At 33.9% G+C, this 108,628-nt stretch overlaps 18 protein-coding genes, 3 long non-coding RNA genes, 1 other non-coding gene and 1 pseudogene across 28 annotated transcripts; 11 read left to right on the top strand and 12 right to left on the bottom strand.

The window, feature by feature from the left end:
• Positions 1–4,238: 4,238 nt before the first annotated feature.
• On the top strand, positions 4,239–8,838 carry LOC126682155 (glucose-1-phosphate adenylyltransferase large subunit 1). Of its 2 annotated transcripts, none has more exons than XM_050377738.2 (15): positions 4,239–4,393; positions 4,772–5,086; positions 5,246–5,371; positions 5,508–5,678; positions 5,757–5,849; positions 6,160–6,243; positions 6,330–6,385; positions 6,495–6,588; positions 6,789–6,974; positions 7,119–7,199; positions 7,449–7,535; positions 7,615–7,719; positions 7,805–7,911; positions 8,026–8,086; positions 8,388–8,838. In XM_050377738.2, the coding sequence occupies exons 2-15, from the start codon at positions 4,862–4,864 to the stop codon at positions 8,487–8,489; spliced, it is 1,578 nt and encodes a 525-aa protein (XP_050233695.1). In that variant the 5' UTR covers positions 4,239–4,393; positions 4,772–4,861; the 3' UTR covers positions 8,490–8,838. The 2 variants fall into 2 exon arrangements, with proteins under 2 accessions (XP_050233695.1, XP_050233696.1); XM_050377739.2 differs by having other exon boundaries at positions 4,749–5,086.
• A 203-nt stretch (positions 8,839–9,041) lies between these two features.
• On the top strand, positions 9,042–12,556 carry LOC126680834 (SNF1-related protein kinase regulatory subunit gamma-1-like). Its single transcript, XM_050376060.2, has 7 exons — positions 9,042–9,312; positions 9,478–9,656; positions 10,311–10,418; positions 10,519–10,680; positions 11,372–11,454; positions 11,547–11,738; positions 11,920–12,556. The coding sequence occupies exons 1-7, from the start codon at positions 9,069–9,071 to the stop codon at positions 12,305–12,307; spliced, it is 1,356 nt and encodes a 451-aa protein (XP_050232017.1). The 5' UTR covers positions 9,042–9,068; the 3' UTR covers positions 12,308–12,556.
• A 90-nt stretch (positions 12,557–12,646) lies between these two features.
• Positions 12,647–17,067, bottom strand: LOC126680833 (uncharacterized). The gene is made up of 4 exons (XM_050376058.2): positions 16,806–17,067; positions 14,828–16,249; positions 14,594–14,619; positions 12,647–14,124 (listed from the first exon to the last, which is right to left on the bottom strand). Exons 2-4 carry the CDS (start codon positions 16,158–16,160, stop codon positions 13,336–13,338), a joined length of 2,148 nt encoding a protein of 715 aa, XP_050232015.1. The 5' UTR covers positions 16,161–16,249; positions 16,806–17,067; the 3' UTR covers positions 12,647–13,335.
• Positions 17,068–20,863: 3,796 nt separating this feature from the next.
• Positions 20,864–21,725, top strand: LOC126683391 (pre-mRNA-splicing factor cwc22-like). The gene has a single exon (XM_050379267.2). The coding sequence runs from the start codon at positions 20,887–20,889 to the stop codon at positions 21,700–21,702; it is 816 nt and encodes a 271-aa protein (XP_050235224.1). The 5' UTR covers positions 20,864–20,886; the 3' UTR covers positions 21,703–21,725.
• Positions 21,726–24,737: 3,012 nt separating this feature from the next.
• On the top strand, positions 24,738–28,141 carry LOC126682148 (protein RER1B-like). Its single transcript, XM_050377730.2, has 4 exons — positions 24,738–24,982; positions 25,356–25,725; positions 27,370–27,550; positions 27,689–28,141. The coding sequence occupies exons 2-4, from the start codon at positions 25,376–25,378 to the stop codon at positions 27,740–27,742; spliced, it is 585 nt and encodes a 194-aa protein (XP_050233687.1). The 5' UTR covers positions 24,738–24,982; positions 25,356–25,375; the 3' UTR covers positions 27,743–28,141.
• LOC126682149 (uncharacterized) lies at positions 25,732–27,062 on the top strand. Its single transcript, XR_007641413.1, has 2 exons — positions 25,732–26,741; positions 26,838–27,062. It is a non-coding gene; the product is annotated as an uncharacterized LOC126682149 (long non-coding RNA).
• Positions 28,142–29,201: 1,060 nt separating the features above from the next.
• LOC126680766 (uncharacterized) lies at positions 29,202–34,502 on the top strand. Its single transcript, XM_050375946.2, has 11 exons — positions 29,202–29,769; positions 29,852–29,899; positions 30,199–30,357; positions 30,457–30,503; positions 30,794–30,950; positions 31,036–31,097; positions 31,831–32,020; positions 32,417–32,506; positions 32,753–32,892; positions 32,975–33,092; positions 33,281–34,502. Exons 1-11 carry the CDS (start codon positions 29,296–29,298, stop codon positions 34,295–34,297), a joined length of 2,502 nt encoding a protein of 833 aa, XP_050231903.1. The 5' UTR covers positions 29,202–29,295; the 3' UTR covers positions 34,298–34,502.
• Positions 34,503–34,783: 281 nt separating this feature from the next.
• On the bottom strand, positions 34,784–37,050 carry LOC126680767 (phenylcoumaran benzylic ether reductase POP1-like). Of its 2 annotated transcripts, none has more exons than XM_050375947.1 (5): positions 36,682–37,050; positions 36,458–36,598; positions 35,893–36,130; positions 35,168–35,371; positions 34,784–35,079 (listed from the first exon to the last, which is right to left on the bottom strand). In XM_050375947.1, exons 1-5 carry the CDS (start codon positions 36,868–36,870, stop codon positions 34,913–34,915), a joined length of 939 nt encoding a protein of 312 aa, XP_050231904.1. In that variant the 5' UTR covers positions 36,871–37,050; the 3' UTR covers positions 34,784–34,912. The 2 variants fall into 2 exon arrangements, with proteins under 2 accessions (XP_050231904.1, XP_050231905.1); XM_050375948.1 differs by having other exon boundaries at positions 36,464–36,598; positions 36,682–37,049.
• A 2,393-nt stretch (positions 37,051–39,443) lies between these two features.
• On the bottom strand, positions 39,444–40,602 carry LOC130015484 (isoflavone reductase-like). Its single transcript, XM_056105734.1, has 3 exons — positions 40,541–40,602; positions 39,902–40,098; positions 39,444–39,772 (listed from the first exon to the last, which is right to left on the bottom strand). The coding sequence occupies exons 1-3, from the start codon at positions 40,600–40,602 to the stop codon at positions 39,444–39,446; spliced, it is 588 nt and encodes a 195-aa protein (XP_055961709.1).
• On the bottom strand, positions 40,302–41,937 carry LOC126680939 (uncharacterized). 2 transcript variants are annotated; one of them, XM_050376245.2, is made up of 2 exons: positions 40,917–41,937; positions 40,302–40,779 (listed from the first exon to the last, which is right to left on the bottom strand). In XM_050376245.2, exons 1-2 carry the CDS (start codon positions 41,844–41,846, stop codon positions 40,747–40,749), a joined length of 963 nt encoding a protein of 320 aa, XP_050232202.1. In that variant the 5' UTR covers positions 41,847–41,937; the 3' UTR covers positions 40,302–40,746. The 2 variants fall into 2 exon arrangements, with proteins under 2 accessions (XP_050232202.1, XP_050232201.1); XM_050376244.2 differs by having other exon boundaries at positions 40,302–41,727; positions 41,815–41,933.
• A 1,576-nt stretch (positions 41,938–43,513) lies between these two features.
• Positions 43,514–45,388, bottom strand: LOC126680940 (probable pinoresinol-lariciresinol reductase 3). The gene is made up of 4 exons (XM_050376246.2): positions 45,160–45,388; positions 44,915–45,049; positions 44,226–44,463; positions 43,514–44,134 (listed from the first exon to the last, which is right to left on the bottom strand). Exons 1-4 carry the CDS (start codon positions 45,343–45,345, stop codon positions 43,764–43,766), a joined length of 930 nt encoding a protein of 309 aa, XP_050232203.1. The 5' UTR covers positions 45,346–45,388; the 3' UTR covers positions 43,514–43,763.
• Positions 45,389–47,508: 2,120 nt separating this feature from the next.
• On the top strand, positions 47,509–48,745 carry LOC126680937 (mitogen-activated protein kinase kinase kinase 20-like). The gene has a single exon (XM_050376243.2). It carries the CDS (start codon positions 47,595–47,597, stop codon positions 48,705–48,707), a length of 1,113 nt encoding a protein of 370 aa, XP_050232200.1. The 5' UTR covers positions 47,509–47,594; the 3' UTR covers positions 48,708–48,745.
• An 898-nt stretch (positions 48,746–49,643) lies between these two features.
• LOC126680941 (probable pinoresinol-lariciresinol reductase 3) lies at positions 49,644–51,598 on the bottom strand. Its single transcript, XM_050376249.2, has 4 exons — positions 51,298–51,598; positions 51,052–51,186; positions 50,322–50,559; positions 49,644–50,221 (listed from the first exon to the last, which is right to left on the bottom strand). The coding sequence occupies exons 1-4, from the start codon at positions 51,481–51,483 to the stop codon at positions 49,851–49,853; spliced, it is 930 nt and encodes a 309-aa protein (XP_050232206.1). The 5' UTR covers positions 51,484–51,598; the 3' UTR covers positions 49,644–49,850.
• Positions 51,599–52,073: 475 nt separating this feature from the next.
• On the top strand, positions 52,074–53,700 carry LOC126682183 (syntaxin-112-like). The gene is made up of 3 exons (XM_050377776.2): positions 52,074–52,261; positions 52,366–52,421; positions 52,527–53,700. The coding sequence occupies exon 3, from the start codon at positions 52,539–52,541 to the stop codon at positions 53,433–53,435; it is 897 nt and encodes a 298-aa protein (XP_050233733.1). The 5' UTR covers positions 52,074–52,261; positions 52,366–52,421; positions 52,527–52,538; the 3' UTR covers positions 53,436–53,700.
• LOC126682184 (uncharacterized) lies at positions 53,638–55,309 on the bottom strand. The gene is made up of 2 exons (XR_008790658.1): positions 54,486–55,309; positions 53,638–53,980 (listed from the first exon to the last, which is right to left on the bottom strand). It is a non-coding gene; the product is annotated as an uncharacterized LOC126682184 (long non-coding RNA).
• Positions 55,310–56,426: 1,117 nt separating this feature from the next.
• LOC130014669 (uncharacterized) lies at positions 56,427–57,425 on the bottom strand. The gene is made up of 3 exons (XR_007641418.2): positions 57,342–57,425; positions 56,990–57,240; positions 56,427–56,585 (listed from the first exon to the last, which is right to left on the bottom strand). It is a non-coding gene; the product is annotated as an uncharacterized LOC130014669 (long non-coding RNA).
• Positions 57,426–61,826: 4,401 nt separating this feature from the next.
• On the top strand, positions 61,827–62,718 carry LOC130015483 (syntaxin-112-like; annotated as a pseudogene).
• Positions 62,719–62,913: 195 nt separating this feature from the next.
• Positions 62,914–66,640, bottom strand: LOC126682182 (laccase-11). The gene is made up of 6 exons (XM_050377774.2): positions 66,478–66,640; positions 66,233–66,384; positions 65,117–65,361; positions 64,859–64,987; positions 63,630–64,553; positions 62,914–63,274 (listed from the first exon to the last, which is right to left on the bottom strand). Exons 1-6 carry the CDS (start codon positions 66,571–66,573, stop codon positions 63,144–63,146), a joined length of 1,677 nt encoding a protein of 558 aa, XP_050233731.1. The 5' UTR covers positions 66,574–66,640; the 3' UTR covers positions 62,914–63,143.
• Positions 66,641–69,149: 2,509 nt separating this feature from the next.
• LOC126682952 (putative pectinesterase 11) lies at positions 69,150–71,389 on the bottom strand. The gene is made up of 5 exons (XM_050378744.1): positions 71,152–71,389; positions 70,542–70,707; positions 70,145–70,333; positions 69,803–70,038; positions 69,150–69,496 (listed from the first exon to the last, which is right to left on the bottom strand). Exons 1-5 carry the CDS (start codon positions 71,367–71,369, stop codon positions 69,292–69,294), a joined length of 1,014 nt encoding a protein of 337 aa, XP_050234701.1. The 5' UTR covers positions 71,370–71,389; the 3' UTR covers positions 69,150–69,291.
• Positions 71,390–72,867: 1,478 nt separating this feature from the next.
• On the top strand, positions 72,868–72,948 carry LOC126685256 (small nucleolar RNA U30). Its single transcript, XR_007643367.1, has one exon. It is a non-coding gene; the product is annotated as a small nucleolar RNA U30 (small nucleolar RNA).
• Positions 72,949–74,830: 1,882 nt separating this feature from the next.
• LOC126682500 (uncharacterized) lies at positions 74,831–76,698 on the top strand. Its single transcript, XM_050378216.2, has 5 exons — positions 74,831–75,159; positions 75,333–75,415; positions 75,964–76,082; positions 76,166–76,242; positions 76,488–76,698. Exons 1-5 carry the CDS (start codon positions 74,928–74,930, stop codon positions 76,523–76,525), a joined length of 549 nt encoding a protein of 182 aa, XP_050234173.1. The 5' UTR covers positions 74,831–74,927; the 3' UTR covers positions 76,526–76,698.
• Positions 76,650–78,685, bottom strand: LOC126682499 (beta-hexosaminidase 2). Its single transcript, XM_050378215.2, has 2 exons — positions 77,863–78,685; positions 76,650–77,709 (listed from the first exon to the last, which is right to left on the bottom strand). Exons 1-2 carry the CDS (start codon positions 78,623–78,625, stop codon positions 76,754–76,756), a joined length of 1,719 nt encoding a protein of 572 aa, XP_050234172.1. The 5' UTR covers positions 78,626–78,685; the 3' UTR covers positions 76,650–76,753.
• Positions 78,686–83,187: 4,502 nt separating this feature from the next.
• On the bottom strand, positions 83,188–86,503 carry LOC126680182 (uncharacterized). Of its 4 annotated transcripts, none has more exons than XR_007641070.2 (7): positions 86,188–86,503; positions 85,699–85,891; positions 85,470–85,572; positions 84,938–84,988; positions 84,646–84,829; positions 84,248–84,356; positions 83,188–83,673 (listed from the first exon to the last, which is right to left on the bottom strand). XR_007641070.2 is itself a non-coding variant. In XM_050375238.2 (7 exons), the coding sequence occupies exons 2-5, from the start codon at positions 85,768–85,770 to the stop codon at positions 84,350–84,352; spliced, it is 366 nt and encodes a 121-aa protein (XP_050231195.1). In that variant the 5' UTR covers positions 85,771–85,891; positions 86,188–86,496; the 3' UTR covers positions 83,188–83,511; positions 83,607–83,673; positions 84,248–84,349. The 4 variants fall into 4 exon arrangements, 3 of the variants coding, with proteins under 3 accessions (XP_050231195.1, XP_050231193.1, XP_050231194.1); XM_050375238.2 differs by lacking the exon at positions 84,938–84,988 and having other exon boundaries at positions 83,188–83,511; positions 83,607–83,673; positions 86,188–86,496; XM_050375236.2 differs by lacking the exon at positions 84,938–84,988 and having other exon boundaries at positions 86,188–86,496.
• Between the last annotated feature and the right edge of the window lie 22,125 nt (positions 86,504–108,628).

The raw sequence follows: 108,628 nt of genomic DNA, 5'->3' as shown, positions 1-108,628 counted from the left end.
TGAAAATTTATATTATCGACCAAGGGAAATTAGCTTCAAATTTGGTATGTGCAAAAAACCTATATACATAATGACGGAGGGAGAGGGAGAGGGAAGCATGGGATGGCCATGGTCCCGCCAACTTAAAAAAAAGTCAAAATTAGAATAAATATATTTTTATTTTATAATTTGACCCCTTTTAATTTTTAAATTTCTTCTTCATGTAATACATATTGCAATTTGACCCGTCTAATATTAAAATCCTAGCCCCGTCAATGTCACTGCGTACTCGAGTGAATCTGCAATCGACTAGGCTTGACTGAATTGCTATTGAATTGATGCATACACGGTCCCCTTGTTGTGAAAGAAGAAGTCACGGCATTAATTGTTGCATGTATAGCTTTCTAGAGCAAAGATATATCAACGCATTATTTAAATATTTTATAATTGTAACTAACAATTGATTTACATTTTAGCTTTAGCATTAAAAGATTGAAGTTGGATTGTTTTTTGCTTGTAGAACTCTAAACCTCAACTGAATTTAAAACCCTCGAAACAAAAACGTATCCTAGGACACTGCTAAGTAAAGAATGTCTTAAGTGCATTGGACCTATTTTGAGCTTGTTCACATTTATGAAAATCTTGTGTTGTCGATGACCGGAGTGAGCACATGAAGTTGCAATCAACCTTCCGACAAGAACTCTATCATCTGTCAGTCGTCACCCTGATAAATTATTATTTGGCATGAAATGACACTGAAAAAAATGAATAACATGTAAATACTTCACCAATTTGGAACTTGTGGGTGTTGGTACTCGCAAATCTTGATATTCAATTCAAATCTAAATGAATCACATTGATACTGCCTTATATTACGTGTAACGTACAAGACATTCTATTTTTTTTTCCGGAGAATCTTTAGAATTACCACTGCCTAATTTTCAATTCGACTCTGACCATCAAATGAAATGTGAATAACACGCCCTTCTCTCTTTTAAAACAAGGTATTTCACGCGAAAATAAAATTGCTAAAACGATAAATTTGAATCAATAGCGAGAAATGGCATTCTCTACAAAATTGTTTACAAATCTAAAATCTTGAAGATTTACAGTCATTCTTTTATGAAACCGAACCGTCAAAACGAGTACAATGCGGAGTTGTTGAAGACGAAAAGGGACAAGGATCCCACAAAACACAAGAAGATTTGAAGTGTTGATAATTGAGATATATAGCAATCCACGTGAAGAATTTGGCACCTACTACATTGTTTTTATTACATCTATAGTTGTTTCATTTTGTAGGATTCTTTTTTATGTTACTGAGGTTGGGGCCATTGTCAAAATCTGCCTCAAATTTGTTATGGTCTTTATGCTCCTCAAAGTATGGTCTGTGGTTATGGTGGTCACTGCCCAGGTCCCATTTATTCTGCTCATACTTTCATTTGGTTTCATATTTTGTTTTTATTGACTCTATTTAGAATTTAGAATTTAAATTAAAAATTTACAGATTAATTTTAACTTAAAAATTCATATATTTCTATTGTGAAATAACCAATTCATCCAATAATTAAAGCTTTTGTTAATTTAACACTCTCATACGTAAATTTCTATTAAATTTAAATCCCGCAAGTGAATATCTATTGAATTTGAAGCGTAAATAAATGAACACACATGTCTACCTCACCTTATACTCGAATATTTTAATTAATCAAATGAGAGTAGTCAAGAAAGTAACACTACTTTTTTCGATGATAAAGGCTTTAATATCAATGATAAATAACTGATTCACTCAATAATTCAAGTTGGTAGGTGAAACTCTAACAATAATTTGTATTATGGTTTCTGCTTCTTTACGGTTTTTTGAGTTTAAAATGGTTGAACCAAAAATCTAAGTTGTAAGGTATAATTGAACGTGATAGGCTACCGATTTTCGGTTAAACTGGCCAGTCCGGTTTAATTTTTAAACCATAAATGGTGGTTAGAGAGATCATCCATTCTACCTATTGATTCCTTCCTTTTGCAAATGCCATTAGCTTATATTGGAGTGACAAGTGTACGAACAAGAAAAATTAACCCTTGAGAAATAATAATTGAGTAAAAAACATAAGTTGAGCATCAAAATCAGAAAAATCCATCACCATCATGTGCTTGGAAGTATCCAAATGGAGATTAAGTTATCATGATAAACAAAATTGTCAATTTTCTCAATAATATTACTTCTTTAAATACCAACTTTAAAATTAGTGGGTCCTGACCAAAAAATCTTTGACGGTCCATTACAAATATTGAATCATATCATATGCATCAACTTGTTCGTAATTTTCTGATATTTGAATAAATATGAGTATGCATATGATAAGCTGCATGACAGCTACTGCTGAACTAGATCGTGTTAGTGATAGGGCACGTTGAATAGTGAATGCTAAGAGCCGTTCATTCACTGTCTAGGTTCAGTAATGGTGGGGCAATTTCGATCAAATTATAATCGACGTCTTTTGTTTTAGAAATATATCAAAATTTTGACATTGCGGATATGAAACTTCGTTTTTTTATATAATCGACGTTTTTCGTTTCAGAAATGTATCAAAAATTTGACATTGCAGTTATGAAATTACGGTTTTTTATATAATCGACGTTTTTCGTTTTAAAAATATGTCAAAAATTTGACATCACCGATATGAAACTTCGTTTTTTATATAGAAAATTTTAGAAAAAATACTGTTCACCATGTTTATGTCTATGTCCGAACTACATATGTTGTGACTTGTTAGTGATAATTGTTAGGGAGGATTACTGAATCAAAACCATTAATTTCAATATCAAATCCATCACGGAATATTTTAATTTTTATTCTCACAATTTCATTTAATGAGAATTTATATATAATCTTCATGCAACTATGATAATTTGTTTAGGTATATTTTTAATTTAATATTATTAAACAGTCGAAAGAGATTAAGTTGATATATGCAGAGAAGATTTGTATTTAATTTTTAAACAAATTTATCGGTTTAGTAGGTTGTGATATCAAGACAAATTGATGTAGCGCAATGTGATCTTAATATAATATGGCGTTATATGAATTAAAAATCAATCTTATTATTCATACAAATATCCAGCTCGAAAGTATTTAAAATAAAAAAAGAACTGAAATTAAGAGACGTGAAAATTATCTTCCTATACGGAATACCATCTGAAAGAGTGAAGTCAAGCACCTGATTTTTTTTTTCAAAATTAAGCAAACCAATTCTTAATTTGACATTATTGATCCCTATAATTTGTTTGAGAACATTTGATGAGCAAGTTGTAAAACTATTAGTGAAGTCATTATCATTTGATTATGGACGTTCCAAATTGGCGGGAAACATCTAATTCCAACAGTTAAATGTGCAAAAAAATTGCAAGCAGCCAAAAATTGTAGAAAAATACAGCCAATTGAACAGAAGGAATCTTCTTTTATTAATCTTAATAATGTTATCATAGTCTAATTAAAAAAGAATTTAATTCTGAACATTCAGTTACCCTTCAGCTTAAAATATATAGTAAAAAATCACAAATATCTCTAATATACAAAAAGGTCATTTATAGGAGTGTGCAAAAATCAACCGAAACTGAAAAATCAAATCGAACCAACAAATTCAATTTGGTTTGCTTGGAAATTGTAGAATTATTTTGGTTGGTCGGTTTAAAGATTAAAAAAATTCAGTCAGATTTAGATATAAACCGAACCAAAAAAATCGAACTGAACCGAAAAATCGAGCGAACCGACAATATCTGTGCAATTTGAATTTTTTTTTCTAAAACTTCAGTTCAGTTCAGTTTTTTTAAAAACAAAAAATTAGTTTCGGTCGTTTTGGTTTAACCGATTGCACACCCCTAATTATTTGTGTATTAAATCTGAACTTTCACGTTTATAGAAATCTAATGCATTTTTAAAATGTCGCATCATACGTCCCGATCTTTTAATTTCTAGCATTGTGCAATACATTTATGACGTCTTTTATATAAAATGTTGATGTTTCTCCGCATATCTTTTAGTTTTAATTTGATGAAAAATAAAAATAGACTATATAATATAAACACACGCAAAATTGAAATGTGCGATGTTGTGTTTTAAAAATAAAATTAAATCGCTATAAACGTGAAACATCGGAATTTAATATTCCGATGCTCCTATATGAAATGGACATTCGGCATTGAAGTAGACAGGTGTTAGCTCTACAATGGCCTCCTTAAATACAAGACATGTGGAGTATCATAGATACCTGCATCTCTGAATCAAAGCCGTGGCACTTTGAACTCAGACAGCTTCTATATAAAGAGATCAAAACTACAAATTTTAGGTAAAAATTTTAATGAAAAACCCCCAAAACACAGGATTTCTCGTGATATTATTAAATCTTTAACCGCAAAGGTATCAACTTTCAACCTCATTTCACGCATTTCACTCTTAAAAAAGTAGCCTCATTGATAAATTTTTGTGATTGAATCTATTAAATAACTTTATGGTATGTGTTTGATTATTCAAAAGTTTGATTCTTTAGCTTCTGGGTACTTTAAATTCTTGATTCTGAAAAAAATTTATTTGTCTGGTTATTACAAAGATTCCATCTTTATATAAATTTTGCTTTTGGGGTTTGCTTAGATTTGGTGTTTTTATATTATTTTGTTGTTGAGTGAAGAGTGAGGATACAACTGTCATTTATTTTCTTTATGTGAATTGGTACTTTACTTGATTAGTTGGTTACTTTACTTAGCTTGTAATTCAGTGACATTGGGATTTGTGTTCCAGTAATCTTGGGACTGATACACTTTTTTAAGTGTGATCCATCATCATTATCATTATCATCTTCATTTTGGTGAAAGCTTGGAGACTGTTGCAATGGATTCATGTTGTATGGCTTTGAAGACCAGTGCCAATTTGGGGAAAGGTGGTTTTAACAATGGAGATAAGGAGTTCTTAGGGGAAAGGGCCAGAGGGAGTTTAAATTATAGTGTTGGCTTCAATCAGATAACAAGAAGCTTAAAAGCTGGTTGGAATGTTAATAATGTCAAGCCTAGTAATGCTTATGCTGTGTTAACATCAAATAATCCTAAGGAGATTGTGGTGAGTTTCATTTGGATCATTTTATGTTATGCTTCCTATTATAGATGTTATAGTTTTTGAACATGATCAACTTTTTGGATGTTAATGAATTGTGTTTTGTATATTAATTTTAGTCTAATATTTCTTGTTCGGTGTGTTATTTGTGGTATTTGATTTTAGACCTTGCCATCACCACCGCGTTTGGAGAGGCGAAAAGTGGATCCGAAAAATGTAGCTTCAATCATATTGGGAGGAGGTGCAGGGACCAAGCTATTTCCTCTTACCAGAAGGGCTGCAACACCAGCTGTAAGAAAAAAATTCCGGTCTCCTTAGTTTTACAGTTCTCTGAACAGATCAAAATTTATATGATAGATATGAATGGCTAGTTATGAAACTATATTTACTGTTAAATAAAGTTGATGTAGTTCATCTTATATTGCAGGTACCTGTGGGAGGATGCTACAAGCTTATAGATGTTCCTATGAGCAATTGCATCAATAGTGGCATTAATAAGATTTTTGTATTGACACAATTCAATTCTGCTTCCCTTAATCGACACCTTGCTCGCACATATTTTGGAAATGGAATCAATTTTGGGGACGGATTCGTTGAGGTATGATTGCTTTCTTTTGGAAATACTTGATGATTTCTTCTTGATAAGTGATCGATGGCGTATTCATATGCTAAACAGGTTCTTGCTGCTACTCAAACACCTGGAGAAGCCGGGATGAATTGGTTCCAAGGAACAGCTGATGCTGTGAGACAATTTACATGGGTTTTTGAGGTGAATATATAAGAACTTATGCTTGCAATTACCACTATTAGAAAATAGGTAATCTACCGATGGATTTTACCAACAGACTACCATCCATTGGTAATTTCGACCAATGGCGATGGAATAAGATGGATAAATTTATTTATATTTCCCACAAATTTACCGATGGATAGCCGACGGAGAAGTAGTCGGTCACCAGGAATATTGGTAGGACTGTGGTGATGTGTGATCTTGAGTGGATAAATTAATTGTCTTCAACATAGTTCTTCAATTCCTCCAAGAACTTAAATCGGAATCTTATAAAATTTCCTGGTTGTAGGATGCCAAGAACAGGAATGTAGAGCATATAGTAATCTTGTCTGGAGATCATCTTTACCGCATGGACTACATGGACTTTGTGCAGGTATTCCGTTAACCCTTAATAAAATTGACTCATGCTATATATTAATTTTTGAAATTCTTGCTTATTTATTCGCTATGGATTTACAGCATCATGTTGACAGTAATGCTGATATTACAATTTCATGTGCGCCGGTTGGTGAGAGGTTTGTTCAGTCTTTATGTGTGCTTTATTCATTTTTTTCCATGGCCTGGTTCGTCCACTACAAGCTGTATTCTCTAAATTTGCATCTAAATTTGATGTGTATTTTGCAGCCGTGCATCAGATTATGGCTTGGTGAATATAGACAGCAGAGGCCGGATTACCCACTTCGCCGAAAAACCAGTAGGAGCTGAACTGAGATCAATGGTGAGCCCCACATCCATCACATATAAATAATTGCAGTACCTGAAATCCAACTTCTGGCCCAAACTGATGGTTTAATTTTCAAGTTTTTTCTTGCCGAATGCCGATAAGACTAGCTTTATGATTACTGTGTTTCCCATCATAAGAATTCCATGCTAAATGATTTAAATTTACTAACAGTTTTCATGTTTAATTCCTTGCAGCAAGCTGACACAACTAATTTAGGTTTGTCTCCACAAGATGCGGTGAAATCCCCGTACATTGCATCGATGGGAGTCTATGTGTTTAGGACGGAGATTCTATTGAAGCTTCTGAGGTGGAGATTTCCTACATCAAATGACTTCGGATCAGAAATTATTCCTGCTGCTGTCATGGAGCACAATGTCCAAGTAAGAATAGTCTAAAATGTTATTTTCTTACTTCTCTCATTATTTGTTTCTTGAAGTTTATTTTTTGCCTAAAATGTCCCTTAATTTTATGTACTCATATCATCTGTGTATAATGCTGGATATATCGTGCGGGATTTTCTGCAGGCATATGTTTTTAGAGATTACTGGGAAGATATCGGAACAATCAAGTCTTTCTACGAAGCTAACTTGGCTCTTACTGTCGAGGTCTGTATTATCTTCATTTTACTAGCGACAATTCTTGATTTTATATCCGTTCTGTTATCTGTGCAAGTTGATTAATTATACATCAGCGTCGCACCGCAAAAGAAAATGAGGGTAAAGTTATGCTGTTGCTCATGCGTGAACAACGTAAATGGTTAATTCTAAATTTGCATTAATAGGGAAACGTATGCTTTTTTGTGTTTTGATTGTGATATGACCGACAATTGTCGATTGACTAAATTTCTCCTGCAGCCTCCTAAGTTTGAGTTTTATGACACGAAGACACCCTTCTACACATCTCCTCGATTCTTACCACCAACAAAAATTGATAAAAGCCGGGTATGTTGATATTCTGTGGAAAAAATTTGTGGCCTTGTCGAGTTATCTTGCTGTTTCATTTTAATTTTGGCTTATGCAGATTGTAGATGCAATAATCTCTCATGGATGCTTCTTGCGAGAATGTAATATCCAACACTCTGTGGTTGGTGAACGCTCACGTTTAGATTATGGTGTTGAGTTAAAGGTGATTTATCTTCATTCATTGCTCAGCCATATTTTTTCGCTGATGAGCGAGTTGTGAGACTGAGCATTTTTCTTTCCAATTTTAGGACACTGTGATGCTGGGAGCAGACTGCTACCAGACTGAAGCTGAAATTGCTTCTCTTTTAGCAGATGGGAAAGTCCCCATTGGCGTCGGAAGTAACACAAAAATCAAGTACGGTGCTCGATTGTTATCGATACTTGCATAAAATACAAAAAATGCTTTTCTTTTTCCCCTTGTTATTGGAACTATGAATTCTTAAAATTAGCTTGTGATTTTTCTCTGAAGGAACTGCATAATTGACAAGAATGCGAAAATAGGAAAAGACGTTCTCATCGTGAATAAAGCTGTAAGTAACATCTCTCAACTATCTAGCACAGAAATGAAAATTCTGAAATGAGAAACGTCAAATCAAAAACAACAAAATGATATTTTATGCAAGAATATGCTATAAATATAGAGTTCCAGAGATTCCTAAGCGTTTTCAAAAACGAAAATGGAACACGATAAATTACAGTGCATCATAGGCTCTCAATATCAAATCCAATGAATCGAAAACACATGTCTGCATTGCTCTCGTAGTAGAGTATATATTATTTTAAAGACAGTACAAAGTGCATCCATAATCCCGAACTCTCGGATTTTTGCAGGGTGTGCAAGAAGCAGATAGACCAGAAGAAGGGTTCTACATCCGGTCAGGAATCACAATTGTTATGGAGAAGGCAACAATAGAGGATGGCAAAGTGATATAACTAAATCTCAAGAACTAGCTCCAAACCCATGTTCGCAGAGGTCAATTCCGAAACAGTCAATCAAGTTCAGCCTACCGAAGAAACGAAGCTGACATGACGATAATGGCAGCATTTTGATCCGAGGAAGAAGAAATTAAAGCAGCTGTTCTTTAGCATATGTATACTAAGAGCTCCGTCGAGCTTCCTTCTAAAGTTATGGTCGCTTACTTAGTTTATTTCCTTTCTAGATTACATATAATTATAAAGCTTGCACCTTTAGCAATTAATAATACCACAAGCTGTATTAGAACTTCTAGCTATGTGAATATATGAATAATAAGGCTCTACAATAAGAATATTTTTTTATGAATTTTTCTAATTTTTTTGAGGCCTTATGGCGCTATATTATATGTGTATAAAATTTATTTTATTTGGTGTATACAATATAGCATATATTTATTAATAAAGATCGAAAAGATAATAAATCAAACTCGTACATAAAACCATAATTGCGTGGCAAGAAGAGACATCAAGCAATTCTTGATCTGACACTTGGAGCTTTGTTTACACGACACAGTTTACAGTTTGCAGAAAAAATGTATGGTGATTCTTATAAAAAGGCATGACAAAAACGAGATAAAAATGCATGTAATAATGCAAGAAGCAAATAAAATGAGTTCAAAGCAAGTTAAAGATGGATTGAAGTGTCTAAAAGATGAAAAAATAGTTGAAAATTCGAACATCAAGAATCAAAAACATCAAGAACTTGACCATGGCAGTGCTCTGCAAGTTTTTCTTGATCGAATCCCTATTAATTCTATCCCTGGCATCAGAAATTCTCCTGGTAAACTATATAATCTTTATTTTCTTTGAGAGAATTGTATCAGAATTTTATTATTATATTTTTATCATTCGGACCTTAGCAGACTGTTGTTTAGCGTTTATATCATTTGAGTTATAACTCGTCGGTATAGGAATTTGATTTAATTTGTTTGTTTGTTTTTTGTAGTTGTGGAATTGAAAAGTGGGGATAGTGTAAAAGATGCAATCGAATTGTTGTATGAGAAGAATGTGTGTGGTGCTCCCATTGTTGCTGACGTTGTGAATCCTGAAACTAGTTTTGGAAGATTTTCAGATCAGTATTTAGGGTTTATTGATTTTTTCAGCTTAGTTCTTTGGTTTCTTGAGGTAATATTTTCATGCATTTTTTTAAAGAAACAAAATATACTCATTTTAGGGTTATACAATTTACTTTTCACCAATTAGAAATTAGTCTAATTAGTATTATCGCTCACTATGTGAGAATTGTGGATAATGAGAATTGTGGATGTTTCGAGTTCGAGCCTTCATACTGTCATATCGGTTTAGGTAGATGAGAGTTTTCAGGATTGGGATTCCCTCAAGTTTAAAATGAACTTGAGGGGGTCATGTTCACGATCTACACCGTCCATTACAAAATGAATGGTGTAGATAAAAAAAGCACAAGTTTAATCAAATTAATCTACACCGTTCATTGTAAAATGAACGGTGTAGATCGTGAACATGACCCCCTCAAGTTTAAATGAACTTGAGAGAATACCAATCCGAGTTTTCACCTTTGTATAAAGAGTTTTCACCAATGGACATCCAATGAATCAAGCAAAAATATTTTTCTTTAAACCGAGATGGATTATTTGTTTAGTTTGGTTTGGTTTGTACTAATAACTTAACTGAAATTTTATTATTATCAAAACCAACTTGACCGAAATATTTTTTTTTTCTTGTGCTGTTCAATTTGGTTTGATTCAATTTTTTTACACCCAAATTGTAACTTCTTTTTTTTTTTCCTGTTTTAATTCCAAGGAATGTGAAAAGGCCAATCTTCAAGCTAAAGAAAATAGTGGTGGTGATACTGAAAAGAACAGCTTTTTAACCCTACTAGAACAGAATCCTGAAGTTTCACAAACAAAAGTAAGATCGAAAACGGGCGGATTTTGATTTGATCGACTTCGGTCATTGCAACACTATGTTTTAAGATATTGATTAGATTGAGCTCATGGTGAATGAACAGGTTGGTGAGTTAGCTAAGTGTTTCCTGTGGGATCCATTTTTCCCAGTACACTTTGATGATACTTTATTTCATGTTCTGCTGCTCCTCTCCAAGCACCCTCACCTGCAGGCGGTGCCTGTTATCGAGCAATCTGACTTTCAGGTCACCGGCTTCATAACACAGGTACTTATCTTGCTTCAACTTCGCATTTTATTTTGTAATACCACCGAACCATATCGGAATATCAAACTGAACAGAATCAAATCAAAATTATAAGAATGGTTCTGGTCATATGGTTTGATTCAGTTTGTATTCTTGCAAATGTTCGGTTATCGGTTCGATTTGAATGATTAAAAAATTTGAAGCAATATTTGAATTTATAAAAAAAATTAAAAAGATTTATATGAATGCATGTGCATAATCAAAAGAATTCGCAAAAGCAAACCGAACTAATCTAAGTAGCACGAACACTTTATTCAATCAACTTTTCAGTTTCGAACTTCATTTTTAACAATAAACCCCTTAAAAATAAGATTGTTTCGCTGTGTCTAAATGTTTCGTTTATCCGTGTCCGTGTCCATGCCACGTAAGAACTAATCAATAATTCAGTTCAGTGTCGAGACTTTTGATATATTACGATTTGATCAGTTTTGGCTGATTTCAGACTAAACCAACCAATACTCTTAACCATCATTTAAACTATAATTGAAGCACCACCTAACAATTCGAACAACTTAGAACTCTATAATTGGGAGGATTTAGAATTTGATCGTTGGTAATTTCATCTGATAAAGGTCTAAAATTCGATCTTAGCTGTACTATTTTGAACTTTTCGCCTATGCTTCGGAAATATAATGGGTTGATGTTTTGGTAGAATGCAGTCATCCAGTTGTTGCTACGATCAAGTGGACTCGAGTGGTTTGATAGCATGGCTGACAAAGCTTTATCCGATTTCCAGTATGTTTTGTCGAAACATTCAAATGTTTAGTTTGTTAAAAACTATAAACAAGTAAGCTGTTTATGTTATCAATCCTTTGTTTTCGACACAGCTTTGAAAGTGAGGAGCGAATAGTTACTGTGAGCGGTGATCAGAACTTGGCAGAAGCTCTGAAGATGTTATGGAAATGCCGACTAGGTGCAGTTGCAGTTGTTAATGGAGAAACTGATAAGATCATCGGGTGCTTTAGTAGCAGCCATGTTTATCTTCTTTTGGAGAATCATCAACTATTTAATGATAGAAAGTAAGTATAAAATTGGAATCCTTTTGAAAAAAAAATTAGATTTGGTTCACTTTGATTTTAAAAAAAAAATAGTTTAGTTCGATCAGATTGCGCACTCTTCTATTTCTAATTCAGACCTTAATATATGGTTTGACCACAAGCTAATAGCTTGAACATGACAAATGTAATGGGATGAATGCAGGACTTTAACGATGCAGGAATTTGTTCACATGAAAACCGGAAAAGAAGAAGTCGATCCTACCATCGATCAAGACCTGGGGGCTCTCTTGACAGCCGGTGCTCTTCGACTACGGAGCAGCTTACATCCGAAAATGTATTCTCCAGTCACGGCAGAAAGAAGCAATACTCTTAAGCAAGTAATGAACAAAATAGCAGAATCAAGAGCAAATTTTTGCTTTCTAGTTGATGATTCTCAGCGGCCAGTAGGAATGCTCACATTGAGAGAGATAATAATTCAGTTTGCTCCACCTTGTATAGATTCGGGTATTCATGGCGGTGGCTTCTTTGAATCTGCTCTAGAACAAGCTGGATGTCAGATCAAAAATGGGACCATGATTTGTGATCATTAAGCTGTACCACTCGGAGTGAATGAATTGAGCTACTCGCAATTATTCGAGATCATGCTATTTGAGTTAATCTCGAGGCTAATTCAATATCATATAAAGAGGCTAGTGAGGTGTATAACATTTTTGTCAGTTGAAGTTTATAATCTATAGTAAAAACAAATTAAAAATATTACATATGAGAATCTTTTGGATATTTATTGAACTCGAGCTCAAACTCGAATAGCTTGAATATCATTAGATTTTGAGTTTGAATATTTAGTCTCATTCCAGTTTGAGTTTAAGCTTGAGTTTCGAATAATTCGGATTCTTGTATATTTACACCTCTGATCACATTCAACTAGGTGCAGGCCAACTGAATTTTTCTTCCCTTCGGAAGGGTCTCGTTAGCAAGAAATTTAAGTACTATCAAATTTACAAATTACAATAATTAAGTGTAGAGGGTGATATTGCCCTCTGAAATACCTAGGGCGACCTACAACCATGTCGCCGAATATTTCATGGACGACCCATTTCTGAATATGATCCATATAAGGCAGAAAAACAAAATAAAATGAGCTTAAACTTAGTCAAGGTGCATACCAGAGCTACATTTAGGCTGTACATGCTCTTCATTCCGGTCACCAGTATGTCTATCGCAAAGAGTAATTAGTTTACGAGCAAAGGGTTATCGCGGTGCGTCATAATCAATTGACTCACACTTAGTTGTCTTAATCAATAAAGACGTTATTCTTTATTTTTAGGTCAATTAACTCTCAAATTGTGCAAAATGAACGAGTTCATCAATAACGGCCCAATTTGAGGTAAACTGGCCTAAATATATAGAATAATTGTTCTAAATTGATTAAAATGGGTCGGGACTTACAATTCTACTTTGATTTTGATATCAAAATTCTTTTACATCCCAGATTTTCCCACACTTCAACAAAGAAGAGCATTGTCTGGTTAAGTGTGAGATAAATTGACTGTGATGCACAAGTTCAGGGACCGGAATAATCCTTTGCTCGTTATATTACTCCTCTAGTCAGAACAACTTACTTCAATCCTCTGGTATTCCAAACAATAGAAGATCCCCTTTTCCTGAATTCACATGCTTGAAATCCATTCATGGCCTTTCCCATCAAAGCCATGGCACCAATGCTTGGAAACTGCCTCTTCTGAGAAGCGTCTTCATTTGCCTCTGAATTCGGTTTACGAACCACCACCGCAGATTCTGCCTTCCATTTTGAAGATGCAGCTTGGTTATGACACCACCTTCCGATCCAAGCATGCGAAATGATTTTATCTTGACTTTTTTGCACTGAATAAGTGTGAGTCGATTCAATGTTCCTTTGTAAGTCTATATTGTGATCAGCCACCACATGTTGTTTCCCATAAGACTTGAACATCTTTGGTTCTGAAGACTCCGAACTAGTTTTGCCATGGTTGAGTATATTACCGAAGAGTTTATTAATTTTTCCATGAGAAGAAGCTTCCTCCATTTTCATGATCTTAGTTCCCTGAGCAAAAGAATCTGAAGTACTTGTTTTGAGACGTTTAACCCATCTGCAGTATGGATCCAATCTCAAAGAAGTATCGGAACAGCCACTGGATCTTGATTTTGTGGGATGTTCTGCAGGGTGAAGAAAGTGTTCGGCATCCAGGCTCTGGGTTCTTGATGTGCTTCCAGGCCCATCATCAGATGAACTTGCTACGCCTGGGTTTTCTGGAACTTCCTTGTTAATGTCAGGTAACTCTATAGTTGGCAGTCTGATTCCGGTCTCTTCTCTGACTGACACTGTTGCAGCTTCAAATGCTGGGGACTTCTGAGCCACGTTGACGTCCTACAAAATTGATGATTGATGATGATTGAGCAAAGTTCCACCAAGTAAACTAACAGATTTCATTATGCACATAGAACCACTACTGATGAAACCAACAGAAAAGCTAACGAGGCCGGGTTAGGAGATCGAGAAGTGGCCAAGTAAGGCTTTGACCTTAAAATTTAACATTGTAACCTGTCTTTAGAACAGTAAAAACAAAACAGAACCATGTTGCCTTTTTGAGGTGAGATAAAATATCAACTCCGCAACTTATAAATAGGAAAAAAAAGAGGAACATAGAACACTAAAAAAATTGCATTAGTGAATAGAACATTGAAATTTGAAAGGAACTTTAAATCAACAATATTGCTAAGTAGAGATAACATCATAAAAAGACATAAAAGAAAACAGAGCTAGCCTGAAAATACACTTAAACCAAAGACCAATTGATTCATGAAACACGCCAGTTAAAAGATGAAACAAAAATTACCTTGTTGGAGACAGATAGAGCCGCACCTGCAATAGAGAAAAAAGGTACAAAACATGAATTTACTAGTCAACTTTGCAAAACAAGTATTTGTTTAATTATATTAGTAGTTCTTACTAAGATCAGCTATAACATAAAACCTATGCGCAATCAAAAAAAAAAGAACTATCTATGTCCACTTGATTGAGGACACCTGTGAACTAAGGACTAAACATGCGATATAAAATGGCCACTTACCAGAAAGACGGTTCACACGAAGAGTATTTACGTCCATGGTGTCAGTTTCAGCTGATGATTCATTCTTTAAATCAAGGGCGAAAGTATGCACACTTTCTATATTTTCTTTGGTTTCACCATCTGTGGAGCTGTCCAAAGCTTGCAGCTTCACTCGTTTCTTAACATTAAAACCGAAATCTGAAGATAAGCTAAGGAGCTCACTCGGTTGATTCCTTTTAGTATTGGTGGATATTGTGGGCGCTCTGAGCATTTGACCTCTATCAGATAAGTTTACATCAGCCTTGTTTGTGATTAAGAATTGGCGAGTGGTCTGAGAGAACTTTGGAGGACAAACAGCAAACTCTTCTAGAGAACCTATAGTTGCACATATCCTCATAGTCTCCGCATTACCTAGCGAAGGGGAACTTCTCGGTAGTTCAAATGATCCATGGTATAAGCTTGACGTCGCAGGCATTACGTTGTTGGGATATAAATTAGCAGCAAAATGATTTGGCTTCCTCTGGTTCTGTTCACCAAGAAAATCTCTTAGCTGATTACTGCTTGTTGAGGGATCATCTATCGACAGAGTTGCACTGTTATTTATTTTTCTCTCAACCAAAAATGTACTTTTTGTTTGATTGTAGTCTAGCCTAGGGAAAAAAGACTCGGTCGGAATCCTTCCACTTCCGTATTCTGATGGCACAATTCTAGAAGTTGAGCCCAAAAACTCACTCTTTACTGGTGTTGATATAACCATTTTACATTCTTCAGGCAGATTATTTGACATGACCTGATGATCTGAGTTTGACACAACACATTCTATTGATTGAGTCTTTATTTTGGACGGAGTTGATGCACACATTGAGGGTAAAGATTTGTTGATTTGACCTGGAGAAACATCATAGCCAGAGATAGGACCAATTTCTGACCTTAACAATGGCTCTTGAAAACCAGAGGATTCATCATGTTTCAGCGATAAACTCCCATCTCTATTCTGCGAAGATTTAAACATCGGAAAATGCTGGCCTTTGGATGATGTTTCATGTCTCGATTTCCCCAAACTTGTTGTCAAATCCTCATTCTTAATAGTCTTGTGCATTTTTCTAAATTCTTTGACAAACTTGGAGCTTCCAGATTCTACCTCTGTCTCAGTTCGGGCTTTCTGATACTTACTTCTCTGACTATTTTCTCCAGAATCGGAACAAAGTGGTAAATCATATCGAGCATCATCAACTTGCTTGCAATTCGTGCGCGTCCAGTGAGACATCCAAGCAGATTGGAAAGGAGGCTGCATCATAGAACTTTGAGGATTTTCATCCTTATCATGATCCAATTGAACTCGACGATCAGACATGACAAGGTAGACGAAAAACGGCTGAACTTAAACTATTATAGTTTAATACTCTGACTAATTCTATCAATTGCTCATCAAACAAAATCCACCTGAAGAAGCAGAAACAGTTTAAAACCAGTACCTTTAAGAACAAAAAGCAAGCTTTAAAAATGAAAGATCACTATTAAACAGTAAAAATAAAAGGAATAAATCCGCTTATCACTCATCCTAGCACGGACACGGACACTCGGTTACGAACAAGGTGAAACAGTGTTATTTTAAGGTTTTATCTGTAAAAAATGAAGTTTTGTGTCCGAAATGTTTAAAAAAAACGGGACACGTTAATCGAATGAAGTGTCTGCGCTAAGAACACTCATAAAACACACAATTTTTGATCTAGTAGTATAGAAGTTCATTATTTATTTATTTTGATAATTAATTTCATTAATTTTTTTATTTAATTATCAAATAAGCATACACGAAATTCCAAATTTCATTCATCCCTAACAATTTACGTTCATCAATTTTAATTTACTCTGCAGCATCAAGATACTGAAGAAAAAAAAAAGCAAAATACAGCAAAAACAAATGATTTTGTCAAATTACTTTCTAAAAGCAAAGCATAGACAGTACAAAAACAAACACGAACACGACCGCACAGCTTACCGGCGGCGAAGGTGAATTCGCGCAGATCGAGAGTCCAAAGAGAAATGAAAAGAAGTGAAGCAAGATAAATATTAATGATTCCTTGAGGAACCTGTGGACGGCGAAGCTTAGCGACGGCGGCGGCGGCGGTGGTGGCGATGGTAAATGAGAGGAAGAAGAAAGGGGAAGCGTATACATTAAGATTCCAGCATAAGGAGTGAGCTAAGCACTGAAAGCCGAAGCTAACTTTAGCCTCTGCTTTTTTTATTATTCGATTTCTGTGATTAGCTGAGAATTCATAAGCCGACAGTGTAGTGATTGGCCCCATGAACATGCACTTTTTTTATTTTATTTTTATTATTTATTTAAACTCAATTAGTATCTAAAAAATTACTTTTGTAACTGTTTTCTGTTTATATAATATCACTTTTAAAAAAAATAATTTTAATCTATTTATCAATTTTGCAGTTTCAATTATAACTGTTTGTTTAAATAAATTTTAAAAAATATTTAATTATATTCTTATATTCAATCAATTTAATCTAATAAAAAACATTATACATGTTTAATTTAAATTTTATCATAAAAAGTTAGTGGACCGCGATGATAAAATTTTAAAATTAATTGATTTAAAAATAAAAATATATATTCTAATTGATGTAAATATATAAAACATTATTTTTAAATAACTAAAATAAAAAATAATAGATAATTGATCCTGGTGCATAAATTTGGAGACTATGATAATTTTTTATTTAAAGAAAAGGGTAAAATCTAATATCAATAATCAATTTTAAATACTAGTTAACTAAAAATATATTATTGAAATATCACTATCAATCTTTAGATTTAAAAATTATTGAATATTAGTTTTTAAAAAAACATCATTAGTTTTTGTTTATTATAATAGGGAGACAGAAATGGATAATTAATATGGAGTAATACTTTAAAATGGATTATTATATATAAAAAAAAAACTCGTAGATATTTATAGTGGATAGATATTTTATTGTTTGCTGGCTGGCAACGAATATTTTGCAAATGTATGACCAGAAAAAGGGGACCAGTAACTGGTTAAGATATGTTAGGAACCGGACCGACCAAGTCAATGTCAAACTAGCCAAGGCTCGTGTTATGTTAATCAGCTAGTACTATTTAACGAAAAATTATAGGCCAAACCCATATAGAGGTCCCTGTACTTTACACTTTTTTTTCTATAGGTCTTTATACTTCATTTTTGTATTATCTGGTCCCTCTACTTACCTATTTTTGATTTTCAGGTCCTTTGTGAGTTTTTTCCAGTCCCTCTACTTACAATTTTTGTTTCCTCAGGTCCCTCTACTTACAATTTTTGTTTCCTCCAGCCATACAAAAGGACCGAAAAAAACTCATAAAGGACCTGAAAATCAAAAATAGGTAAGTAGAGGGATCAAATAATACAAAAATGAAGTATAAGGACTTACGGAAAAAAATGTGTAAAGTACAGGGACCTTTATATGGGTTAAGCCAAAATTATACAATACAATTATTGCGCCATATCATTCGTTCATTAAATTAATATTGTATTAGTCATGTAAAATACTTTTTTAATAATTAAAAAGTGAAGAGTACTTTTAAAAAGATTGAAAGCACGATCTAACAGTTTTTTACCCAACGCTTATAATATTTAAGTGAAAACATAAGTATTAATAATTAAAGGATTTTTTTTATTACAAATTCTCTTATTATAATATGATAGCACGCAACGTCTGTGTAGAATAAATTATTGGCTGAATACATAGTTTGACCCCTGAACTTATACCCTTTTACCCATCTAACCTCTAAACTTAACGACTCACCTATCGAACCTCTGAACTTGTTAAATAATCCGATTTGACCCCTGAACTTGACAAAAACGTAAACATTGAACCCCTCCGTACACAATTTCTTCTAGAATGTTTCAAGTGACAGGTGGCGCGGAGGGGTTCAATATTTACGTATTTATCAAGTTTAGGGGTTAAATCGGATTATTTAACAAGTTCAGAGGTTCGATAGGTGAGACGTTAAGTTTAGAGGTTAGATGGGTAAAAGGGTACAAGTTCAGGGGTCAAACTATATATTAAGCCATAAATTATTCTATTTAACAGGTCGAGTGGAGTTGCTAACCAGCCCAAAATTAATTGGCTAATAACAGTGTCTGGTTGGTTCCATAGCCACGAACCTCCTCTACTTACCAATGGATTGCAAGTTTGGCTGTTGTTTTTCCACGTCTTGTATTTAGTTTTATTTATTACTATATCATTTGTCAATAAATCATTTTCCAAAATTAAAGAAATTGTCATTGTTGTACATAACACTCCAATGATAGTAGTTATATCTTTTTAAATCGACTAAATAGATAATAAAATGATAAATTTGGTTTGATAATTTACTTATCATATAAAATATATTTTAAATTATTTATTCATTATAGAATACAATATAATAGAAAAATCGAAGTTATATTAAATCTAATGATTAGAGCTTGCTTTTTTTTTTTTAATGGGATCTATAACTCAAACTTTATAGTAGTTACTATTGAACAAATTCATATATTTATGGAAATTGAATAATAAGTTTTTAGTGCTATTGTCGGAGAAGATAAAAGTTCTTCTTCTATCACTAGAATTAAGATACTTTGACTTGATTTAATATATTATTTGTTTTTGTTTTTCTTCTGTTTTATGCCGTGGATATTTGTTGATCTATCTCCAGATTCTTTTCTTATGTTATATTTAGCATATAATTAGCATAAATATAGATTTAAAAATAAATTGTATTCAAATCATAGAAAATTAAAGAAAAACTATATAAACTAGGAATACTTAGTAAATAATTATTAATTAAATTTAAATATACTGAAATAAAAATTAAAATATATAGAAAACAAATGTAATTCCATTTACAATAAGTTTGTATCCAAAATATAAAAAAAAATGCAAAATAAGCATAAAATAAACGTTATTATATGTGAGCAATCTGCAAAATTAACTATAAAAATGGAGTAAAACTATATTCTAGCCATTTCATCAGTTTAAAGTGGAAAATCCAAATCAAATTAACAGTAATCAATTTTATAAATATTTGCAGTCAAATCAAAATACTTATTGGTTTGTTAGATTATTTAACCATATAGTCGGTTCGTTTAATCCGTTAGTTCATACCAAAAACCGAATCTAACCGAGTTAATCAAAGGACAATTTGACGTCCTTATTGACTTCTAATTAAGAGTCCCACCATGAGTAGTCAAAATGTTTAAAATTGTTTGATTTTTTAAAAGATCTAAAACTAAACCAAACTAAAGAGGAAATTTGGTTCAACTTATTTCGATTTCTTAGAATTTGGTAATTATCTAAAGTCATTACCTAGAGACGTTTATCTAACTATCTATGTAATACTATTAGATATAATTTAATTTAAGTATATATGAATTTCTAAAATAAAAATTAGTAGGATCATCTACAGTAACACAGGATGAATGCTTGGATCATGAATGATTTGAATTACGGGCCCGTGGACCAGAGGTGTTCATTCGACCGAACCAAAAAATTAACAGTAACCGGTTTTTCAAATATTTGTAGTCAAATTGAAATAGTTATTGGTTCGTTTGATTATTTTGACTAGCCATATAATCGAATTTTATTAATATTAATTATTAAAATAATAATTCAAATTTAGTGTTATTTTCTATTTTTATAAAGAATTAGAGGATAAATTAATATCTAGATTCTATAAAAAAAATACAAAAGCAATATTATGTGTATATAATTTGGTTAGTTCAGTCGGTTCACTTAATCCGTTAATTCGTATCAAAAACCGAATTTAAGTAAGTTAATCAAAGTTTTTCAAATTGGATGCGAATATGAAGGCCGTTTTATTTTTGAAATGCTGTCTGATTCCTAACAGGATTCGGAATGAATTTTGTTTTTGAAATGTTGTCCGATTCATAACAGGATTCGGAATGAATTTTTTTTTTTGAAATGCTGTCCAATTCCTAACAGGATTAGGAATAAATTTTTTTTATTTAAACAGAGTTGATCAAACCCTCCTCTACAAATTGATCAAAGCTCAAGAAGTCTCCGCAATGACGAAGAAAAATAACGGTGATCGCCGACACCAGCAGATGGTGATAGAAGATGAGACGGAAACGGATGCTGTCACTTTGAGGCGGACTGTGTACCTAACGATTATGGAGAGTTTATCATTCGAGGAGTGCGGGCATACGTTGCTGAAAATGAAACTCCAAGCAGGGCAAGAGATGGTAATCTGCAGTATGATAGTGGAGTGTTGCAGCCAAGCGAAATTGTTCGACCCATTCTACGGTTTATTGGGGCAAAGGTTTTGCGGGATCAATACAGTTTATCGGGATTATTTTGAGGAGTGCTTCGTTCAGCAATATTCGATTGTCCATCGATTAGAAACAAACAGGATTCGGAATGTGGCAATGCTTTTCGCCCATTTGCTTGCTGCTGATGTTCTTCCTTGGCGTCTATTCTCCTACATACTTCTAACGGAAGACGACACTACCTCATCTTCTCGTATATTCCTCAAGTTTCTCTTCCAGGACTTGTCCGATCGTCTTGGTATTTCTGCTTTGAATAAGCGCCTTACTGCGTTTCACTCTATTTTCCCCAAGGATAATCCGAGGAACACCCGATTTTCCATCAACTTCTTTACCTCGATCGGGCTCGCTGGCATCACCCAAGATTTGCGCTGTTACTTGAAGAATATGCAGCAGCACTCAGATTCTGTGGATAGAGCTACTTCATCAGAGTCCGACACTGGTAGCTGCGAGTCAGACGGCTCAAATTTATCGCGTTCAAGTTTTGGCAAGTGCAGCAGAAACCATGGGCCGAAAAGAAGGAAGCTAAGCTTAGGCTGCATGAATGAAATTGTTTAGCTCATATGTAAAAAAACTATTTTAATAGGATGTCTCCTTTTGTTATTTTATGCTATTAATTCAATTTAATTGCTTAAGCTTATTTTGATTAAGAAAAGATTCCCCATATGAATGAAATTGTTGTTTGTAAATAGAGATCTAGTATAGTTATGCGAAATTTGTTACTTATATACTAGAGTCATATGCGGAATTTAATATGAATCAATTACATGTCAGCTTTTTCGCATGAAGCCATTGAAAAAAGGTGGAACATCGTATCTGAATTCATTATCAATTATTTAATTTATTTTTGTGTTGGGAGTAGAGAATCATGATGATTTCATTCATAGGTAACGCCTCTTCTCTGGTCGACGAGTATTAGTTCTGTGACGCGGAATGCAGAATGCAGTAGGTTATTACAAATGTGCATACTTTCTGTTGTTTTGCTATGTATTTGTGAGTCTTGCCAACAACCCGTCTTGGATCACATTACAGACTCTGTTTAAGGGTATTAACGTGTATTGTTATGGGATATATGCACTGATTGTTAAAGCGAAAAATACAGTTTTCCCCAAACGGTTTCCATGTACCTTTACGAGGTCATACTAATTTGTCATTCTTATTATACGCTACCGTTAGAAACCGTGGTTCCGAGTTTTGATCGCGTATAAAGAAGAGCTCATCCATTGCTTTAATTGTGGTTCTGTATGTATTTCTTCCAAGGGGGATAATAAACTTCCCAACACATTGTTCAATGATGCATCAGTGATCTATGATATTCTTACACCATCTGCTGTTTCATGTTTATCAAAAAAAATTCCTTTTGTTATCTTTATGCTATTAATTCAATTTGATTTGTTAAGGTTATTGTGTTTTATTGATTAAGAAAAGATTCCCCATGAATGAAACTGTTTGTATGTGAATCGACGTCTATTTATCGTATCTAAAATAATTTATTAGAATTTACAGTACTGAGATAAAAATATAAACAGAAAATCATTAGAACTAAACTAAGCAAGATTATAATGAATGTAAATTAAATTTAAAATAATGCATGGTATACGACGAAAAGATAAAATATTGACAAATGATGCATTATTAAATAGAAGGTTATATATTTTATACAACAAATATAAACATTAACAAGTCATTGATTTTATGGCAGAGTATTCTATTCCTATTGTTCATGAAATGTAATTTTTAATTAATAATTTTAATTAACGATTAACTAAGATTGGCCGATCTGAATTGACCGCTAGTGGACCTTCGCCGGACCGGATGACAACGAATTTGGTAAGTTAGTAGATTGGGATGATAACGTGTTGATTCTCTTCTGCTCTCGAGTTATTGTTGCGTCTTTAAAATGAGTTGATCTTTTTATTATAAAGTTAGTTTTACATGTAATTGCTTGCTTATTTGAAGAGAGATTTTTAAGTGGATTCAGTCTACCACGTATGAAGCCTGAGCCGGATTCAAATCATAATCGGACTTACATAAAAAAATGAGTTAATTAGACAAAATACTAAAACTTCTCAACTTAATTAGACAATTACGTTCATATCTTTCTCTTTTGAAAAATACAATTTGTTCTTTTCTTTTTTGATTTTTATACTTTTAATTTTACACATATATCAAATGCTCTTCTAATCTTTTCATAACCTAATTTCTTCAAATAAAAGTCATGGCAGTCAAGAGTAAACAGAGAGGAAGCAACTGTTGAACCACGTGAGATGACCGCCGGCAATGAGACCGACAATAGCAACGCCGATGTGGTCATCGACTTTGAAGATCTTCTTTTGGAGAGACGAGAGCTCAGAATTAGCCCTATTAACGCACGCGAGAACCACATGAATCTTATATCGGAGTCCAATTGCCGCTGAGCCTTGCTTTACGGCCTCCATGGCATACTCTACCTAGAATAGCCGTCCGGCGGGGCTCCGATTTGGTTTCCGGTTGGGGTTGTTCTATTCTTTGTTGTGGCTGGATTCTTGAGTTTTTGTTGGGTTCATTGTGGAAGTTTGTAGTATATTGTCGTGATCGTATATATAGAATCAATGTTCAGCCTGCACTCTAGGTGTTTGAAGAAATGCTTATGAGAATTGTAATATTTTTGGGTGTTGGATAACTAATGGTTACCACTGGGTAAACCGTTGGATAACTTTGTAATAAATTTTATTTTCAATATATTATAAATAAAATCGTTAGTTAACTGGTTGTCGTCACCGGAGGTAGCGGACCTGTTGTGATGAAATTTATTTTGTTGCTATTTAACCAATCGTTAGTTAACTGGTTTTTTTTTTGTGAACAACGGTGGCGATATGGTGGTGGTTCGATTTTTGGTGTTGCATTGCCTGCACTCCAAGTGTTTGAAAAAATGCTTATGAGAATTGTTATGTTTTTGGGTGTTGGATGACCAATGGTTAACATTAGGTAAACCGTTAGGTAACTTGTAATAAACGTTATTTTGAAAATATTATTAATAAAAACGTTAGTTAATTGTTGTTGAATTTTATTTTGTTGCTATTTAACCAATGATGTACTAAAGGTACACCAATGGCCTTATTTTTAGTACACTGTTAGTTAACAAATGGTTAATCAGTAATTTAGATTTAAAAAGAGACGATTTAGGTTTTATTTGACGGTTGCTCCTGCGGTGATGAAGGCGGAGGGGTTTGTAATAGAATTTCAACTAGTTTAATAGAAATTGAGGTTTAAATTTATAATAGTTTTGTTTGTTGGTTAACCAACAGTGTTAGTATACCGCTGGTTAACCAAAATCGTATTTCTGAGATTTTTTTATTTTTGAGAATAACAAAAGTCATTTTTGCAAAAAAAAAATACAGATTGTATTTTTCAAAAAAAAACTTGGAGGTAGTATTTTTAAGAATATTTTATCTTTTTTTGGTATTTATCTAAAAAACCCTAAAAAAATAATAAAGTCCGATAAGCTCGGCCCGAACCAGGCCCATGAACAGGCGTAGACGGACGGCAGAGTAATTCTAAACAAAATCAACAACGCTTCAGCCGCGTCAGTGTCCGTAAGCAACAAAAACTTCTCCCTTCCTATTTCTTCTCAATTCCTTTTATTTTATTTTCTTTTCTCTCTGACCTTTAATTTCACAAAATAGAAAACAAAAATATCAAAATACCGAATCTACCCCCAAACCGGCCTTTTTCACAGATCTGTTCTCCATTCACAATTTCGCCTCCATAAATTTTCAATTTCGTCCCTGTTCTCTCTCTGCTAATCCGTTTCACAGTCCTCCTAAGCTGATTAATAGCTTAGACCATTAAAATCAGGGTCAGTTTTCGGTATTATATTTTGTTTCTGATTTTGGGTATTATTGTAATCTTGTTGTTGTTATTATGAGATTGATTATCAATTTGGAAATATTTGATTTGATTGTGTTCTCAGATCTGTTTCCTGGAATTTGTTTTGATATTTGGGAAGTAACCCTAATAGTTAATTTTATTTTTTTTAATTGTTTTTAAGGAATTTTATTAATTTTTATTCGATGTAATGTTTGTTAGCTGCATTTTATTCTTTAATCAATTGGGTTTTTTGGGTATTGTTTTTTAGGGTTTCTTTGGGTATTGGGTTACATTTAAGCCATTGATTTGGTGATGATTTTTTTTTTTTTTTGTGATTTGTGTTTATTTTGCGTAATATGCAGGATTGTGAAGCTGATATTTGATGGAGGGAGTTGGGGGTGAAGATGCGGCGGCTTCGTCACCAGTAGCGCAATGGGGACATGAAGTATGGAGAATGTTTCAGTATTATTTGGATAAGACTACACCTCATACAGTCTATAGGTGGATCGGGTCTGCTGCGGTTGTGGCTATCTACTGTCTGCGGGTTTTTTATGTCGAGGGATTTTACATTGTTTCCTATGGTCTTGGAATATACCTGCTGAATTTGCTTATTGGGTTTTTGTCACCTCTGGTTGATCCTGAAATTGAGCATTCGGATGGAGCTCTGTTGCCTACTAAGGGCTCTGATGAATTTAAGCCATTCATTCGCCGCCTTCCTGAGTTCAAATTCTGGTGAGTGGAGATAACAGTATTTAACAAGTATTTTATAACTTTTTTGTCAATATTGTTCTTGCAAGTTATAAAGTATTTCTATAGTTTGAATTCCTCTTTTTATGGTTGATATGCATCACCTATGGTATGACGATTTATATTTTTGTTTGACTTTCGAAAATGGGATTGTTGTCGTGGAAGAAACTTGTCTCTAAGATTTCAGCTGAGGTACAGAGTGAGTAGCTCGTCATTGTGTCTAAGTTTGGCATTTCTTGGTGTGAACCTGCCTCTACTATTTGCAATAGATAGCTTGCACTTTTTATTTTGGAGAACATTACAAATTTGGAATCTTAGTGTTATTTTGCTGAACTAACCTGAGGTTAATTTATTTGGTCCTAGAATGGAAGTAGCCTCTTTGAATGGCTGTTAAACTTACTTTTCATATATACATATTGGACCTTATACTTTGACAATTGACATCATTGTTTGGAAAGCTTATTTATTGGAATTTACTTGAGCAAAATATCATGATCAGCTTTTAGTTCCTTAAATTGTTACACTAGATATTCGGATATGCTAGTAGATTGCATTTGCATGACTAAGGAAGTCCGTGCATGGGTTGAGTTCTTGTCATGTACCAGATGTTTATTAATTTAGAATTGTCACAACCCCAGTAGATATTGCTTCTTACAAAGAGCAGTAGATGATGTCTGAACTTATCAGTATTTCATATCCGCTAATGGTACATTTTTATCTTTTCCGATGTGGAAGCATCTGCATGACTTTAAGCATAATATTAACAATGGTTCAATGATTTTCAGCTTGTTATATAGCTTCTTTGGTAGTTGAAAATAAATAAAATTGTGCATGTGCAACCAGTCATTATTATATGGATAATATGTGATCCTTTTGATACTTTTTGTGATCATTATTACTTTTCACAAGTTAATCAGAGAACTGGAAGGGAAAGGAAATGATGCTCAAAGAAAACCAAGCTCAAACCTCTGTGTGGCTGACACTAGAATATCGCTCATATGGTATCTACATTAGTAAAAAGCTAACATCACATATTCAAATGCATGTGTTGAAGGGATGTGGCTGACGGTGTATTTTGCCATGTATTTGTTCAACAGATTTTGTAAATTTGATGTCGAGGAAAATTTGGCGAGTCATGCATTAAATTGGAGTTTTTTGCTTGGAAAGTATAGTGAATGCTTTTGATTGTACCAAAGTTTGTTGATTGGAAAGTATAGTAGATACTTTCTATTATACCAGGCATGTTTTTGTGACGCTTATTAACTTCGATTTTTCTTGTGCTTGTCGGAAGTTAATTTTTTAATAATAACGTAGTTCTTGCATTTGCTAGAGGAATAATGATTTAACTCTGCTGTTTTAGTTACTTGCCCAATTTTCCTGTGGAATCCTGATAAGCTATATCCAGTTGCTTTCGACATAATAGTCATGAACAGAGTATCCATTTGTTCATTACTAGTTTGTTTTTAGTGATATATAATCCATCATTGCCAAACTTGCAAGGCGTGCTAGTGGTTGCTTCAGTGTCTGCAGAATTCGTTACATTCAGTAATAAATATATTTTTAAGTATAGTTGTGGGGCTTCTTTGCAAGTGCATGAGAGTAATTAGATGTTTCTGTTTTTGTTTCCAGGTATTCCTTCACTAAAGCATTCTGCATAGCATTTGTCATGACTTTCTTTTCCATGTTTGATGTCCCTGTCTTTTGGCCTATACTACTCTGTTACTGGATTGTCCTTTTTGTCCTTACAATGAGACGCCAAATTACACACATGATCAAGTACAAGTACATACCATTCAGCATGGGAAAGCAGGTGAGTTTCAACTGCCTCATCTTTGTTTCTTCAATGGAAATAACCTGTATGATTGTCTTTTATTTATGATCAAGTACTTCACTAGAAAGGGATATGCGGTGGATAACATTCTACTTTTGTTTTCTTGATGTTGTACAGAAGTACGGTGGTAAGAGAAGTTCTGCAAGTAGCAGCGGCTCTCGTGGGGACTAAACACCTCAACGGCGGGTTGATAGGGTATGTAGGAGACTAAAAAGGTTTTGATGGGTCGCAGACGGAACAATTCATGATGATTGATTTAATTCATTTCGAAGGACATGCATTATTGTTATGATGGATGTGTAATAGGCAGTTGGAATTGTGGCCTGGCAATTTTAGTTTGACAGAATGGTGATATTGCAGATTGAAACTTGTATTGTTATACATATATTAAGATCTGCCAAAGATGTAAACTGCTTGAGCAGTGTTTATTAGTAGTTCACTTGGTAGTTTCTTCAATCAAAAATGTCTGTCTGTAGCAGTTGGTGTGGTGAAAGTTTCTTGCTTATCAGAAGCTTTAAAAGCCACTTGAATACCTTTTTTGCATTGCCAGTTGAAAATTCAATTTTTTAACTTCCCGTGCCTTTTCATCCTTTAATCAGTGCTACCGTGTTTTGTGTTTTCGACTTGTATCATCAATCTAGCACAGAAACAAACATGTCGAAATGTGGTATAAGAGACAATGAAACTAATATATTGTAACTAACTATGGAGTTTTTTGAAGTTTCAGAAGTATTTTTAAAAATGAAACATCAAAATGTAGATTTTGACAAGCTTTCTTCCAATATATAATATAAGAAATGTCAAACTCAATAAGTTTATATAGGCTTAATCACCAAAAAAAATCCTCACCTTTTAACCCCTTTTCAATTGCATCCTGACGTTGCAATTTTGTCTGTTGCACCCTAATTCGCACCTCTGGGTTTCAATTCCACCCTCAAAATCAAATTGGACTTTTTTCACTCGGGAAAAATTCATAAAAAACCCTTATAAAGTACTCGTTTGAATTCTTTTTCACATAAAAAGTTAAAAATGGATGACTTATTTTAACTTTTTTCAAATGAAAAAGAGATCAATTTAGTACTTGAAGGCGGAATTGAAAACCAAAGGTACGAATTAGGATGCAACTGACAAAATTACAACATCAGGCTATACTTGAAAAGGGGTTAAAAGGCGGGTTTTTTTTGGGTGATTAAGCCGTTTATATAAGAGAGATCACATTTTGAAAACTCAACAGAAGGAGAAAGGAAAATATATAGAAAAAAAATGATAAAAATAATCTAAAATTGGTCGAAAATTAGAGATGCATTGTAAATGTGTCAATGATGTGTTTTTGACATGTCCGATATGCACTTGCTATGTATTTTTGATACACAAAAATAAATGAGTAAAAAATGTTTTGTTTAGGTAAAGATATTTTTTGTACTTAAAGCTTAATTTTGAAAATTAAATGATATTTTTAGATAGTTTTACGGATAAGATATGTTCAAGATGTGGGCTGGTCAGGCTGCAGAACTTTGGACCGACCCAACCCAACTATATGGTTGCTCTAATCTAAGGCCTAAAGAACCCACCCAAATCAAAAGCCTATTTACTCTTCTGTCCGGCGCCGTTTTAATAACCTAAACCAATTTAACACTTCATTTTCTCTTCCCCTGTGTCTCGGCTGCTAGAACTGAGAAACCACAGTAGCAACCAAAAACCCTGATTAAACCCTAGCATAAGCCATGGGCAAGGTCAAAGGTAAGCACCGTTTAGACAAATTCTACCGTTTAGCCAAAGAACACGGTTACCGATCACGTGCCTCATGGAAGCTAGTCCAACTCGACGCCAAATTCCACTTCCTCCACTCCTCACGCGCCGTCCTCGACCTTTGCGCCGCTCCCGGAGGTTGGATGCAAGTCGCGGTACAGCGCGTGCCTGTTGGCAGCCTAGTACTCGGTATAGATTTAGTTAAAATCGCGCCGGTTCGCGGTGCGGTTGCTATCGAACAGGATATAACGAAACCGGAATGTAAAGCTAGGATTAAGAAAATAATGGGGGAGAATGGAGTTAAGGCGTTTGATTTAGTGTTACACGACGGTTCGCCAAATATCGGTGGGGCTTGGTCTCAGGAAGCTATGACACAAAATTCTCTTGTTATTGATGCTGTTAGATTGGCTACTCAGTACTTGGCTCCTAAAGGAACTTTTGTTACTAAAGTAATTAATTTTTGACTAATTTTAATTAGTTATTTACTGTGAATGATAGTGTAATTAACTGTTTTTTGGTGTTTTCTTTCAGGTTTTTAGGTCTCAGGATTACAATTCGGTTATTTATTGTTTGAATCAGGTGAGTTTTCATTTCCTTTCGTTGTCAAAAATTTGTGTACATATGGTATTGTTATAGGTGTTAGAATTGGAAGGCATTTTGAAAGAACTAGTGATATGATGTTGCAAGGATTCAATTTAGTTGGATTATTACTAATCGATAACATTTTAGCAAGTCTAAACTTTTCTAACATGGGAATTGGCGGAGTTGAATTCCATTAAGTTGAACCCTTACGTCTCTGAGACTTTTAAGCACATTTCAAAGTTATAATTTGCTGATTTTAGATTTTTAGTCAACTTGGAGTTTTGTTTCTTCTGCAGTTGTTTGAAAAGGTTGAAGTGGATAAACCGGCTGCTAGTCGTTCTGCATCTGCAGAAATATTTGTGTTGGGGTTAAAGTACAAGGCTCCTGCGAAGATTGATCCGCGTCTTCTTGATGTGAAACATCTATTTCAAGGTTCCATTGAACCTCAGCGAAAGGTTCTGTCCAATCCTTCCCTTTTCTCCCTCCTTTCTCCTCTTTTTGTTGGTGTTAACTTGATTACAATGTCTTGTTTGTATTTTTAATCCTCCATGCAGGTTATTGATGTACTCAGAGGACAAAAGCAAAAGCGACACCGTGATGGGTAAGTCATCTCACAGCTGCATAAATCTAATCACATTTTACAAAATTAAGTTTAAGTATAGGTTGGCTGTCACTGTTTTCTCTTTTAAGTTAAAAGTGTTCCAAATGCATCATATGTCATTCCTAGAATGAGGCAAACATTATGCCTGATTTATTCTGATTAAGCACTTCCATATGAGAAATTAAAATTAGTTCATCAAATGAACATAGAAGTATGTAAGCTTGATTACTGAACAAAGCACAAAAGTATATAAGCTTGATTTTATTTAATTGCTGAAAATCCAATGACAGGTACGAAGATGGGGAAAGCATTATTCGGAAAGTGTCTTCAGCTGCTGATTTTGTTTTTTCCAACACCCCTCTTGAGATCCTTGGTTCAGTTACGTCTATATCCTTTGAAGATCCAGCATCTTTGCCACTTAAGGATCATGCTTTAACAACAGAAGAGGTGACTTTTTTTTATTTTCTTCTTTTAGAGTTATTATTTTTGCTGTCATAGCTTTTTAACTAGTGAATGATGATTGTTTGGCCAGGTTAAAGCTCTATGTGATGATCTTCGTGTCCTTGGAAAGCAAGACTTTAAACATCTATTGAAGTAAGATACACACTCCCCCCCCCTTTTTTTTTAAACTAGAAGTTGTAAAATTGGCATCTCCAATTACATAAAAATCTAAAGGACGATAAATGACTAATACTCTAATGGGAGTATATATCATTTTATGATTCATCGGTAGCTCAGCAAATTGTAGAGTCCATTATCCTCATTGAGATTTGTCTCATCATTTTGTTGGGTTTGCGACCTACACAATATTTCATTAGGCTTTAACATATAGAGTGACAAGAAAGACATGCTGGTAGTGTACTTAATCAGATGCTACCAATTCACCTATCACCTATGTAAGGGACATGGTAGTAGTAGAGCTTTTTTTGGCTTCTGCAATGAGAGAAAAGGTGATCTAGTAAAGAAACAAATTATTGCTCTTATGAAAAGATTTATTTTCTTTTAAATCATAATATCTACTTAAGCTTAGGTTGGCATGTCAATTTTTTAATTGGTAAGTTATTGAATTATTGAAAAATGATTTGTAAGACCTTTAGCTACCATGAATTAGAAAAATGGAGGAAAGCTGCCACCAAGCTTACTTTATATTTTTTTTATTTTTTTTCTTTACATCAAAGAGGAAAATATTTACCATTTCTTTGAAAAGTGTAACAAAATGTTCTGTGCAGGCCTATCGTATATACATGGGTAATGCATATTATATATCTTGGTAACCATGCATCGCATGCATGTTATACATGCTTCTCACAATGGTTTCATCATGCAGATGGAGGATGCACATAAAGAAGGCCTTGTCTCCTTCTCAAAAGGCTACTTCTACCACTTCCACAGATGGTGAAGAAAAGACTGTGGAGGATGAGGATGATAAGCTGCTGAATGAAATGGAGGAAATGACTTACGCTGTGGAGCGTAAGAAGAAGCAGGCAAAAAAGCGTGACGCAAAAAGACGAGCCAAGGTTGGTACCATGACATCTCCTTATAGAAGTGTTACTGTACAAATGTCTCTTTGAGGTGTCGAGTACATGTCTTGAATAGTAAATTGGCATAACAATTATATTTAACAAGTTAACAGACTGTTGTAGGTGATTATGTTTCAATTTTAAAAGATTTTTGGCTCCATTTTGAGTTTTCAATTGTTCATGCCGATCCATACTTATTTTGTACCTTGCACGATTCTTAATTATGTACATATATTACAGGACGCCAATGTGGGCCTAGCTTGAATGGCTAAGGCGTCTCTAAGTGCATCGAGAGGTTGTGGGTTCGAACCACGCCTCGGTAACTAACAACTAACAATTGAGACTCTAAGAGTCGATTACCATCTTTGACCAAAAAAAAAACATATATTACAGGACAAGACACGGAAGGGAAAAGGAATGCAAATAGATGCATTGGAAGATGGCTACGTGGATCACGAATTGTTCTCTCTTTCTTCCATCAAGGTAGTTTTCATACCTTATTATTCTTTTGCATAATCTTTTTATGCAAAATCAACAATCAAGTGCTTCCAATTTTCTTATCATGTAGTTGGGTTCCGGGAGAGGTTGGACTTGCTTGTTATGTTTTAATCCTCCTTATTTTGCATACTTTTAATATAATTTTTTATGAATTATTCTTCTAAGCTCGCTTATATCTCTTGCCTTTTGGAATTTTGAACTGTAAACAATTTCTTTTTGAACTAACCTCAGGGGAAGAAAGATTTGGTAGCTGTTAATTCTGCTGAAAATGATGACGATAATGGTGAGTTGGGAGACAGTGAAAATGAGGGTAGACATGATCTTAAAGAGCACTCATCCAGTGATTTAGATTCTGATGAAGAACGAATGAGGTTATTTCTTGCATCCCTACATTACTGCTGGTATTATTTGGAGCCATCCAATCATTATAGCCTGTCTGCAATTTCATGTCAGGTATGATGAAAAAATGGAAGATTTTCTCGATCAGGTTTATGAAAGGTTTACTGCCAAAAAAGAAGGAAGTGCTAAGCAGAGGAAACGTGCAAGGAAGGCATATTCTGAACTTTTGGAGGTGTGTGAAGCTCTGCCAGAATTTTTAACTAGTGAAATTTTAGATATATTACTGGACTAAACCATAGAAACAATTGTTTGTTAGTAATTCTGTAGTTTCTTATTACGTTATCAGGAACCATGTAAGTTGTTTTGCAGAATTATCCTTTTCTATTAATCATGAACTTAATGGTTGTTTGCTTCATTCAGGGGGACGACAATGCTGAAGCTGTGCAATCAGATTATGATTCTGATAAAGACCAAGGTGATGAGGAAGTAAATCCTCTCATGGTACCATTCAATGACGGAGAAGTGCCAACAGAAGAAGAGATCACAAATAAATGGTTTGCTCAGGATGTCTTCGCCAAAGCTGTTGAGGATGGAGATTTGGAGAAGTCCGACAGCGAAGATGAAATGCAGATAGATAAGAAGGAGAAAAAGCATGATATGCCATTAAAGGTAGCAAATGTCGCAGTGGGTCCTAAAGACGCTCAACCTAAAACTTTGAAGGGAGAGGAAGATTTCGAGATAGTCCCTACTGCAGCTACGGATTCTAGCGATGATTCATCCTCAGATGATTCCGACGAAGAAGACGTTGAATCAAAGGCTGAGGTACTGGCTTATGCTAAGAAGATGCTGAGGAAAAAGCAAAGAGAACACATGCTTGATGATGCATACAATAGATATATGTTTGACGATGAGGGTTTGCCGGGCTGGTTTCTGGAAGAAGAGAGGAGGCATCGACAGGCAATGAAACCAGTCACCAAGGAAGAGATCGCTGCAATGAAAGCACAGTTCAAAGAAATAAATGCACGTCCTGCTAAGAAAGTGGCACAAGCCAAGGCTAGAAAGAAGAGACTGGCATCAAAGAGGCTTGAGAAGGTTCGTAAGAAGGCAAACACTATATCAGATCAAGCAGACATATGTGATCGTTCAAAGAGTAAGATGATCGAACAACTTTATAAGAAGGCAGAACCTAAAAGGCCTAAGAAGGAATATGTTGTTGCCAAGAAAGGAGTTGCGGTGAAGGGTGGCAAGGGGAAAGTCGTTGTCGATCGACGGATGAAAAGTGATGCAAGGAAGCATGGTATGGGTAAACGAGGAGGAAAAGGGTCTTCGAAAAAGGGGAAGAATGCAAAAGGTGTAAAAGGTAAAGGACCCGGGAAGGGTTCGGCTAAAAATGGAAAGAGCGGAAATAGAGGGAAAACAGGAGGATCACGTGCGTGAATAAGACTACTAGACTTGCATTTCACCTAGCAGGTATAAACTGTTTAGTCTTTTTCTTCCTTATTTTTGACTCTTGGCCAGTGAAAATCACTGAGACTCAAATTTTGTATTAGTAATTTTGTAATGCTTCGACGAATTCTTAAATCTGTATTGGAGAGTGAGGTTTTGGATGACGACATGATTAGCCGTAGTTTGGCTTTTTGGATTTTCGTCTTAACTGGTTCAACTGATGAGGCCATGGGAAATAACCTTATTCCATTTTTCCATTCAATCACAGTAGAAAATTCATCATTAAGTTGATTTTCTCAAACAATAATGCAACTATTGAGTTTTTGATAGGTAAAATAATAGTGTGAAATAGAGCACCACTGAGTAATATAATATGCATATAACATAGGAAGATACTGACGATATCACCAGCAAAGGAGACTTCCTAAAGACTAGGTCATCAAAGACCTAGACAAATTTCACCTTCAAGATCGATACTATAGTTCATCATGCTTTTAATTTATCATTTAATACTCTCAATTACTCCAGCGGTGTTCGGTATGTCGAGTCTTATGCTAACAACAGTTTAAAAAAAGGTAATGTTTAAGATTGTTCTACACAGAGGGCTCAAACAAATTGATTAAGGTACTCATCCACAGTGGTATATTTGACATCAGGGTACAGTTCTGAAGCCTCTACTCCAAATGATGGCTCGATCTGGAAGTTGGTATGATCTCCTTTCACGAACACTGAGTGGCAGATTGATAGAACCACATTTCTCGGAGGTACCGCTTCTGCAAGTAAAAACAAAGAAGCAATTTTAATACCCGCAACTCTGCTGTGCAACCAATTTAAACAACTGAATTTTATTCAACAACAGACCTTGGATATCCTTTAGGAGTTGCTCCTCTAAAATGTAGACCTTCTCAAGGGTTTTGCCAATTTTCTTCTCCCAAAGAGAAGCGAGATCGTTGAACGAATAGATATTGTTTTGGGGTCTAATGTAGAGGATTTTGTTCAATGTTCTTGGATCATCTACTGCTTTGATCGTGTAAGTGCCGATATCATCTTCCTTATTATAAACAGCTGTGGATCAAAAGAATAGAAGTTTAATACTTGCTTTAAACATTTATCGAATCTTTAAAAACTACGGTAGATGCAACAACGAATCTAGTTTCTCTTATGATACACTCTGAGTTCCAAACTATGGATCTATTAATCCTATTGATCAATACCTAAAGATGAGAATAAAATCTTCAACACAAAATAGTTGCATAATTACATAGGAGTGATGTTTATCATTTTGGTTGAGCAAAGAGTTCAAAATCGCAACTCTATGGTAATATAGACATGGATGGATCTAGGTGCAAGGCAGGGCGGGCGGCTATCTCTAGTCATTGGCCGCTCCTGACCTCTTTAACCCGATTATTGACATTCTCGTCATTTTCCGTCTCCCAACAATAATTGGTATTTCCCTTTCCCCGTTCTCTTAGTGACCAAATGTTCTTCTATAAATAACATCTATCTCTTAGTTTTATCGCTTACACCAATGCCTACCGACAACCATACATAGCTCGCTAGTTCAATGTGAAGTAGAAACTTGTTACCTTTGGGAGTTCCATCGCCAAGGATGACAAGTTTATCTCTTGGAGCAACAGTAGCTCCGGGTTGGTTGAGAGTAGGAAGAAAGTATCCAGCAAAAAAGTTGGATGAAACAAATATATAAGGAATTCCAGCAGCCTCCGTAGCTCGCCGGATATTAGCCTTAATTGCATATGCCGACTTTACTGGCTCAACAGCATGCACTCTATCCACATCATTTCCAAACTCCGATGGTAAAAATCTCTGTATCATATCACACGGTATATACATATGTATATATGTATATATATTTTAAATTAGGGCTAGATACACAATTAATTAATTTTGCGGATACCAAACTATAGGCCGTTTAGACTTCCATAGCCAACATCTCATTTTTTACATTTTGGTAACCTAAGTAACATTTTCGTTACAACATGAGATTACTCATTCATTTCAGGCGAAGTTTTACTTACGAACTTCGCTAACAAAAGTGAAAGTTAGATTACTAAAACATAACAAATGAAACGCGGGTTATCAAGACTAGAGTTCTATAACCGCAAAATATTTTAACCCGCTAAAAATACATACACATACTTTGACATTTCCAGCTTCTTTAATGGCAGAAATGATCTTATCTTGATCAGCTAACAGAGCATGACCGACCGTTGATATCACCACATCCACCTGCTTTATGGCCTGCACCAAGCTCCCATGATCATACAAATCTCCCTGCAAAAACAATAGATTTTATCATGATTTTAGCGGCTTTCTAATTAATCAAACCAAAAGAAAATGCACAGTGCAATACGTACACTTATAAAATTAACGCCAAGGCTCTTGAAATTATTGATAATTTTGGATTTGGCAGGGTTGGGGCTAGAGAGAGTGGAGTCTCTCACGAGAACATACGTAGGGTGGCCGGCTTTTGCGCTGGCTTCGACGATGAACTTGCCGATATATCCAGTACCGCCGATCACCAGAATCTTGCTTGCTACGGCCATAATTTGAAAGATTGTTACTGAAAAAAAAGAAGACTGAGATACAATAACTGACAGTAATCGTTATTTATAGGGTGGTGAAGTTTGGGATAACAGAAGTAGTTGGCTATTTTCCAGGTCAGAATCTTGCGGTTTTTTATGAGACAGTGAGGTGGGCATGATGAATCTACTTCTGTGTTTAGTCTCATCTTTTTAAAATTAAACAAATCATATAAACTTCTGGAAATATAATTGGCCAAATATACATACCGGAACCTCGCGTTTGGTTCGGTTTTGAATTTGGACCCTAATGAACTTTTTTTTTCAATAGAGGTACTTAACGTTAGTTCAATGGCGAACTCAGTGGTAACATATTAGTTCAATGGTTCATATTGGCCAGTCAATAACTGACATGTGGCATTTTAGGTTCGGAGGGTCTAATGTGAATTTTTTTTATAACGTTAAGTATCTTCATTGAAAAAAAAGTTCATTAGGGTCTAAATTCAAAACCGAACCAAATGTGAGGGTCCAATATGTACATTTAGCCAATATAATTTTAGTACTTACAATTTTTTTGAGTAAAGGATAAAAAAGAATCTGAACTTGGTACGAAATATCAAATAAGCTCAAGTTCGTAAAAGTGGATCAAATTACCCAAAACTATTTTTACAGAAATAAATATACAAAATATATACTATTATATTTACAAGATTGATATATACTAGTGGTTACAAATATATGCAAACTTTTTAAGCCATTTACGCCATCTATGCTATGTTATGTTGAATATATCGCCTTAAGTTATGAAACTCATCATCATGGCGGAACAATGCCGCAGCCGCCGCCTCCAACGCTTGTAACTTTCTCCAACACACCCTTTCATAAATCTTCACCTTCATGTCTCCATGGGGGGTTTAATCCAAGACCTATCGGTCCTCTATAAAATATAGTATCTACATATGCTCCTACTGTTGAGTGTTAATTTTTAAATTTTTTAAATTAATATTTTAACTTTTTGAAATGTGTATTAAATGAGTAATTTTAGTCAATTTTTGATAATCACACTACTAATAATAATAAAAGAAGTTTTAAATTTATTAAGATTATTTGTCATGTTAATTTCACATATATAAACATATAATGCACACACTAATATTATTATTTTTGCTAATAAGACCAAACAATTTAGATAAGTATGTTTTTTTATTTAGCTATTTAGCAGTCCGACGATGACGGAAACATAATTAAAAACACTTCTTTGATATAGTTTTTAAAGTTAAAATACTATTATAACAGAAATAAAAGTTGACAAATTTAGAAAAAAATTCAAATCATTGGGCATTTAATTCTCCATAAATTGATGTATCAGAATTCAGTTGTTAACGTTTATTCAATTTAGTGCAATTTCTTCTTTCTCAATAACTTGATAATGGAAATTATGGGTTGGTAAATACACCTATCAATTAACTAGATATGGCTATTTCTTGAAATAAACGGAAATTGTTTAATCTTCAATTAAACCGCAATCGTTGAATTTTATGGTTACTTTAAAGTGGCAAGTGATATTGACCGAGTGTAAAATACTTGAAACAAAAATAAAATTGTGAAAGGTTTTAAAGTTTATTCCTCAGGAATGTAAATCCTGCCAAGGGTTTTGCCATAAGTTCATTGAAAGAAGAACATAGAGAATCCTGTTCAGTGTTCAGAGTTCTTGTACGTAAATATTAACAAGTTCATAAACTAGAAAACGTAAAATATAAAAATCTATTAACCACTGATTGCACGGAAACTTCTCGAGTCCTATATTTCAGCATTTCACTGCCGTTTGCGGAAATGCTTTGAAATTCCAAAACTCTACTTTTATAATCTTTTATTGTAAAAAATAGTAAAATACCGCTCCACTGTTTCTCGTTCCGGCATTTCCCATTTCAGTTTTTTCTGCTTCAGTTCTGTTTCCATGCTATATACGTTTAGTGATACTAGGGCAATTTTGATGGTATTAAGTTCGAGTATCAGTCAGAGCAAGCGAAAAGAGCAAACAATTATTACCTTAATGTTCCCAGCTTCTATAATAGCAGCAAAGAGCTTAACTTGATCAGGCAATGATCAGATTCTTGCTCTTCGCCGCCATTTCACGAACTTTTCTGCGTCAACACTTCAATAATATACAGAATACACCCATGTTTATACCGTTTCAGTTCTCTAATAGACTTTCATTTCAGAGTCTGCTGTATGAAAACATAAATAAAGATGAACCTAGAAAAAAAAATCCACTCTCTTTCCACCTTCACATGAACCGATTTATTTCAACTTTTCAAGAAAACAATTCAATAGAATACATGACTTACAACTCAGTCTAAGTGATTCACAGATTATTTTTAAATAACATCACCTTAAATCTCAAGCAGTATAAGTAGTTTCCCTTGCAAAAATTGCTTCTTCTTCCAGTTCCAAAATTAAAGGCACCAAGCCGATAAAGATGTCACAAGTTAGAATCACTCCAATGTTATACTAAGGTCTTGAGGTACTCGCTGATAGTAGTGTAGTTTAAAGGGGGGTAAAGCTGTGTCCCATCTAACCCTCCGGAAGATTCAATATCAAAGTATGTGTGATCTCCTTTGACAAAGACCGAGTTTATAAAAATCAGACTTGCATTGTCTGGATTTAAGAAGTTGATCTTCCGGTACATAATTCCTTTCAAGTTTTTTTTTTCCAATCTTGCTTTCCCAGACCTCTACCAACTCATTCAACGAGTAGACATTTCCAGGTGGCCTCAAATTCAACGTCTTGTTTAATGTCCGTGGATAATCAATAGCGTAAATGGTGAAGGCAGCAACGTCTTCGTCCTTTAGAAAGACACCTGGAAACAACCCTACAAAAACACTCTTTTCATCCTCAAAAACACTCTTCTCATCCTCCAAACAATCTGCAAAAATTGGAAATTTGCAGATTAAACCTCATAATTAGACATTAAAAAAGAAAACCCAGAAAGGTTAAAGAGAAAATGAGTGTTACCTTGAGAACAATGGCACCAGCATCAGATAAAGATTTGGACCGTCAAGCTCTATGTTTCCGTCGACTCCTGCGGTCCGTTCAAATTTTACAAGAATATTTGTTATTTGCTTGGTACTTTCAGCATTTTGCAGATCTCTCCCTTTTAGTAGTTTTCTAACAGCTATAGTTTCAGTTTTCAAGTCTGCAATGGTATGTAGTTCTAACTTGTTGGCCAATCTTTCAAGTATCACACCATCACTTTCAAATTATAGCTGGTTCCAACTTTTAACAATAAAGCAATAAAAATAATCTTGTAACAGGGCATATAACAATACATGAAAATTATGTTATGCCAAGCAGTCCCACTTCAACATCAAGGACAACACTAACAATTAGCAAGCTTTACACATGTAACTATTTTAGTTGTTGGTGCACTGAACCAAATTAACCGAAAAACCGAATCAAATCGAAAATGGTTGGTTGAATTATAATTAAAGATAAACATTTATCCAGGAAACAGTAACAATAGTGTTGAATTTACACAGTAAATAAGATAATACCTTAGAAATTATAAATTAAAAAGAAACAATCTACTCTACTAAGGATAGGAATGTAACCAACTGATCAACAGAAATACATCAACACTTCACGTTTGTCATACATTACATATATAAGTCAATCTTGCAGGACTCGATTACACCCATCGCCAAGAATCAAGGTCTTCCAATCAGTAGAAGAACTCCAGCACTCTACATATGTCATATATTACATACATAAGTCGATCTTGCAATGTTTCGACGAGACACAATTACATCCGTCACTAAGGGTCAGGGTCTTGGTTCGATCCATTGACTAGAACAACGATAACCAAAGTCTGCCTCAGTGAAAAACGGCTCGTATGATCCATCAATTATGCTGTAAACACCAACACTCCCTCCACTGCCACACGAAAAAGTTTGTTGGCAGTTTTCAGCAAAGTAAATGTGATTGGACTTAAATCTTGACTCATTCGATACATCAACCAAGAAAAGAGAGTAACATCCCAAAAATAAAGCTTCATCTCCTAAATCACTCACCTTTTTACATTCTCCTTTCTCAAAGTCAATCTCTTGAACTATAAACTCAAAATGCGGAACATGAGAATAAAGATCCCCGACAATATTCCCATCCTCATCTATAGACGCATGATCCAATCTCCAGGTGACTATCATCAGCGCTTGAGATGATCCAACTATCCAAGATGGACTACCAATATGAGTAGAGGGAAAAAGATTGGCAAATGACTTGCTGCTTATCGAAACAGATTCAGAATTTTGAATGTCAATTTCATGAACAACAAATTCTGCTCCAAATTCAAAACGGCGGATAATATAGAATCGACCATTGTGGTATGTGATATTCGAATCAAATGTACTAAATATTAGGTCTATGTCAGTCCAGTCATGATCTCCATTTTTCCAAAAACCTAATTTTACATCTCTCGTAACAAATGAATAGTAAACTATCAATATCACAAAATCTGATGCGACGCTTGGACTGGAGGATAAGGCAAAATTGAGTAATAATATATAATTTGAGCAAAGAAGGAAAGAATGTGGCAGAGTAATTCTGGAGAGCGAAAAAGGATTCGAAAGACATAATTCCAAATGATTCTCAACATTCAACAACCATCCTTTTGAAGAGTAAATGAAGCCGTTACGAATACTAAAATTCCCAAAATGACATGGACTATTACGAGATTTTGGTAGATTGATTCTGTAAATTAAATCTTTCGAAAGGTTGAAAAACTTACGGGGGCTGTGATAATCATCATCTTTATCAAGCAAAAGCCACGGAACTTTGGTCGATTTGTTGAATTTCTCCGCCGAAGCTACTGATCGCCATGACCTGCATACCGCGCCAAAGATTATATAATCTCGCAAACAATTAATTCGATCGGCGATTTCAGATAAAAGATCGCGATCCAATTCTGACCAATTCTCCACCGTCCGGCGAGGACTCGTCATAATTTCAGGAAGAATTGAAAGGAACCCTAAACCCTATCTCCTCTAATTTGACGAAAATTAAAGAAGTTAGGGCTGTTTTATTTTGCACTATTTACAAAATAACTCCTCATTTTTAGTAAATATACATATTTAATTATAAACTTTCAAACTTAATGATTATTTATATGAACTTGTAATCTTTTATTATTGGAAAAGGTGTAAAAATAACCCTAATGTTTTATCTGTGTCTCGCCCTGTACCACTAATGTTTTTTTATTTCAAAAATAACCTTAACGTTATAAAAGTGGGGATAAGGTACAAAATAACCCTAATGTTTACTCAAAATCTCACTTGACCCCTTTATTTTTTTGGATCTTAATTAGAACCCTTATAGTTATGTTGCCACCAAAGTGTAAAAATGACTCTAATGTCTTGAAAAATAAAATTTAGACCTTTTTGTTAGACATAATTAAATTTCACCGTTAAACTGAGTGTCATTTTTGCACCTTTCAATTCATTAGGGTGTTTTTACACCTCAGTGTCAACATTAGGATCATTTATGTATCTTTCAGTTGATTTTATATCAAAAAAATAATTTTTTGAACATTTACATCAAACTTTTCATGTAAATATTTTAGCAATCAAATAACTTTTTTTTTAAATTATCGACCTTTATTGTTTTTATTCCATTTTGTATCCACATAATTAAAGGAAGACGCGATCTATTGAACTTGTCTTTCACGGGGAGGACGAGCGGCAGCGGGTCCGACAAAGACAGTGGTGGATTCGAACATAGGAGCTTAGAAATATCAATTTTTCTTTAATTTAATTTTTAATAAAATTTAAAAATTAATATATATATCTATCTCATTCATTTTTTATTTATTTAGGATGCTATTTAAAGCTAAAAATACGAAATAAGATAATATTGACCGATAGACAACGTCAGGGTATAATCGAAAAGAAGTAAAGGTCAATAGTTTTACTAACCAATTATAAATTATCCATTAATTACGTGGCACGCGATATTATTGAATATAATTAACCAATCAATAAATAATGTAAAAATATAACAAAAAAATGTAATATTTATTGATTAGATAATTCCATTCAACAATGCTGCATTCACGTAATTAATGGATGGTTTATAATTGAATGTGACTAACTAGGTTATTGTAAGAATTTTTCGGTTGAAACACATTAATTTTAAGCCATAGACGAACTAATTAAGGTACTTATCCATAGTTGTATATTTATTAACATCAGGCTGTAGAGCTCTGAAGCTTCGACTCCAAATGTTCATAAACTATAAAATGTAAAATATTTAAATGAAGCAGAAAAATAGTAACCATTGAGCTTAGCTTAGTACAATATTGCGCAGAAACTTCTCGAGTCATATATTTCAGCGTTTCATTTCCATTTCTGAAAACGCTTCGAAACTCTCAATTACCTTAATGTTCCCCAGATTCTTTAATAGCAGCAATGAGCTTAACTTGATCAGGAACTTCCAATGATCAGAATCTTGCTCTTCCCCCGCCATTTTGCAAACTTTTCTGTCTCGACACTTCAATAATATACAAAAGACAACGGAGAGATGCAAATGCGAATCAAAATGCAGTTGATGAGAATTAGTTGTAAAAGGAAATTCCGAGGGCAATGCCTTATGAATAACTAAATAAAGATGAAACTAGAAAATAAATTCCGAACTCTTTCAACCGTCACATAAACCGAGTTATTCCAGCTTTTCGAAAAAAACAATTCAATAGAATACATAACATACAACTCAGTCTAAGTGATTCACTGATTATTTTTGAATAACATCATCTTAAAACTCAAGCAGTAGAAGTGATTTCCCTGGCAAAAATTGCTTCTTCTTCCAGTTCGAAAACCAAAGGCGCCAAGCTGTTAAATAAGTTACAAGTTAGAATCACTCCAATGTTATACTAAGGTCTCGAGGTACTCGCTGATCGTAGTGTAGTTTAAATGGGGGTAAAGCTGTGTCCCATCTAACCCTCCAGAAGATTCAATATCAAAGTGTGTGTGATCTCCTTTGACGAAGACCGAGTATATAAAAATCAGACTCGCATTGTCTGGATATGGAGTCTCTTTAATTCTCTTAAGAAGTTGATCTTCTGGTACATAATTCCTTTCAAGTTTTTTCCCAATCTTGCTTTCCCAAATCTCTACCAACTCATTCAATGAGTAGATATTTCTAGGTGGCCTCAAAAATAACGCCTTGTTTAACGTCCGTGGATCATCAATAGCACAGATGGTAAAGGCGGCAACGTCTTCGTCCTTTACAAAGACACCTGCAAATAACCTGCATCTGTTAAGATTCCACTGGTAAGGATTTCCTAAGGAGTATAAATTAATTGATTCTTTAGATCTTGAAAATTGAACCTTTAACATTCCCATCTCCAAACACTGTGACCTTGTCCCTCGGTGGAGTTGTTAAACCAGGCTGAACTAATGACGGAAGTAAAATTCTCATCAACAAGTTGCAGCAGATGTAAGTATAAGGAATGCCTTCAGCTTCTATGAGCCGCCGAATCTCAGATTTCCATGAATAGCAGTCATACCCCATTCCAGATATTTGAACTTTATCCGGATCTGCTCCAAACTCTGATGGAATGAACTTCTGTAACAATCAACATACACATCTATCTTATTGAACAAGAAAAACAACCTTCTAATAGAAACTCCTCGCATATAAACACATGCTTCTTTTTATTCCGATACCATTTCTCGATCAAAGCTTCATCATTAGTTGATAGTTCTTAGCTTATGGTTCTACCATCTACATTCTATTCTATACACAAGGTATCAATAAATGTTAAGCTTATTCATGCACTTTTTTCTTTCAAATTCATATAGGCTAGGTAGCACGGACACAGACACATGGAAACCGGATACTTAGTCATGGACATGACGAAACAGTTTTATTTTAAGTTTTTCTACGTTAAGAAAGAAGTTTCATGTCCGAAATGTCAAATGCTCAAAACGTTTCCGAAATGAAGACACTTAGATTGAATATCCTAAATCATTTCACAAATTTAAAAAATGAAACAAACTAAGAAAGCAATTACAACCTTGATGCAGCCAGATTCTTTAATAACTCTAATAAGAAGCTTCTGATCAAGAGCCTGTTTTGATGGAATTGAACAAATCACCACATCCACTTGCTTCACTGCCTCAGCTACACTCTTCTCATCCTCCAAACAACCCTAAAAAAACACTTTTTTTGTTCAAAAATTGAAACTTTGCAGATTAAACCTCACAATTAGACATTAAGTATGAGTACCCAGATGGGATTAAAAGAGAAATTGAGTGTTACCTTGAGAAGAATGGCACCAGCATTAGATAAAGATTCAATCTTTTGTAATTTGAGAGGGTCATTGAAAGCAGAGTCCCTTACAAGAATATAAGTTGGGTGACCAAATTTGATACTAAAATGTGCTAAATGGAACCCTAGAGTTCCTGTTGATCCAATTATCAGTACTTTGCTCTTCTTCTTCTCCATTTTGATTCTACAATTTTGGTTGTTGGTTGATTTCAGTTAATAAATCAGTCATTTTAGTTGCTGACTGAACTCAAGATTTGGCTAAATGATCAATTTGCCCTTCAACTTACGAGCAATTATCAATTAACACAAAATTTAATTTATGTTCAATTTCTCAACTTTCAAGCAATTGTTAATTAACAAAAAAATTAATTTTATGGTCAATTGCTAGTACTTGTTTTTTTTTATCAATTTATTTCATTTTTACATCTAATTTGGCATGTGTTGCTTACTTCTTATAAATAGGGCAAATGACCAAATAAATCCAAACGTTTAAGGTGAATATTAATTATATCGAGACCTTCAATAGTATAAATTATAGCAAAATCTAATTTATTTTACTTCATTAGTCAATTGAAATAAAAGAAATTCAAATGTTCGAATGAAATTGGCTATGACTAAAATTAAATAAAATAAAATTGACTATAATTGATAAAAGTGAAAAATTTGAATATAATTGATAATTTTTTAAAATGTTTGAATTTTTTTGTCATTAAACCTAATAAATATTATGCTAAAATGTGGAAATTCGATAGAAAAATAAATAAATTTATAGCAAGTGGGTATTCCTCCTTTATTACTGGGCAGCAGTTTTGTTGATTGGGCGAGCTGCTGGTTATTTTCGCTGACTATTGAAAAGAGGGCGTTGGTGACATTGGTGTGTTGGTTTTGTCCATAAATGAAAGTGTTTTTTCCGCAAATATATTTTTATATTTGTTATAGATATAGATATAGATGATAGATAGATTTAGAACAAAGAGAACTATAATTTAAAAAAGTTTAGAGTTTTGATTATTAAAAAAAAGTACAGTATAGGAAAGCTAATAATTTAATAACTCAATTATCTAAATAATTTTATTTTATAGTTATATATATTCAACTTTAAATCAAAAGATATAAGTTCAATTTTTTTCTTATTAATTACGAAAGATCATGCCCATGCATATTATTATGTGGTAATTAGACTAATGAACTCAAGTTATGATATAAAAGAAAGACAAAAAAAACTGTAAAAATAATAGTTTAGCTTATTTAGTACAGCAGTGCAATAATGTACCTTGTTTCGTTATTCTAGTTGCGGTAATTTATCTTGTTTTGTATTCTAATTAATTTATAACTGTAATACTAATTAAATAGCTATTTTAATTATAATCAATTAATAATTATTAAAATCTCTAGGCTATTAGGTAAAAGTGCTTGTACCCCCTAGCTACTTTATATTGTGATAAATATTAAAATACAGTGTAAATTAATTGATATATTTTTTCTTAAAAATAACTAAACAGAACTAATAAAAAAATGAAATAATAAAACATAAATTTGAAATAAAATTTTAACGACACTAAACATGTAAAAATTCAAATGTTACAAATTTCCTGACACTTTTAGAAGTTCCATATTTTTCACGTTATGTTTTAGCTATACTTTAACAACTTCATTAAAACTAAAATATCTTTGATTCATTTAAAATATTGAACTTAAAATGCGAACAAATACGAAAAGATTTAAACGAATCAAAGAATTTGAATCATCAAAAATATTAAATCTAAGGCACGAATAAATACTATAAATTCCTAGCCGATTCCAATATCTACCCATACTAGCTAACAATAAGGGCATAAAACACACCAAAAAAATATGAAATTCCAAAACGGTGCTATTTGTTTCAGATAAAAAAAATAGTTAGTTAATTTCTAATAATTAAGAAAGAAAAATATTACTGAAAATATAATTGTAATGTTAAGATTTTAAAATTTTAAAAAATATTACTATAGTTTTTAAAAATGCGTGTTATGTATTTTAGTAACTAAGCTTTGAATTTACTAATACTTCTATACATAAATAGTACACCAATTTTGAAACATAATAAAACTTTAAACTATTTAGTTTACTCGGGTGCAAATTTATCATTTTTCTTTGCTTATCTAACAGTTTAGAGATGGAGGGTATCTTTGGAAATATTTTAAAAGTTTTGTGTCTATTTTGTAATAGAACATTCTATAGGATTTGTAGTTACCGCAAGAACTCAAATTCAGGTTTATGGCGGCAAGTTCCTGTTCCAAATCTATATAAATAAAACCCTAAACTCCGCCACTTCAGTATACTGAGCTTACTTACATTCTTAAAGTTTTCAGTTCATTAGTTGTTCTTTAGTTCAGAAAATTCTCTTGTCTTCATCAGTAGAAGAAAATAATATATACAGAGTCATCATGATGAAGAGAAAATTTGATTTGAATGCGATACCGGTACTATTTGATTTAAATACGATACCGGAAGAAGAAGAAATACAGTTTGGTTCGGCTTATAACAATGGAGTTTCTTGGTTAAGAGGCTCGTTGCTCGGGAAAGGAGGATTCGGGTCGGTTTTTATTGCTAAACTGAAAAAACCCAGCTCAGTTTATCCTCCAACTGCGGCGGTCAAATCGGCCGAGGTTTCTGAGTCAAGTTCATTGCACAAGGAGAAGGAAATTTACAGCAGTCTTTATGGTTGTCCTTATGTTCTTCAATGTTTCGGCGAAGAAACGACTACTGATCAGTATGGTAATACGTTCTACAACATTCTGTTGGAGTACGCTTCTGGCGGAACCCTACATTCTCTGATCAAGAAATCCGGCGGCTGCGGGTTGCCTGAATCTGACGTCAAGCGGTACACGAGGTTTATTCTCAAAGGAATTGATTATATTCATAGCCATGGCTATGTGCATTGTGATTTAAAGCCTGAGAATGTGTTGCTTGTGTCTACTGACGCCTCTGTTGGTGGCGAATTTGTTCCGAAGATCGGCGATTTCGGGTTGGCCAAGAAAATTGGAGATTCTTTCACTGGAGGGACTACTTCGTATATGGCCCCGGAGACTGTGGGCTACCGAATTCAGGAGACTCCGTCTGATATATGGGCGCTCGGATGCATTGTTTTTGAGATGTTAACAGGCAAGAGGGTTTGGGATTCAAGTGCTGCTTCCTACGGATTTCCCCAAATTCCATCTCAGGTTTCAGAGGACGCAAAGGATTTCTTGAATGCTTGTTTAGTGAAGAGCCCTGCTTTTAGACTCACTGCTGAGATGTTATTAGATCATCAATTCTTATCAGGACTCGGTGATGATTACGAAAGGCGTGGATCGGAGGATGGAGAGTTGATGAATTCAGTGGAGACGTTGTGTGATTCGGATATTGAAGAGTCGATGAATTCAGTTGACATCTCTTGGGCTTCTGACAGTGACGAGTGTTGCGGTTTTAGCTTTTCCGAGGAGCTTGGAAACTACGCAGATAAGGATATGCTTCATGCTGCATTCCATGCCTCTCCTATAACAGTGATCGTCTCATGAGATGTTTTAGTTCATAGGATCGTTGAGTCATTTTTCAAAGCAACATTGGTTTTTTTTTTTTCCAGCTAATGTTTATCATTGAATTATACAGCAAAAAAAATGTATAGTTGAGTACTGTTATATATATACTAATTGTGCATTCAAAGTAGACTGATGTGAATCATTCAATTATGTTTAGTTCTTATAAGCTCGTTTGCTTGTAATGTGAATCATCTACATTTTTGTTAATGAGAACCTTGTTCCCGTTCCATTGTTTAATACGACAATTGCAGTGTCGTGCAGCAGAATATCTATAAACAGAAACGCTAAAACGACAAAACGGCATTTTTTAGGCTGCGACACCGACTACTATTGGATTCTACAGATTTAGCATAGATGTTTAAAGTTAGAATAAATGTATTTGAGCAAATTATGGGAGAAGAAAAACTTGTCTTCTGATTAAAAATATTTTCAGTGCCATATGACATTGGGAGTATTGGATAGATGCCTAATATTCTTCAGAATGTGTTCTTCAGGAATTTAAATCCTGTCAAGGTTTTTGCCAATTTTCTTTTCCCACAATGACACAAGTTCATTGAAAGAGCAACATAGAGAATCTTGTTCAGAGTTCTTGGATGATCCACAGATTTGATAGTATAAGTGGCAATGTCATCTTCCTAGTTGAAAATTGCTGCGAGTCGGAAACAAAATTCAGTAACGTAACATATATAAAAGCAGAATAATAGTAACCATTAAGCTATAGCTTCGTACAAAATTGAGCGCGGAAACATCTTCAGTCCTGCATTTCAGCGTTTAACTTCCATTTATGGAAACACTTTGAAACTCCGAAACTCTACTTTTATAATTTTTTTCTTGAGCTGATAGGCTTTCATTTCAGAATCCGCTGCTGTCTGAAAGCTATAAATAAAGATGAAACAAGAAAATAAATCCAAACTCTTTCCACCATCACATGAACCGATTTATTTCAGCTTTTCAAGATAACAATTCAATAGAATACATAACAAACAACTCAGTCTAAGAAATTATTTTTATATAATATCATCTGAAAGCTCGAGCAGTACAAGTACGTTCCCATGCAAAAATTGCTGCTTGTTTCAGTTCAAAAAATAAACACAGCAAGCCGATAATGATGATACACCAGCATTATACTAAGGTCTCGAGGTATTTGCTGATCGTAGTGTAGTTTAAATGGGGGTAAAGCTGTGTCCCATCTAACCCTCCAGAAGATTCAATATCAAAGTATGTGCGATCTCCTTTGACGAAGATCGAGTATATAAAAATCAGACTCGCATTGTCTGGATATGGAGTCTCTTTGATTCTATCAAGAAGTTGATCTTCTGGTACATAATTCCTTTCAAGTTTTTTCCCAATCTTGCTTTCCCAAATCTCTACCAGCTCATTTAACGAGTAGACGTTTCCAGGTGGCCTCAAATACAACGTCTTGTTTAATGTCCGTGGATCATCAATAACGCAAATGGTAAAGGCAGCAACATCTTCGTCTTTTACAAAGACACCTGCAAATAAACTGCATATTTAAGATTTCACCGGTAAGGATTTCCTGAAAGGCTAGATCAGCAATAAATTCATTGATTCTTTAGATCTTGAAGATTGAACCTTTAACATTTCCATCTCCAAACACTGTGACCTTGTCCCTCGGTGGAGTTGCTAAACCAGGCTGAACTATTGACGGAAGTAAAATTCTCATTAACAAGTTGCAGCAAATGTAAGTATAAGGAATGCCTTCAGCTTCTATAAGACGCCGAATCTCAGATTTCCATGAATAGCAGTTATACCCCATTCCGGATATTTGAACTTTATCCGGATCTGCTCCAAACTCTGATGGAATGAACTTCTGTAACAATCAACATACACATCTATCTTATTGAACAAGAAAAACAACCTTCTAATAGAGACTCCTCACACATAAGCACGCAAGCTTCTTTTTCTTACGAAAAGAAAACATTACAATAAACAGTGACACAAAAAGCAAAATTCCGATCCAATTTCTCTAATAAAGCTTCCTCGTCATTAATCGATAGTTCTTAGCTTATGGTTCTACCATCTACATTCAATTCTACACAAGGTATCAACAAATGTTAAGCTTATTCATGTAATTTTTTCTTTCAAATACACATATAGGCTAGGTAGCACGGACATGACACGGGAAAACGGGACACTTGTTAATGAAAACAATGGCATCGGCATTAGATAAAGATTCAGTGCCCAAAACATGTCCGAAATGTCAAGTGCTCGAAACATTTCCGAAATGGGGACACTTTGATTGAATATCCTAAATCATTTCACAAATTTAAAAAATGAATCAAACTAAGAAAGCAATTACAACCTTGATGCAGCCAGATTCTTTAATAACTCTAATAAGAAGCTTCTGATCAAGAGCCTGTTTTGATGGAATTGAACAAATCACCACATCCACTAGCTTCACTGCCTCAACAACACTCTTCTCATCCTCCAAACAACCCTAAAAAAAACACTTTTTTTATTCAAAAATTGAAACTTTGCAGATTAAACCTCACAATTAGACATTAAATATGAGTACCCAGATGGGATTAAAAGAGAAATTGAGTGTTACCTTGAGAAGAATGGCACCAGCATTAGATAAAGATTCAATCTTTTGTAATTTGAGAGGGTCATTGAAAGCAGAGTCCCTTACAAGAATATAAGTTGGGTGACCAAATTTGATACTAAAATGTGCTAAATGGAACCCTAGAGTTCCTGTTGATCCAATTATCAGTACTTTGCTCTTCTTCTTCTCCATTTTGATTCTACAATTTTGATTGTTGGTTGATTTCAGTCATTACAGTTGCTGACTGAACTCTCTATTGGGCTTAAATGCCATTTGCCCTTCAACTTGTTAGCAATCGTCAATTTCATTCTAAACTTTTTTTATTAGTTCACTTCAATTTTATACCCGAATCGACGAGTGTGGCTCACCTCCGATAATAAATATGGCTAATGAACAAACAAATCTAAAACATTTAAAGAGAATATAAATTACATCCAAACTTTTCAAGTTTATTAATTATAGCTAAGTTTAATTTATTGTGTTTTAATTGTATCCAATTTCATTCAAGCGTTTGGATTTTGTCAATTGGTTGTAATTGATATAATTGATAGGTTTTGATATAATTAATATTTTCACTAAATATTTGGATTTTTTTAATCTTGAAACCTAATAAATATTATGCTGAAATAGAACTAATTGATAATTTTTTTTTAAATTTATGAGTAAATTGATAATATAATTAAATTATGTTCTATTACCTATCCTAAGTTGAGGGGGCAAATCGTAACTTAAGTCTTCTCAATTCACACACATAAAACGGCCTTATTTTGTTTTTTCATTTCTCACAAAAACCTTTAAATTTCAAAATTTGAATGAAACCGTAACAGAAACCAGAGCCATTGTTGATCTTTATAAGTCCCAAAGATCCTATCTTTTTCTCAAAATCTTCCAAACCCAGTGTTCTTTATCAACAGTTTCTCTTAAAATTTGCTTAATCACTCAAGAAAAACAATTTTAAAGATCATCAAAGGTTTATTCTGATTCTTGTTTTATCCTGGTTTATGTTCTTCATTCCTTACTCTTTGAATTACGGGAAAAAGATGTTTACTTTTTAATTTTGTTTTTTCATTTCAGGTTTCTAGTTGCAGAGGATCATCATTATCAATTGATCTTTCATTCTTGAATTCGAGGTTTATTTTTCTCAACTTTTCTTTCAATGGCTTCTTGATTTAGTAGGTTTATACTGATAATATCAATGTTAGTTCAGTTCTTGAGAAATTAACATTTTTTGGCAGATTATACCAAAGATGAACGATTTAATGACTAAATCGTTCCTTAATTACGTAGAACTCAAGAAACAAGCCATGAAAGACATGGAATTTGATCAGCCAGATCTTGAGATGGGTCAATTAGACCCTACTGATGAGAAAAACTTGTCAAGATTCTTTGAAGAAGTGAATTTAATCACTACTGAAATGGAAGAGATCACTAATCTCCTTGTTGATCTTCAAGACCTAAATGAAGACTCAAAATCCACTCACAGTACTAAACTACTGCAAGGAATTAGAGACAGGATAAACTCGGATATGGTTACCATTCTTCGAAAAACCAAGAACATCAAGTCGAGATTGGAATTGCTCGACAAGTCTAATGCAGCGAATCGGAGTTTGTCAATGGCTTATAAAGAAGGTACCCCGGTTGACAGAACAAGGGTTTCGGTGACTGATGGATTGAGAGTTAAGTTAAAGGAGATGATGCATAATTTCCAAGCATTGAGAGAAAAAATTCTGAAAGATCATAAAGAGGGACTAAAAAGGCGGTACTATAACGTGATGGGGGAGCATCCGAGTGATGAAATGTTAGAGAAGATGTTGTCGGGAGGCGGGTTGATGAAAGTGTTTGAAGGAAAAGCAGAGATGGTGTTGGAGAATAGGGAGAGACATGAAGCTGTGAAGGAGATACAGAGAAGCTTGACTGAGTTGCATCAAGTTTTTCTTGACATGGCTGTATTGGTGGAGACACAAGGTGATGAAATCAACAATATTGAAGACAATGTTGCTCTTGCTAAGAGTTACATTAATGGTGGAACTAATGGATTGTACTATGCTAAGCAAATGAAGCAGAAGAAATTTAATTGGGGTTGCTGGCTTGGGATTGTTCTGCTGATTCTGTTGATAGTTCTTGTTGCCACACTAGCTTCTTAATGACTTAGGTTTTATTTTTGTTGCCTTATAGGAGAAGTTTTGTTCTTGTGAAGTGGTGCTTATGTTTCTGTCATTTAGGGTTAATCTGTTTTTCAACTAATTGATTACGGTAAATTGGATCGAATGATTAGTTACGGTTTTTGAATCCGTTATTATATGTTTGCTCTAGTTTTTGTTGTTTAGGATGAGAGATTGCTTAAGATACAAAAGTAATATCATGTTGCCATTGTTGGCCAGCAAGTTTATTGAATAAGTTGAATTTGAATTTTACAATGTTACAATTTGATAGACATCAGCCTCCAATCTAATATCTGCACACTTTTTCAAGAAATTGATGCCTGAAAGAACAATAAATTGGTAAAAAAATCCTTTAAGAAATCCAAATTCTGTATTTTCTGTTTGGTATCAGAACTGTTAACAAGAAGGAAGATCCTTGGGTGGAGGCAAAATAGATTGATCTGGTCCTTTTCCATTCTCAACAACAAATGCTGTTTTCAGACCCCAACCTGTATGCAACTCCAAATGACAGTGCATGAACCATACCCCTATCAAAATAAACAAAAAAATAAGAACCTTAAGCACCAAGAAAATCAAGAACATTTATGTAGTAAAAACCAAGAAAATCAAGAAAATTTATGTAGTAAAAACCAAGAACATCTATATGGTAAGAAGGGTTATTTGCATATAAAACTTCCAACCTTTCGAGTTTGTAGATATTTAACCATAACTTAAAACTTGGCATAAAAAAGCCCGACCTTTCATTTTTGTGGCATGAAAAATTTTAGGATTTCATTTTTTTTTTGACATTTCACAGCCCAAAATCGTTATCCAATGTCGTTTGTTTTCGGAACGGCCAAAACGTCACCATTTTCTGCCAAGTTTACAAGTTGTGCTTAAATCGCTACAAACGTATGTGGTTGAGATTTTATATGCAAATAACCCTAGTAAGAACCAAGAAAATCAAGAGCATACATACAGTAAAGAACCAAGAAAATCAAGAACATTAATATAGTGAAAACCAAGAAAATATAGTAAATTTTCAGCTCATACTTGGATTATTTGTCCTGAACCTAATGGCAGTCCATCCCCCAGTAGGAACACCAACTGTATTTCTTTCAGGAGGATCAACCAAGTTAAATATCACAGCATCTTTATTCCGATCAAAGTTTCCGATTCCAATTCCGACAACAAAGAAATTATAACCATGCAAATGAAAAGGATGCGATTCAACGGTTAAAAGATTCGTATCTTGTAATACAAGTTCCACAGTTGAATTATACGCAATTTTACTCAGTCTGGTTCCTAATTTCGTTCCAAGATTCGCCGTCAGAGGTGCACCCGTGTAATTAAACGGCGTCGGCGGGTTATCAGGAAAATCTGTAGTAAAAACTCCATTGATGTTGAAGTAATGAGCTTGAAGCAGACCAGTTTAAGGCATGACAAAGTTTATGTTATTCAACGAAGCAGTGAGTTTGGCTCCGTTCAAGCAACTCGGACACGAGTTAATCCCTAACCCGATCGTGTAAAAAAGATGTCTGTCAACTTTAAGCGGCACATTCGCCGGAAACTGCGGTGTGTTCAGGCTTTTCAGCTTGGAACTATAGGTGAGTGCGAATGCGGTGTCGTTCTTTATGATTGTCGTACGCATTGTTGAAGTTGTTTATCGACATTGCTGCCCCTGCTAATACTGCAATGCTCTTCTAATTCATAACCAACTATTTAGTCAATTAATTTCCATTTGTTATTTTATTTTAGTTGACATTGAGAATTAATTGTCATTCAGATTTTAGTATTTGAGGTTAGTAAAGTAAGGTTAGAATAATATTTAATACAATAGTAAACGTTACAAATAAGGTTAGTAAAGTAAGGTTAGAATAATATTTAATAGTACAATGTTCTTTTTTTTTAGTGTAAAGTCGATTATATTAACTTAAATCAGAAGCGACAACAGCCGTAAGAAATTCAGGCAATTGGTTAAACCAATCCTGATGACCTGACATGGAACGGGCATAATGCGCTAAACAATGCGCGGCCTGATTCGCAGATTGCCTTAAAAAACAAAATTCAAATTAGGAAACTGTTTCACTAGACTCACACAGTCTAAAATCAAGAAATCTGACTCCTCGCAACTCTGGTTCCTTATAGCGAGAACAACCTCCATAGCATCTGATTCAATCACTACCTTTTGGTACACCTTAACCCAACTCAGAGCTTCCCTGATGCCCATAATTTCAGCCTGTGTGAGTCTAGCGAATAGTACAATGTTAACAAAAGAAAATAAAATATGAGAATAATTTTCTGTATGAAAGATTACCGAAAATAAAAAGGCATAGAAATGAATTAGTCTTGTGCAGAGAATATAAAAATGTGAGATGAATATATAAAATATTTGATATTATGTTTTGTGGCCTTTATGCTTGTTAGTATATTTTATCAAAAATGTTTTAAATAAAAAAAGGTCATTTCATTATTTTAATTATAAAACTGAATTCACTATTTAATGATTATCCAAATTAGAATATAGAATTAATCAAAAAAAAATAGAATATAGAAAGAAGGTTAGTAAAATAATTAATGTAACCTATTCAATATTTAACGACAGACCTATAATTGTAAAAGAAGGAAAGAATAAAAATCATTTGAAAATGGGAGAAAATTGTGAGAATAATCATCACTCCAGGTATAGCAACAATACAGTCAAGCCACATTCAAGTCAATTTTTGCATATTCATATAGAGCAAACTTTAGCAACACCAGCATTACTCTAGAGAAATTTGCATGTATGTATGCTTGTGGACGCTGCAATTTCCTCAAATAAGCATACAACGGAATAGACCAGCGATATTTTTTCAAAAATAGAGTGCATTCTGAACTACCATCATCTCGATACATAACTAGGCGCAGCAATATCTAGATGTCAAATAAAATCAAAAAATGATAATGCGATTCAACAATTTAAACTGCAACACTCTAATATCCAAATTAATATCCAAACTCACCTTTACGCTACTGCACAACTCTCAACTTGGTGCACTACATCTGGGTTTGGTCATATTAACCACCTTGCTGAGGATAGCCAGTGCCCCAACCCGGCATTGATTGAAATGATTGCTGCTGATAACCACCTGTGAGACGTGGGTCCATCCAATCCTCCCAGAGAAGAGTAAGTAATTAAACTAAAAAAATGAGACGATCAACTGTTGCTACAATTAAATAAAATTATGGATGTAAAATATGACTAACTATAATAATCAGCACACAATTAAAATAGGTGATAAACTTAGATGGAAAAATAAAATACATAACCAATGATATTATTTATTAATTCAAGAGCCTTTTCAAAAGTAGAATTCATCGGAATTAACACAACTCTAATAACTTAAGACATCTTTACCCTAATTATATGCCATCCTAAATCATGAAGCATGTTCACTAAAATAAACATAACTAATATGAAAGTTAATAAAAGAATAATATAACAATGAAATACATGCAATTCAACTGAAACGAACTAGCCCAAAATTCATGAGGAAATAGAAATGTATATAACAAACCCGAGTCGCAATATCCTGTACCATTGCCCTTGCCATCTCAATTTTCTCTCTATTACCAGTCAGTCGCACTGTCCATTTTATAGATCCATCTAGAAAATCTTCATACGACAACTAAATGAGTGCGGATGACAGTTGTATTAGTATGTAGCGGACAGCTAAACAAATCTATTTACATGCTTAAAACAAAATGCTCAATACGTGCCTTCGAAGGCATTAATAGTATCCCCTCCTCTTCCTAGAAGCAAAGTTACCTGGAAACAGTCAAGATACAAAAATGTTAAGAAATAAGCATGCAACTACTTATAAGAATGACAATAAACATTTTCTAGATTAACAATGTCAAACTAACAACCCTGTCATTAGGAAATTCCATCTCAATTTGATCTCCCACTTCAATAGTCTGAGTCCGAGGAAGGCCCCTAGCTACAAGACAAGGGGAACCACCAGAATCAGCCTGCAATAGAAGTGAGAAAGTGAGGAAATGCGAGAAGATTAAGAAAAAGAATTCCTAAGTCTATAAAGAAACTGATAGTATGTAAAACAAAAGCACAAGATGAGAAACAGAAAACACAGAATAGTATACGACAATTTAATTTCGCTACCTCTATGACTATTATCAGCCTTCGTGTCGCGAACTTCCGCATTTGATTCGTCTTCTTCAGTTACAGCTTCTTCAACAGTATCACTCTCTGCTTGCACAAGATGACTAAACATTATGAACTATTAATATTAATTTTGAATTTTAATTAAAAATGACTAGTTCAAATACTTTTGTCTTATAATATATAGATTAGCGTGTTTAATCTATATGGATAATTTGAAAATATATTACTTAAATGATATTTTTAATGTTGTTAATATGGTTAAATAAAAAATCAATGTTTTTATTAATAAAAGTCGGGTATCGGAGCAGCTCCTTCTCCAGAAGGAGCAGCTCCTTCTCCAGAAGGAGCAGCTCCTTCTCCTTCTCTAGATTGAAAAAGGGGCGAGCTGCTGCAGCTCGCTCATTCTCCAATGGTTATGATTTAGATTTTAAAAATTAAAAGTTTTAGATTTATATTTTATGAATTTTTATGAAATATATAAATAAATATTTAATATTTTTTGATATATGCACTTTACTTCGTTTGGGCGAGCACTTTTTTTACGTTTTCCGTCTCAGGCGATAAAATTTCAGATATTTTCATCCATTTGAATTTAGTTTAATTTGATTTGAAACAAATGGATTAAATTTCAGTTTGATTCGGTTCGATTAGTATACATATTTTTATTCACCAATAATGGAGATTACATCCTTGATTTTTTGAACACATTTTGATTTAAAAATTAAAATAACCTATAATGGAGATATATATATCCTTGATTTCTTAAACCCATTGAGAAATAAAATAGTAAAATATTCTTTTGTCATTTATCATTTCTTTCCAAATTGATTACAAATCAAGTAATTTTTTAGTTATAGGAATATATGAGTTATAGAAGAGAGTTTTTTTTATTATTAAAGATAATAATCGACTGTTTCGAATCTCAATTAGTTGTTAATTACAGAGACGAGTTTCGAACTCACAATCTCTCAATATATTTAGAGGTGTTTTAATCATTCAAATTAGACCTACAATGGTATGATAGAATGACTTTATCATTTTTACACAAATTTATTTTTATCTTTTTTGCCCTATAAGTTCATTACTTTAGAAATGATGATAATTATGATGGAGAGTGAATAAGTGTGTGTTGGTGGTTGTTTTAGTAGTCATATGTGTTTCCTATCATGGAGACAAAATAGGTCCCTTTTTTCAATGCTATTTTTGAATTTATGTTCACATCTCCCATTAATTCAAACCTTCAAATGGAAAAATGTCTTTTCTTTTTTTATATGATTGCTGCATGGATGTATTTAGATACTGCTGTTGAGGTGGCACACGTGGAACATATGTTTGAGGTGGTCCCTTTGATGGCATTCCATAGGATGATTGCTGCTGGGTGGCTATGGGCTGTTGGTAAACTGATCCATGATTGTATAGTTGCTGAGGATGGATCATAACAGGACAAGATCATGAGCATGTATGGTCTGTTGGTAAACTGATTGAGGATATCCACGCCCGTATACCAAGGGCAGGACCACGAGCATGTGAAGAATTGAGGTTAGAAACTGGGACAGATGGTTGGCTGGGGAGCTGTTGATAATTTCCATGCTGTGTCTGGAAAATAGTAGCTTGATGGCCTGAACCATGTGGCTGTGCTTGTGGAGGATGGCTTATACCAGGGGCAGTAGGACCAGGTAAATAATTGGAGTTAGAAACTGGCATCTGCATATGCAGTGGTGGACGACCTTGATGACCCTTGTTGGATGAACCAATAGGTGTGGGGGGTTTATGTGATTTTTTTTTCTGATTTTTGGCATCGATTGAAACGATTGCTGCCTACAGCCACCGGTGAGACGTGGGTCCACCCAATCCTGCCAAAGAAAAAGAGTAAGTAATTAAGGTAAAAATCATGTTTGGTTTGTAATTTTCCAGGTTTGGTTAATTGTTTGTTTAAAATGTCTGTTAGCCATAGACCGGAAAAAGCCATATCAATTTGACGGTGACCTAGTATTAAAGAAGGGGAAGATTGACAATGGAGCTGCAGGCATAGGCAAACTAAAAGCCAACTGGGATACCGAGTGAAAAAAGTAGTGGGAAAAGTTGCCTACAAAATAGCATATATAGGTGGAAAACCACTACCTAGAACATGAAATATTGAAAATCTGAAAAAATAGACAATTTTAGAAGTGAAGAGGCATATAAACAGAGACGGATGTAAGGTATGGCCAGGCAGGGCCTGCACCATACCTCACTTTTGAAAATAAATTACTACCTAAACTAAATTTAACTTTGCACTTTAATACATTACCTGGACATTTGGATTTTATAAACAAAATTCATGGACTTCATAAAATAAAATTATTTAATAAAGTCTATGCAATTTGAATAAGCCTATAATATTATTTTTTTCGATTTATAATATTTATCGCATTTAATTTTAATAAAAAAATATTATATTTTAATTAATAAATATTATTACTAAATTATTTCTATCTTAAAATTTGTTGACATTTATAATATTTATTTTTGTTTATATTATTATATTTTTAAAATAAATTAATAGGAGGTAAATTTGAAAAAACAATCCAATATTCTTTTAATATTTTAAATCGACAAATATATATTATGGACCAAAATATTTCTTAAAGACAATAAATATTATGGACCAGAAGGAATATTAAAAGTGAGAAAGTGTATGTGAAAATCTAATCATTATATAAATCAATTAAAAAACTTTCCCACGTTGTACAGCTTCTATCCAAATTAAGCTTTGATTCTAAAATCTTTAGTATTATTTATTAAAAACATATTATTAATTTTTTAATCATTTTCATAACAAATTTAATAGGAATATTAAAGGTGATAAAGTGTATATGAAAGTCTAATCATTATATGAATCAATGTAAAAAAACTTTCCCACGTTGTACAGCTTCTATCCAAATTAAACTCTAATTCTAAAATTTTCAGTATTTTTCTATTAAAAAACATATTCTTAATTTTTTTATCCTTTTCTCGGAAAATTTAATGTGTTTTTTACTTTTTATATTATTTTAAATTAAAAAATTAAAAATGATACATTTTGGTGTATTTTTTAGGATTATTTTTCAAATATCTGTTTTGGGTAAAGTATTTGCAACATTTTGTCCCATTTTTTACTCTTATCCTATGTTACCTAATAAGCTAACTTATTTACAAAAACTACCTACTATATAAAGAAGTATTATCTCATTTTAAATTAAACTTTTACATAACCACCTTTTTTTCTCTCTCTTCTCTCTTTTCTCTCTCTTCTTCTCTTTTCTTTCTCTTCTTCTCTTTTCTTTTCTTCTTCTTTTCTTCTTCTTTTTCATTTGATTTTCAGATTATCTCATCCGATTACTTTTTCGTTCGTCTTTCCGGTCGCGCTTCCGTTCGTCTACTTCCGATAGATTTCTCGTCGTTTCCGGTCGTTTTTTCGTTCGTCTTTTCCGTTCGCGCTAGCCCGTTCGTCTTTTCCGTTCGCGCTATGGATTTATCGACTCGTTTTTAGATTTGTGTAATTTTTTAGATTTTTTGTTATGATTTAAATATTTTGTAAATAAATTATTGTAGATCTATAATTTTTTGTTAATAAAATTGTTCTATTATTCATATAATTATTTATTTTGTCTTCTCTTATTCATTAATTTTTTTATTGCTACTGATTTTGTAAAGAAAATATTGATTTATGGTGCATTTATAATAATTTTATAATATCTTTACGTTTTAGTGTATTTTTGGTGTATTAATAGTGTATTTCTGCCGTTTTTTAGTATATTTATGGTGTATTTGCAGTGTTTATGGTGTATTTGCAGTGTTTCATGGTTAAACCACAAAAACACTACAAAATTCCATAAATACACTACTTATACACTATATAAACACCATAAAAACACTATATAGCTAATTTTAATTATTGTATTTTAGTTGTAATCAATTCATTCAAGCATTTGGATTTATTTGATTTCGATTTACAATTGGAAGAGAATAAATCAGATTTGGCTATAATTAATACCATTGAGGTTTGAATATAATTAATATTCTCTCTAAAAGGTTTAATTTCTTTTAAATCATTAAACCTAATAATGTTATGTTAAAATGGAGTAAATTGGTAAAATAAATTAAATTAATGAGTAAATTGATTATAAAGTTAAAACATGTGATATTGACAATCGCTTGCAAGTTGAGGAGGTAAACTGTAACTTAAGACTTCTTGATTTCTTACTCTTTGAATTACTTCTAATTTTGATTTAATGACTAAATCATTCCTTAATTACGTAGAACTCAAGAAACAAGCCATGAAAGATATGGAATTTGATCAGCCAGATCTTGAGATGGGGCAATTAGACCTACTGATGAGAAAAGCTTGTCAAAATTCTTTGAAGAAGTGAATTTAATCACTACTGAAATGGAGGAGATCACTAATCTCCGAAATGATCTTCAAGAACTAAATGAAGACTCAAAATCCACTCATAGTACGAAACTACTGCAAGGAAGTCGAGACAGAATAAACTCGGACATTTAGGATTCTTCGAAAAAGTCAAGAATATCAAGTCGAGATTGGAATCACTCGACAAGTCTAACGTGGCGAATCGGGGTTTGTCGATGGCTTATAAAGAAGGTACCCCGGTTGACAGGACAAGGGTTTCGGTGACTGATGGATCGAGAGTTAAGTTAAAGGAGATGATGCATAATTTCCAAGCATTGAGAGAAAAAATTCTGAAAGATCATAAAGAGGGGCTAAAAAGGCGGTACTACAACGTGACGGGGGAGCATCCGAGTGACGAAATGTTAGAGAAGATGGTGTCGGGAGGCGGGGAAGCGAAGGTGTTTGAAGGAAAAGCAGAGTTGGTGTTGGAGAATAGGGAGAGGCATGAAGCTATGAAGGAGATACAGAGAAGCTTGACTGAGTTGCATCAAGTTTTTCTTGATATGGCTGTTTTGGTGGAGACACAAGGTGATGAAATGAATAACATTGAGGACAATGTTGCTCTTGCTAAGAGTTACATTAATGGTGGAACTAATGAGTTGTACTATGATAAGCAAATGAAGCAGAAGATAATTAATTGGGGTTTCTGGCTTGGGTTTGTTTTGCCGATTCTATTGATAATCATTGTTGGATAAGTTTTGTTCTTGTGATTACATCAGTAGAGATTTTCTCTTAAAAGTATGAACATTGTTCTGGTGAAATGGTGCTAATGTTTCTGTCATTTAGGGTTAATCTGTTTTTTTTAACTGATTGATTACGATAAATTGGATCGAATGATTGGTTGCGTTTTCGAATTAGTTACCATATATGTTTGCTCTAGGATGCAAAAGTAATGACATGTTGCCATTGCTGGCCAACAAATTTATTGAATAAGTTGAAGAATTATACAATATTACAATTGATCAAATGTTTAGTTGTTTTCTTCTGTTTGATAGACATCAGCCTCCAATCTAATTTCTGCACACTTTTTCAAGAAATTGATGCCTGAAAGAGCAAACAAATTGGTAAAAAATTCTTTAAGAAATCCAAATTCTGTATTTTCTGTTTGGTATCAGAACTGTTAACAAGTAGGAAGATCCTTGGGTGGAGGCAAAATAGATTGGTCTGGTCCTTTTCCATTCTCAACAACAAATGCTGTTTTCAGACCCCAACCTGTATGCAGCTCCAAATGACAGTGCATGAACCACACTCCTATCAAAATCAACCAAAAAATAAGAACCAAGAAAATCAAGAACATTTATATAGAAAAATCCAAGAAAATGAACATTTCATATTTTTGGCATTTTACAGCCAAAGTCATTATTTGAAGTCGTTTTAGTCATTAAAAACGGCCAAATCGGCATCATTTTGTGAATAAAAATGCTTTGCTGCTAGAAAATGTCAAAAAATGAAAGATTGGGCTTTTTTGCGCCAAATTTTACAAGTTGTGCTTAATAACCGCTGTAAACACGAGAAGTTAAAATTTTATATGCAAATAACCGTAGTAAAAATCAAGAACATTTATATAGTTCAAATCAAGAAAATATAGTAAATCTTTAGTTCATACCTGGATTATTTGCTCTGAACCTAATGGCAGTCCATCCACCAGTAGGAACACCAACAGTATTTCTTTCAGGAGGATCAACCAAGTTAAATTTCGCAGAATCTTTATTCCGATCAAAGTTTCCAATTCCAGTACCAACCACAAAGAAATTATAACCATGCAAATGAAAAGGATGCGATTCAACAGTTAACAGATTCGTATCCTGTAACACTAACTCCACTGTAGAATTATACGCAATTTTACTCAGCCTGGTTCCTAATTTCGTCCCAAGATTCGCCGTAAGAGGTGCACCCGTATAATTAAACGGTGTCGGAGGATTATCAGGGAAATCCGTAGTAAAAACTCCATTGATATTGAAGTAATGAGCTTGAAGCAAACCAATCTTAGGCATAACAAAGCTTATATTATTCAACGAAGCAGTGAGTTTGGTTCCGTTTAAGCAACTCGGACACGAGTTTATCCCTAACCCAATGGTGTAAAACAGATGCCTGTCAACTTTAAGCGGCACATTGGCAGGAAACTGAGGCGTGTTCAAGCTTTTCAGCTTGGAGTTATAGGCAAGTGCGACTCCGGTGTCGTTCGGTGCCGGAAGTTGAGGGAGGAGAGGGACTACGGTGGTTGGTACGCCTTTGTATTGGAGTATTGCGGTGGCGGTTTTGTTGTCTACGGTGAGTGGTACGTCCATGAATGGCCTTGCGGCCATGAAATATCTGTTGGGGGGTTGGGTTGCTTGGACTAGAAGGTTTGTGGTTTGGCCTGGTGCGATTAGAATTGATGGAGTCGTGAAGGGTTTGGTGTAGACGGCGTCGATTTCGACTACGGTTAGATTGTGGCCGGCGATTGCGAAGAAGAGCTCGTCGTTGAGTGCTGCGTTGATGACCCTTAAGAGGTAGGTTTTTCCTTGTTCAACTTCCATAGCAAATGTGTCTGCAACAAAATGCAGAATATCAGTATCAATTCGGATGATATGTTGCTCGAAAATTTGTCGAATCATGCTATCCTATGTTATTTTTCACTAAAAATTTAAAATTCCAAATTTTTGTACATATAATTTTAGATACTTTATTCAATTCGTTTCAAAAACGTGTAAGAAAGCTTGATGTTTGTCCGCTAAATGTTTGTCCGTCATTATCTGACAGTGTAATTTAATGGTAGAGACGTTATAATTCAAAACAAAAATTTCAAATGCGATTCCTCTTTCGCTTTAATAAAACAAATATAAAATTACTCACGTTTCTCGGAGCAAGGGAAGAGGGGACCAGGCTTGCCATTAATGGTATGAGCATCCGACGAATTGGGAGGCAATCCTAAACTATTGCCTTGCTTGACAAGTTGTTCCACATCAGTGTTCCACCATTCCCCTATTCAACACATTTCAACAGTTCATAACAAATTCAATAATACCCAAAAACATCATTAAAAAATGCTAATAATACCTAAAAACATCATTAAAAAATGCTAATAATCAAACCATAAACATTAAACCCAACCTAAGATGATGAGTTCTTCTTTGTAGGGCTGAGGAAAAGGAAATGGAGTGGCTAATTTAGGCATAATAACAATGGCACCATAAACAGTAGCTCTTAGCCAAAAAATATGAGCATGCCACCATAATGTTCCTCGTTGGTCTGTCACATTAAAGTCATAAGTATAAGTATGGCCTGTCTGGATTGGACATTGGGTTATATAAGCCGGTCCATCTGCCCATCCGTTTCTAAACTGCTTTAGTCCATGCCTGCACACACCAAACATATCCACTTTCCATTATTGCACCACCCTAGTTTCACATTCAATTTCATAATAAAGCCGCAAGTTTCAGAAAAATCTGGTATATATCCGGTTCGTCACATGAAATTATAATTTTTTTTTTGTGTATGTATCACATTTTAGTTATACATTATATTATAATTTTGGATAATTGATTGACGGGATTACTAAACTATCGTCTTATTTTATTTTGATGCATGAAAATTTCTTGATCAAACGTTGATTGTTTTCATTTTGAATATTAAACATTAATTTCATTTCAACGTGAGATTTTCAAACGAAAATGAACATGTGGTAGATTTTTACTTGAAAGGATATGCGTATGTGACAACCGATTTTTTATAGACTTTTGCTTGAAAATTTGTCTTGTATGCTTAAATTGGCAAAGACCAGTAAAAACGAAAAGTTTGTATATAAATTTAGTGTACCACGTCATCCCTAAATTGAGCTAATCACGTTATAACACGTCATTAAAATGAGGGCATGATTGTAATATTACTATTAAAAAGTGTAAAAAATAACAAACGAAAATATAATAATGTCCTCATTTTGATGACGTGTTATAATGTGAATAGCTCAATTCATGTATAACATGTTAGACTAAATTTATGTAATAATTTCCCAGTAACAATCGATTACCACATGAAAAAAAAAAAAGTGATTGCCACATGCATTTCGGCCTAAATACTTCCGGTTAATAAATCCGAAAATCCATTATCCCATAATTTTCAAAAAAGATAAATTTATATAACCGGGTTTATAATTTTATATGGCAAACTCGATCAAGCGGAAAATTCGGGAGACTTGCATGCATACAACATTAATTGATGAAAACATACCAATGAATGGACATGTTATAGTGAGCGTTGTTGGTGACATTCACGAGAACCCTATCTCCTTCTCTAACGTAGATAGTTGGCCCTGGAAACCTTCCATTTACTGTAACAATGGGCTTAGCGTGACACAATCTACTTACATTTTTCACTTCAACCTGACAAAAATTCACAAACGATCACTATTTATTTTCATCAAAGCTGAAACCAAAACACAACAGAAACAAAAAAAAAACATATGCAACACTCACATTAAACTCATATTTCTTAACCGCGGCTTCGACCGACAAAGCGATGAATCCGATCAAGAAAAGAACAAGAAAATGAGCTCTTGCTGTTAGAGCCATTACATATGATGATGGTGTTGATGTTATGAAGTTTGAATATGACAAAAATGGTGTCTGTGACTGTGTTTTATAGATGTTCAAAGAAGAAGAAATGAAAAATTTGTGTTGCGGGTGAAAACCAAAGCTTGTAAGCAAAATTTTGATGGAGACTGAGCTTGGATTAATGTTTTAATGAATAGTAAAAGAAAATTTGAGAGGTACTGCTAGCCAACCGGGAGTTTAGAGTTGAGCTTTACGGTTAAGGAAAAATGAAAATGTAAATGTAAATATAATTCTTGTTCTTGATTTATATAAATAAATGGAGAATAAATTGGATTGAATGTTACTACTGGTTTTATTTTCCTTTCTTAGCAATATGGTTATGTTTGATCATCAATCAAGAACTTTGCTTCTAAGCTTTTATATCTTTCTAGCTAGCTTTATATTAGTAGTTGTTTGTTGGAATTATTTTTATATTTAATATGTGAAACATAAATCAGCTCTTTGTAAATATTTGGGGTAATTGTAAAATACATTATAATTTTTTAGTATGAAAATTCAAATTATATAGTAATGTCTGATGTTGGAAGAGTGGCATCGTAATATATATTATGCCGTCCATATTACTATATTTTTTTATTAAAAAATCAATTGATATTTCTAGTTATAAAAAATAATGATTCTGCGTGTTTTAAATTATAAAGTTAAAAAATTATTTTGAAATTATATAACACGTTAAGGTTTCATTTCGTTTAAAGATTAACACTAAATATTTGAATTTGATTTCTCATGCGCATTTGTTGGTTTAATCATCCAAAATAATTCCATCTTTTCAACTTTTTCCGTTAATGGCCTAATTTTTAAAATTGTTAATTTTAGCTCATTTTTTAATTTTTCATTTCAATTATAAAGTAACCATTTGTTCAAATTAGAGTGGAAAAAAAATTTAATATGTCTTTAATATTGTTTTAATTTATTTTTCTATCACTAAAAAATCTAAATATAAAGGGCATGTTTAAATATTTTCCATTCTAAAATATACATATGAAAACTAGAATTAAAAAATGAGTTAAAATTGACAGTTTTAAAAGTTTGGTCATAAATAAGAAAAATTAAATCTTTTGATATGTAATATTTACCAAATTTATTTGACATGTAAAATTTACCAAATTTATCAGTTTAATTGCATATTTTTTATTTCTATAAATATTTCAAATCAAATTTATTTGACATGTACTATCTCACTTCATTTCAAATGATGAGACTCTTTAAAATATTACAATCATATTTCAATGATTTGATGGCCAAATTTATTACATCAAATGACAGATAATATAAATCATATCTGATTGTGGTGACTGACATCTGGCCTGTATGCTACCACCCAGTGAAAAAGAAGAGAACCAATTTCCCTGAATAAAAATTATTCTTGTACTTTTATTTATAGTTTTCGATTCTTGAATTTTCATATCAAGATTAAGTTCCGATTTAAAGAAATTTATAATTGTTCCTAAAAAAATTGCAATTGTACATTTCTTGAAAAATACATCAATTAATAAATAAATCTGTTCTACTTGACAAAATTCAGGTAGAAAATAGGCTAAATTACCCAATTCTTTCCATATATAGCTAAATTAAAGCTTTATAGACTATTTTGAAAATTAATAAAGATCACGGGATCCATTTGGATTAAAGAACGAGAGGTAGGAGTTGATCCAATTGGCTGAAATTGGCACTGGTAGTGAAAAAAGTTTAAAAGAATTGTTAATTGGTTATGCACTTATGCTTGATAAGAGAATATATTAAATATTTTACTCCCTCCGTCCCAATAGAGTTGTCCATTTTATCTTTATCACACAGTTTAAGAAAAACAATCATTGTTTATAGTTTTTGTAAAATTTACCTTATTTTTCTTGTCATACCCCTATTTAATATAGGGTTCACATATAATTTACTTTTATTAGTGGCCTTTAAATAGGGGTAGTATAGAAAAATTAAATGTAAAGTTAGTTATTCTTTGAAAGTGGACAAGTGTTTTGGGACAAAAAAAATTCTCAAAGTGGACAACTCTATTGGACGGAGGGAGTATCAGCGACAAAAAAATGTTATAAAGGCCACCAAAAAGAAATCAATTTGAATATATCACCCCCAAATAGTAACTAGATTGCCACATTAATTGATCCTAGAAAACAGCTTATTCATCAAACGGATTTTTACCACTGGATAAAATCCGTCGATAATTTATACTTTTACAAACGAATTTGACAAGACATCATTTGTGATTATTTAGTTTTACCGACGAATGGCCAGTTGGTAAGCATTTTACAAAACGTTGTTGACACTAATCAATTATCCACAACATAAATTGTCCATATGAAAATAGTTGGATGTTCGTTGGTAACTTCTATCGGTATTGATAATAATTTACCGACCAGTTCATCAGCGATGCATTTTATCCTCCGACAATCCATCAGTGAAGCTTATTATCATTAAGATATGGATCATTACCGAGAGAAAAGTCGCGCCGAAAAACAATTGTTTCAAGCATTGCGAATCAAAAATGATAAACAATACAAAAATAAAAGAATACATTTTCCACAAAATCTATATATTTATATATACATTAAGAAACCAAATGAAAAAAAGATTCATTTTGGTATTACATATTTACATGTAGGAAACTGACTTTCTTAGGTATAAAAAAAAAAAAATTGACTAAGTAAATGTAGATGAATTTGTCTAGCTGTGGCGAAGGTGAGACTTAATAGTAATGGAGCCACTTTTAAAGTATGTAGGATTAGGTCTAAGCCAATGTGGACCGCCGATCATGTCCTTAGACAAGAATGGTGCAACCTCTTCGGCTGCTAAATTGTGTGACCATTGGACCCTCTGTGACCTATCTGCTCCTGCTCCATAATTCTTGTATTCCCCATAATACACCGTACTATATAATAAAAAATTATTACTCAACTGAATAAATTTCTTAAATATCAATAAAATTGGAAAATTTTGCAATAGTAGTTCCCGTCACAATTTTATGTGATGGAACAAAATTCGTCATAAATTTTTTGACAGTCAAAATTCATCATAAATCTGTCAGCAAATTTGCAGTGAAATTTGGCTATTTTTTTTAATGTAATGACGGAAAAAGGGATGAAGAGTGGCGATCAAAATAACTTGACAGCCATCATTTTTTTTATTCCGCCGCTGATTTAATATTATTTTTTTATATATGTATATTATATAATACCTTTGTTTGGTTTGACCAGACCAACTATCCCATCCAAGTGGAACTATAACGCCAGACATATAAGATAGGGCAAACACCACTCTAGAATAAGCACCCCATGGCCTTCCTAAATAGGCACTTCCATTTCCAGTTATCTTGCAACCCAAGAAAGTAAATCCTGTATTCTGCGACTCTGAATCTCTATGCTGAGCCGTTATCGATCCGTTATTCTTCGAAATTGAATGCACATGGCATCTCTGTACATATTAATTAAATTAGTACATATATAAACTAATCGACTCATCAATAATTAGTGATTTCTGCTATTAGTTTAAATAAATGAAGTGAAATTCAATTGATTACTTGAAAGAGTGAAGCAGCATTTCCACAGATGAAATCAGTAGCCCCTTCGATATAGCAATTGCTATAATAATGTGATCCGATTTCGTCTAAGACGGTATCTTGATAAGACAGAATTCTACAACCGTAAAATGCAGCTCTGTCTCCTGATACCCTTAATGCAACAGCTTTATCTCCGCTCCCATATGTATTCTAATCATATATTTAACAGATTAGTTTATCGATCGGCAGTTTTAAAACTGTTGCGATATTATATTAAACCGACAAAAAAGTTAATTACAATTATAATTTTTAGAAAATTAAGGAATCTGCTGCAGGTAAATATAACAGATTCGAAAACCATTCGTCATTATTATTGTCGGAATCCATTTAGAGAGACCGGGATAAGAAAAATTAGCACCTGAATAGTGAGATATCGTCCGACAAAATCGGAAGCCAATACAGACAATGTTGGAGAGTCATATATGTCCCCTCCGTCGCTCCAGCTTATGATGGTCTCGGATGCCTTATTGTTAGTGCCGCTCAATGTTATGAAGGGCTTATCAGCAGGCACCACAACTTTTTCACTGATTTAATTAAGAAAAACTTGGATTATTTAAATTGATAAACTATATAAAAATAATCGAGTTACAATTATTTACGGTTGCTGAACTATATTTTTTTACAAAACGGTTAACCACTGATTTATTTGTTATATTTTGAGAATTGAACTTTTATTTTTACATCAACAAGATATTACTGTAACAATACAAATCAAATTGCTCATATGGCAATAAAAACTTGTGTGCTTATACAGTTATACGTGTCCGTTGTAACATAAGCATGCCATAACCTTTTTGTTGATATAAAAATCAAAGTTCAGTTATCAAAATTTAACAAATGAAACGTTGGTAATCGTTCCGTTAAAATTTTATAATTCAGTAACGGCATATAATTTAAACTCTAAAAAATCATTTAACAAGATGAATATTTTGATGAATTAAATTTTAGAAGGGCATATATACACAAACCTGTAAGTTCCTGGCTTGACCCAAATGAAAATCAAATGGGAATTATTTGATGGAACAGAGTCTATGGCAGCTTGAATTGTCTTAAAATTACCTTTACCAGATTGATCAACTCTTATAAGAACGGCAGTTGATAAATTAATAGAAGCATTAACCATCAAAGAATCTAAAATAACATTATAACCTAATAAAACCATAGCAATATAACCACAAATCCTCATTCTAGCTGATTATTTCTTTATTAAAATGTGGATTAGTGAATAAAAATGAAGATTAATGTACTTAATCTGTGTTTATATAGTGATTAAGGTAGACCTTAAGCATGCATTATTTGATTGAGGAATAAATGTCAATGAAATTGGCGGTGTACAGCCGATTTCTTGTTGTTGAAGCTTTAAGATGGCTGTTTTAACGTAATCATGCATGCAAATCAGAGATATGGTTTTAACATTAATTAATATATAGAATTAAGGGGAAGTAATTATATTTTATTAATTGGTCAGAAGAATAATTGATTTGAATTAATAAGTACTCTACGTGTTACATAGACTGGTAATGTATCTGAATTTTTTTTAGTAGATTTAAAAGTAAGTATTGATTGTCACATATATATAAGATAGAGGAGTATATTGGTTAATTTTAGAGTGTGTTATAGGCAGCTTATAAAACTAAAAAGGTTAAGGTTACTCTAAGTCTACGACATGTATGGATATAACGGCAGAAACAAATTTAATCTATAATTTACTTTTAATCTTCCGAAAGCTCGGGCTTAATCTTCTTTTTACTCTGAATTCACTAAAAATCTTACTTCATTCTCTTGAAGAAAAAAAAATCGACGGCAGTCCGGGTTAGAGCCTATCGTAAACTCTCAATAGTTTCGTCCTTGTTCGGATCCACCACAAAACAGTATCTACGTGTTAACTTGTGAAATATTATAGCTTTTGAAGAAAAAACAATCTGAAGAAGAATTTAATTTTCTATTTTACTTCTCTACTTTAGTTCACTTTTCATTTTCTTCTAAAATCTATCAATTATGATAAACTTACTTCCAATTAATAAATACTAAACCTTTTGAACTCAGCACAAAAATCAATTAAGAAGCTAGTAGATTTAGACTAAAATATTTACAAATTAATTAACTTGGATCGATTTCCCCCTCATATATATGAGGAAGCTGAAAATATTATAACATCCTATATAAATTGCAATTGAGGTGATAAATAATTATCGGATAATTTGAAGTTGAACGGAAAAAACTGAGCTATAATGTCTATTTTTAAAAGTATTTTTGTCCAAAATCATAGCAAAATATTGGTTGATTTGGTTCGTTTTAGCCTCTAACTGAAGTGGTAAAAATGAGCAGAGCGTAATATATAAATTGACATAAAACTATTGAACAATGTTCAATTTATATTATTTGGTCTTTTGTGAGAAGTTTAAGGGGCAAAATAAATATTTTCTTTCAAACCAAAGTGAAAATGGACCTTCAGGGCCCAACAGCAATATTAGGAGACTTGGATATCTAAAGGCCCAATTTTCTTCCCTCACATCCTCATCCTCTTCGCTATAAATACAGTACAGAACCAGTAACCAAAACCCTAACAATCTCGTCTTCCTCCTCTTGCTCTGTTAGCTTTTGCGCAGCTTCTTTTATTTCAATTTTTAAAATTTTTTTTAAAAATTTTGGGTGCATTTAATGAGAAGAAGAAAAGAGAAGGGTGCGATGATGAATAAGTATAATCTCGTTAATCTGATGAATTCATGAGGACGAATTATCTTTTCCATTCTTAAGCTCTGAGCTCCCTTCTCTAACCGATTCTTTTTGTTTAAAATTTCTCACCGATTGTTTTTGCTTCTGTTTGTTTTTTGAGATTTGAATTAGAAATTTTCAGATTTGGAAATAATTCAGTTCTGGTTTAATTTGAAGCATTTTGTATTATTTTTGTATACTAGTATATGGACGGACTACAGAGAATTAATGAACATCTGAAGGATCAGATAATGAGCTACTCACGGTTTATAATAATTTGAAGGATTTTTTAAACTAAAAGACTGTTGAATAATTTAATTAATTGGAGATGTAACTGTTTTATTATTGGCCAAATGTTGTAAAAAGTCTAAACCTTTTATAAAAGTTTCACAAAAGTCCTGACCTTTTAATTTTGTCGATTTTAGCCAAAAACAAATTATTTGGTTTCAATTGTGGCCAACTCTCAATTTGATTTCAATTTGCCTATCTGACACCTATGTGGCGCCTATGTGGCATGCCAAATATTAAAAGGTCAGGACTTTTGTGAAACCAAATAATTTATTTTTGGCTAAAATCGACAAAATTGAAAGGTCAGGACTTTTGTGAAACCAAATAATCAGTTTTTGGCCAAAATTGACAAAATTAAAAGGTCAGGACTTTTGTGAAACTTTTGTGAAAGGTTTTTATAAAATTTGGCCTTAATTATTTTGGTCTACAATTTGATAGTGTTGAGGAGTTGAGAAAGGTTTATAACAAATTTAAAATTTAAAATAGTGATAATAAATAATAATAATAATAATAATAATAATTGGAAGAAAAAAATTACAAGATTATATTATGGTTATCAAATTATAAAATAAAAGATAGACAGAAGGTATAGAAAAAGCCTTCGAATTTTTTTCGAAAATACAGATTAGCCTTTTTACTTTATCTAAGCACAATTAAGCCTTCGTATTTTTCAAAATTGAACTATTAAACACTTTATTATTTTAAAATCAACAAATAAAATTTTTTAGTTTATTTTTGGGACACTTACCCCTTTAAATTTTTGGTAAATACTTTAAATATTAAAATTATTTTTGGGGTTAATCTCAATAAAATACCAAACCTTTACAGATTTTGTCAATTATAATCAAACCTTTAAAATTTTTATATTTTGGCCAATTTTGAGATATTTGAAACCTTTTTTAGCCATTCATGAATAAGACCGAAAAAATTGTCACTCGTCAATGAACTAAACTAACCGATTATGAATGATATAAGATATTTGAAACTTTTTTTATTGAAATCATTCAAAATCAGTTAGTTTATCCCATTGGCGAATAGCAAATTTTTCGGTTTTATTCACAAATGGCTAGAAAAGGTTTTAAATATCCTAAAATTGGTTAAAATAGACATATTTTAAAGATTTGGTTATAACTGACAAAATCCGTAAAGGTTTGGTATTTTATCGAAATTAACCCTTATTTTTGAACTTTTTTCCTATATGATTATGAGAGATATGGCAGCCATGAACGAGTGTTTGGATGAAAAGGGGTATTTGTTCTATTTCAAAACAAAGAGAGCTTAAATATACCCACAAAAATAAAAGACTGATTTGTATTTTTGTAAATATTACGAGGGTTTTTTATAATTTTTGCCTAGAAGATAAAATAAAATGACAACAAGAGTTATAATTTTAGCCATGCCAAAACTAAGGAGCAAGCAAGTTTAGAATTTAAATAATTTTAAAGATTATTTGACCCCCTTTTGAAAACAATGCGTAAGAAATTCAAAACTATAAGCTTTAGTCCGCTTGATCATGTAAACGAGACAGATCAACAAACCATAGTAGTGATCCCCAGAAGGAAACTTGTTGATTCATACACATGTTAAAAAGTGTACAATTTTGTTTCCTTATTATATTATTTAAATCTAACTAGCCAACAAATCAAACACGTCAATTTCGGTGGCTAGCGCGACAAAAACTCCACTCATCATTTATATAGACAAAAAGAAAGAGTAGAAAGCAAGAAAAAGAAGAGCAAAAATGGAGGTACTGAATGAAGAAGAAGAATACAACTGGAAAGAAGTGAACCTACCATCATTAATCCCCGTAGTTCCCGAGCCCGAGCTCGAACGAGAGAGCGGAGAACGAAGGAGAGGCAGAGACATACTTATAGCCATTGATCATGGTCCCAACAGCAAGCATGCTTTTGACTGGGCTTTGATTCATCTCTGCAGACTTGCTGATACTCTCCACCTTGTTCATGCTGTTTCCAGTATGTTTATTTAGGGTTTCAGTTCTTTTATATACTTTTTGTTTGGTGAGGAGGACTCACTCCCTCGAGGCGAAGGCTAGGATTACTGCCAAATCTCGGGATGTGGACCGCCTGTAAGATTTTCCTTAGATTTTGTTTGTTTTTGATTGATTGGGTTTTTGTTCTTCTTTTAGGTGTGAAGAATAATGAGGTTGTTCTTGAGATGACTCAGGGTCTTATGGAGAAACTTGCTGTTGAAGCTTTTCAGATCTCCATGGTCAGTTAACTGCATCTTTTAACTGTTTTTTGAATTCAGTTGCTAAATTTTGAGTTGAACACATGTAAAATCTTCCCTCATTAGTCCAATAATATGTTGTGTATTTGTTATTTGAAGTAGTAATTGTTTATACTTTATAGTGCAGTGAACTTGAATATATATGACATAATTTTGATCCAATGTATCAGACAATTTAGCAGTAGGTTTTAGTCTTTGTTTTGCAGTTCTCCGTTTCACCATTTTCGTTTCAACGTTCCGGTGTTGTGCTACATAGATTTTAGCTCGCTTCTTTGATTAGACTGATGTCTACTAAGTCAAGCACTCACCAGTCACTACCATATGCAAAAGACTGAAACTCATCAATAGGCAGATTTAGTTTGCTCAAATCCAACAAACAGCTATGCTTAATTAAGTATTGAATTGCAGCCAAACAATTTATTGTGCGAAATTACATAAACGTTTGCATAATCTATCTTAATTTATGTGCGAAATTACGTAAACATTTGCATAATCTATCTTAATTTATGTGCTTGAATGTATGGAATTAGGTGAAGAGCGTGGCTCGGATCGTGGAAGGGGATGCAGGTAAGGTCATTTGCAAAGAAGCAGACCGCATAAGGCCGGCAGCGGTGGTTATGGGTAGCAGAGGCAGAAGTTTAGTGCAAAGGTAATATCTCTCACCAATCTAACAAGATGTAATGATTTTTGAAGAAAATTTAGTTTTAAGAAAGTTGTATTGTTTGTTTGCAGTGTACTGTATGGAAGTGTGAGTGAGTATTGTTTCCACCATTGTAAAGCAGCACCGGTTATAATTGTTCCTGGCAAAGGTATTGTCCATTTTTTAAACGCTGATCTATGTAGCATGAACAGGCTACGGGAAACGGGATACTTAGACACGAAAATGGGAAAGGGGTGTTATACAGTGTCATTTTAAAATTTTCTATGTTAAAAATGAAGTTTCGTGTCCAAAATGCCAAACTTTTCGACACGTTTCCGAAACAGGAAATATTCACTTAGCTGTTTGATTGACAACTTGAATATATCTTCATTTCATTTCTTTTATATTCTACAGAAGCAGGTGATGAATCTTTGGTACAATGGAAGAAATAGTATTATCATACATCCAAAGAAAAACAGAGTTTGAAGAAATTGACAGGTCTAATGGTCTATGCAGAAGATGGTTCGTTGTATAATACTTGTGACAATTTTATGCCAATTTGTGAACATTGATGAATAATTTATAACAATCCATTTTCTTTCCCAAATAAAATGTTTTTTTTTTACTTTTTTGATATTTTATGTATGTTATTATTGTACAAACAAAACAACTGTGCAAATTTAAAATGGCTGAACTGCGTTACACATGCCTGGGTTCTTAATGCACCACAGTGGTTGAATCGGTTCAGCTGCGATTCCTCTTCTCACCATTCTGTACCTCCATTCAGTTAAACGATCTGTTGCCTCTGCGCTCCGCTTCTTACCTGTCTCATCCCTATTGCCTGACCATAAACTCTCAGCCATTGCTGAAGTTCTCGGCCAGAGACGTACATCCAGAACTGCCGCATCTGTTTGCTCTGACCATAATGCCACTTCACCCCCTAGTACTAATTCGGCTTCCTTTTCGCTCAGCCCGTATGTTATGTCGTAGTTGTATATCGTCTGCCATGTTTTGAAGGGTCCGCACCATGATCCACCATTGGTTGTATTATCGCGTGCAGTCGGTATCGGGTCGTATTGGCTATCATTCCCGAGAAAGTCACCGTGCCCACAATCTAAGTAATAGAATTCTGAGGATGACACTATGGCTCGGTAACCAGCGGAAACAATCAGCTTCGTATTGTTTGGACCGTTATTCCATGTTTGTAGGATGGTATGCTCGGGTGGAAGAAGTGACGCATCCACCTTGACTTCGGCATCCAATAAAATATCTTCCCAGTAAACAACCGTACGATTCAACGATACAATGTAAGGTAACGTGGACTCGACAAACTTCTCTAACAGCTGACTGAGGGTTCCGTTATTTGATAGATAGGAACGTATGTCCGGGTCGACTTTCCAACATCCTGGGACAATTTCATCACCGCCTGCATGGTAATATGGTTCAGGGAACATGGAGACCGCATCAGCAATGATGTTTTTGAGCACTTGATACGTCTTAGGATTTAGCGGATTTAGCTGGCCGGTTCCTGGTTCAGATGCCAGTCGATCAGCCCAGTCACTTCCTGCCGGTAACCAAAACATGTTAGCACATGTCACAATATCCGGGTGAGCACCAGCCCAAGATCCTGTATGTGCTGCATTGCAAAAACAATTTGAAACACAAACCATTATTAATCATGCCATCAATAATCAAGAAAATGCAATTATAAACCGAATAACCGAATCAAACCGGAAAAACAACTGAATTAACTTATTTGCTAACCTCAAAACATCTAAAAACAACTTACCAGGAGCATCAATTTCAGGAAGAACCCTAACACCATGATCCAAACCAAATTTTACAAGATCAGCAACATCATTAATTGAGTACTGCATATCATTCCCATACGAACCCTTATCAGCAAGACCAGGCTCAGACCGAAAAACCATCGGAAATGAATGCGAATCAGTAATATGCCAATGAAAAACATTCAGTTTATTACCACTCATAGCACTAATTGTCCTCTTTAAATCCACAATCGGATAATAGTTTCTCGAAGTATCCAACATCACACCTCTATGTCCAAACATCGGCCAATCTTTAACATACAACCCCGAAGCCACACGCGAAGGTTTCCCCCAAACAAGTTGAGAAAATGTTTCGAGTCCCCGCATTGCGCCCCACACAGTCTCAGCTGCCAAACTAGCAGTTGAGCTGTTATTGGGGATTTTGATTGTATACAACTCATTAACACCGTGGTGAAGCGGGGCAGTGAGATCAGCCACGGTGATGGTAAGAGTCTGCAATTTAGGGGATGCAGTTGAGATGTTCGACGAAATGCCTGAGAGAGGAGTGTAGTGTTCTGTGAGGATTTGGTGTAGGTAACGGTTGACGGCGGGGGTTAGATTTGGATGGTCCGGTGAGGTGACGGTGAATGCGGGGGAGATGAGCGTTGCTGTTGGCGGATTGTTCCATTTTAAGAGCCTTGGTTTGGGCCAAATGGGGAGGTGTGAAGCTGATGATTTGATGAGAATTAAGGTTGTGATGAAGATGATTATTAATATCTTCATTTTTTGATTCGGTTATGGAAGTTACTGTGTGTTTAGATAAGCTATTTAAAGAAAATTTGTGCATGTTTTTAATTTTTTTTTTGGATGACGAGGACTCGCTCCCCTGAGTCGAAGTCCTAAGCCGAAGTCCAGATCACTGTCAAATTTCAGAATGTGGACCGTCTGTAAATCCATATGTCTGGCAAATCCGAGCTATAATGCCCAACAATCCAGCTCTAACCAATTCATATTTTATAAAAAACATAGTCGGAATTTGAACATGCGACCATGACATCTAAATGGCTGAGACTTAGATCGTTAGACTAAACCGGTGCAACGTGCTTTTTAATTATTATTACAAGAATTGGATGTTCAAACAATGAACTTTCAGATTTGAATATTGTTTTTTTTACTATTTTGTAAATTGAGATTTGAGATTATGTGTTGTTTTTATGTGTTTGTTGTTTTATTATTGTAGGTTTGTGAATTTTAATTTTATTTTTATTGTGGCCTGCAGTGAGTGGGAGTGCGTTGAAGGCATTTGTTAAGAGAACACTGAATTGGAAATGAAACGATACCGTTAGTCAACCGATAAATGGCCGGTTTGCAATTATTGTTATAAAAGAAAAAGGAACAAAGGATTATTTCACCCCTCAACTTATCTTGAAATATTAAAAAAGCTATTTTTAAGAAGATCGGTAAAAAAAACCACAAATATGCTAAGTCGTATCGAATTTCCCTCCCATAGTTGCACTCTCATGTGTAAAAGACATGCTCTATCATAAAACAGAAAAAAAATTAAAATGACCTATAATATTTATTTTATTTCTCAAATTCACACTTAATGATTTTCAAATTTCAATTATAATATTTATATCTATATCTATATCTATACTATATATCTATATCTATACTATATATATAAAAGCATGGATGGAGGGACAGGCAAATTTACTGAATAATCATTTTCAGTTTATTACTAAATAAATGTTTTATAGTCATTAACTAATTAGTTATTTAATTAATCACTATTATAATTGAAGTCCTAATTAGAATAGGTAGCTAAATTATCTCCAATTTAGTTTTTAGTATGTCAAAAATAACTAAATTGTCTCCAAATTAGTAGGAATGTCTATCTTTTAGTTTGATTGAACTACAAAATTAAAATACTATATTTGGTCAATATATTATTATTTAAATTTCAATCTTATTATTTTTAAAGATATTATTAATAAAATTAAGCTAATTATTTAATTATGGTAATTAAAAAACCAAAAGAAGAATAACTTCAGTATGGAAAAAAATTTAATAACCGAATTTATTATATCTACTTTTACAAACATTCTTAATTAATTTAATATTAATTATAAATAAAAAAATTGATATAATTATAATAAATTTACTAATATGTACATTGACAAGTTACGTTACGAGCCACGTGCATACCACGTAATTCGAAACTAGTAATGTTAAAAGTTCAAATATCAAATCAATTTAAATAAAAAAATTTAGACTTTTTCTAAACTTTTTTCATTTTTTCTTCCTTGCTTCTTCTTCCATCAACGCCACCGATGTTCTTGCTTGCACACGAACAATTCGTCTTCAACAATCACTCTTTCAAATTCTAGTTGTTATCGTTCTCGCATGCAGACAAATATGTCGTCGAGCTCAGTTTAGATGAACCTAGATAGGTTCGTCTAAAGACGAACAAACGTCTTGAGCTACTACTTCGTCTATAAGGAGGTTATACATATAGTTTGACACTTGAACTTGTACCTATTTACCGATCTAACCTCTAACTTAACGTCTCTGTTATCGAACCTCTGAACTTGTTAAATAATCTGATTTGACTCTTGAATTTGATAAATACGTAAATATGAAACTCTTTTTATCCACCTAACACTTGAAATATTCTAGAAGAATTTGTGTAGGAAGAGGTTTAATGCTTACATATTTATCAAATTCAGGGATCAAATCGGATTATTTAACATGTTCAGAGGTTCGGTAGGAGAAACGTTAAGTTTAGGGGTTAGATCGATAAATGAGTATAAGTTCAGTGGTTAAATTATGTATCAAGCTTCTATAAGGGTGATCCTTTGTTTTATATGTATTCTTACAAGTTTTATTTTCATAAAAATAATTAGATATAATACAACTACGTGTGCATTATATGTAGGCTTTGCTCAGTTCAAAATTATGTATTTCTAATGAACAATATATCTCGAAAAGTTAATTACTCAAAAATAGTAAGTAACATTCCTTAGTTTAATTTATTCAAAAAAAAAAATCCTTAGTTTATTTTTTAATTTTTTGGGAAGTTATATTTTTTTTAACATGTTAACATTAAAGACAAAAAGTTTTTTTTTAAAAAAAATATATTAAAATTTAAAATATCATTATTTTTCATGATAAATTTAATGGCTTCTTATGAAAATTGCTTGAACAATATGAATGTTCACATTATTAGCATTCTAAAAACAATAAATATATATCTAGCATGGGTTTGGTTTAATGGTCTAATTCTTAACCATTTGAGCGCCATGGTTGCGGGTTTAAACCACGGCTATGACCTTTCTAATAATTAATGGTGGTTATGATTGAACTACTGACTATTATAAACCGGAATTGTCAGGTATGTGGACTTGTGGGCAGTCTACATCCTGAAATTTGGAACATACATTCTAACTAATTTCTAGAACCAACAAAAATAGTAGATAGTTTGTATATTTTCACATAAATATTTAATGATTTGTCTCGGGTTAACACATATTGTATGATCAGTAATACTGCAATAGCAAATTATGCATGTTTTTCATATATTTTATCCCTATGTTATTCTTCTTAAAATTTCAATGGATTAATATTAAAATAGACTAGCGACACCTTAAACTCTTAATCCTCTCTAAAGGATCTTTTTATAAATTGTATGAAGAACTAAACATCTTTATATAAATTGTATAGAAGAATGAAAAATGGAATGATGTCAATTAACATTAACTTGAGATTAATGAGAAATTGGAGAAGACTAAACTAACACTTTGTTTAAATTGGAGTTTATCTAACACGATTACGAGAATAATGAAGAGGAAGAAAAATACAAGTGTTCAACATGTAAACAAGTAATTTGAGAGAAATAAAGAATTGAATATTTAATAGTCACTATCAACAATTAGAAAATGAAAGAGAGAGATCTAACGGATGCTTTAGACTATCATTCTCTCCTCTAATTTGTTGAAGCCCAAATTAGCTTTTAAAAAGACAATTCTTTCAGTTTCGCCTTCTCTAATAAAGTCAATTTAAGAAGAGTCTAGGATGGAAAAAATTGACTTTTTTCTCTATGTTGAAGAAAAAATCTAGAAACTGAAGCTCAAGTAACATTTTATAAATAACTGTAAAAAAAATATATAAAAAGGCTCATTTTGTAATACATTTTCTTCGATTCAAATCAAACCTTTTCTTTTCGATTTTTTTTTCTTTATGACCATACTTCGATGATTCTATAAAATGTACGGATCAACCTCCTAACAATTAGATGGTAATATCATAAAAATCAAAAAATCTGGATTGCAACTGAAGTTCGAGTATTATTTTATAAATAACTGTTAAAAAATCTATAAAAAAAGCTCATTTTGTAGTATATTTTTTCAATTCAAATCAAACCTTTTCTTTTCATTTTTTTTTCTTTATGACCATACTTCGAAGATACTATAAAATATATGGATTGAACTCCTAACAATTGGATGGTAATGTCTTAAAAATCAAAGAATCTGGATCGCAATTTAAATAACTACAACGGTTTTATTGCAAACAACACCATCGCCCATTGATGAATCCAAGAACTGAAATTTATAAAAGAGAAAGATATTATATTAGTCCAATTTATTTTTAATTTTCTGTAAATCTAATCAAAACATTCTAATTTCAGCAATTTTAGTCCTATTTTAAAAGTTAACATCAATTTTACTCCAATTTCAAAAATCTCTTAATTGATATATAAAATTATGAATTAAAAAGTTTATTTATAAAACTATACATCTAAAAATAGTAAAGTTAGAAAAATCTTATTTAAATGTTCTAAATTCATCATTTAAAACAATAAAAATACAAATCAAATTGTACAATCATTCAAATTGACCAAAATTGTTATCAATTTTTAAAATTAGAATTAAACTAAAATTAAAACACTTGATTAGATTTACAAAAAGTCAAAAAAAATTAGAGCTATCAAATATATTAGTATTCCTCTCAATAATTCTCAATTTACATATTAAATTTTGTAAAGCTTTTTCAATGAAGCTATTATGCATCGATTTTAGAAGATGAAAGACCAAAAGAGAATGTTATAATATGTTTATATTAATGTATTAATTTAAATAGTTTGTTTGTTTAAAAATATATTAAATATTCTTATTTAGTGTTTTTAAATTTGTAGCCCTGAACGAAAGGTTTGCATCCGTCATTTATTATACCTACCGGTCCTTGATATGCAGCAGCTTTCACAGAAAGCACATTTGTTAAAAGCTTTAACCAAACATCAAATATAGAGGCCAAGTTTAATATCTAATTTTCATATGCAAAGCAAGTGAACCTAAACATTCAGATGGTTTCAACTTTCAAGATTAATCCAACAAAGATGCAACTGTGCCGCTAGAATACAGCTTATATACTCATTTTCGTGGAGTAAAGTTATATTTTATACATTTTTGTGGATTTAAGCCTTCTTCTATCTACTTGTAGAATTTCTTGCATCTCGAAAATTGGCTTCGTTTTACTTTCGTATTTCAACAACAAACTTATTGAACGCATAAGTAAGGATTGTGGTTACATGTACCTTGTTAGCATAAAACCCTCATCTAACTTGTCTATAAATACTATGATCCTTTTCGCTGCAATAACCATCATTATTGCTTCATGCAAAAATGCAATGTCAGTAGACAATAGGTATGAACCCCATAGTAAGTCACGAGTATACAAGAATCACAAGGGAAGGAATTAGAATAACCTCTTTGAAGAATACTAAGTATTTCGGTTTGGCATCGTCAATTCTAGATGGCTAGCTTCAATGCTACCTGCAAAGTTGGTGTAACAATGTAATTTAGAATGACATTCTTAATCTTACTAACTCGTTCTATGGATAAAAATGGGAGGCAATAGGAGGATATGGGAGCAGGGAAAAGCATAGCAAGCAAAAACAGACAATCTCATGCATGCCATGGTAAGTTTTTTTATAGCAAAATTGTAGCAAGGAATAAAAAACAGTCAAGGAAATTGGACTTATTTACTATATGTAACCAAAATGGGTGAAGAAATAAGTCTCCGCTGTCCCAAAATGTCTCTATTACATGTAAATTTAACAGGCAAACAACTAATCCGTTTTCTAGGAAGCGTGCGGTATTCCATAGAACATTAGTGCAGTGTCAACTGCTGGCAGACATATTTAGACTTGATAAGTTACAAACAATAGGATAGTGAAAGAAAACAACAAGGCGATGAGAATTCATTGTTTTTGTAAGAACAGAAAAACAAATTTTGACTCGCTGGAATACATGTTACAATCAATTGTTTAGAAACTTAAGATAAAGAGTTCTATAGTCAGCAGATACAACTTCCAGCAAACATCAGTCATATGGCCTAAAGCATTACCTCTAGAAGAGTTTATAATGTACTCTGCCTTTCTATAAGGACATACCACCGAAAGATCGTTTCCAAATTCCAATACAGACATCATTCGATGTGCCCCAGAGATCAGTTCCTGAGATGGAAGAGAAAGAATAAACATAAAGACACGGAGACACAGCTTCACAATCAAGAAATAGAGGCATTTTTCCAAAAAAAAGTATAGCTATGATGTTAACAATAATAAGAGCACATTGGAATAAAAAAATGCGGAGCATTTTAAAGTGCTAGTTATCACCCGCAATAGTATTTTTCAATTTGAAATAAACTCATCAGGATGTTCATCAGATCATCACGTTCCAAAAACAATTGAAGATTAAACAAGTCCAACTATTAAGAGTATTCTTCTCCAAGATATGAAGTACCTCGTAGTTTGTTTTTTCTTTTCATGTATATCGATGCATGTCTTTAGCTCTTCAATGCTCAACAGGTCACACAGCTTACATTGCAATAAACTACAACCGTCCATGAATATTGGAGAGTTGGCCAGGCCCGGAATATGGGTTAAGTTTTTCATATTCCCCTTCAGATATTCCATCAAAACAAGAGCTGTCACATGGTTTAAAACTTAAAATAGGTGAGAAATGGTCAGTGCTTTGAACCAAGTTCAACTTTCTACAAAATTGATAAATCATTTTGGCAAAAGTTAAGACTAACCAGTCAAAATCTCAAATAATTCAACAACATTTCAGTGAACATTCTACTCACCTACAAGGTATAATTCAAATGAGGTGCTTCGAGTTAGGATAAATATTCAATAGATAGTAGGGTATCCGCCAAAGCAAACTGGTCAGATAAGTAATTGATGGTAGTTCAGAGCAAAATTTTTTGGCTCAGAGATGTTAATGTCCATTAAATTCAAGAAACCTACATAATCAAAAGTGAAATTCTGGCAAGCCTCAACAACTACTGTGATCACCTTTCATTCTACCACTTAGTTCATAAACTAAAAAACAGCTCTATTTTTTTTCTCAACCAATTTCCTATTACTCAAGTTTCTATCCATGCTATTGTTGGACTTAAAACATGTAGCAATTAATTTAAAAGAAGTCACAAATTTTAACACCCCATAGTCCATATGTTAAGTCCCAATCTACCAACAAATACCAAAATATAGTATTAAAATTTCTGATTTTAGTATTAAGCATTATGTATGTGCATGGAAGCTATAGTAGGTGTAAAGAGATACCGAGAGCTCGAAGCATTTTCAGATCAAATTTTGAAGCTAATTCCCCATGACCAATCACTTTTGCTCTTTGAATTACCAGCATTTTCAAGCTAATCAGCATATCCTGCACAGTAAACACACACAATTAACTTCCAAAATAAATTGTTTAACTGTCTCCATAAATTAAAATCTTGATTTAGGAGATAACAAAGGTTTCATTCATTGAATCAATAAAAACAATTTCACTTACGAGCTCAGATTCGGATAGCAAACAGAGCCAGCTCACATCTTCAATACTATTATTTCCTAAAATTTCATCCATTCTGTAATAATTTACAGAGAATTTTCTTCTACAGCTAATTAGAGGAAGCGCGTCCGAGAAAAGATAGGACTTCAAGAGAGAATCTTGATGCACAAAGGTTCATGTTTCCCGCTTAAATTGGCTGAAAATTATAAGATTTTGACAAAAAAAAAACATGACTTATCATTTTCAGCTCATTAAGAGTTAGAGAAATTCTTAGACGGAGTCTATTACGTCATCCGTAGATTAAGTCTATCACATTATAACACTTCATTAAAATGATACAATTAATTGAAAGAATAATCTTTATAAAAATGCAATGAGAAATTTGATAACTAATTCTATGAAATTAAAAAATCACAAAACAAAAAATATTCATGAACACACCACTATCATAACAAGACAACTACCCTCCAAAATCACAGCTAAACAACTCACCTCACCTCTTTGAGACATTTCGTCGAACATAGCAAAGATTGCAAAACACAAGTTATAGAATATATACTGCTCAACAAATTTTAATATTTTCTTAAGTTTGTTCTTTAGCTTTTATATTCCGCCGCTTAATGCCTCAGACTTAATTGAAATTGGACGACTGAATCAGCTTGAGCTATTAAAGTTTCAAGAAAATTGCAGCAAAAATCTCGATGAATACGTCGTGCACTCCAAAAAAAACTGAACTTTAAATTTTTAGGTTTTTATTAGGCTGAATTTGTAATTTAACCCTTAAACTATACCATTCTACTCCATTGCATATTTTTTAAAATATTTTAACTTTTGATTTTGTTTTATTTAACCTCTCAGCTTTAGTTTTTATGCCAATTCAACTTATTTTTCCCAACATGATAGATATTAAACCGTTTTAAAGCACGTGAAGTATACATCTTAATCCTTAAACTATATTATTTTAACTTAGGCCTAATCACTTCAAAATATCCCATCTTTTTTATTTTTTTCTCGCCTTTCAAAACCTCCAATTTTAGTCCATTTTCAATTTTCACCTTCAATTATAACCAATTGTCCAAATTGGAGCGGAAAAAAGCTCAAATGAACTTCTTAATTGCTTCATTTTTAAAATTTATTATAATTAAAATACAAATCGAAATAATATGAAGTAATATAAACGACACATTTGAGCTATTTTCCACTTTAATTTGAACAAATGGTTACAATCGAAATTGAAAATTGAAAAATGAGCTAAAATTGGAGATTTTGAAAGGTGAGGATATAAACGAATAAAACCGAAAAGGTAGGGTATTTGTGAGTGATTAAGCCTTTAACTTACAATACATGAATTATTATTGATTTAGTTCGATTTTGAAAAAAATAATGATTTAGTTCGGTGTAATACCCCAAAATAATTAAGTATTTAATTGGACTAGGTGTCCAGTTCTGATTCGCCAGGGTGGTGATATCGGAAATAAATTTCAAGAGATTAAAGGAATTCAATATCATATTCCAATTTTAAAGTTGGAATTTAAATTAAAAGGGAAAATGTCAAGAAAAGTCCTGAACTAGAGTTCAAGGACTAAAGTGGTAATTTGACCATATAAATCTCGAAATGGAAATTATTTCGCCAAGGTCCGCGAAATGTTTTATAGTATTGGTGGTAAAAGTTTCAGGTCAATCAGAGACCTTTTAAAATTTGGACGCGGATTCATTTTGGGCTAAATTGTCAATTTTAAAGAATTCAAGGACCAAAGTGCAAATTAGCCAATTTAGCCTCGAGAATAGAAATTGGAAGATTATTGACGGAAAGTAATAATCTTGTATTAGTATTATTTATATGGATATAAATAATACGTAAATGATCGAGTTAAAAGGATAATTTAACCGTTTGGTTAAATAAGAAAGTTTAAAAGAGAAATGGTTTAAGTTAAGAAATTGAAGGATTAAAGTGGCTAATTAGCCAACTTATATGTTAAGGAAAGGAAGGAATCAGATGATTCCAGAGAGCAGAAGAGGAAGAGAGAAAGGAAAGGGCGAACGATTACGTTCCGCCGCCGTTTCGCCGTTTCTCGTCCGAATCGAGTGATTCTCGCGCCGTTGGATTAAGAATTCAATTCTCTATCTACCACGAGCAACAAATCGAGGTAATTTGGTGATTTTTGAGATTGAAATGATTGAATTAGGGTTATATCGTTTTAACGAATTAAACGAATTGTAATCGCGTTTCTATAGTCGTATTTGGTGAGATTCGAATTGGGTTATATGTTAAAATGAAGCGTAAGCATGTCGGGAGTGTCGGAAAGCGGCGCAGCGCCCGGAAAATGACTTTTCCGGGGGCTGTCAAGGGTGTGCGTTCGCACACATTGAGTGTGCGATCGCACACTCCTTGAATTTTGGGGTGTGCGTTCGCACACTCATTGTGTGCGTTCGCACACTACCTATATGTTGCCAGATTGAGAAATCCTACGGTCAGTTTATAGAATTGCCTCTTAGGAACGCCTCTGTCAAATTTCAGCTCGATCCAACGGTTCAATTGGGAGAGATCGTCATTTTACTAAACAGTGTCAGTGCGCAGGCAGCACCTGCGCATTGTCCTGAAAACTACTTGAAACTTCATCGGAATGAAACTAAACCCTAAAGTTTGAAGGTATCATACGTATTGGAATACGATTAAGAGATATAACAAGTATCTCGACTAAGTATTAGAATACGATTAAGGTTAAAAGTCGTATTTGAACTACGATTATATTAATCTAAGTTTAAAACTTAGGGTTTTGATATTGAGCCTACGTTTATGGATTAAACGAACAGGTAACTCGACTAAGTAACTGACGTATCGACGAGCTACCAAGCCATTGGGCCGGAGTGGTTACGTGATTGGACAATGCATGGAGCTTACGCTTGCGGGATTATAATAATGCAGTTTTGGATAGCGGTCACTGTGAGTGGCAATTTACTTTTGCGTATTATTATAAAAGTTATTTTCTTATATTATGAGTATTGATATTAAATATCTCGTATCTATATGATTTGCTCGTATAAGCTGTTTGGTTTGATAGATTTGATTATATGAATGTTGTTGTATTCGTTGTTTTGGAGATAAGTGTCTAATGTGCGGTCCGAAGAGACCAACTACCTATTGGGTGTCAATAGGCTACATGATCATTGGTGAATCAGTCTAGAGTATTTGACTTTATGATTAAGAATTAATATATATCTATGCATTATATATTATGATTTAGATACGCAGAGTGAACTCGGCTACGGTGTAGCCTGGAAGTCCCCGTATCTAGTGGCTGGGCCACCAGTGAGTTGGACTCACACTTTATGATTTAGATACGCAGAGTGAACTCGGCTACGGTGTAGTCTGGAAGTCCCCGTATCTAGTGAGTTGGACTCACACTTTTGAAATTAATAATGTTTGCTTATATCATAAAATTATATATGTATTAAGCGTGTGACGCTATATTTTGATAATACTATAAGTAACTTGCAAACTCACTCAGTATTTTCCCAAATACTGACCCCTCACTCTGATGTTTGCAGATAAGCAGAGTCGGATCAGACAAACCATCTCCATTGTGCCAGAAGTCATTGGACTTGCACAAGCATGAGTTCCTAGAGCTGCAGTAGTCAGTAGATGTCAGTATTAGATAAACATTTGGATTTCAAATAGTTAGTTTTGGATGTAAACTGTAATATGATATTTTAATATCTTCAATTATATTATGTAAAAGAGTTTTCTAAAAAGGTTTATATATGATATTATACTTTTAATTGCGAAAAATTAATAGTGGTTTTAGGCTTGCTACGGGTTTCGGAGCTACCACTCCCATTCCCTAGCGCCGGTCTCGGCTCAATAATTTGGGTCGTGACAATTGTGGTATCAGAGCAGTTGGTCCAGTTACCTCTGCTATGATTTGTTTGTCGGTTAAGTAATCTAGGAACTACTGCAGCTATAGAGTTGAGCTTTGTCTGATCCCAGTCGTTTGTGTTAAGTGTTCTGTGATAAGAATAATAGATTGACTTGTGAAATGTTTGGTCGATTTTCGTGACACGTATATACGAGATAAATATACGTATAATTTTGTTTTTGATAAGGTGTGCTTGCATGATATGAGATTGATTTGTATGAATTGAATCGGATACATCGGTTGGCTTTGCTATCGATGTCAGACATATGAGATACATCGGTTGGCTTCGCTATCGATGTCAGACAGATAGGATACATCGGTTGGCTTCGCTATCGATGTCAGGCAGATAAGATACATCGGTTGGCTTCGCTATCGATGTCAGGCAGATAAGATACATCGGTTGGCTTCGCTATCGATGTCAGGCAGATAAGGTACATCGGTTGGCTTTGCTATCGATGTCAGACAAAAGAGTGAGAAGAAGGAATACAAAGTTATAGAAGTTGAGGAACTTTCCAGAAACAGAGTTTAAAGGTCTAGAGAACTTACAAAACTCGAAGTTTATAACTTTTAAAAGTTATTTGTTTAACGATTCTAAAAGCATAATTGTGCCTAGACCCGTAATAGCCATTGATAATTGCCACGACATTGATAGAAATGCATCACTACATACATCAATTCATGCATTAATAGAACATGCATCATATGCATTATGTTCAGACGAAGAGGTGAGATGTGGCAACTCTTTGGGGATGAGAGACGTCATCACCCTAGTGCACAATTTTGCTAAGATTTAAATGAAATTTTTTAAATGAGTCGTTTTATTTGAAAGAGTTTTCAAAGAGTTTTGTTTTTAATGTGAGTATACCTAGACCAGAACTCTGTAAAGGAAGTAGAGTGCTCGCGAGCAAGCTGTGATCTAGGCTATGAGGCGAATGAATATGTATAGTGTGAGAACATAAGATTTGTACCTCTAGCTAATGAACTTAGCCTTGATTAGACAGACTAGTATATGACTAGGATAATAGATATGTGTTCGGATAGTAAAACATATCTGATTAAAAATGTATGATATGTATGTTATGTTTTTAATACTCTTGATGTTTGATTAAGTCCATGTGAGCGGAATGCTCACAAGACTTAAGTTATGATATGTAATCAAGAAAATCTAGGGGACACTGATTTTCTTGAATTCGGCCAACATAGATGCTTATAGCTACGATAGTAATATGCGTTTAACATATACAACGCGAGTATGTGTTTAGATAATTGGCCAGTATACGATGAGTTATAACACTCATAAGACTTGCAATAAGAGACGTAACCCTATAAAGTCTAAAGGAAGGAGACGTCCCTAGAGTCCAGCGTACGTGAACATCGATTAGACGTGAAGATTAGTAAGGATTATATTTTAAGGAATTTATCAGTATTCCTTTATATAATCGCTATACTATGAATAAAGAACTGCGCGAACGCGTGCTGTTGCACAGAAAGTATACAAGACACGAGAAGAAGATCGAGGTGACAAAGGTGAATGCAACCTAGTCCAATTGGCCTGCAAAGGCTAGAAATGTGATGAAGGTCAACGGGAACCTAACACGATAAAGTGGGAATGTACAGGCATCGGGAGTGCCGCAGTACCCAACGCCATTATAAATCAGTTAGACGTAAAAGTAACCAATATAAGGAATGGTGTGCCAATGATGAGACGATGAATATAAAGATAATATCAACGTGAAGAAAGGAACACCTATAGAGATTGATAATGGTATGCATAATATAAGACTGAAGGAGTTTGGTGGATCAAGCGGTATGCTAGATCCACTGGAAAGGTAAAGTAAGATGCTCGTATACAACGAACGGATGAAGGATAAACAGTATTGTCAATCAAGATGTCGATAAAAGGTTCAATCCATGAGTAGTTGCGACGAGTAATTAGAGCAGTGATAGGTCAAAGTTGTGACCTGATTTGAGAAATTCTTTCTATCATTAGTTCCGGTTAAGGAAGAACATAGGTACATGTATGAAGGATTAAGATGCACTACATAGTATTGAATGTATTTGATGTGTGATTGAAGTTTGTACATCGAAATACAAGAAAGAATGTGAAGAAGAGACTCAATATCAGAATTGAGCCATACTAAAGAAAGTAATAGCAGATAAACCGAGACAGAAGATAGGAGACGAAAGTAAAGTATGCCAAAGGTATGCAACGTGTATGATAAAGTATAAGGATGTAAAGGTAGATTATGGATAAGAAGAAACCAGTCAAGGTAATTAGAGTTAAGGAAAGTACGAACAACCTGCGTATGACGCAAGGGACTCGATAAGAGTGATCGAGGAAAAGAAAAAGAGAGAAGTCATATGGAGAATTGACAAGGAGATCAGAGGAATAGAACTCTATATAGTCGCAGACATATAGAGATAAAGGAAGATAAAGAGGGCAAAGACATAGGATCGAATCCACTTACAGTTAAGATGTCAGTAAAGGTACAATAGTACAATATTGATCGACGTTCAGAATACTGAAATAAGAAATGTTAGATATACGAGATATGATAAGGACGATATCAGCATAGGATCGGCTTTACAGATGGCCATGATGACAGTACAAATATGATAAGACGATACGTATATGACTGAGAGCACATTACATCGAGGAATTCAGATGAAGAAGGGCACAACTCTCTATTAATGATTGATGTTGTGAATATTAAACGCAAGTAGTACATGAGGTGCAAGATACGCTGAAGGGGAAAGTATAGAATGCAAGGAAAGATAATGAAGAAACCCGATAATAGCATAAATAAAGAACGCAAGAAGAACACCAAAGAATCATAGCATTTAGACTATGAATCCTATTGGTTAACTAATGACAAGTAAAAGAAAGTTACGAAGAAGTACATCTACAATATGGACAAAAGTGGGAATATAAAATGGAGTGGAAAGATCATTAATAGTAATGAGAAGTAAGCTTAACGCTACATGATAATAAAGAGAAATGATTTGGAAGCTAAAAGTCAAACTAAGATTAAGAATTGGAAGGAAGATATAGATAAGAAAGAGTTGGATTATGGCGATAAATGCTAAAAGCATCTTTGAATGTCAAAAAGACGACGAAGAAAAGAAAACATAGATGAAGCATGATAGAATGATGAATAAAAAGATCAAGCATGGAATAAGTAACGACGTCATCAGAGGACATTCTGATGTAAGTATATAAGTAGAAGAAGATTAAGATCCTCATTTAAGGATTATAAGTAAAGAAAGCTTACCAGAACATTGGTCACACGCTGTCTTATTAAAATAAGAATTCAGCGACCAATATGACGATCCTATCTGGCTGAAAACCAGATTAATGAAACAGATTGATGTAAGGTAAGAAGAGACAAGGAGTTTCAAAGAATAGTACGTCATGCATAAAGGAAATAAATCAATGGATATGCAGACAAATAAAAAGGTATGCGACATATCTAGATGCAAGAAGAAGGTTAAGTAAGTTTTACAAGAAAAGTGAAGACCTCATAAGGATACGTCCTGAAGATTCACCTCATGGATAACCATGATTAGTGATGATAGCGAAAGAATCTGCATACGAGAAATGAAGTAACGAGATAAAAGGAGATAACAGAAAGTGGAATAAGCTCCTAGCACTACTATAGATAATAATCAGACGACGACAATAGCCATACAAGAAATACTACGTAAGTAGTGAAGCACGAGTTGTTTGAGTGTCCACATCACTCAACAAAGAACGATGATAAGATTAGACGATATTGGAGAACAAGATCAGGTCGTGACAACGACCAAATAGGGAAGATCAATGGGTTATCGAAACAAAGAAGTCTGGAGACCAGGATTATCGTCCTTAGTGATAAAGTATCGCTAGAACGAATTATCATTGGATATAAGCATTAAACTAAAAGTTTATAGTATTGAAGGTTAGATAAAGGACGAACACAAGGATTGTGTTATAGAATAAAGAAGAAAAAGATCAAAGATAAGGTTGTCAGTGATAACTGACGTTAAAGTGTAAGAAGTACAGAAATTGAAATGATGATTTCATGCACCGACAAGTGTCAGTAAGACGAACACGGTATTCCTATTATGAATAAGAATTCTAGATGTACATGGGATTAAAGTAAGAAAGGAATAAGAAAATTCGAGGACGAATTTTTTTAAGGGGGGAAGAATGTAATACCCCAAAATAATTAAGTATTTAATTGGACTAGGTGTCCAGTTCTGATTCGCCAGGGTGGTGATATCGGAAATAAATTTCAAGAGATTAAAGGAATTCAATATCATATTCCAATTTTAAAGTTGGAATTTAAATTAAAAGGGAAAATGTCAAGAAAAGTCCTGAACTAGAGTTCAAGGACTAAAGTGGTAATTTGACCATATAAATCTCGAAATGGAAATTATTTCGCCAAGGTCCGCGAAATGTTTTATAGTATTGGTGGTAAAAGTTTCAGGTCAATCAGAGACCTTTTAAAATTTGGACGCGGATTCATTTTGGGCTAAATTGTCAATTTTAAAGAATTCAAGGACCAAAGTGCAAATTAGCCAATTTAGCCTCGAGAATAGAAATTGGAAGATTATTGACGGAAAGTAATAATCTTGTATTAGTATTATTTATATGGATATAAATAATACGTAAATGATCGAGTTAAAAGGATAATTTAACCGTTTGGTTAAATAAGAAAGTTTAAAAGAGAAATGGTTTAAGTTAAGAAATTGAAGGATTAAAGTGGCTAATTAGCCAACTTATATGTTAAGGAAAGGAAGGAATCAGATGATTCCAGAGAGCAGAAGAGGAAGAGAGAAAGGAAAGGGCGAACGATTACGTTCCGCCGCCGTTTCGCCGTTTCTCGTCCGAATCGAGTGATTCTCGCGCCGTTGGATTAAGAATTCAATTCTCTATCTACCACGAGCAACAAATCGAGGTAATTTGGTGATTTTTGAGATTGAAATGATTGAATTAGGGTTATATCGTTTTAACGAATTAAACGAATTGTAATCGCGTTTCTATAGTCGTATTTGGTGAGATTCGAATTGGGTTATATGTTAAAATGAAGCGTAAGCATGTCGGGAGTGTCGGAAAGCGGCGCAGCGCCCGGAAAATGACTTTTCCGGGGGCTGTCAAGGGTGTGCGTTCGCACACATTGAGTGTGCGATCGCACACTCCTTGAATTTTGGGGTGTGCGTTCGCACACTCATTGTGTGCGTTCGCACACTACCTATATGTTGCCAGATTGAGAAATCCTACGGTCAGTTTATAGAATTGCCTCTTAGGAACGCCTCTGTCAAATTTCAGCTCGATCCAACGGTTCAATTGGGAGAGATCGTCATTTTACTAAACAGTGTCAGTGCGCAGGCAGCACCTGCGCATTGTCCTGAAAACTACTTGAAACTTCATCGGAATGAAACTAAACCCTAAAGTTTGAAGGTATCATACGTATTGGAATACGATTAAGAGATATAACAAGTATCTCGACTAAGTATTAGAATACGATTAAGGTTAAAAGTCGTATTTGAACTACGATTATATTAATCTAAGTTTAAAACTTAGGGTTTTGATATTGAGCCTACGTTTATGGATTAAACGAACAGGTAACTCGACTAAGTAACTGACGTATCGACGAGCTACCAAGCCATTGGGCCGAAGTGTTTACGTGATTGGACAATGCATGGAGCTTACGCTTGCGGGATTATAATAGTGCAGTTTTTGATAGCGGTCACTGTGAGTGGCAATTTACTTTTGCGTATTATTATAAAAGTTATTTTCTTATATTATGAGTATTGATATTAAATATCTCGTATCTATATGATTTGCTCGTATAAGCTGTTTGGTTTGATAGATTTGATTATATGAATGTTGTTGTATTCGTTGTTTTGGAGATAAGTGTCTAATGTGCGGTCCGAAGAGACCAACTACCTATTGGGTGTCAATAGGCTACATGATCATTGGTGAATCAGTCTAGAGTATTTGACTTTATGATTAAGAATTAATATATATCTATGCATTATATATTATGATTTAGATACGCAGAGTGAACTCGGCTACGGTGTAGCCTGGAAGTCCCCGTATCTAGTGGCTGGGCCACCAGTGAGTTGGACTCACACTTTATGATTTAGATACGCAGAGTGAACTCGGCTACGGTGTAGTCTGGAAGTCCCCGTATCTAGTGAGTTGGACTCACACTTTTGAAATTAATAATGTTTGCTTATATCATAAAATTATATATGTATTAAGCGTGTGACGCTATATTTTGATAATACTATAAGTAACTTGCAAACTCACTCAGTATTTTCCCAAATACTGACCCCTCACTCTGATGTTTGCAGATAAGCAGAGTCGGATCAGACAAACCATCTCCATTGTGCCAGAAGTCATTGGACTTGCACAAGCATGAGTTCCTAGAGCTGCAGTAGTCAGTAGATGTCAGTATTAGATAAACATTTGGATTTCAAATAGTTAGTTTTGGATGTAAACTGTAATATGATATTTTAATATCTTCAATTATATTATGTAAAAGAGTTTTCTAAAAAGGTTTATATATGATATTATACTTTTAATTGCGAAAAATTAATAGTGGTTTTAGGCTTGCTACGGGTTTCGGAGCTACCACTCCCATTCCCTAGCGCCGGTCTCGGCTCAATAATTTGGGTCGTGACAATTGTGGTATCAGAGCAGTTGGTCCAGTTACCTCTGCTATGATTTGTTTGTCGGTTAAGTAATCTAGGAACTACTGCAGCTATAGAGTTGAGCTTTGTCTGATCCCAGTCGTTTGTGTTAAGTGTTCTGTGATAAGAATAATAGATTGACTTGTGAAATGTTTGGTCGATTTTCGTGACACGTATATACGAGATAAATATACGTATAATTTTGTTTTTGATAAGGTGTGCTTGCATGATATGAGATTGATTTGTATGAATTGAATCGGATACATCGGTTGGCTTTGCTATCGATGTCAGACATATGAGATACATCGGTTGGCTTCGCTATCGATGTCAGACAGATAGGATACATCGGTTGGCTTCGCTATCGATGTCAGGCAGATAAGATACATCGGTTGGCTTCGCTATCGATGTCAGGCAGATAAGATACATCGGTTGGCTTCGCTATCGATGTCAGGCAGATAAGGTACATCGGTTGGCTTTGCTATCGATGTCAGACAAAAGAGTGAGAAGAAGGAATACAAAGTTATAGAAGTTGAGGAACTTTCCAGAAACAGAGTTTAAAGGTCTAGAGAACTTACAAAACTCGAAGTTTATAACTTTTAAAAGTTATTTGTTTAACGATTCTAAAAGCATAATTGTGCCTAGACCCGTAATAGCCATTGATAATTGCCACGACATTGATAGAAATGCATCACTACATACATCAATTCATGCATTAATAGAACATGCATCATATGCATTATGTTCAGACGAAGAGGTGAGATGTGGCAACTCTTTGGGGATGAGAGACGTCATCACCCTAGTGCACAATTTTGCTAAGATTTAAATGAAATTTTTTAAATGAGTCGTTTTATTTGAAAGAGTTTTCAAAGAGTTTTGTTTTTAATGTGAGTATACCTAGACCAGAACTCTGTAAAGGAAGTAGAGTGCTCGCGAGCAAGCTGTGATCTAGGCTATGAGGCGAATGAATATGTATAGTGTGAGAACATAAGATTTGTACCTCTAGCTAATGAACTTAGCCTTGATTAGACAGACTAGTATATGACTAGGATAATAGATATGTGTTCGGATAGTAAAACATATCTGATTAAAAATGTATGATATGTATGTTATGTTTTTAATACTCTTGATGTTTGATTAAGTCCATGTGAGCGGAATGCTCACAAGACTTAAGTTATGATATGTAATCAAGAAAATCTAGGGGACACTGATTTTCTTGAATTCGGCCAACATAGATGCTTATAGCTACGATAGTAATATGCGTTTAACATATACAACGCGAGTATGTGTTTAGATAATTGGCCAGTATACGATGAGTTATAACACTCATAAGACTTGCAATAAGAGACGTAACCCTATAAAGTCTAAAGGAAGGAGACGTCCCTAGAGTCCAGCGTACGTGAACATCGATTAGACGTGAAGATTAGTAAGGATTATATTTTAAGGAATTTATCAGTATTCCTTTATATAATCGCTATACTATGAATAAAGAACTGCGCGAACGCGTGCTGTTGCACAGAAAGTATACAAGACACGAGAAGAAGATCGAGGTGACAAAGGTGAATGCAACCTAGTCCAATTGGCCTGCAAAGGCTAGAAATGTGATGAAGGTCAACGGGAACCTAACACGATAAAGTGGGAATGTACAGGCATCGGGAGTGCCGCAGTACCCAACGCCATTATAAATCAGTTAGACGTAAAAGTAACCAATATAAGGAATGGTGTGCCAATGATGAGACGATGAATATAAAGATAATATCAACGTGAAGAAAGGAACACCTATAGAGATTGATAATGGTATGCATAATATAAGACTGAAGGAGTTTGGTGGATCAAGCGGTATGCTAGATCCACTGGAAAGGTAAAGTAAGATGCTCGTATACAACGAACGGATGAAGGATAAACAGTATTGTCAATCAAGATGTCGATAAAAGGTTCAATCCATGAGTAGTTGCGACGAGTAATTAGAGCAGTGATAGGTCAAAGTTGTGACCTGATTTGAGAAATTCTTTCTATCATTAGTTCCGGTTAAGGAAGAACATAGGTACATGTATGAAGGATTAAGATGCACTACATAGTATTGAATGTATTTGATGTGTGATTGAAGTTTGTACATCGAAATACAAGAAAGAATGTGAAGAAGAGACTCAATATCAGAATTGAGCCATACTAAAGAAAGTAATAGCAGATAAACCGAGGCAGAAGATAGGAGATGAAAGTAAAGTATGCCAAAGGTATGCAACGTGTATGATAAAGTATAAGGATGTAAAGGTAGATTATGGATAAGAAGAAACCAGTCAAGGTAATTAGAGTTAAGGAAAGTACGAACAACCTGCGTATGACGCAAGGGACTCGATAAGAGTGATCGAGGAAAAGAAAAAGAGAGAAGTCATATGGAGAATTGACAAGGAGATCAGAGGAATAGAACTCTATATAGTCGCAGACATATAGAGATAAAGGAAGATAAAGAGGGCAAAGACATAGGATCGAATCCACTTACAGTTAAGATGTCAGTAAAGGTACAATAGTACAATATTGATCGACGTTCAGAATACTGAAATAAGAAATGTTAGATATACGAGATATGATAAGGACGATATCAGCATAGGATCGGCTTTACAGATGGCCATGATGACAGTACAAATATGATAAGACGATACGTATATGACTGAGAGCACATTACATCGAGGAATTCAGATGAAGAAGGGCACAACTCTCTATTAATGATTGATGTTGTGAATATTAAACGCAAGTAGTACATGAGGTGCAAGATACGCTGAAGGGGAAAGTATAGAATGCAAGGAAAGATAATGAAGAAACCCGATAATAGCATAAATAAAGAACGCAAGAAGAACACCAAAGAATCATAGCATTTAGACTATGAATCCTATTGGTTAACTAATGACAAGTAAAAGAAAGTTACGAAGAAGTACATCTACAATATGGACAAAAGTGGGAATATAAAATGGAGTGGAAAGATCATTAATAGTAATGAGAAGTAAGCTTAACGCTACATGATAATAAAGAGAAATGATTTGGAAGCTAAAAGTCAAACTAAGATTAAGAATTGGAAGGAAGATATAGATAAGAAAGAGTTGGATTATGGCGATAAATGCTAAAAGCATCTTTGAATGTCAAAAAGACGACGAAGAAAAGAAAACATAGATGAAGCATGATAGAATGATGAATAAAAAGATCAAGCATGGAATAAGTAACGACGTCATCAGAGGACATTCTGATGTAAGTATATAAGTAGAAGAAGATTAAGATCCTCATTTAAGGATTATAAGTAAAGAAAGCTTACCAGAACATTGGTCACACGCTGTCTTATTAAAATAAGAATTCAGCGACCAATATGACGATCCTATCTGGCTGAAAACCAGATTAATGAAACAGATTGATGTAAGGTAAGAAGAGACAAGGAGTTTCAAAGAATAGTACGTCATGCATAAAGGAAATAAATCAATGGATATGCAGACAAATAAAAAGGTATGCGACATATCTAGATGCAAGAAGAAGGTTAAGTAAGTTTTACAAGAAAAGTGAAGACCTCATAAGGATACGTCCTGAAGATTCACCTCATGGATAACCATGATTAGTGATGATAGCGAAAGAATCTGCATACGAGAAATGAAGTAACGAGATAAAAGGAGATAACAGAAAGTGGAATAAGCTCCTAGCACTACTATAGATAATAATCAGACGACGACAATAGCCATACAAGAAATACTACGTAAGTAGTGAAGCACGAGTTGTTTGAGTGTCCACATCACTCAACAAAGAACGATGATAAGATTAGACGATATTGGAGAACAAGATCAGGTCGTGACAACGACCAAATAGGGAAGATCAATGGGTTATCGAAACAAAGAAGTCTGGAGACCAGGATTATCGTCCTTAGTGATAAAGTATCGCTAGAACGAATTATCATTGGATATAAGCATTAAACTAAAAGTTTATAGTATTGAAGGTTAGATAAAGGACGAACACAAGGATTGTGTTATAGAATAAAGAAGAAAAAGATCAAAGATAAGGTTGTCAGTGATAACTGACGTTAAAGTGTAAGAAGTACAGAAATTGAAATGATGATTTCATGCACCGACAAGTGTCAGTAAGACGAACACGGTATTCCTATTATGAATAAGAATTCTAGATGTACATGGGATTAAAGTAAGAAAGGAATAAGAAAATTCGAGGACGAATTTTTTTAAGGGGGGAAGAATGTAATACCCCAAAATAATTAAGTATTTAATTGGACTAGGTGTCCAGTTCTGATTCGCCAGGGTGGTGATATCGGAAATAAATTTCAAGAGATTAAAGGAATTCAATATCATATTCCAATTTTAAAGTTGGAATTTAAATTAAAAGGGAAAATGTCAAGAAAAGTCCTGAACTAGAGTTCAAGGACTAAAGTGGTAATTTGACCATATAAATCTCGAAATGGAAATTATTTCGCCAAGGTCCGCGAAATGTTTTATAGTATTGGTGGTAAAAGTTTCAGGTCAATCAGAGACCTTTTAAAATTTGGACGCGGATTCATTTTGGGCTAAATTGTCAATTTTAAAGAATTCAAGGACCAAAGTGCAAATTAGCCAATTTAGCCTCGAGAATAGAAATTGGAAGATTATTGACGGAAAGTAATAATCTTGTATTAGTATTATTTATATGGATATAAATAATACGTAAATGATCGAGTTAAAAGGATAATTTAACCGTTTGGTTAAATAAGAAAGTTTAAAAGAGAAATGGTTTAAGTTAAGAAATTGAAGGATTAAAGTGGCTAATTAGCCAACTTATATGTTAAGGAAAGGAAGGAATCAGATGATTCCAGAGAGCAGAAGAGGAAGAGAGAAAGGAAAGGGCGAACGATTACGTTCCGCCGCCGTTTCGCCGTTTCTCGTCCGAATCGAGTGATTCTCGCGCCGTTGGATTAAGAATTCAATTCTCTATCTACCACGAGCAACAAATCGAGGTAATTTGGTGATTTTTGAGATTGAAATGATTGAATTAGGGTTATATCGTTTTAACGAATTAAACGAATTGTAATCGCGTTTCTATAGTCGTATTTGGTGAGATTCGAATTGGGTTATATGTTAAAATGAAGCGTAAGCATGTCGGGAGTGTCGGAAAGCGGCGCAGCGCCCGGAAAATGACTTTTCCGGGGGCTGTCAAGGGTGTGCGTTCGCACACATTGAGTGTGCGATCGCACACTCCTTGAATTTTGGGGTGTGCGTTCGCACACTCATTGTGTGCGTTCGCACACTACCTATATGTTGCCAGATTGAGAAATCCTACGGTCAGTTTATAGAATTGCCTCTTAGGAACGCCTCTGTCAAATTTCAGCTCGATCCAACGGTTCAATTGGGAGAGATCGTCATTTTACTAAACAGTGTCAGTGCGCAGGCAGCACCTGCGCATTGTCCTGAAAACTACTTGAAACTTCATCGGAATGAAACTAAACCCTAAAGTTTGAAGGTATCATACGTATTGGAATACGATTAAGAGATATAACAAGTATCTCGACTAAGTATTAGAATACGATTAAGGTTAAAAGTCGTATTTGAACTACGATTATATTAATCTAAGTTTAAAACTTAGGGTTTTGATATTGAGCCTACGTTTATGGATTAAACGAACAGGTAACTCGACTAAGTAACTGACGTATCGACGAGCTACCAAGCCATTGGGCCGGAGTGGTTACGTGATTGGACAATGCATGGAGCTTACGCTTGCGGGATTATAATAATGCAGTTTTGGATAGCGGTCACTGTGAGTGGCAATTTACTTTTGCGTATTATTATAAAAGTTATTTTCTTATATTATGAGTATTGATATTAAATATCTCGTATCTATATGATTTGCTCGTATAAGCTGTTTGGTTTGATAGATTTGATTATATGAATGTTGTTGTATTCGTTGTTTTGGAGATAAGTGTCTAATGTGCGGTCCGAAGAGACCAACTACCTATTGGGTGTCAATAGGCTACATGATCATTGGTGAATCAGTCTAGAGTATTTGACTTTATGATTAAGAATTAATATATATCTATGCATTATATATTATGATTTAGATACGCAGAGTGAACTCGGCTACGGTGTAGCCTGGAAGTCCCCGTATCTAGTGGCTGGGCCACCAGTGAGTTGGACTCACACTTTATGATTTAGATACGCAGAGTGAACTCGGCTACGGTGTAGTCTGGAAGTCCCCGTATCTAGTGAGTTGGACTCACACTTTTGAAATTAATAATGTTTGCTTATATCATAAAATTATATATGTATTAAGCGTGTGACGCTATATTTTGATAATACTATAAGTAACTTGCAAACTCACTCAGTATTTTCCCAAATACTGACCCCTCACTCTGATGTTTGCAGATAAGCAGAGTCGGATCAGACAAACCATCTCCATTGTGCCAGAAGTCATTGGACTTGCACAAGCATGAGTTCCTAGAGCTGCAGTAGTCAGTAGATGTCAGTATTAGATAAACATTTGGATTTCAAATAGTTAGTTTTGGATGTAAACTGTAATATGATATTTTAATATCTTCAATTATATTATGTAAAAGAGTTTTCTAAAAAGGTTTATATATGATATTATACTTTTAATTGCGAAAAATTAATAGTGGTTTTAGGCTTGCTACGGGTTTCGGAGCTACCACTCCCATTCCCTAGCGCCGGTCTCGGCTCAATAATTTGGGTCGTGACAATTGTGGTATCAGAGCAGTTGGTCCAGTTACCTCTGCTATGATTTGTTTGTCGGTTAAGTAATCTAGGAACTACTGCAGCTATAGAGTTGAGCTTTGTCTGATCCCAGTCGTTTGTGTTAAGTGTTCTGTGATAAGAATAATAGATTGACTTGTGAAATGTTTGGTCGATTTTCGTGACACGTATATACGAGATAAATATACGTATAATTTTGTTTTTGATAAGGTGTGCTTGCATGATATGAGATTGATTTGTATGAATTGAATCGGATACATCGGTTGGCTTTGCTATCGATGTCAGACATATGAGATACATCGGTTGGCTTCGCTATCGATGTCAGACAGATAGGATACATCGGTTGGCTTCGCTATCGATGTCAGGCAGATAAGATACATCGGTTGGCTTCGCTATCGATGTCAGGCAGATAAGATACATCGGTTGGCTTCGCTATCGATGTCAGGCAGATAAGGTACATCGGTTGGCTTTGCTATCGATGTCAGACAAAAGAGTGAGAAGAAGGAATACAAAGTTATAGAAGTTGAGGAACTTTCCAGAAACAGAGTTTAAAGGTCTAGAGAACTTACAAAACTCGAAGTTTATAACTTTTAAAAGTTATTTGTTTAACGATTCTAAAAGCATAATTGTGCCTAGACCCGTAATAGCCATTGATAATTGCCACGACATTGATAGAAATGCATCACTACATACATCAATTCATGCATTAATAGAACATGCATCATATGCATTATGTTCAGACGAAGAGGTGAGATGTGGCAACTCTTTGGGGATGAGAGACGTCATCACCCTAGTGCACAATTTTGCTAAGATTTAAATGAAATTTTTTAAATGAGTCGTTTTATTTGAAAGAGTTTTCAAAGAGTTTTGTTTTTAATGTGAGTATACCTAGACCAGAACTCTGTAAAGGAAGTAGAGTGCTCGCGAGCAAGCTGTGATCTAGGCTATGAGGCGAATGAATATGTATAGTGTGAGAACATAAGATTTGTACCTCTAGCTAATGAACTTAGCCTTGATTAGACAGACTAGTATATGACTAGGATAATAGATATGTGTTCGGATAGTAAAACATATCTGATTAAAAATGTATGATATGTATGTTATGTTTTTAATACTCTTGATGTTTGATTAAGTCCATGTGAGCGGAATGCTCACAAGACTTAAGTTATGATATGTAATCAAGAAAATCTAGGGGACACTGATTTTCTTGAATTCGGCCAACATAGATGCTTATAGCTACGATAGTAATATGCGTTTAACATATACAACGCGAGTATGTGTTTAGATAATTGGCCAGTATACGATGAGTTATAACACTCATAAGACTTGCAATAAGAGACGTAACCCTATAAAGTCTAAAGGAAGGAGACGTCCCTAGAGTCCAGCGTACGTGAACATCGATTAGACGTGAAGATTAGTAAGGATTATATTTTAAGGAATTTATCAGTATTCCTTTATATAATCGCTATACTATGAATAAAGAACTGCGCGAACGCGTGCTGTTGCACAGAAAGTATACAAGACACGAGAAGAAGATCGAGGTGACAAAGGTGAATGCAACCTAGTCCAATTGGCCTGCAAAGGCTAGAAATGTGATGAAGGTCAACGGGAACCTAACACGATAAAGTGGGAATGTACAGGCATCGGGAGTGCCGCAGTACCCAACGCCATTATAAATCAGTTAGACGTAAAAGTAACCAATATAAGGAATGGTGTGCCAATGATGAGACGATGAATATAAAGATAATATCAACGTGAAGAAAGGAACACCTATAGAGATTGATAATGGTATGCATAATATAAGACTGAAGGAGTTTGGTGGATCAAGCGGTATGCTAGATCCACTGGAAAGGTAAAGTAAGATGCTCGTATACAACGAACGGATGAAGGATAAACAGTATTGTCAATCAAGATGTCGATAAAAGGTTCAATCCATGAGTAGTTGCGACGAGTAATTAGAGCAGTGATAGGTCAAAGTTGTGACCTGATTTGAGAAATTCTTTCTATCATTAGTTCCGGTTAAGGAAGAACATAGGTACATGTATGAAGGATTAAGATGCACTACATAGTATTGAATGTATTTGATGTGTGATTGAAGTTTGTACATCGAAATACAAGAAAGAATGTGAAGAAGAGACTCAATATCAGAATTGAGCCATACTAAAGAAAGTAATAGCAGATAAACCGAGGCAGAAGATAGGAGATGAAAGTAAAGTATGCCAAAGGTATGCAACGTGTATGATAAAGTATAAGGATGTAAAGGTAGATTATGGATAAGAAGAAACCAGTCAAGGTAATTAGAGTTAAGGAAAGTACGAACAACCTGCGTATGACGCAAGGGACTCGATAAGAGTGATCGAGGAAAAGAAAAAGAGAGAAGTCATATGGAGAATTGACAAGGAGATCAGAGGAATAGAACTCTATATAGTCGCAGACATATAGAGATAAAGGAAGATAAAGAGGGCAAAGACATAGGATCGAATCCACTTACAGTTAAGATGTCAGTAAAGGTACAATAGTACAATATTGATCGACGTTCAGAATACTGAAATAAGAAATGTTAGATATACGAGATATGATAAGGACGATATCAGCATAGGATCGGCTTTACAGATGGCCATGATGACAGTACAAATATGATAAGACGATACGTATATGACTGAGAGCACATTACATCGAGGAATTCAGATGAAGAAGGGCACAACTCTCTATTAATGATTGATGTTGTGAATATTAAACGCAAGTAGTACATGAGGTGCAAGATACGCTGAAGGGGAAAGTATAGAATGCAAGGAAAGATAATGAAGAAACCCGATAATAGCATAAATAAAGAACGCAAGAAGAACACCAAAGAATCATAGCATTTAGACTATGAATCCTATTGGTTAACTAATGACAAGTAAAAGAAAGTTACGAAGAAGTACATCTACAATATGGACAAAAGTGGGAATATAAAATGGAGTGGAAAGATCATTAATAGTAATGAGAAGTAAGCTTAACGCTACATGATAATAAAGAGAAATGATTTGGAAGCTAAAAGTCAAACTAAGATTAAGAATTGGAAGGAAGATATAGATAAGAAAGAGTTGGATTATGGCGATAAATGCTAAAAGCATCTTTGAATGTCAAAAAGACGACGAAGAAAAGAAAACATAGATGAAGCATGATAGAATGATGAATAAAAAGATCAAGCATGGAATAAGTAACGACGTCATCAGAGGACATTCTGATGTAAGTATATAAGTAGAAGAAGATTAAGATCCTCATTTAAGGATTATAAGTAAAGAAAGCTTACCAGAACATTGGTCACACGCTGTCTTATTAAAATAAGAATTCAGCGACCAATATGACGATCCTATCTGGCTGAAAACCAGATTAATGAAACAGATTGATGTAAGGTAAGAAGAGACAAGGAGTTTCAAAGAATAGTACGTCATGCATAAAGGAAATAAATCAATGGATATGCAGACAAATAAAAAGGTATGCGACATATCTAGATGCAAGAAGAAGGTTAAGTAAGTTTTACAAGAAAAGTGAAGACCTCATAAGGATACGTCCTGAAGATTCACCTCATGGATAACCATGATTAGTGATGATAGCGAAAGAATCTGCATACGAGAAATGAAGTAACGAGATAAAAGGAGATAACAGAAAGTGGAATAAGCTCCTAGCACTACTATAGATAATAATCAGACGACGACAATAGCCATACAAGAAATACTACGTAAGTAGTGAAGCACGAGTTGTTTGAGTGTCCACATCACTCAACAAAGAACGATGATAAGATTAGACGATATTGGAGAACAAGATCAGGTCGTGACAACGACCAAATAGGGAAGATCAATGGGTTATCGAAACAAAGAAGTCTGGAGACCAGGATTATCGTCCTTAGTGATAAAGTATCGCTAGAACGAATTATCATTGGATATAAGCATTAAACTAAAAGTTTATAGTATTGAAGGTTAGATAAAGGACGAACACAAGGATTGTGTTATAGAATAAAGAAGAAAAAGATCAAAGATAAGGTTGTCAGTGATAACTGACGTTAAAGTGTAAGAAGTACAGAAATTGAAATGATGATTTCATGCACCGACAAGTGTCAGTAAGACGAACACGGTATTCCTATTATGAATAAGAATTCTAGATGTACATGGGATTAAAGTAAGAAAGGAATAAGAAAATTCGAGGACGAATTTTTTTAAGGGGGGAAGAATGTAATACCCCAAAATAATTAAGTATTTAATTGGACTAGGTGTCCAGTTCTGATTCGCCAGGGTGGTGATATCGGAAATAAATTTCAAGAGATTAAAGGAATTCAATATCATATTCCAATTTTAAAGTTGGAATTTAAATTAAAAGGGAAAATGTCAAGAAAAGTCCTGAACTAGAGTTCAAGGACTAAAGTGGTAATTTGACCATATAAATCTCGAAATGGAAATTATTTCGCCAAGGTCCGCGAAATGTTTTATAGTATTGGTGGTAAAAGTTTCAGGTCAATCAGAGACCTTTTAAAATTTGGACGCGGATTCATTTTGGGCTAAATTGTCAATTTTAAAGAATTCAAGGACCAAAGTGCAAATTAGCCAATTTAGCCTCGAGAATAGAAATTGGAAGATTATTGACGGAAAGTAATAATCTTGTATTAGTATTATTTATATGGATATAAATAATACGTAAATGATCGAGTTAAAAGGATAATTTAACCGTTTGGTTAAATAAGAAAGTTTAAAAGAGAAATGGTTTAAGTTAAGAAATTGAAGGATTAAAGTGGCTAATTAGCCAACTTATATGTTAAGGAAAGGAAGGAATCAGATGATTCCAGAGAGCAGAAGAGGAAGAGAGAAAGGAAAGGGCGAACGATTACGTTCCGCCGCCGTTTCGCCGTTTCTCGTCCGAATCGAGTGATTCTCGCGCCGTTGGATTAAGAATTCAATTCTCTATCTACCACGAGCAACAAATCGAGGTAATTTGGTGATTTTTGAGATTGAAATGATTGAATTAGGGTTATATCGTTTTAACGAATTAAACGAATTGTAATCGCGTTTCTATAGTCGTATTTGGTGAGATTCGAATTGGGTTATATGTTAAAATGAAGCGTAAGCATGTCGGGAGTGTCGGAAAGCGGCGCAGCGCCCGGAAAATGACTTTTCCGGGGGCTGTCAAGGGTGTGCGTTCGCACACATTGAGTGTGCGATCGCACACTCCTTGAATTTTGGGGTGTGCGTTCGCACACTCATTGTGTGCGTTCGCACACTACCTATATGTTGCCAGATTGAGAAATCCTACGGTCAGTTTATAGAATTGCCTCTTAGGAACGCCTCTGTCAAATTTCAGCTCGATCCAACGGTTCAATTGGGAGAGATCGTCATTTTACTAAACAGTGTCAGTGCGCAGGCAGCACCTGCGCATTGTCCTGAAAACTACTTGAAACTTCATCGGAATGAAACTAAACCCTAAAGTTTGAAGGTATCATACGTATTGGAATACGATTAAGAGATATAACAAGTATCTCGACTAAGTATTAGAATACGATTAAGGTTAAAAGTCGTATTTGAACTACGATTATATTAATCTAAGTTTAAAACTTAGGGTTTTGATATTGAGCCTACGTTTATGGAT

This window comes from Mercurialis annua, linkage group LG5 (assembly GCF_937616625.2).
Source record: "Mercurialis annua linkage group LG5, ddMerAnnu1.2, whole genome shotgun sequence".
NCBI lineage: Eukaryota > Viridiplantae > Streptophyta > Magnoliopsida > Malpighiales > Euphorbiaceae > Mercurialis > Mercurialis annua.
Note: the sequence above shows the minus strand (reverse complement) of the source record. Positions and strands in the feature narration are given on the sequence as shown.

Coding starts and splice junctions, on each gene's coding strand:
- LOC126682155 (XM_050377738.2), top strand. CDS start 4,862: ATGGATTCATGTTGTATGGCTTTGAAGACCAGTGCCAATTTGGGGAAA. Junction 6,589..6,788: donor GAGCTGAACTGAGATCAATG/GTGAGCCCCACA, acceptor AATTCCTTGCAG/CAAGCTGACACAACTAATTT. Junction 7,720..7,804: donor ATTATGGTGTTGAGTTAAAG/GTGATTTATCTT, acceptor TTCCAATTTTAG/GACACTGTGATGCTGGGAGC.
- LOC126680834 (XM_050376060.2), top strand. CDS start 9,069: ATGGTGATTCTTATAAAAAGGCATGACAAAAACGAGATAAAAATGCAT. Junction 10,681..11,371: donor TCACCGGCTTCATAACACAG/GTACTTATCTTG, acceptor ATGTTTTGGTAG/AATGCAGTCATCCAGTTGTT. Junction 11,739..11,919: donor CAACTATTTAATGATAGAAA/GTAAGTATAAAA, acceptor GGATGAATGCAG/GACTTTAACGATGCAGGAAT.
- LOC126680833 (XM_050376058.2), bottom strand. CDS start 16,160: ATGTCTGATCGTCGAGTTCAATTGGATCATGATAAGGATGAAAATCCT. Junction 14,620..14,827: donor TCGTGTGAACCGTCTTTCTG/GTAAGTGGCCAT, acceptor TCTCTATTGCAG/GTGCGGCTCTATCTGTCTCC. Junction 14,125..14,593: donor CTCTATCTGTCTCCAACAAG/GTAATTTTTGTT, acceptor TCAATTTTGTAG/GACGTCAACGTGGCTCAGAA.
- LOC126683391 (XM_050379267.2), top strand. CDS start 20,887: ATGACGAAGAAAAATAACGGTGATCGCCGACACCAGCAGATGGTGATA.
- LOC126682148 (XM_050377730.2), top strand. CDS start 25,376: ATGGAGGGAGTTGGGGGTGAAGATGCGGCGGCTTCGTCACCAGTAGCG. Junction 25,726..27,369: donor CTTCCTGAGTTCAAATTCTG/GTGAGTGGAGAT, acceptor TTTTGTTTCCAG/GTATTCCTTCACTAAAGCAT. Junction 27,551..27,688: donor CATTCAGCATGGGAAAGCAG/GTGAGTTTCAAC, acceptor GATGTTGTACAG/AAGTACGGTGGTAAGAGAAG.
- LOC126680766 (XM_050375946.2), top strand. CDS start 29,296: ATGGGCAAGGTCAAAGGTAAGCACCGTTTAGACAAATTCTACCGTTTA. Junction 30,358..30,456: donor CCATTGAACCTCAGCGAAAG/GTTCTGTCCAAT, acceptor TCCTCCATGCAG/GTTATTGATGTACTCAGAGG. Junction 30,504..30,793: donor CAAAAGCGACACCGTGATGG/GTAAGTCATCTC, acceptor ATCCAATGACAG/GTACGAAGATGGGGAAAGCA.
- LOC126680767 (XM_050375947.1), bottom strand. CDS start 36,870: ATGGCCGTAGCAAGCAAGATTCTGGTGATCGGCGGTACTGGATATATC. Junction 36,131..36,457: donor CTGGAAATGTCAAAGTATGT/GTATGTATTTTT, acceptor GATATGATACAG/AGATTTTTACCATCGGAGTT. Junction 35,372..35,892: donor TGGCGATGGAACTCCCAAAG/GTAACAAGTTTC, acceptor TTTGATCCACAG/CTGTTTATAATAAGGAAGAT.
- LOC130015484 (XM_056105734.1), bottom strand. CDS start 40,602: ATGACATATGTAGAGTGCTGGAGTTCTTCTACTGATTGGAAGACCTTG. Junction 40,099..40,540: donor ACCTTGATTCTTGGCGATGG/GTGTAATCGAGT, acceptor ATAATTTGAAAG/TGATGGTGTGATACTTGAAA. Junction 39,773..39,901: donor CGGAAACATAGAGCTTGACG/GTCCAAATCTTT, acceptor CAATTTTTGCAG/ATTGTTTGGAGGATGAGAAG.
- LOC126680939 (XM_050376244.2), bottom strand. CDS start 41,846: ATGACGAGTCCTCGCCGGACGGTGGAGAATTG. Junction 41,728..41,814: donor CGCCGGACGGTGGAGAATTG/GTCAGAATTGGA, acceptor CGCGGTATGCAG/GTCATGGCGATCAGTAGCTT.
- LOC126680940 (XM_050376246.2), bottom strand. CDS start 45,345: ATGGAGAAGAAGAAGAGCAAAGTACTGATAATTGGATCAACAGGAACT. Junction 45,050..45,159: donor CTGGTGCCATTCTTCTCAAG/GTAACACTCAAT, acceptor GTGTTTTTTTAG/GGTTGTTTGGAGGATGAGAA. Junction 44,464..44,914: donor AAGAATCTGGCTGCATCAAG/GTTGTAATTGCT, acceptor TGATTGTTACAG/AAGTTCATTCCATCAGAGTT.
- LOC126680937 (XM_050376243.2), top strand. CDS start 47,595: ATGATGAAGAGAAAATTTGATTTGAATGCGATACCGGTACTATTTGAT.
- LOC126680941 (XM_050376249.2), bottom strand. CDS start 51,483: ATGGAGAAGAAGAAGAGCAAAGTACTGATAATTGGATCAACAGGAACT. Junction 51,187..51,297: donor CTGGTGCCATTCTTCTCAAG/GTAACACTCAAT, acceptor TGTTTTTTTTAG/GGTTGTTTGGAGGATGAGAA. Junction 50,222..50,321: donor TGGAGATGGAAATGTTAAAG/GTTCAATCTTCA, acceptor GTTTATTTGCAG/GTGTCTTTGTAAAAGACGAA.
- LOC126682183 (XM_050377776.2), top strand. CDS start 52,539: ATGAACGATTTAATGACTAAATCGTTCCTTAATTACGTAGAACTCAAG.
- LOC126682182 (XM_050377774.2), bottom strand. CDS start 66,573: ATGGCTCTAACAGCAAGAGCTCATTTTCTTGTTCTTTTCTTGATCGGA. Junction 64,554..64,858: donor CTTCCCTTGCTCCGAGAAAC/GTGAGTAATTTT, acceptor ATTTTGTTGCAG/ACACATTTGCTATGGAAGTT. Junction 63,275..63,629: donor GTTCAGAGCAAATAATCCAG/GTATGAACTAAA, acceptor TGATTTTGATAG/GAGTGTGGTTCATGCACTGT.
- LOC126682952 (XM_050378744.1), bottom strand. CDS start 71,369: ATGAGGATTTGTGGTTATATTGCTATGGTTTTATTAGGTTATAATGTT. Junction 70,334..70,541: donor GACGATATCTCACTATTCAG/GTGCTAATTTTT, acceptor ATATATGATTAG/AATACATATGGGAGCGGAGA. Junction 70,039..70,144: donor ATGCTGCTTCACTCTTTCAA/GTAATCAATTGA, acceptor TAATATGTACAG/AGATGCCATGTGCATTCAAT.
- LOC126682500 (XM_050378216.2), top strand. CDS start 74,928: ATGGAGGTACTGAATGAAGAAGAAGAATACAACTGGAAAGAAGTGAAC. Junction 76,083..76,165: donor GGCAGAAGTTTAGTGCAAAG/GTAATATCTCTC, acceptor GTTTGTTTGCAG/TGTACTGTATGGAAGTGTGA. Junction 76,243..76,487: donor TATAATTGTTCCTGGCAAAG/GTATTGTCCATT, acceptor TATATTCTACAG/AAGCAGGTGATGAATCTTTG.
- LOC126682499 (XM_050378215.2), bottom strand. CDS start 78,625: ATGAAGATATTAATAATCATCTTCATCACAACCTTAATTCTCATCAAA. Junction 77,710..77,862: donor TCCTGAAATTGATGCTCCTG/GTAAGTTGTTTT, acceptor TTTGCAATGCAG/CACATACAGGATCTTGGGCT.
- LOC126680182 (XM_050375236.2), bottom strand. CDS start 85,770: ATGGATGAAATTTTAGGAAATAATAGTATTGAAGATGTGAGCTGGCTC. Junction 85,573..85,698: donor TGCTATCCGAATCTGAGCTC/GTAAGTGAAATT, acceptor TTTACTGTGCAG/GATATGCTGATTAGCTTGAA. Junction 84,830..85,469: donor GAAAATGCTTCGAGCTCTCG/GTATCTCTTTAC, acceptor ACCATGTGACAG/CTCTTGTTTTGATGGAATAT.